This window comes from Mobula birostris, chromosome 2 (assembly GCF_030028105.1).
Source record: "Mobula birostris isolate sMobBir1 chromosome 2, sMobBir1.hap1, whole genome shotgun sequence".
NCBI classification, from domain to species: domain Eukaryota; kingdom Metazoa; phylum Chordata; class Chondrichthyes; order Myliobatiformes; family Myliobatidae; genus Mobula; species Mobula birostris.
This window is the reverse complement of record NC_092371.1, coordinates 16969031-17080857: the sequence shown is the minus strand read 5'-3', so window position 1 is coordinate 17080857 and position 111827 is coordinate 16969031. Positions and strand designations below refer to the sequence as shown.

The following is a 111827-nucleotide window of genomic DNA, read 5'->3' as shown; positions in this document are numbered from 1 at the left end:
CACGCTGAATCTTCACAATCTTCAAAGGAAGTAGAGGCACTGCTGTGCTTTCTTTGTGATTGTAATTGTGAGCTGAGCCCAGGCAGGTCCTCTGAAATGATGACACTTACTGACCCACTCCACCTCGGACTGGCTCATGGATCTCTGGTTCCCTCTGCACGAAGCTCCTTGCACTTGCTAACATTGAGAGGTTGTTGTTTTAGCACCACTCACTACATTTTCAATCTCTTTCCTATATACTGATTTGTCACCACCCAATGACAGTGGCGTCATCAGCAAACTTAAATATGGCCTTGGAGCTGTGCTTAACCGTACAGTCATACATGCAAAGCAAGCAGAGCAGAGAGCTAAGCACACAGCCTTGTGGTGCACCTGTGCTGATGGAGATTGTGGAGGAGATGTTATTGCCAATCTGAACTGACTGGGGTCTGCAAGTGAGGAAACCGAGGATCCAATTGCACATGGAGGTGTTGAGGCCAAGATATTGGAAGATTATTGATTAGTATTGAATGTCGAGCTGCAGTTGATAAAGAGCATACTGATGTATGCATCTTTGCTGTCTAGATGTTTCAGGGTTGGGTGAAGTGCCAATGAGATGACATCTGCTGTGGACCTGTTATACCAGTAGGCAAATTGGAGTGGATTCAAGTCACTTCTCAGGCAGGAGTTTCATCACCAGTGAATGCAGGTGCTACTAGATGATGAAATACAGCCACTGTTGTGCCCAGGATAGTACCTTCAGGGATGTTGACAACTTGGAACTTGAAACTACTCACCTTTTCCACTTCTGGTCACTCAATGAGAAACTGGTATGTATTCCCTTGACTTCCCCTTCCTGACGTCCACAATCAATCCTTTGGTCTGACTGAGATCATCGTATCCAAATCAGGGTTGTACATCCTCTGGTAGCTGGTACCAACCTTGTGGTGCTAGAAAATTGATGGCATTGGGGGAGAAGATGGCCAAAGAAAATGAGGTCATGGTTAAATTGGGAAGATGATAGTGCTGTTTAATAATTCCATGCAACCACTATTCCCGTAATTATGGTTAGCAGCTGTTGCCACAGAGATCTCTAAACTTCTTTTTCGCATCTTTTCCTGTTATTATCTTTTCATTGTATTATCATCCCAACTAGTTAAACAATACTGCCACAAATCTTCAGCTGAGGCCCAATTGGCTATGTATACTCACTTGTGTTGCTATCTAACAACATCCAACAGCTTCACAAACAAGCTGCTCCTCCATGGACCGTCCAGCACCTCCACAGCGCATCTAGCATGTCCGTGAATCGTCCAACACCTCGACACACAGACAGCTCCTTCACCCACCATCCAACACATCCACGCAGTGTCCAACATCTCCACAACAGACTGCACATCCATGCACTGTCCAGCACCTCCACCAACCAACAAACACTTCAATACACAGACAGAACCTCCACCCACTGTCCAACACGTCCAGACAATGTCCAACATCTCCACAAACGGGTTGCTCCTCCATGCACCATCCAGCACCTCGACACACAAACCGCACCTCCACCCACTGATGTACACTTCGACACACCATCCAACATTTTCACCAAACAGACTGCACCTCACTTCTTGCATCTCACCAACATTTATACTTACATGGAATTAACTTATAATTCTCAGGAGATGCTGGTGGAATTCAGTGGATTTCCTCCACCTTAGGAGCAGAATTAGGCCATTTGGCCCATTGAGTCTGCTCTACCATTTCATCATGGCCGATTTATTTCCCTCTCAACCCCATTCTCCTGCCTTCTCCCCCAATCAAGACACCCTGACTAATCAAGAACCTATCGACCTCTTCCTTAAATGCACCCAGTCACTTGGCCTCCACAGCTCCCTGTGGCAAAGAATTCCACAGATACTTTATACTTTATTGTCGCCAAACAATTGATACTAGAACGTACAATCATCACAGCAATATTTGATTCACCACAGACTGCAGAAATACCTCCTCATCTGTTCTAAATGGATGTCCCTTTATTTCGAGGCTGTGCCCTCTGGTCCTAGACTCTCTCACCAAAGGAAACATCCTCTTCACATCCACTCTATCTTGGCCTTCCAATATTCCATAGATTTCAATAAGATTCCCCCCCCCCGCCTCACCTGAATCTTCAAAATTCCAGTGATTACAGGCCCAGAGCCTTCATTGCTGCTCAAGTTATAACCCTTTCATTCCCAGAATTATTCTCATGAATTTTCACTGAACCCTGTCCAATGTCAGTACATCTTTTCTTCAATAAGGGGCTGAAAACTGTTCATAATTCTCTAAGTGAGGCCTCACTGGTGCCTTATAAAACCTCAGCATTACATTTTTGCTTTTATATTCTAGTCCTCATGAAATTAATGCTTACATTGTATTCACCTTTCTCATCACCAATTCAGCCAACAAATTAACCTTTAGGCCACCTTACACGAGGACTCACAAATCCCCTTGCATCTCAGATTTTTGAATTTTCTTCCTGTTCAGAAAATAGTCTATGCTTTTGTTCCTTCTGCCCAAGTACATGACCATATACTTCCCGACATTGTATTTCATCTGCCACTTCTTTGCCCATTCTCCTAATCTAAGTCCTTCTGTAGCCTCTCTATTTCCTCAAATACCTGCCCTTCCACCTATCTTCATATCATCTTCAAACTTTGCCCCAAAGCCATCAATTTCATCATACAAATCATTGGCATGCAACGTATGAAGAAGTGGTCCCAGTGTATATGCCTGTGGAACACCACAGCCAATCCCAAAAGGCTCCCTTTATTCTCACTCTTTGCCTCCTGCAAACCAGCCAATGCTCTATCCATGCAAGTGTCTTTCCTGTACTACCCTAGGCTCTTACCTTGTTTAGCAGCCTCATGTACAGCACTTTGTCAAAGACCTTCTGAAAATCCAAGTGCACAACGTACACCAATTCCCCTTTGTGTGTCTTGCTAGTTATTTATTCAAAGAATTCCAACAGATTTGTCAGGCAAGATTTTCCCTTAAGGAAACCATGCTGACTTTGCCCTTGTTTTATCATGTGCCTCCAAGTACTCCCAAACCAAGATCTTCCCAACCACTGAGATCAGGCTAACTGGCCTATCTTTCTTCTGCCTCCCTTCCTTCTTGAAGAGTGGAGTGATATTTGCAACTTTCCATCCTCTGGAACCATGCCATAATATAGTGTTCTTGTAAGATCATTGCTAATGCCTCCACAGCTACTTGAAGATCCAACTGACTTACCTACCTAAACACGAGGAATTCTGCAGATGCTGGAAATTCAAGCAACACACATCAAAGTTGCTGGTGAACGCAGCAGGCAAGGCAGCATCTCTTACTCTTCCTAATTAATCTCTTTCTAGCTCTTCCTTCAGTTAGTCCTGATGAAGGGTCTCGGCCCAAAATGTTGACTGTACCTCTTCCTAGAGATGCTGCCTGGCCTGCTGCATTCACCAGCAACTTTGATGTGTGTTGCTTGACTTATCTACCTTCAGACTTTTCACTTTCCCAAACACCATCTCCCTGGTAACAGCAACTGCACTCACTTCTGCCTCTTGACATTGTACCGGTGTCTTCCACAGTGAAGACTGATGCAAAATTGTTATTCAGTTCATCTGCCATTTCCTTTTCCCTGTTACTATCTCTCCAGCATAATTTTCCAGCAGTCCAATATCTACTCTTGCCTCTCTTTTACTCTTTATATATCTGAAAAAAAACTTTTGATATCATTTTTAATATTATTGGCCAGCTTATCTTCATATTTCATCTCTCCCCCCCCATAGACTTTTTAGTTGTCTTCTGTTGGTTTTTAAAAAATTTTCCAATCCTCTAAATTCCCAGTAAATTTTGCTCTATTATATGCCCCTTCTTTTACTTTTATTTTGGCTTTCACTTCCTTTGTCAGCCACCTTTGCGTCATCTTGCCTTTAGAATACTACTTCTTCGATCCTGCATCTTCCGAATTGCTCCCAGAAACACAAGTCATTGCTGCTCTGCCGTCATTCCTGCTGGCATCCCCTTTCAATCATCTTTGGCCAGCTCCTCTCTCTTGCCTCTATAATTCCCTTTACTTCACTGTAACAACGCTACATCTGACTTTAATTGCAAATGCATTCCATTATATTATGTTCATTGTTTCCTTTAGCTTCTGATAATGTTGCACTAGATTCCAGCATGCACTGTATCGTGTGTCTCCAGATTTTGAAATTCGACTGCACATGCCGGAACATACCGACTACCAGAAGCAGCCAGCAGAGGGCAGTAGGTTCCACAGCACTGCGAGGACCAGCTCGCAATGTCTTCCTGCCGTGAGAGGTGGAGTTTGGCTGTAGCCCAGCTCAAAAAATGCAAAACAGGAAGCACAGGACAGCAATGTGCCGAATTCAGGAAATTGCAGCCCGTCTGTCGCAAAGCAAAACAGCGTGTGAAGAAACTGGCTTGGAGAAAAACTTCCTCTTCCAGCACAAAGGTGGGGAAACCAAACACGGCTGTGGTTTTATGATAGACAGTAGCTGACTGCGGCCCAAATGGCCATTCACTGTATGAAAATACAAGACAGGATGTTCAAATATTTATACATTAAAACATTTTTATTCTGTGTCGATGAAGTTGCATCATATTGAGGTTTTTAAAAGGGTCTCCCATGTCTATAGTACCTTTAAAATCCGAATATCCCTAAGCATTGAACTGCCAATGAAGCTCCCTGATGCATTTAATCGTATTTCTGCACGTTAGAGCAACACAGACAAAATTCTGGCGGAACGCAGCAAGTCGGGCAACATTTATTGGGGCGGCGAGGGGGGGGGGTGGAATGAAACAGTCGATGTTTCGGGCCGAGACAATTCATCATGTTGCCCGACTTCAACTGAGGGGGGATTTGATATAAGTATACAAAATTATGAGGATATAGATGGGGTAAATGCAAGCAGGCTTTTCCCACTGGGGTTGGGTGAGACGAGAACCAGAGGTCACGGGTTAGGGGTGAAATGTTTAAAGGGAACACGAGGGGGAATTTCTTCGCTCGGAGTGGTGAGAATGCGGAACAAGCTGCCAGCGCAAGTGATGCAATCGGGGTTGATTTCAAAATTCAAGAGAAATTTAGATAGTACATGATCGAGTGCTGCGACCACAAGATCACAAGACAAAGGAGCAGAAGTAGGCCATTCGGTCCATTGAGTCCGCTCCGCCACTCCACCATGAGCTAAACTATTCTCCCATCTAGTTCCAGTGTCTGGCTTTTTCCCCATATCCCTTGATACCCTGTCTAATTAGATACCTGTCAATCTCCTCCTTAAACACCCTCAATGATCAGGCCTCTACAGCTGTATGTGGCAACGAATTCCATAAATCCACGATCCTCTGGCTAAAAAAAAAAATTCTCCTCATCTCTGTTTTAAATGGGTACTCTCTAATTCTAAGACTGTGGCCTCTTGTCCTGAACTCACCCACCAAGGGAAACAGCCTTTCTACATCTACTCTGTCCAACCCTTTCAACATTCGAAATGTTTCTATGAGGTCCCCTCTCACGCTTCTATACTCTGATGAATACAGTCCAAGAGCCGACAAACGCTCCTCATATGTTAGCCCCTGCATTCCAGGAATCATCCTCGTAAATCTTCTCTGAACTCTCACTAACATCAGTCCATCCCTTCTAAGATAGGGGGCCCAAAACTGCACACAGTATTCCTGGGTGCAGATTGGTGGGACTAGGTATATTAAAGGTTCAGCATAGTCTAGATGGGCGGAAAGACCTGTTTCTGTGCTGTGGCGTTCTTTGACTCTGACCTGCTGGGTTTCTCCAGCATTTTGAGTGTGTGCACAATCTCTTGTGTTTATTGTTTTCTAAACGACAGAGTTAGTTTTTTTGAGTGAGGTTATAGAAATGGATGTTGTCTCAAGTGCAAAAAAAACATGAAAAAAAATCCCTGGGGTTCACAGACCCCTTGCTTAATGGTATTGGTCCATGGCATAAATGTTGGGAATCCTTGACTTAACATCACAAGGGAGAGATAACGTGGTCATTATCACTTTGTGTTTGAGGAATATTATTCCACATAAGTGTGTTTTTTCATTAAGAATGCGTTTCATAATGCATCTGAGGATGTAAAATTGCTGGTTGTCATCATGGTGGGGGGAATGGGGTCTGCTGAAGGTACAGCACGGAAAGAGGCCATTCGGCCTATGCTGACCCAGTGGTGCCTATCTGTATGAATTCCACCTTCCAATACTTGTCCAGTAGCCTTCTGTGCCATGGCAATTTTACTGCTCGTCCGCAGGAAAGTTGAGCCAGTCTGTTCGCACTGAGCGGGACACCTCTGGTTGCCAAACTCGAAACTCCCTTTGCCCCTGAGCGGGGTATCCTAGAACATCTCCTCTTTGGTTCTTGTTAACTGTTTTATTAACTCATTACTACTGCCAGTGACTCTGCGTCCATCGCCCTCTCAGGCAATGAGTTCCAGGTTCCACTTGGAGAGTGAAGAACGTCCCTTCCCAAGTTCACTGTAAATCTCTTACCCCAAACTAAGTCCTCTAGTTTTATTCCTCTCCGGAAAGGGGGAAGGTTTACTGGTCTTTTCCCCCATGTCCTCATCATTATATATACCTCAATCATGTCCCTCCTCAATCCCTCCAATGTCTCCTCCAAACATAAACACTCCTTCTCAGGAAATATCCAGCTCCACTCTTGTTCTTTTATTTCTGAGAACCATTTGTTAACCCTTGGTTAATAGCTTATCAACTGACTCGTTGATGCTTTCGCCCCATTCTAGATAAACATAGATAATTTGTGCTTTGCTAGTCTCTAGTAGGGCTATTGATTTTGTCCCATTCCTTCCATTTTTATGAATGATCCTATTGTGTCTGGTTTTTTTGGTTTGTCTTAGATCTTTGTCATCTAGTTTCTAAATCTCCTACCATTGCAGATAGTTTCTCCTTATCACTGCCAGAGCTGCTGACAATCTGATCGCTTTTCAACCCCTTGTCCACAGGTTCAAACCCACTATACAAGATGGGAAATTTAAATACAGTTAATTAAATAAAACATATAAGTGATAGTAATGAAAATAACAAACACAAGAAATTCTGTAGATCCCAGAAATCCAGACCTAGACAAACAAAATGCAGGAACTCAGCAGGTCCGGCAGCATCAATGGAAAGGAATAAAGGGTCGACTTTTTAGGCTGAGACCCTTCATCAGTCTGCCATCCTTAACCGTTCTGTCTGCAAACACGCAGTGCTGGGGTTGAACTGGTTAAGCAAGGCACCTGGGTGTAATTAGGGATTAACAATAAATATTCACCTCTGTAGTGGCAGCCACATCTCTCCAGTATCACCCATCTATACGAGACTGTGGATCAAAGAATCACAGACATTTGTGACATTGAGAGGGCTTTTCTTGCCCACTGTGTCTTTGTAGCTTAATCCCACTTCCCAGCTCTCACCCACAGGTCTTCAAGTAGTCACTCGGGGAGTTATTAAGAGAAGGTGTTCTGTCTTCAGGGAGTGAGGTTTTGGTGAAAACCTTTTCCTCAGTTCTCCTTTGCTTCCCTCTGAATCTGGACTTTGGTGACACCCCTTTAGATCTCATCTGCGCTGTACTATCAGATCCTTTTCCGGGTGTAACATCCAGAACTGTGCACACAACTGGAAACTAAATAGTATCTCACATAAAGCCTGCGTTCACTTTTCTATTTGTTATATTTCTGTGCCGTGCCTAATGTGCTGTGTTCTTAACCGCCTCATCTACCTTCATCATCTGTGGATATATTCCAAGATACCTCTGTTACTTTACATTTTTATGATCAATCATAAACCTTTATTTCCTTTTTTGCCTTTTCCAAATGCATTAACTATTATATCTCTGTACTGAGTTCCCTTTCCATTGCTGACCTCCCAACTTCCTTCATCAATGTATGTTTATTATTCTACTTCCTACTTGTCTCTGTTGACATCTCCCTGAAATTTACAAAATTTCTTCCTCATTGTGGAAGGCATGATCTCAAACTTTGAACATTTCTTTCTGCATTTAACTGTAGCGTAGAAAGCCCGAGCAAGTCCCTCACGGGCTCTGCGTGACCTGGTCTACCGAGAGCCAGGAGCAGTCTGGTCCATGTTCGCGCTCGAATCTGAACTGTGAGGCAGAGGTTGGTGCCATTGGAAACTGAGGGTGGAGAGTGCATAAAGGGAGCCGGGGGGGGGCCGGGGGGGGAATCACTGCGTTGACATAAAAGAAATGCAGATAAAGATCTCTTTGCAATTACGTCACCCATAACCACAGCTCAAAATGAGAACATTGACACGACTGTGTCAGTCCCACTGGGTGTCTGGTTACTGGAATGGTTCTAGTGAGCAACTAATCACATGCAGACTGGAGGAAGGGTCGGGATTGTTGTCTTTAACATTAAGCGGAAAGACAAAGGAGGCATTAAAATTACGACTGAGTGTATAAGGGAAATTGTTTTCACTGGCAGAGGGTTAGTGACCTGAGGATATGGATCTAAGATATTTGACAAAAGAACTAGGGGAAACAGGTTGTTTTTAAACACTGTGGTTTATTTTCATGTGGATTGCAATGTCTGTGTCAGGGAGGAATCAGATTCAATGGAAACCTTTGGACACTTAATTTTAAAATTAAAACTTGCAGTGCAAAGTGGAGAGGGGGTTTGATGGAGCAGAGAGAGGGCTGAGGGAGCAGAGAGGGGTTTGAGGGAGCAGAGAGAGGGTTGAAGTAGAGAGGGGGCTAAGAGAACAGAAAGGGGTTTGAGGGAGTGGGGGGTGTTGAGGGATCGGAGAGGAGCTGAGGGGGCAGAGAGGAGATTGAGGGCATGGAAAGGCAGTTGAGGGAATGGAGTGGGCACATGGCCAAGTGGTTAAGGCATTGGACTAGCGACCTGAAGGTCATGAGTTCGAGCCCCAGCCGAGGCAACATGTGTTGTGTCCTTGAGCAAGGCACTTAATCACACATTGCTCTGCGACGACACTGGTGCCAAGCTGTATGGGTCCTAATGCCCTTCCCTTGGACAACATTGGTGTCATGAAGAGGGGAGACTTGCAGCATAGGCAACTGCTGGTCTTCCATACAACCTTGCCCAGGCCTGCACCCTGGAGAGTGAAGACTTTCCAGGCGCAGATCCATGGTCTCGCAAGACTAATGGATGCCTTTAAGGGAGCAGAAAGGGGTTTGATGGAGTGGGGCTGTTGAGGGATCAGAGAGGAGCTGAGGGGGCAGAGAGGAGACTGAGGGCGTGGAAAAGCAGTTGAGGGAATGGAGAGCAGCTAAGGGAACGGAAAGGGGTTTGATGGAGCAAAGAGGCCGTTGAGAGGTCAGAAAGGGGGTTGAGGGAGCAGAGAGGGCATTGACGGGGTCAGAGAGGGGGTTGAGGGAATGAAGGGGGTGCTGGTGGGCTGGAGAGGGGGCTGAGGGGGCAGGAAGGAGATTGAGGGTGTGGAAAGGCAGTTGAGAGAATGGAGAGTGGGTTAAGGGAGTGGAAAGAAGATCGAGGGAATGGAGAGGGGGTTGAGGCAAAGGAGAGGGGGCTAAGGGAATGGAAAGAGGATTGAAGGAATGGAGAGTGGGCTGAGGAATGGAGAGGGGGTTGAGGAATAGAGAGTGGGTTAAGGGAGTGGAAAGAGGATCGAGGGAATGGAGATTGGGCTAAGGGAGTGGAAAGAGGATTGAGGGAATGGAGAGAGTGTTGAGAGGGTGGAAGGTAGACTGAGGGAGTAGAAGAGGGGTTGAGGGGAATAATTAGATTGCTATTTCGAGGTGCTCAGGGGCACAGCGGATGGAACAGCTTCCCGTGCTGCCAGATCTGCACTGATGTCACTGGTAAATCAAAGGGACAGCTCGTTTCCTCTGAACTGGACAGCTGGCAGGGATGTGCTGACAATCCAAATTAACCTGAACCGCTGCCTGTGGTTTTAACTTTCGGGAGTATTCTGGGTTCCTGGCCCTCTTCCTCCTCACTAACTAACTCAAAAGCCATACGTTAAGTGTGAATGTTACGTGAGGAGACGGACAAACAGTTGTGAAGCCTCGTACAGTCAAACAGCTAAGCCACATATGTCACTGCAAGGAAGACAGCAAGCATTTCGAGAGGAGGAAACTGATTTACAACATGGAAATTGCTCCATATTCCAGACATGGCATTCCTGTGTGACTTCTTTGAAGTTTGATAATTGGTTTAAACTAAGTCAATATTAAGTTATAACGTCGTACGATATTTTCCAAGCTAAATAATCTCATGCTAATAATGAAATTCTTTTTTCTTTTCGAATTACAAATTGCAAATTTAGATCGGGATGCACGGAAACATAAATATTTACGGTAAGATTCCTGAACGTGTTCTCCAGTTTAGATGAAACTCGACGGCACTAGGACCCAGTAGCGGCCGCAATGATAAACGCATAGTTCAATGAACTGACGGAATAAAAAGGGTGTCTGCTAACAATCTCGTTTCTTATTCTGATCCCTCCTCGTTGGGGGAGGGCGAGGGGAAGAGGAAGAGGTGGGGTGGGGGTGGGCAGTGAGGAATAGGGCTGGCAAAATAAAGGGAATCAGATCAACACAGGCTGGCCTGGAGTACGAACATTCTCAAGTTTGTTTCAAGTTAGTTTTGTAACAAATGTCATGAATTCGCCAGTACTGGGAAATGACCCTGTGCAGAGAGAAGACGGGGTACGTAAAGGGAAAGGAGACACGGCGGAACAGAATGGGAGGTGAGTGCGAGAAGAGGGAGGGGGAAGACGTTGACTAAATGGACGAGTTTCGACCTAAAACTGACACGTCAGGTGGGCGGCAGGAGGAGTTTGTGGTTCATCTTCCCCTCCACTTCAAGTTTTTATTGGCCAGGCAGCTCGACTTCCTATTCTAATTACTAAATGTTTATCCGTCTTTAAATTATTATGTCGTTAGGTAATTTCCTTCATGCTTCTTGATAATTAGTAGCTTTTTTAAAAAAAATCTAGTTCGTGTTCGGTTTTTCCACTGTTTGGATAGTTGGTGGTGGTTTCCGAGCGGAGTGCCGCCTGGGCCTCCTCATGTTGATGGGAAGGCCTTGACCTGAGAAGAGTTCCCACCCCGTTATTGAGAGCGCAGCTTGTCATCTGGCTCTGCAGCTCCCCAGGTGGGCATGTGAAGAGATATGGCGCTTTTCACCGGTCTTGGACCGCACAAAGCTTTTCACGGCCAGTGGAGTCGTCATTCGAAACACGGCAAGCTGCCATACGATTATCAGATCAACTCTTTCATTGGTGCTGTGTAGGAGTGGATATTGGCCCAGAACCTTGGGAAGAGAGTCCTTGTTTTTTTAAAAAAAATTTCTTCCCACTGCTATCAGACATCAGAACCAAATGCCTCTTCCCTATCCCCTTCCCTATCCCCTTCCCTGTGGTGTTGTCCCGTTCTCAGATCTTAACTCCAGCTCTGCACGTTATTCTGTTCATGATCACCTCTCATTCCCCATTGCACCACTACCCTGCACTGTTCTGTCTGGTGCTTGCCATGAATTTTGATGATTACCTTGCTCTCAGTCACGGTCATCCCGGGTGTGGGTAAACCTACATTGGCTTCCGATTCAGCAATGTTAGAGGGCAAAATCTCTTGCTTCAGGTAATAGTTCCTGTTCTTTCCCACCTCTGTGATCGTCACCACTTCATTTGTCTTCTCCAAGCACCCAAAGCCCCAGATGCCTTTCTTGAACCTTCGTTTTATAAGGTGCCCCTTAACATTGTCAGTGGATGTCATTTATTTGGACTTTCCGGAGGCCTTTGACAAGGTGCCGCTCAACAAAATAAGAGCTTGTGGTATTAAAGGTAAGGTACTAGCCTGGACAGAAGATTGGCTGATCGGCAGGAGGCAAAGAGTGGGAATAAAGGAGGCCTTTTCTGGTTGACTGTCAATTCCACAGGGGTCAGTGTTGGGACCTCTTTTCACATTGTATGTCAATGATTTATTTGAAGAAATTTAGATTATGAGAACACTCAGTCCTCTTTTATTGTCATCTAGAAATGCATACATGCATTAAGAAATGATACAATGTTTCTCCATCAAATTGATGGCTTTGTGGCCATGTTTGCAGAAGATATGAAGGTAGATGGAGGGGCAGGTAGTGTTGAGGTAGGGAGTCTGCAGAATGATTAGAAGAATGGGCAGAGAAGTGACAGGTAGAATATAATGTAGGGAAGTGCATGGTCATGCATTTTGGTAGAAGGGAATAAAGATGTGGACTATTTTCTAAATTGGGAGAAAATTCGAAAATCGGAGGTCCAAAGGGACTTTAGAGGCCTCATGCAGGATTCTCTAAAGGTCATCTTGTAGGTTGAGTCGATGGTGATGAAGGAAAATGCAATGTTGTTATTGATGTCAAGAGGGCTAAAATACGAAAGCAAGGAGATGATGCTCGGACTGTATAAGGCACTGGTCAGACCACACTTGGAGCATTGTGGGCAGTTTTGGGCCCTTAATCTAAGAATAGAAACCGAAGAGACTTGCATTTTAGAGCATTAATTTTGTTGTGATACTTTGAAAGCTTCACTGAGGCCAAATCAGCTAGAATCTACAGATTTACGTTCCTAAAGGATGGGTAAAATTGCACTGAGATCAAAACAGAAATTCTAGAAATCCTAAGAAATTGACTTTTTTTTTTGAACATGGAAAGGTTGGTTATATATAATTTGTTGAGGGCTGTTATGTGCCCAGCAGGAAGATAAGATGGTGTTCTTCAAACCTTCATTTGAATAGTTTAAGGTCCCTATTTTAGAAAGGTCATTGGGATTGGGTTAAGGATTAACCGGACAGGCAATTGGAAGCCAAAATGTTCCACAAAGTCGTCATTCAAACTGTGTTTGATTCCTCCATCGAGGAGACCACATTGTGAGTGCTAAGTACCCTACATGAATTTTTTTGCATATGTATTTACTCAGGAGATGGACTCAGAGTCTGTAGAGGTGAGACAAAGCAGCATCGATTTCATGGACCCTGTACAGATTACAGAGGAGGAATGTTTGCTGGCTTGAGGCAAATTATGGTGGAGATATCCCCAGAGCCTGATAAGGTGTTCCCTCGGACCCCGTGGGAGGCAAATGCAGGGGCCCGAGCAGAGATATTTAAATCATCTTTAGCTACAGATCAGGTGCCAGACGATAGCTAATGTTTAAGAAAGGCTCTAAAAATAAACCAGGAAATTATGGACTCATGAGCCTGACATCAGTAGTGGGAAAGCTATTGGAAGGTATTCTAAGGGACTGGATTTATGAGTATTTGGATAGTCATAGACTGATTAGGATAGTCAGCATGGCTTTGCATGCGTGGTGGGTCATGTCTAACCAACCTTACAGAGTTTTTGAGGAAGTTACCAGGAAAGTGGATGAAGGCAAGGCAGTGAATGTTGTCTACGTGGACTTTAGCAGGGTAGTCGACAGGGTCCCGCGTGAGAGGTTGGTTAAAAAGGGTCAGTCGCTCGGCATTCAAGATGACGTATTAAATTGGTTTCGATATTGGCTTTCGGGGAGAAGCCAGACAGTGGTGGTAGATGGTTGCCTCTCCCGTTGGAGGCCTGTGACTGGTAGTGTGCCACAGGGATTGGTGCTGGGGCCGATGTTGTTTGTTATTGACATCAATGATCTGGATGATAATGTGGTTAACTGGGTCAGCAAATTTGCAGATGACACCAAGATTGGGGGTGCAGTGAACAGCGAAGAAGGTATCAGAGTTTGCAGAGGGATCTGGACCAGCTGGAAAATTGGGCTGAAAAATAGAAGATGGAATTTAATGCAGAGAAATGTGAGGTGTATTTCGGTAGGACCAACAAGGGTAGGGTTACGCAGTGAACAACAGGGCACTGAGTGCTTTAGGACAAAGGGATCTGGGAATACTGGTCCATAATTCACTGAAAGTCAGGTTGTAAAGAAAGCTTTTGGCACGTTGGCCTTCATAATTGGAAGTATTGGGTACGAAGATGGCATCTTCTGTTGAAGTTGTACCGGACGTTAGTGAGGCCTAATCTGGGGTATTGTGCACAGTTTTGGTTACCCACCTACAGTTAAGATGTAAATAAGGTTGAAAGAGTACAGAGAAAATTTGTAGGAATGTTGCTGGGACTGGAGGACCAGAGGTATAAGGGCTCTATTCCTTGGAACATAGAAGATTCAGAGGAGATGTGATAGAGGTATACAAAATTATGAAGGGTATAGATAAGGTAAATGCAAGAAGGGTTTTTCCGCTGTGGTTGGGTAGGACTATGGCCAGAGGTCATGGGTTAAGGTGAAAGGTGAGAAGTTTAATGGGAACATGAGGAGAAACTTCTTCGCTCAGAGCATCGTGAGAGTGTGGAACGAACTGCCAGCACAAGTGGTGCATGCGAGCTCAATTTCAACAATTAGGAGAAGTTTGGATAGGTACATGGATGGTAAAGGTATGGTCCAGGTGCTGGTTGATGGGAGTAGGCAGTTTGAATGGTTCAGCACAGACTAGATGGGTTGAAGGGCCTTTTCTCTGCTGTACTTTTCTATGACTCTACACCAAGGTAGAATAAGTACAAGTCAATTGCTACTTCATCCAGAAGAAGTGAACATAATGTAAAAGTGAGGGGCTCGGTCTGGACCCCACCCACTTACCAAGCCTGCTTGCTATTCAATACGATCACAGCTTATCCGATCTGAGCTTCAGGCCCACTTTTTCCACTTTTTCTTCATAAGCTTGATGATTCCCTTTGTAGGCCTTGTTTGTATTTGATAATTCCACTTCCATTGCTCTCTCTGGGATAGGGAATTCCAGAGATACTTTACCTTTTGAGAGAAGAACTTGATGACCCTAATCTTAAGTGGCAGCCTCTTATTCTGAAAATATGTTGCAAGTTTTGGATCCTGAGTGGATGTACAATCTGTTGTTGAAGAATTCATCAGATTCAGACCAAAATCAGCAAAGTTTACATGGTGGTGTACAGTACAGATTCCAAAGCTCCACACTTCATCACTCCTTGGTCCAAGCACTGAATTCCAGAGGTGACTTGAGAATGTATGAACTTGACATTAAAGGATGAATGACTGACCATGCCAGTCAAACATCCAAATAAATCTAAAACCAGTGTTCATCAAAAGAAAGCATTCCTGTACGAGAGGTTAATCATCGCAGATCCAAGCCATCACTCCAGAGGTGCCTCAAGCCAATGTCCATCCACAACTGACTCCTCCATCATCTTGTTTCCATTGAGGTCAGAAGTGGGAATGTTGCACAATTTTCAATTTCGTTTCCAACTCCTCAGTAGTTTATGACTGCATGGAGCAGGATCTAGGCAATGTTCAGACATGGGCTGATGTGCCAATGACCAGGAAAGGGCAATTACCTCTTTAGTTCAAGAGCCTAACTACCCTTGACTTTCAATGGCACTGTCAGCACCAATTCATTCACCATTCGTATCGCGGGGTTCGCGGCTGACCGGGAGCCCGGCTGCATCAGCCACACCGAGTGCAGTGTCGTGACTCGGCTGGCAGAGCTGACTGATCGCTGCTGCTGTCTGGGTGCAGTTTCCACGTTCTTGCTGTGACCGAGTGGGTTTAATCCAGGCAGGTTGGTTGATTAACTGGCTACAATGAGGAGGTGAGCGGTGGAACCTGGGGATGGGGTGGGTCGGGATTTAAACCAGGATTAGTATAGAATTAGTGTAACTAGGTGATTTCCACCATTTACAAACACACGTCAGAAGCCTTTTGGAATGGATTTTGAACTCCAAATACACAACATGTATCGGTTCTCCCCCTGCCTGGGTCAGCAAAGTACCCACTACTCTCAAGGAGTTTGACAGCACCTTGGATAAAGCAGCCCGCTGGTGACCGTCTACTCCGACACCTGTGAAATGCTCGACAGTTACCAATGCACCCAAAAATGCTGGAGGAATTCAGCAGGACAGGCAGCATCTATGGTGGGAAAATAAGTAGGTGACATTTCGGGCTGAGACCCTGTTCATTTTCATCCATAGACGCTGCCTGACCTGCTGAGTTCCACCAGCTTTCTGATTTTCTGTATCTGCAAAATCTCACCTCACAGTTCAGGTCAAGTCCTGTTTTATTGTCATTTAACCAAGTACATGTATGTAACCATATAATGGATATAGAAATGAGACAATTTCTCTGCACCAGTTATTGCTTAGACAGTAATATCAGCTCCCAAACTCGTAACATTGAGGAAAACAAGGGCAGTAGTTACAGTACATGTGAACGTCCTTGAAAAAGCAGAGTAACACAATAGCTTGTGTTATTCTGATGAAAACTGTGGACGTGCTATGTTGGCAGCAGAATGTGCAACAACACTTGCGGGCTGCCCCCAGCACATCCTCGGTTGTGTTGGTTGTTAACCTAAATTATGCATTTTACTGTGTGTTTCAGTCACACGCTACAAATAAATGAATCTGAATTGCTGACTGAGAACGGTATCACCACTCTATGAAAATAAAAAAAAGTCTTTCATGTACTCAAATTTTCAGAACACTTAGTACCACAACACTTTAAAGTTTAATTGTAAAAATAATAACTAACTTTTTCATTCTTTCTTTCTTCACATTTTCCCACATTATATCCTGTCCGTGGTCTGTGGACAGATGGGTCGAGCTTGCTGTGCAAGTCAGCCAGTATGAATGAATTGGCCCAAAAGGCCTTTTTCTCTGCTGTATGAGTCTTATCTACTCCTTTTTTGCCCACTCACGTTCTATCGCTCTGCACACGTTTAGTGTCATCCGCAACGTTGCCACACTTGATTGCTTTATCCAAGTCACTATCCTATGTTATAAATAGTTGACGTCGGCGACTGATCCCTGGTGTACCTCCCTAGTTAGTGATTGCCAATCCAGGAATGACCCATTTATCCTGACTGAGCCTGCTATCTAATCCGATCTCTGTGGAAGGAATTTTTATGTGGAATCGTATGGAATGTATCGTGACATCCAAATCCAGAATGCAAGACCGTGAAACACAGGAACAGAATTCAACCCACCAAGTCTGCTCCGCCGTTCCGTTGTGGCTGATTTATTAACCCCGTTCTCCTGCCTTCTCTCTGTAACCTTTGAAGCCCTGACTGATCAAGAAACTGTCAACCTCTGCTTCTAAAATACTCAAAGACTTGGCTTCCACAGCCACCTGTGACCATGAATTCCACATATTCACTACTATCTGGCTAAAGAAATTCCCCCTCATTTCTGTTCTAAATGGATATCCCTCTATTCTGAAGTTGTGCCCTCTGGTCCTAGACTCACCCACTATAGGAAACGTCCTGTCCGCATCCACTCTACCCAGACCTTTCATCATTCAATAGGTTTCAATGAGATCCTCCCTCATCTTCTAAACTCCAGTGAGTACAGAGCCAGAGCCATCAAACACTCTTCATACATTAACACTTTCATTCCTGGAATAAATCCCATGAACCTCTGCAGAACCCTTTCCAATGCCAGCACATCCTTCCTTAGATAAAGGGCCCAAAGCTGCTCTCAGTACTCCAAGTGAGGCCTCACCAATGCTTTATAAAGCTTCAGTATTACATCCTTGTTTTAAATTCAAGTCCTCTCAAAATGAATGTTAACATTGCTTTTGCCTTCCTCCCCACCGACTCAACCTGCAATTTAAACTTTAAGGGATCCTGCATGAGACTCCCAAGTCCCTTTGCACCTTTGCTTTTTGTATTTTCTGCCCATTTAGAAAATAGTCTATGCTTTTGTTCCTTCTCCCCAAGTGCATGACTCTATTCCATTTGCCACTCTTTGCCCATTCTCCTGATCTGTCTAAATCCTTCTGCAGCCTCTCTGCTTCCTCAACACTCCCTGTCCTTCCATCTGTCTTTGTATTGTCTGCAAACTTGGCCACCAAGTCATCAATTCCATCATCCAAATCGTTGACATACAACATAAAAAGAATCTGGCCTAACATGGACCCCTGTGGAACACAGCTAGTCACTGGCAGCCAATCCAAAAAGAATCCCTTTATTCCCACTGTTTGCCTCCTGCCAATCAACCAGTGGTCTGTCCATGCTAGTATCCTTCCTGTACTACCCTGGGCTCTCATCTTGTTTAGCCGTCTCATGTGCAGCACCTTGTCAAAGGCCTTCTGAAAATCTAAGTGTAGCACATCCCGTCAATCCTGCATGTTATTTCCTCAAAAGAATTCCAACAGATCTGTCAGACAAGATCTTCCCTTAAGGAAACTATGTTGGCTGTGCTGTATTTTATCATGTGCCTGATACTACCCCGAGACTTCATCGTTAGGAGTGGACTCCCAACATCTTCTCAACTGCTGAAGTCACGCTAACTGGCCTTTACTTTTCCTTTTTCTGTCTCTCTCTTCCCCCTTATTAAAGAAGTAGATTAGATTAGATTATGAGGACACTCAGTCCTCGTTTATTGTCATTTAGAAATGCATGCATTAAGAAATGATACAATGTTCCTCCAGAGTGATATCACAGAAACACAAGACAAACCAAAGACTAACACTGACAAGACCAACCACATAATTATAACATATACTTACAGCAGTGCAAAGCAATACCATAGTTTGATAAAGAGCAAACCATGGGAACGGTAAAAAAAAGTCTCAAAGTTCCGATCGACCCCTGATAGTCCCCGATAGCAGGAGGCAGAAGGGAGAGACTCTCTCTACCATAAACCTCCAGACACCGACAACTGTTGATGCATTGGAAGCACCTGACCACAGCCAACTCTGAGTCCGTCTGAAAACTTAGAGCCTCCGACACTGAGCACCATCTCCGCCGAGCGCTTCGACCCCGTCCCGGCCGCCAAGCAACAAGCAAAGCCAAGGATTCGGGGCCTTCCCCTTCAGAGATCCTGGATCACACAGCAGCAGCAGCAGCGAAAAAGGCATTTCAGAAGTTTCTCCAGCTGTTCCTCCGTTCTCTCACGTCTGTCTCCATCAAATCAGGATTGTGCACGGCACCATACTTGACAGATTACAGATATCATTCACCGGAGTGGCTGCGCCAGCTGCGTCGTGCTGCCATCTTCTCCTCCTCCATAGAGTGAGATGTGTAATTTTCCGTCCTTCAGAACCATGCCAGAATCTTGTGATTCTAAAACATTTACATTTATTGACTTGTAGAAGAGTGCACGACAGAAACAGGCCTATTTGGCGTACCTCATGCAGGCCAACCATGATCCCATAGGTCTGTATTCCTCTGTTGCCTTCCTATCCAAGTACCTCTCCAAAAGCCTCTTAAGTGTAATTGTATCTGTGTCCACTACCTCCTCTGGCAGCTCATTCCAGATGTGCATGCTCAGATCTACAGTTTTCTGCTTTCTCAATCTAACCCTATGCCATTTAGTTTTAGAAACCACTGCCCTGGGAAAAAGATTCTGACCACCTGTCCTATCTATGTCCCTCTATAAGGCCACTCTGCAGCCACCCATGTTCCACTGCACGTAACCCCAATTGTTTCCTGATAACCTCAGCAACATCCTGGTACTTCTACCACATCCTTTCTGCAGTTTGGCATGCAGGACTATACACAATTAAGTGGAGTCTAATCTCAAAAACTCTAGAAAATGCATCAAATGTGGTTTGGGCCCCTGAAATTGTAGAACAGAGGGGCTAAAAGTTAAGCTGCTGAGGGAAATGAACCAATGGCTCGGACACGACAGACTTGTCGGAATGGATGAAAGGAGAGGGAAAGGAAAATGTGAATTAAGTGTGGTGGAAGCAGAGCAGAATAAACAACTGAATCTGGAACTTGTTGGGGTAGAAGGTGAGGAATAGGGGAGTTACATCTTTTCCCTGGGTAAGAAAGAACAGTACCATGCAGGAACGGACAATGCAGGCCACGATGTCTCTGCCAATAATGACGTCAGTTTGAACTGCACGTGGTCTATGTTCTTCCCATCCCTTGCCTATTTATGTGTCTTCGTCAAAAGGCTTCTTCAGCATTGTTCTTGCATCTGCTTTAACCATACGAGTATGCGGAACAAGCTGCCGGGGAAGTGGTTGAGGCAGGCACAATAATATTGTTTAAGAAGCCCTTGGAGGGGTGGGGCTTAGTGGGATATGGGCCAAATGCAGGAGATCGGGACTAGTTGGGTCAGCACGGACTGACTGGGCTGAAGGGCCTGCACCATGCTGCATTGCTGTATGGCTCCAGGAGGCAAGTGTAGCTTGCCCTGTGGGTTCTTATAGCAGCGCCTTTGAGTAGAACCCATGTTGAGGGTCTTCCATTAGAATCTGCAGTGCAGTTCTTATAATCAGCCCATTAGATTCATGCAGCTCCTAAGGAACAATCACATTAGTGCCATACCCCTCATTACTTCCCTGCGCTTTGCAGCATTCGCCTAGACATGGCCATCAGCTCCCCTACCTTTCTCCTTGCAGTTAGCCTGCACTAACATCATCCGATTAGCGTGCCAGCATATCTTTGGGATACAGAGGAAATGGAAGAAAACCAAGGTGGTCGTCGTGAGAACTGGCAACATTAGGGTTTGGGATTGAGACCTGACATGCCTCAGCACCGCACATCACGTGCAGTTCCTAGGAAGAGGGCACTGTGTTATGATGAAAGGTGGAGCAGGCAGAGTTTATCCTCAAGGGAACTCGAAAGAGTAAGAGGCATGATTCCGCAAAGGATTGACAGGGTAGGAGCCACCCTTAACCCTACCTCTGCGGCAGAAAACTACAGACCACCTCTTAACCTCCATGGACTTGCCTTTGGTTGTGTCTGTTTGTTGTTTCTGCAGTGTAATTTCTACACTGCACAGTATAATTTTATGTATAATTTATATTTGTGTGTAGGCTATACCTACATGTCTGCGATACTGCTGACAGCAAGTTTTTCTGTCAGACTGTAAGATAGAGGAGCAGAGTTAGGCCGTTCGGACTGTCGAATCATCATGGTTGATCCATTTTTCCGCTCAGCCCCAATCTCCTGCCTCCCCCCTGCATCCCTTCATGCCCTGACCAATCAATAATCTACCATCCTCTGCCTGAAGTATACATAAAGATTTGGCCTCCACAGCTGCCTGTGTCAAACAGTTCCACAGACTCAAAGATCTTTGTACTGTAACTCACCGTCCTTGCACACTTAACAATAAACTAAAGGGTTCCCTTTTTAAGGTGATGAAATGGAATTTCTTCTCTGGAGATTATGAATCCTTTGAATTTTGTACCCTAGAAAGTATATTAATGGCTGAGGTAGGTTTTTGGACTATAGAAAATTGAGTTATGGGGAACAGACAAGGAGGTAGAGCTGAGCAGATCAACCATAATCTAATTGTACGATAGTCTGGCTTGATGAAAGTTATGACCTCCTCCTATATAGATAAAAATTATAGTCAATAGTTTCATTATTGCATTTCTGAGGCTAGCATTTTTGTTTACCAAACTCAGCGGTCTCCAGCCACCCGGCCACGGACCGGTACTGGGTTGCAAAGCATGTGCTACCGGGACACAAGGAAACGATATGATTTGGCGATATGAAACGATATGAGTCAGCTGCACCTTTCCTCATTCCCTGTCACGCACTGTTGAACTTGAACATAGGGTTGCCAGCTGTCCCGTATTAGCCAGGACATCCTGTATATTGGGCTAAATTGGTTTGTCCCATATGGGACCGCCCTTGTCCCGTATTTCCCCCGCTAAGGTAGAGCATTCCTATGAAACCGTTCGTAAGCCGAAATGGCGTGAAGCGAAGAAGCAATTACCATTAATTTATATGGGAAAAATTTTTGTGTGTTCCCAGACCCAAAAAAAACCTACCAAATCGTACCAAATAACACATAAAACCTAAGATAACACTAACATATAGTAAAAAGCAGGAATGATACGATAAATACACAGCCTATATAAAGTAGAATTAATGTATGTACAGTGTCGTTTCACTTAACAGAATCGGGAAGATTAAGCCAAAACCAATTTGTGGAAAAAAATATCAGCAAGTACATGTATGCGCACATCACGCATGCGCACACAGGTGCCCGCGCAAGGCTTCATGGTCATGGTAGTCTTTCTCGGGGTAAACACAAGTGTCCCGTATTTGACTGCTACTTTTGTCCCATATTTGGGAGTGAGAAAGTTGGCAACCCTACTTGAACACCACCACCCTACCCCGTCGGCCGGTCTGCAAGAATATTGTCAATATTAAACCAGTCCGCGGTGCAAAAAAGGTTGGGGACCCCTGACTGAATTGAATTGAAGTTCTCCAGCTGACTAACCAAGTCACTTCAAGTGACAAGTAAACTGCTGGAGGAATTTGGTGGGTCTGTGGAGGGAAATGGACAGCTGATGTTTCGGGTCAGCGTTGTGCTTGTTGCAACAGATTCCAGCATCTGCAGTCTCCTTTACAGCAATCCTCCAGGGTATTTGTCCAGCAACGTAACAACGATGCCATTGTGTTGGCCCAGGAGCATAGTAGGATTGGCTAATTATTGTCACATGTACTGAGGTACAGTGAAAAAGTTGCCATGCAACTGTTCCTACAGATCAAATCATTACACAGTGCAGTGAGGTGGTACCACCTAAAGCAATAACAAAATGTGATAGCTACAGAGGAAATAGAGTGCAGGTAAACAGTATGGTTGAGGTCATAATGTGGTAGATTGTGAAGTTGAGAGACCATTTTAAAGTACTAGGGAATCAGTCAATATTTTAATAACAGAGGGTATAATCTGTCCTTGAGCCTGGTGGTCCCTGCTTTCAGGCTTCTGTGTCCTCTGTCCGATGGGAGAGGGGAGAAGAGAGAATGTCTGGGTGGGTGGGGTCTTTGATTACGCTGGCTGCTTTATTGAGGCAGTGAGAAGTGTAAACAGCAGGAAAGGTGGCTGGTTTATATGATGTGCTGAGCTGTGTCCACATCTCTGCAGGTTCTTGTGGTCACCGGCAGTGCAGCTGCCGTACAAGATAGGATGGCTTTCTATAGTGCATCTATAAAATTGGGAAGAGTCGACAGGGATTTGCCAAATTCCTTCAGCCCGCTGAGGAAGGTGATCTGTTTGTGAGTTTTCTTTGCTGTGGTGTCTAGTGGTTGACGCCATGGCCGAGAAGTGGGCAGCCCAATGTGTGGAGCAGTGACGTGTAGATGGGGAAAGGTGGACAGGTGTGCTGGAACACAGTGGCCTCTGCTTCTGTAGAAACTCTGAACAGATCTTTGGCAAGCTGGCTAGGGAGTTGCCTCTGAGTCATCCATGCCTTGTTGTTTTATTTAAATTTCCTGCCCTATTGTTTGCCTGTGTCGGTAAGACTTAGCTAAGAATGATCCGCCCTTTTTAATATGGCTTCAAATTCCAAACAGGATTCCTGTGTGCATAAGTGGGATGGCAGGGGTATGGAGGGTGGAAATATTTAAAATTCAACCCTGGGAAAAAGATATTGGCTATCCATTCTTTGCTTCTCACAATCTTATAACCTACTATTGGATCTTCCCTCAGCCTCTCCTGCTCCAGAGAAAACAACCCAAACAGATCCATCCTCTCCTTGGAGCACATCTCTCTGATCCAAATGGCATCCTTGTGAACCTCCCCTGCACCCTCTCCAAAGCCTTAACATTCTTTCTATAATGGAGTGACCAGATCTGTATGGAATACTCCAGATGTGGCCTAACTAGAGTTTTATAAAGCTGCAATAATACTTCTCAGCTCTTGAACTCAATTCTCGGCTATTAAATGCAAATATGACAGATGATTCCTTTAACATCCTCCACTTTCAGATCCCTCTGCTCATCAACACTATTAAAGGTCTTCCCATTAACAGTGAATTGTCTCTTTACATTTGATTCCCCAAAGTGCAATACTTCACATTTGACTGGGCTAAACTCCATCTGCCATTTCTCTGCCCATATTTACAACTGATCTATATCCTACTGTACTTTTTGCCAATCTTCTACAGTATCCACAACACCAATCTTCGTATCATCTACAAACCTACTAACTCACCTATCTACACTTTCATCTAGGTATTTATATACATCACAAACAGCAGAGGTCCCATTCCGGATCCTAGTTATGGACCTCCAGTAAGAATAAGTTACCTTGTTTTCAATGAGCAAGTCAATTCTAAATCCAAATGACCAATTTCCATACACCTGATACACCTTGATCTTCTGAATGAGTTTCCCATGTGGGAACTTGTCAAATCTCGTACTAAAATCCATCTAGACAACATTCATACCATTCACCTTCGTCACTTCCAAAATGTCCAATCAAGTTAATAACACATGACTTACTCCACACAAAGCCATGTTGATTGCCCCTAATTAGGCCATGGTAAATCCTATCCCTAAGAAACCCCTCCAGTAATTTCCCTACCAATGATGTGAGTCTCATCGGTAGTTTCTAGGATTATTTCTGTTTCCCTTATTGACTAATGGAAGCATGTGACATGCTGAGCCAGCTACTCAGTAGACTGAGGAGCACCTGTCCAATGAGACAGGTTCTACATTCCTTACAGTCATGAATTTTCTAAATTATTTGTTTTTATTGCCCATATTTTGATACCCTGCCAGTTTTCCAAATGGATAAAGGAAGGAATAAGGTTTTGATCTGTACAATATTGAGATACAAGGAAGAGGCTTTACTTCCAAAGAGCAGATAAGGGAAAAAGAATAGACTTGTGCCTTGCACTTCCCATCATTGCCCAAACGTGGGTAGGGACACCTTGGTAAATAATGGTGAGATAGGGACACCTGGGTAAGTAATGATTCATACCTGTGACATGCTGGTTACAGGCACAGAACACCGCAATGTAAGCTAAGTTTGCCAGTTACAAAAGGAGTATTGTCTAGATAGATGTCATTTGATGTGGATATTTTGTTAGATGTGCAAGAATGAACCTTGGCTGAAAGCTTCTGGTTAAATTTCCAGAGTGGTCCAATTTGCTTCAAAAATGGTTACAATCACATTCCAGCTTAAAAAAAAATACAATTTTCAGATACATTGCTTTGAAAAGAAATCACAACCCATCTCCATTTCTAGATTGAAGAATAAGTCTTGGCCAGGAGACGATTTCATAGCTGCTCTTTCTGGTGTGCTGTTAGATCAGATGTAGGTGAAGTAAAGGATTTGACGGTTAAGGGAAGAGATAGGAAGGTGGAGCTAAGGCTAAAATTAGATGTGCCATGATTTGAATGAATGGCAGAGCCACCATTGGTCCATGTGTCCTTTCCCTGTAACTGTTCCTTACTTCATGTTCAAGCCTTCCTGATCTGATAGGATTTGATGCCGCAACTTTCTGACTTGGAAAGACCAGCTGTGGTTGAGACTCGGTGAGGGAAAGAAAAGGAATTGAGTGCCTGCTGAGAAGGAGGCCATAAAACAAGGTTACCTAGAAGATCAGACTGACAGAAGAAATGAGCCATGGGCAATGTGGTGCCTTAAATCTGCTTTTCCAGAAACAATCTTCCAAGGATTTGTGAATCAACATCAGGGTCTTCTCACAGGCTAACGTTCCCATCCAGCAGTATTTGTGTTCAATTAGCCACAATGGAAAGAGCGTGTTGGTAGCATGCTAAACTCCATACTCCCAAAACAGACACTCGGTTCTGAGGTCTGCCATGAGCAGAATTACCAGAGGAGGTACTGGAACCCTGCTTGAAATAATACAACATCACCATTGTCATTTGGAAATCTTTGGCCCACGACCACCGAAACTGAACAATGAATTGGAATGATGCAGAGATCCTGAAGGCCACGCATTGGGGCATATAAAGCCTTCCATAATCAGCAGGAGTGCCTCACCTGTCAAGCTATCCAGCCATCTATCCTCACCGGCCACCCTGAAACCACAAACCTGGAGAGCGAGAAGTCATCCTCAATCTTAAGAAGAGAATTATCCGATCTGAAGTGTGCGCTTGATTAAAATGTCTAAGTGGAAGCTGAATGAGTTTGCAACAAGGATGGTGAGCCAGTTTTGCCTTGGAAATTTATAATGCACAGGTTGATGGGTTTAATTTGAGAACTTGGACCCCTCTGGTCTTCAGATAGTTAAAGAACAGGGAAATACCCTGTCTGGAGCTGAGTACAAAAGGCAGCCTTGTTTACAATTCTAAGTGTTTGTTTTGTAGGGCAGATGTTCTCATTGTGCCTTTAGTGTGTTGTGACCGTCCCTCCTATATTCTTCCTACCCTATTCCTCTTCTGCTAGCTCATTAGTTTCCTCTGCATTATAAAGCTTAGTTTTGCTTTCTTTTGGCCTCTTTCAGTTCCTCATATTCATCCTTGTATATGATTTCTTTTTCTCAATCTGTGCATTCCCTTCTCCTCAATGCCACCTCTTTAACTCTGTCTCACTTTCGTTGTGTCCCTCCCCTTTTCCTCACCCCCTTATGTCACCCTCTGACACATAACTCTCTTCTGTCTTCCTTCTGGTACATTTTTATATTAATTTTATTTTTTATTTAGCGATACAGGCTCTTCCAGCCCAATGAGCCACATCACCCAGCAACTCCCCTGTTTAACCCTAGCCTAATGACAGGGCATTTCCAATGACCAGTTAACCCACCAACCGGTACGCCTTTGGACTGTGAGAGGAAACCTATGCATTCACGGGGAGAACATACAAACTCCTTGCAGTCAGTGCCAGAATTGAGCTCCAAGCGCCGTAACGCTCCGACTTTAAAAGCATCGCGCTAGCCACAATGCTGCCATGACACCTGTGCATAGCCCCTTTTTCACTTTGTGTGTAGCTCCTTGTCTTTATGGGCAATGGGGTGACCATGTAGGACAGCTGTGTGCTGCAAGGGATGTATTCAAGCACGTTGGGAATTTGACTAAACACGGCTGCGTGGTGTTGTTATAGGATACGAAGGTTTTCTCTTTTAACCAGCTACTTGTGGATGGTGAAGTCTTGACTAGGGTATTTCCATTTCACCTCATTAGCATCACAGTAATATCAGGTTGGCATTGTAACTACAGTATTCATTTGTATTGGTTTGTTCATGGGTCTGGATGTCACTGTAGTGGTGGCATTTATTGTCCATCCCTGTATTCTGCATGGAGATCGCTGGCCAGTGGTGTTCTGCAGGGATCTGTTCTGGGACCCCTTCTCTTTGTGATTTTTATAAATGACCTGGATGAAGAAGTAAAGGGTGGGTTATTAAGTTTGCTGATGACACAAAGGTTGGAGGTGTTGTGGATCATCTGGAGGGTTATCAGAGGTTACTGCTGCACAGGTTGACAGTGTTGTTAAGAAGACGTATGGTGTGTTGGCATTCATCAACCATGGGATTGAGTTCAAGAGCCGTGAGATAATGTTACAGCTATACATGACCTTGGTCAGACCCCATTTGGAGTACTGTGTTCAGTTCTGGTCACCTCACTACAGGAGGGATGTGGATACTATAGAGAGAGTGCAGAGGAGATTTACCAAGGATGTTGACTGGATTGAAGGGCGTACCTTATGACAATAGGTTGAGTGAACTAAGCCTTTTCTCCTTGGAGCGATGGGGGATGAGAGGTGACCTGATAGAGGTGTGTAAGATGATGAGGGGTATTGATCATGTGGCTAGCCAGGGGCTTTTTCCTAGAACTGAAATGGCTAACAGGAGGGGGCATAGTTTTAAGGTGCTTGGAAATGGGTACCGAGGGGATGTCAGGGGTAAGTTCTTCACAGAGAGTGGTGGGTGCGTGGAATGCACTGCTGGTGACGATGGTGGAATCAGATACAATAGGGTCTTTTAAGAGCCTTTTAGATAAGTATATGGAGCTTAGAAAAATAGAGGGCTTTGCACTAGGGAAATTGTAGGCAGTTCCTAGAGTAGGTTACATGGTTGGCACAACATTGTGGGCTGAAGGACCTGTAATGTGCTGTAAATTTCCATGTTCCATCCCTAACTGAACTGTCAACCACAGTGGAGGTGCTGGAGTCGCATATAGGCCAATCATCTAAGGATGGCAGATTTCTTTCCCTGGAACACCGTAGTGACCAGATTTGTCTTTATGAAAACTTTATCAGTTCCAAATGTATTTAATGTCTTGAAACATTCCTAAGTTGTTAATGTGGGATTTGTATATGTAAGTTTGCATTAAGCACTTCCAAGTCAAGTCACTTTTTATTGTCATTTCAACCATAACTGCTGATACAGAACATAGTAAAAATGAGACTACGTTTTCCAGGACCATGGTGCTACATGAAACAATACAAAAACTACACTGAACTATGTAAGAAAAAACACAAAAACTACACTAGGCTGCAGACCTATCCAGGACTGCATAAAGTGCACAAAACAGTGCAGGCACTACAATAAATAATAAACAAGACAATAGGCACAGTAGAGGGCAGTAGGTTGGTGTCAGTCCAGGCTCTGGGTATTGAGGAGTCTGATAGCTTGGGGGAAGAAATTGTTACATAGTCTGGTCGTGAGAGCCTGAATGCTTCGATGCCTTTTGCCAGATGGCAGGAGGGAGAAGAGTTTGTATGAGGGGTGTGTGGGGTCCTTTATAATGCTGCTTGCTTTGCAGATGCAGCATGTGGTGTAAATGTCTGTGATGGCGGGAAGAGAGACCCCCGATGATCTTCTCAGCTGAACTGACTATCCACTACAGGGTCTTACAATCCGAGATGGTGCAATTTCCAAACCAGGCAGTGATACAGCTGCTCAGGATGCTCTCAATACAACCTCTGTAGAATGTGATGAGGGTGGGGGGTGGGAGGTGGATTTTTCTCAGCTTTCGCAGAAAGTAGAGGCGTTGCTGGGCTTTCTTTGCTATGGAGCTGGTGTTGAGGGACCAGGTGAGAGTCTCCGCCAGGTGAACACCAAGAAATTTGGTGCCCTTAACGAGGAGTTGTTGATGTTCAGCGGAGAGTGGTCGCTCCGTGTCCTCCTGAAGTCAACAACCATCTCTTTTGTTTTGTCACATTCAGAGACAAGTTGTTGGCTCTGCACCATTCCATTAGCTGCTGCACCTCCTCCCTGTATGCTGACTCCTCATTCTTGCTGATGAGACCCACTACAGTTGTGTCATCGGCGAACTTGATGATGTGGTTCAAGCTGTGTGTTGCAGCACGGTTATGGGTCAGCAGAGTGAACAGACCTGGGTGCTCATCCACTTGATGGATGAGGGGGGGAGAGGGCATTAGGGAAAACAAGCTGACTGTTTTTGTTTTTATGGAGCCTTCCCATGTGTCCTTATTTATAATACATTGTCCTGAATTTGAAACCATCACCTTGGAAGCTGTACATTTCCTCAATAATGCTTATCAATAACCAATAATGCAATCTTGCAAAATACCTCATAAAATGAGCCAATGTCTTAAATCTTGCTTCGTGTCTTTGATCAGCATTGCTATTTGTATTTGTATATTTTTACTGCAATAATACTCCTTTCAATATTTTATCCTTGCACAGCATCAATATAGTGTTCTATTACAATTTGTATGGATTGGTTTTATAGATGGATCCAATTCGACCATCATATTAAACGTGCTGATCCAAGTACTTCACCTTCCCCCCCCCCCAATGATCTGTGCAACAGCTATGTAAACAGTAAATAGTTGTAGCAGTTGCACTTTCCAAGGTCAATAAAGGGCAATTTTCAACCCGCAAAAGGAGACATTAGAGTGTTTGACCATAAGCTCTGGCAGACGTACAGTTTAAAGGAGATGGGAGAATGGGGTAAAGCTTTGGGACAATTCCTCTGCTTAGATCCAGGAAACTGAAGGTACGGGAATGTGCTGAGGCAATGGATATGGGGCTGTTTGAGGTTTTGAGGAATTTTTTTGAGACCTTGGAGGAATATTGGACCTATTGAATATAAAGTGTAGAGCTGGATGAAGATTGGGAGGAATATGTGACCAGAGGTACTTAGGGAGGATTGAACTTAATTGAGACATTGTAATGGTGGAGTGGAACAACTAGAAGAGCCAGAAACCTGGGCTCATTCTTCACTTCGATCGTTGCCTTTCTGGAGCTTCCATGCTCCCCCTGTGACTGAGGGGTTGGTTTGCAGCGCCCTGGTTTCCTCCCACATCCCAAAGGCATGCGGGTTGGTAGGTTAACTGGGCATGGTGAATTGTCCTTGGTAACTTGGTGAAATCTGAGGGGAGTAAGTGAGAATGTTGGGAATGCTGGGAGAAGGAGGACGAACATGGGATTAGTGTAAATGGGTGGTCGATGGTAATCTTGGACTTGGCTGAGGAATCATCTTCTGTGCTGTATGTGTCTGTCACTGTACAATTGTCCAGTGGGACATCAGTGTACATAAGTAAGCACAGGCGATGGTCGAGAAGCACTTGGTTAAAATTAAACACAGGACAACAAAATCTAGAATCTTAATTGACTTGTGGTCAAGTGTTCTTGAAGCTGTACCTTGGTGTTTTGTGGTCATAAATTAACATTGATCGGAACTGCACTAACCATTCCTTGAGTAACACTGGTGGGAACACCAGCCCACCACCTCTTGAGTCAATCTGCCTTATTAGCTAGTGAAAGTGTCAAATGGTAGTGTGCTACAGTCAGGTGACGAACATGTACCTGCTCCTTCCTGTACATTCACTGACTGGATAAAGGCTGATTTATACTTCTGCGTCAACTCAACACCGTAGGTACAGCTTCGCCGCAAACCCTACGTAGTGCCTACGCGGATCCCTATGCCGTAGCCTGATGCGCACCTCTCCCAAAATGTAACTACGCGTCGCGGCGACGCAGACCGCAACAGCTGTGATTGGTCCGCTTGGTAGCTTCGCTTTTCCTCCTACGCTGCAATAGCTTCCCATTGGCCGACTGAAGGGCAGGGAAGGAACTCTGGCTGCAATGCTTTCCATAAAGCTTTACAGACCTTCGAAATTATGGAGGACACGTTTCGCTTTTACGAAAAAAGAACCCTCACTTTAAACTTGTTTACCCCGATAAAGACTACCATGACCATGAAGCCTTGCGCGGGCAGGTGTGTGCGCATGCACAACGTGCACCAATTGCAGAGCGATGCAGACACACCAATGCACAAGTATAAATGTTCACAACGCGTGTAGGCCATTTACGTAGGTTACAGCGTCGAGTTGACGCAGAAGTATAAATCAGCCTGAAAGGCATTCACACTCTCCCTTTCCAATTCTTATTCTTATTCCTCATGACCCAGCAACTGTGACGCTGGGTATGTTTGCTTTACAATCCACCAGTTTAGAATCATAGAGCACTATAGCACAGAAACAGGCTCTTTGGCCCATCTAGTCCCTGCTTTAAAATCAAATAAACTTGCAGCTATAGAATGACAAACTTTGTCAGAAAAGGCCTTATCAGTTTACTTTATCTGTACAGCCTTAAAAAATACATCACTGTAATTCATAAGACTGACAGTTAAATGATGTTTTAAAACATGATTTGTGTTTCTACCTGTACTATTTTGTGAGGCGCTGTCTGTGCATGTGTCGGGTGTGTGTGCACGAATGTCTGTGCACGTGTGTGTGTGTGTGCATGCATGACTGTGTTGGGTGTGGATTTGGGGCAGGGGGGTCAAAGTACTTCAATTCCTCTAGCCCTACCAACCACTTTCCATTTATTCCCACTGCTTCTCTCTGCACAAAGGAAGATGGGCCCCACCTATTCACACTATCTTTCTAACTTTCCTGGCATCTTTGAAAATTACGATGAAGAAAGGAAGTAATTTAGCTCTTGTCTAATCAAGCCAAGGAACTGCATCGGGTCACAACACTTGTCTGCTCACATTCCAGTGTCTTCAAGTGGTCACCCAGGTAAATAATGTGATGAATGGTTCTGCCTTTTTCAGGGTGTGTACCACACTTTGGGTAAAATGAAATTTCTCAGCTCCTCTCTAAAACAGTTCTCAATTACTTTAAAACACTTTAAAAATTACTTTAAAAAGGCACAGAAAACATGCCTTTCCTTTTGCTCTGTTTAGGCCCAATGTAATGGTATGCATTTCAACTCCTCAAAGTTGCCTTTGAGTCCTCTTAATTACATCAAACCTTTCCCAGAAAGTGGTGACCTTGCAAAGCATCTTTCACAACCTCTTGTAAGCCAGAAGGATATTTGGCACAGAAACAGTCACTCTAACAGCAAAAATAAAACCCGGTCCTTTGTCTCTTCTGGTTATGGATTCTCTTGCATAAGAGATTGAGTAGATAAAGATCAACTATCAGAATCCTTAAAAAAAATTTTTGACCTCTTCTATTCAATTTCTTTTACCTTCTCCATTCCAAGGAGATAAATTGCATGTTCTCTAACCTTTCTGCAAAACGGAAGTTCCTGCTCGCTGTGTCAAGGCCAGGGTTGGGACCAGCCACGTCCCTTGTTGCATGAATGACAGCGCCCGATAGCAGTGGAATGTGTCAAGGGCAACAGCTGTAGGAGAGAATTGGCTGGAAAAACATAGAACAGTACAGCACAGGATCAGATCCTTCATCCATAATGTTGGGCCAAAAGAAGCTGAGGAAGGGCAGCTAAAGCCATGCAAGTCTGTTCTGGCATTCAGTGAGATCACAAATGATCTGAATTCCCTCAAGAATGTTCTGAATTTTGTCTGACAGAATTGCTACTGTTTTCTTACTGGGATTGACAATTGCAGCCTCGACGGCTTTTTGGGCTGTAGAGACTGTCGACATTTCCACCATGTTTTAAGTGAAGAAATGCTTCCAAACATCAGGGAGAGGGTGCAGAAGAGGTTTACCAGGGTGCTGCCTGGTTTCGAGGGCATGTGCTATCATGAGAGGCCGGATAAATTTGGGTTGTTTTCTTTGGAGTGCCAGAGCCTGAGAGGAGATCTGATAGAGGTTTATAAGATTATGAGAGGCATAGAAAGAGTGGACAGAGAGTATCTGTTTCCCAGGTTTGAAATGTTTAATACCAGAAGGCCGGTGTTGAAGCTGAGAGGGGTATGTGAGTGATAAGTTTATTTTACTCAGTGGTGGATGCCTGGAATATGCTGCCTTGCATGGTGGTAGAGGCAAACATATTAGAGGCTTTTAAGAGACATATCAGATAGGCATGTAAATGTAAGGAAGATGGAGGGATATGGACACAGTGTATGTAGGACGGATTAGTGTTTGAATGCTTTCGATTTGCTTTTTAACTGATTCGGCTCAACATTGTGGGCTGAATGGTCTGTTCTATGTTCTATCATCTGAAGTAACACACACAAAATACTGGAGGAACTCAGCAGGTCAGACAGCATCTATGGCAAGTTCTTCGTTTCACCCCATCAAATTCCTGTTAGTGTCGATGTTAGTAAAGAGAGGTTGCCACTTTTGGCCTTGTATTCTTCGTCATCAGTGGCAGATAAAGGAGAATTGCATGTTGAGTTGCCAGGTAACTTGAGGTTGATGGGTGTGACTGTGGAGTACACGCATACATCCCAGGTGAACTGTGATGATGTAAACAGTCTACGGTCTATTCTGTAGAACGAGGCTGCCTTGGATTCATGAGCAGGAAGTTATCATTCTGTACATTTGGCCATCCGATAAGCCCCCTGATCGGACAATAATAAGGTAATCGAAGCTCAGCCTGGTAAGTACGATATAGAATTACACAAGCTGTGTTTGGGTGTACGCCAACTTTCAGTTTTGACAGACCAGTTGTTATTTGGAGTAGTCTGTAATCTGGGCATCGGGTTACATTCCTTTTCGTAATGAAGTTCCAACATTTAAAACCTAATGGTTTTGTTGCCTTTTGTCTGGCACTTCCCTCCTTTATCTAACTTTTCCTCTCGCAAATCTGTTCCCTTCGCTCCCCGCTGCTGGAATATATTGCTCATGTTGTTGGGACAAGTCCAGTGTGTTTCCTTGTCGACATTCCCCAAGTTCCTGAGCTCCTCCTGCAAGAGCAAACCACTGAAGAGTAACGTGCATAGACACGTTCTGCAGATAGTCAGAGACCTCCCTGTCTTCCACAGAGAATCCTACCCTGATAATGAATCATATCAGAAATAAAATCTTGTTTAAATCTCTTCCAGCCTGTGTATCTGGAGAGTGAGCTGTTTCTAGTTAACTGTTTAAGGGTATTTTGGAACTTTTATTTGGTGATGGTTCAGTGAGTAAAGCTCTTGCCTGTCTATAGGTTTAAATCCCACTCCAGACACTCGAGTGTGCAATCACTGTCCACACTATAGTATTAAGAGCTTTATAGTATTGTTTAAGATGCCTTACTAGTCCAACTGAACCCATCTTTTGTTGAGTGTAAAAGATTCCACAACCACTTTTCAAACAAGAGAAATTCTTTTAGGCCTGATAGTATTCTCCCAATTAATAGCATTTTTTAAAAAAAGAAACAGATGATCTTATCATCATTACCTTCAAGTTTGAGGCCACTGTGATACAGTGAAGATGACTTCACAAGTACTTCACTGACCTTGCTATCCTGAAGTTACATAAATGCAAGCCCCTCTTCATAGTGCTGAATATAAGATGGACATCTTGCTATAAACTTTTACTTTGCAATGTGCAATTTATTTGTTTACATTGTCAAATGTAGGACTCTGGAATAGAGGTCAGTGTTGGACATTATTTAGAAAACCAGATTTTGGGATTAAGGGGGCTGTGAAAATTGAGGTGTGTGTACCAGTAACAATTTTTTAATATTGTTTTATGCTCAGATGGGGTCAGCACTTAATACTGGCTGGTAATTTATCTGGAAGTTGCTGCTGAGGCCTGCAATTCCTTGCCCATCCTCATTTTGCCCTGGGGGGGGGGGCGGTAGCTGTTCTATTTTAGAGTGCAGTTAACAGTTAGTGCCATTGCTGTGGGTTTATAGTCACAGACAGTACAAACCCAGAACAAATATTTCCTTCTCCAAATGATGCAGGATTTTTCTGATAGGTTGATGAACATTGTTGCTGAAACTTGCCTTTTCTTTCTATATTAATGTAATAATAACTTGCCTGCTGGTGGAATTTAAATTGGTTACCCACAGCTTACCTCATGTTCCACCCATCAAGTAATTTGCCAATTGAAAAAAAGAACACATGCTCACTGTTTTATGCAGAGTTACACCTGTTTATGCAAAGCAGTCTATTTGGAGAGATGATCCTTTGAGTTTATTGCAGTGTTTAGTCAGGATTTGGGAAATCTCATTGGTTATGCAAGCACCAGAATAATAAATTAAGATGACCTGTTGTACCTAAATAGTGAAAGGATAAATTTCAGTCAAGCTCTTTAATAACTTGTCTTGCTTATCTGATAATTGTAAGGTTTCAATCTCAGTTATCGGAGAGGTTACTCCTCCTCTCAGGGTGATGAAGTGTGAGATTATCCCCCTTGCTGAAATGGAGAGGGATCTGGGGGGTGTCCCGGTAAGTGAAGCGGTAAATTACCATGCAGTTACAGCAAGTAATCATGCAAGTAGGATATTGATTTTATTACCAAAGGATGTGTTATGTTTTGTAACTCTAAAACATTAAACTAAATGAAAGGAAAAGATAGGAGTCCAAAATAAGAGCATAAGACCAGAAGCCTTGGGAGAAGAATTAGGCCATTTGGCCCATTGAGTCCGCTCTGCCATTCAATCATGGCTGATTCTTTTTTCCCCTCCTCAGCCCCATTCCCTGGCCTTCTCCCTGTAACCTTTAATTCTCTGTCCAATCAAGAACCTATCAATCTCTGCCTTAAATATACCCAATGACCTGGCCTCCACAGCTGCCTATGGTCACAAATTCACCACACTCTGGCTAAAGAAAATTCTCTGCATCTCTGTTTCAAATGGATGCCCATCTATCCTGAGTCTGCATCCTCTTGTCCAAGACTCCTCACAATAGGAAACATCCTTTCCACATCTACTCTGTTTAGGGCTTTCAACATTCGAAAGGTTTCAATGAGGTCCTTTCTCATCCTTCTAAATTCCAACGAGTACAGACCCAGAGCTATCAAACCTTCCTCGTATGATAACCCTTTCATTCCCAGAATCATCCTTGTGAACCTCCTCTGAACTCTCTCCAATGCCAGCACATCTTTTCTTAGATGAGGAGCCCAATACTCTTAAGTGAGGCCTCACCAGTGCCTTATAAGGCCTCACCATCATATCCCTGCTCTTGTATTCTAGACCTCTTGAAATGAACGCTAACGTTGCATTTGTCTTCCTCACCACAAACTCTACCAGCAAGTTAACCTTCAGGATGTTCTTTGCACAAGGACTCCCAAGACCCTTTGCATTTCAGATGCTTGGATTTTCTCCCCATTTAGAAAAACTCCACAGTTAGACTCCAATGTGAGTCCTAACTTTCTGCGTACTTTAAGTGAGGTGCACAGATGTAACCTGGTGGCGTGATGACGTATGTCATTTACGTGCTTTTACATACAAACCGCAATGAACAAGAATGCTGAATCAAACAATATATTTTATAATATTACTCAAATATTACTGAAATATTAAATACACAACACTCCTCTCTGCTTAGCTATAAACATCAACTCAATATAGAATGTATCTCAACTATATACACAATATACTATAAAATACAACTATTGTACAGACATCCACAGTATAGTAAATTTTAAATTGTCTTATTCAGGCTTAAAGATTTAATTGCTGTGGAGCTTTTCTTACTCTTGTCAGATAATGTCTTTCCTGACAAGGAGGTGGGGGTGTCACTCTGCTTGGCAGTTGAGACTTGTGGCTGTGAAACAATCTCAGATCCTGGGGCCTCCTCCAGGGTGGTGGTAGGACATGATTCTTGGAAGTGGTTCTGACAGATCTGGACACTTTCCTTCTCCTTTTCAATTTCTTGTCTTCTTTTTCTCACCTTCCTTTTTCTTATAATTTATTGTGGGTATCTCTGAATTTGCTAATTTCTCGATAAATTAGGTCTCTTCCCTTTCCATGGCACTTATGTCATCCTCTTTTTCCTTTTCCTTCTTTCTATGATGTGCATCTTGTCCTTGGGAAGGTGCATTTAGTTCACTGAAGTATTCTCTTATTTATCCTTCTATCACTCCCTTTATGATCTGATCTCTCCTCTTGATTTCCTCTTCCACATCATCATCTGATGAATCCTTTGTTTCTGTATCTCCATTGACTGCTTTCTTTTTGGACTTCCACTCATCCAGCTGGGCTTTGGTCTTTGTATCTACTTTTTCAAGCAGCTTTTTGACTGCCACCTTGAAGTTCATGCAATAACCTTAATACACACAAGGGAGATCCTGGATCTTTATACTCACAAAAGCTGAATGCTTGCAAGTTTTCTGAAGCTCCTTGAACTCTCTTCCAGCTTAAAACCAAGTACCTGCCTGATTAACATCTCAGAAGCTTTCTTGGATATGTTGCCTATGAAAAGGGTTATAGTCAGACCACTTCCACAATTCCTCTTGAGCAGCATGGTCCTTCCTTGGTCCAGTGTGTTTTCCAACCAGAGACACGGAGGTTGACACCAGTTCCTGTTTGCCCTCTGGGGAACAGTTCATGGTGTACAGCATGGAGACAGTTGTGGCATCTTCCAGCACCTTTCTTCATTCACTTTCAGTTGACTCTGTTGCAGTGGATGTGACAAGCAAATGGTGGATGGATCTCCAATCAAGTTGTCGTTGGCTCTGCCAGTCATGTCCCCACAATGCTGACGCTCCTGTTTTATCACGTGCAAGCCCGATGTGGTGTGTTGGTTGTTGTATTTCACTGTTACAAGTGTCATTCCAACAGGAGTTTTCATTTCTCCAGTATAAGTTCTTAGTTGGCTTTCTGCAGGCTCCAATTTAGTATCTTTGAAATGCCTTTCAAGCTCATTCTGTGGAATGACTGAAACAACTGAGACAGTGTTTAATTCCATTATATTTAAATTGCCCTTCACTTCTGGTGAAAGTCATATTTCTTGTCTGTTAGCTTTCACATTGTAAATCCTAAGGCCACGCAGTCCTGTGTCACTCTCTTCCTCTTCCCTGTGCAGTCTATTTATTTCTTGTCTACCCAACATATTATTTGTATGTGCCCTACTTTGTTGCATTTTCTGCTAGTTTTACCTCTGAACCTGCATTGATCTAGTGTGTGTGAGTCCCTGCCACAACAGTAACACAATTTGTTTGGGCGAGCATGCTTCTGTTTAGATATGCCAATTTTGTTCATGCTCACTTCCATTCCTGACTGCAACTCAATTGCATCTGTGTCTGTGGTTTCCTTTGGAGCAGCAATCTCAACTGCTCTTTTAAATGTGAGTTGAGTTTCAGTTAGGAGCTGCTTTTGAATGCTTTCTTGTAAGATTCCACAAACTAAATGCTCTCTCAGTGCACTATTAGTCCATCATTGAACTGACAATGCTCAGACAACTTCTTCATTTTAGCCACATACACTGAACTGGACGCTTCTTCTTTTTGATTCAGCTCAGAAAACCTAAAGCGCTCTGCAATCAACAATGGTTTTGGCTCTAAATGTTCCTGCATTACTCTCACGATATCAGCAAAGCTCATTTTGGCTGGTTTGGTTGAAGCAGTCAAATTTCTAAGCAAACTGATTACCTTCAAACCCAATACACTCAGCAAAGCTGGCACTTGCTTCTTATTGGCTATATCATCTACTTCAAATTACTGCTCAATTACCTCAGTATACACGAACCAGTTATCTGTTTTGTAATCAAATGCATCAGTACTTCCGATGTAGCCAGCCACTAATGCTCTCCTGCCTTCCCCTCTATATCCCTTCATGCCCTGACCAATCAAGAATCAATCAACCTCTGCCTTAAATATACGTAAAAACTTGGCCTTCACAGCTGCCTGTAGCAACGAATTCCACAGATTCACCACTCTCTGGCTAATAAAATTCGTCTTCGGCTCTGTTCTAAAGGGATGCCCCTCTATTTCGAGGCTGTGTCCTCTGCTGTATTGTAGGAAAGGCAGATGAGCTCAGGCCGTGGATCAACGTGTGGAATTATATTGTAGACTTGGTTGCAGGAGGGGCAGGACTGGCAGCTCAATATTCTGGATTCAGCGGTCTTAAATGTGACAGAGCAGGAGGGAGTAAAGGGGGAGGGTGGTGTTACTAGTCAGGGAAAATGTCGTACCAGTGCTTAGTCAGGACAGACTGGAGAAATCATCTAGTGAGGCGTTATGGGTGGAACTGAGAAACGAGAAAGATATAACCATGTTACTGGGGCTCTATTACAGACTACCCACAGTCTGTGGGATTTTGAGGACCAAATTTACAGAGAGATCTCAGATTGTTGCAACAAACACAAAGTTGTTATAGTAGGTGATTTCCAAATATTGATTGGGACTTCCATACTGTAAAAGGACTAGATGGGATAGTGTTTGTCAAGTGTGTTCAGAAAAGTTTCCTTCATCAATACCCAGAAGTCCCAGTAAGAGAGTGTGTGATACGTGATCTGCTGTTAGACAATGAGACAGGGCAGGTGACAGAAGTTTGTGTGGGGCAACGCTTTGCATCTAGTGATCACAGTGCCATTAGTTTCACAGTAAATATGGAAATATCTAGGTCTGGTGTATGGGTTGAGATTCTAAAGTGGAGAAAGGACAATTTTAACGTATCAGAAAGGATCTGGTAAGTGTGGATTGGGACAGGCTGTTATCTGGCAAAAGTATACTTGGTAAGTGGGAGGTCTTCAAAAATGAAATTTTGAGGGTACAAAGCTTGAATGTGTCCATCAAAAGAAAAGGTAAAGATAACAAGTTTAGGGAACTTTGGTTTTCAAGAGATATTGAGGCCCAACTAAGAAAAAAAGATGTATAGGCAGGTAGGAACAAATGAGGTACTTTTGCAGTATACAAAATGCAAGAGAACACTTTTGCTGGTGGGGGCGGAGAATTGTTGCTGCCGCTTATGTGTGGGAGGGGGGAGCTCGGGGGGGGACTTTGGTGTTTTTGCATTTAACTGTTCCTTCTTTGGGGCACTTCTCTGTCTTCATGGATGTTTGCGAAGAAAAAGCATTTCAGGATGTATATTGTATATATTTTTCTGACATCAAATTTGACCTTTGAACCTTTGAAGAAATAAATCTGGAGGGTTAAAAGAAGGCATGAGTTTGCCCTAGCAAACAAGGTGAAGGAGAATCATAAGGAATTCTACAGATATTAAGAGCAAAGGGATTGCAAGGGATAAAATTCTTCCTCTGGAAGATCAGAATGATAATCTATGCATGGAGCCAAAAGATAGAGGTGAGATCTTAAACCGATGTTTTGCATCTATATTTACTCGGGAGACAGACATAGTGTATGGAAGTGAGGCAAAGCTGCAGCGAGATCATGGACTGTATACAAATTACAGTGGAGGAGATGTTTGCTGTCTTGAGACAAATTACGGTGGATAAATCCACAGGGCCTGACAAGATGTTCCGTCTGACCCTGTGAGAGGCTAGTGTCGAACTGCAGAGATATTTAAAACATCCTTAGTGACAGGTGAGGTACCAGAGGATTGGAGAATAGCTAATGGTTTTCTGCTGTTTAAGAAATGCTCTTAAAATAAATCAGAAAATTATTGGCTGCTGAGCCTGTCGTCAGCAATGGGAACATTATTGAAAGGTATTCTAAGATAGACATGGACCGCTTAGGGATAGTCAGCATGGCTTTGTATGTGGTAGGTTGTGTCTAACCAAGCTTACAGAGTTTTTTTGAGTAAATTACCAGGAAAGCTGATGAAGGCAAGCCAGTAGATGCTGCCTACATGGACCTTAGCAAGGTATTTGACAACGTCCCACATGGGAGGTCGGTCAAGAAGCTCGAGCCACTTGGCATTCAAGATGATATAATAAAATGGATTAGACATTTGGCTTTGTGGGAGAAGCCAGGGAGTGGTAGTAAATGGTTGCCTCTCTGACCGGAGGCCTGTGATTAGTGGAGGAATCTGGACTTGTGCTGCAGGGATCGGTGCTGGGGCTATTGTTGTTTGTCATCTGTAGCAATGCTCTGGGTGATAATGTGGTTAAGTGGATCAGCAAATTTGAGGGTGTAGTGGACACTGAGGAAGACTGTCAGAGCTTGCAGAGGGAAAAAATGTGCTGAAAAATGGGTTGTAAGGAAAGCTTTTGGCACATTGGCCTTTATAAATCAAAGTATTGAGTACAAAAAATGGAATGTTATGAAGTTGTATATGATGGGGAGGCTTAATTAGGATTATTATGTGCAGTTTTGGTCATCTACCTACAAGAAAGATTAAATTTTCCCTGTACTCTTTCAGCCTCATTTACGAGGTGTTTCTGGGACTTGAGGACTTGGGTCATAAGGGAAGATTGAATCGGTTAGGACTCTATTTCTTGGAACTTAGAAGATTGAGGGGAGATTTGACAGATTGTATACAAAATTAAGAGGGGTATAGATTGGGTAAATGCAAGCAGGATTTTCCCACTGAGGTTGGATGGGACTACAACTAGAGGTCATGGGTTAAGGGTGAAAGGAGAAAGGTTTTCAGGGGAACATGAGAGAAAATTTCTTCACTCAGGGTTGTGAGAGTGGAGTGAGCTGTGAGAGTGGAATGAGCTGCCAGTGATGCATGCAGGCTTCATTTCAACATTTAAGAGAAGTTTGATAAGTACGTGGATGGTAGGGGTATGGAGGGCTGTGGTGTGGGTGCAGGTTGATGGGAGTAGACAGCTTAAATAGTTTTGCATGGAGGGAATTCTGCAACAACAGTATGGTGTAAATGAGCTTACATCTGCAAAGCAGTGAACTGTTTGGATTTCTTTCATTAAGTTAAAGATATACTTTTGTTGAAGGCAGTTCAGAGAAGGCAAACTAGCATGATTCCTGGACGAAAGGACCTTTCCACACAAGTCAGCCATGGAATTTAGGAGAATGAGAGGTGTTTTTGTTGAAACATAGAAGATTCTGGCATTGATATTGAGGGAGATACTGAGAGGATGTTTCTGCTTGTGAGAACATCTAGAACCAGAAGCATAGTTTCAAAGCAAGAAGATGGTGGTCAGGATGGAATACTGCTCCTGTCAGATGTGGGAATTCAAGGAGTTGGATGTATTCAGGATCATTGGGGAGGCTAAAGATATTATAGACAAGACTTTTGAAGAGGTGGTCATACTCCCAGCACAGGCTTCGAACAGCAGGTGGGTGGCCATCAGGAGAGGTAAGGGAATTTGTCCGCTAGAGAAAGCAGGATCTCCCAGTGACCACACATTTTAATTCCACGTCCCATTCCCATTCTGATATGTCCATCCACAGCCTCCTCTACTGTCAAGATGAAGCCACACTCAGGATGGAAGAACAACACCTTATATTCTGACTGGGTAGCCTCCGACCTGATGGCATGAACATTGACTTCTCTAACTTCCACTAATGCCCCACTTCCCCCTCGTACCCCATCCATTATTTATTCATATACACACATTCTTTTTCTCTCTCTCCTTTTTCTCCCTCTGTCCCTCTCACTATACCCCTTGCCCATCCTCTGGGTCCCCCCCCCACCCTCTCTTTCTCCCTGGGCCTCCTGTCCCATGATCCTCTCATATCCCTTTTGCCAATCACCTGTCCAGCTCTTGGCTCCATCCCTCCCCCTCCTGTCTTCTCCTATCATTTCAGATCTCCCCCTCCCCCTCCCACTTTCAAATCTCTTACTAGCTCTTCTTTCAGTTAGTCCTGACGAAGGGTCTTGGCCCATAACGTCGACTGTACCTCTTCCTGGAGATGCTGCCTGGCCTGCTGCATTCACCAGCAACTTTGATGTGTGTTGGTTGAAGGGAGTTAAGAAGTCAGTGCAGGGTTCCCCCATAACCATTCACCTCAGCAACAAGTATATCTCTTTGGGTACTGCTGCGGGTGTTGACCCATCAGATCATGGCAGCAGCAGCCAGGCTGCTGGCTCTGAGGCTCAACAGGGAAGACGGGCAGTGTGGTAGTTATAGGGGACTCAATAGTTATGGGGTCAGAAAGGAGATTCTCTGGCCACAAAAGAGACACCAGGATGGTGTGTTAACTCCCAGGTGTTAGGGTCCATGGAGTAGCTGTGGAATATCCTTGGGTTGGGGTGGGGGAGGAGATAACTGGAGGTCGTGGTGCATATTGGCACTAATCACAGAGGCAGAAAAGGAGAAGAGGTCTTATGCAGTGAGTATATAAAATTAGGAAAGAAGCTGAAGAGAAGGACCTCCAAGGTTGTAATCACTGGATCACTCCCTGTGCCACAGGCTACGGCTGGTAGAAATGGGGCGATAGCACGGACGAATGAGCGGCTGAGCAGAGGGTGCAGGGAGCAGTGTTTCAAGTTCTTGGGTAATTGGAACCTTTTCTGGGGAAAGGCTGACCTGTACAAGGGGGACAGTTTGCACCTGCACTGGAAGGGAACCAATATCCTGGCCAGGAGGTTTGCTGATACTGCTTGGGAGAATTTAAGCTAGCTCTGCTGGCGGCTGGGAACTGAGGTCAGTAAGGGAAGGATCGGATCAGAAGGTAGAAGTCAGGAAAAGTATTGAAGGACAAAATCAAGATAACAAGTGTGATGGGTCGGATAATTTGAAGTGTGCATATTGTAAAGCGACGAGTATTATGGGTAAGGGTGATGAACTTGGAGAATGGATCAGTACATGGAACTACAATGTTGGGAATCAGGAAAGCCAGGAGGGGCCATGAAAAGTCATTGACAAGTAGGATTAAGTTGAATCCCGAGGAATTCTATACATACATCAGGAGCAAGAGGATAACTAGGGAGAGGGTAGGACCACTCACAGATACAGGGGTAACATTTGCTTGGATGTGAGTGAGGTACTTGCTGATCTTGCCTTTACTTCCTGAGAAAACTAAAGAAATTTGGCCTGTCCCCTAAGACCCTCACTAATTTTTATAGATGCACCGTAGAAAGCATCTTCTAGGGTGCATCACAACCTGGTATGGAAGTTGTCCTGTCCAAGACCGAAAGAAGCTGCAGAAGATCGTGAACACAGCGCAGCACATCACACAAACCAATCGTCCGTCCGTGGACTCACTTTACACCGCACGCTGTCAGAGCAGTGCTGCCAGGATAATCAAGGACATGACCCACCCAGCCAACACACTTTTCGTCCCTCTTCCCTCCGGGAGAAGGTTCAGGAGCTTGAAGAATCGTATGACCAGATTTGGGAACAGCTTCTTTCCAACTGTGTTAAGACTGCTGAACGGATCCTGACCCAGATCTGGGCCGTACCCTCCAAATATCCAGACCTGCCTCTCGGTTTTTTTGCACTACCTTACTTTCCATTTTCCTATTTTCTATTTATGATTTAAAATTTAAATTTTTAATATTTACTATTTTAAATATCTTTAATATTTAATATTTGTAATCCAGGGAGTGTGAAGCGCAAAATCAAATATCGCTGTGATGATTGTACATTCTAGTACCAATTGTTTGGCGACAATAAAGTATAAAATGAGTAATTTGCTTTAGTATTTACCAAATGAAATAATGTAAAGGGCCAGGAGATCAGTGCTGAGTGTATAAGTACGTTAGGACATTTGGAGCTCAAGGTTGGGCCTCCTAATGAGCTTTGAGCTGGGCGAGTCCCCAGGGCCTGATGGGATTTACCCCAGGTTACTGAGGGAGGGAAGAGATGAGATTGCTGGTCCCTTGACCAGTGTCTTTGTGTCATCTCCAGCCACAGGCGAGGTTCCAAAGGACTGGTGAGTGACTAATGTTGTACCACTATTTGAGAAGGGAACAAGGGAAAATCCTGGGAACTATAGACCGGTAAGTCTCATGTCAGTTGCAGGGGAATTCTTAAGGATAGGATATATGAGCTTTGGGAAACCCATGGGCTAATTGGAGAGAACCAGCATGGCTTTGTGTGTGGCAGGTCGTGCCTTACCAACTCAGTTGAGTTTTTTGACAAGGTGATGAGAGAGGTTGACGACAGTGGATATTGTCTACATGGATTTTAGTAAGGCGTTTGACAAAATCCCTCTCTGGAGGCTAATCCAGACAATTAAGATGCATGGGGTCCATGGTGAATTGGCGGTTTGAATTAAGAACTGGCTTGCACATAGAAGACAGGGTAGCGATTGAAGAGAGTTATTCGAACCAGAGGTCTGTAATTAGTGGTGTTCCACAGGGATTTGTGCTGGGACCTCTGCTGTTAGTGATATATACTGTAAATGACCTGTATGAAAATGTAGATGGGTGGGTTAGTAAACTTGTGGATGGTACCAAGAGGGGTGAAGTTGTGGATAGTGTAGAAGACTGGCAAATGATATAGATCAGCTGTAGATATGGGCAGAGAAATGGCAGATGGAGTTTAACCCAGATACATGTGAGGTGTTGCACCTCAGTAGGGCAAATGCAAGGAGACAGTACATTGTTAAGGGCAAGATCCTTAACAGTGTTGCTGAGCAGAGACATCTTGGGATTCAAGTTCATAGCTCCTTGAAAGTGGCTACACAGGTTGATAAGGTGATTAAGAAGGCTTATGGAATGTTGTCTATATATTGGCGAGACCCGACGCAGACTGGGAGATCGTTTCGCTGAACACCTACGCTCTGTCCGCCAGAGAAAGCAGGATCTCCCAGTGGCCACACATTTTAATTCCACATCCCATTCCCATTCTGATATGTATCTATGGCCTCCTCTACTGTCAAGATGAAGCCACACTCAGGTTGGAGGAACAACACCTTGTATTCCATCTGGGTAGCCTCCAACCTTAGGGACATTGACTTCTCAAACTTCCGCTAATGCCCCACCTCCCCCTTGTACCCCATCCATTATTTATTTATATACACCCATTCTTTCTCTCTCTCTCCTTCTTCTCCCTCTGTCCCTCTGACTATACCCCTTGCCCATCCTCTGGGTTTTTCCCCCCCTCCCCCTTTTCCTTCTCCCTGGGCCTTCTGTCCCATGATCCTCTCATATCCCTTTTGCCAATCACCTGTCCAGCTCTTGGCTCCATCCCTCCCCCTCCTGTCTTCTCCAATCATTTTGGATCTCCCCTCCCCCTCCCACTTTCAAATCTCTTACTGGCTCTTCCTTCAGTTAGTCCTGATGAAGGGTCTCGGCCCGAAACATGGACTGTACCTCTTCCTAGAGATGCTGCCTGGCCTGCTGCGTTCACCAGCAAATTTGATGTGTGAGGCTTATGGAATGCTTGCTTTTATTAGTTGAGGCATTGAGTTCAAATGTCAGGAGATTATGTTGCAACTTTATAAAACTCTGGTTAGGCCACATCTGGAGTATTGTATACAGTTCTGGTCACTCCACTACAGGAAGGATGTTGAGGCTTAGGAGAGGGTGCAGAAGAGGTTTACCAGGATGCTGCCTGGTTTGGAGGGCACATGCTATCACAAGAGGCTAGATAAACTTGAGTTGCTTTTTCTGGAGCACCAAAGGTGAGGGGAGAACTGATCGAGGTTTACAAGATTACCAGAGGCATAGATAGAGTAGACAGGCAGCATGTTTCCCAGGGTGAAAATGTCTTCATACCCGAGGACATGCATTGAAGGTGAGAGGTGGTGGGTTCAAGGGGGATATGAGGGGTAAGTTTTTGCCTTGGAGAGTGGTGGATGCCTGGAACGCACTGCCTGGTATGGTGGTAGAGGCAAACACATTAGAGGCTTTTATGCTGAAGGGTTTCGGCCTGAACCGTCGACTGTACTCTCTTCCGTAGATGCTGCCAGGCCTGCTGAGCTCCTCCAGCATTTTGTGTGTTACTTGGATTTCCAGCATCTGCAGATTTTCCTTTATTTGTGAGAGGCTTTTATTAGATGTTTGGAAAGGCACGTGGATGTAAGGAAGATGGAGGGATGTGGATATTGTGTAGGTAGGAGGGATTAGTGTTTGGGTGTATTTATGTGCTTTTTTTGCTGGATTGGTACAACACTGTGGGCCGAGTGGTGTGATCTTGGCCTGTACTGCTCTATGTTCCATAAGGAGAACTTACTTTCCTGAGGATCGTAAATGTGGTATCTCTATCCCAGAAAGCTGTGGTGGCTGAATTCACGGCTGAGATGGACACATGTTTTTTGTTCTGTTTGTGAAGGGAAATTTGGTTAATTAAGCAGAAATGCTGAATTAAGACCAAGATCTGATCGGCTTTGGAAGTCCAGGGGTGGGGCAGGGTGCGGTTGGTCTGGAATTTGGGGGGGGGGGGGTGGCGGTGATGGGCCGTGGGTTGCAGCTAGCTGACTGGGGGAGAGGGGGTGGTATAGTGCAGCCGATTCCTGTTCGTCATAGGAAAGTACAGCACAGAAACAAGCCATTTGACCCATCTAAGCTGCTTATTTAAGCTGCTTTTAAGCTGCTTAACCATTTAAGCTGCTTATTTCCATCCAGATGTACCAGGACCCAAGTCCTCCATATCCCTACCAACCATGTATCTATCTGAACTTCTCTTAAACGTTGAAATCGAGCTGGCATGCACCACTTCTGCTGGCAGCTCTTTCCACAATCTCACAACTGAGTGAAGAACTTCCCCCTCATGTTCCCCTTAAACTTTTCACCTTTCACGCTTAACCCGTGACCTATTGTAGCCCCACCCAACCCCAGTGGAAAAAGCCTGTTTGAACCCCTCATATTCTTATTTGTTTCATTCTTTTGCCCTAAAGCTCCTATTTGATTAGAGCATAGAATCTAAGTTGCTACCTCAGGAGAGTTTTCTCCAGTGCCCTGGCCAACATTGTCCCTCAGTGAAACAGATCATCTGGTCACTTATTTTGCTTGGTATTGGTTGATGTACTTGCCTACATAACAATGGTGTTGCTTCCTTCAATTCTGCTCTCAACCTTTCTATTTAAGGAACATTTAAGAGACTATTGGGTACAATGATGAAAGAAAATTGGAGGGCTATGTGGGGATGAAGGGTTAGATTGATCTTGGAATAGGCTAAAGGGTCAGCACAACATTGTGGGCTGAGTGGCCTGTACTGTTTTATGTATTTGCATGATGCTGATCTTCTATCCCCACAGTATTGTGCAACTGGAAAACAAACTATTTCTTCCAGAGTGAAACATGATTAAGATAATTTCCTGTTTGTTTCCGGATACTCTGGAAATCTGACTAGGTATTTTGTGGCCCAAATTGCATCTGATATGATCTTAGTGTGCCAGCTGAATGGAAGACAAAACTATTGCGACTGTGGAGCACTGTGTCGCTGAGGGCAGGGAGGAGACTCAATTATCATTGGGGAACTCCAGAACAACTTGTGCCTCTACATCATAATGCTGTGGTGGGAGATGTGTTAGTCACAAACTTGCCTTTTATCCTGGAGACACAAGAGACTGCATCTTCTGGATTTCAGAGCAAAGACAAACTGTCACGACATAATGCAGGCTCTTCACCTGGAACAGCCAGCACTGCCCAGCAACCCCTGATTTAAGCCCAGCCTCATCACGGTCATTTACAATCACAAGTTGACCTACCAACCTGTACGTCTTTGGACGTGGGAGGAAACCAGAGCCCCCGGAGGAAATCCACATGGAGAAAGTACAGACTCCTTACAGACAGCGGCGGGAATTGAACCTGGATCGCTGGTATTGTGAAGTGTTGTGCTAACCACTACACTTCCATGCTGCCCTGCTCAACCTGCTGAGTTTCTTCTTGCCTCCCGTTACGCCGCTAGGGGCGATGATGGTCCTCCATCTCCGTCTGTCCTTGGCCATCTTCTCTATTGTGCCCCAGGTGTAGTTCAGGGTCCTCATTTCTGCCTCTACAGTATGGCACAAAGTTGTATTCGGTCTCCTGCGTTTCCTCTGCCCTTCGGGAGTCCAATGAAGTGCTGTCTTGATGAAGGAGTTGACCTCGCTTCTTATCGCGTGCCCAATTCACCTGCGATGTTTCCTTAAAATGATTGTGGCCATGTCCTCTTGATGACACTGAAGGTGTAAAATGTGATTGGAGATCTTTCTTGACCAGAAAATATGTTGGATCTTCTGGAGGCTCATGCTGTGAATTGACAACAGCTTGGCAAGATCGTTCTCTGTCATAAGGCCATTTAAAAAAAAAAGAGCAGGATTTGGCCTATCGAATCTTCTCTGCCATTTCATCATGACTGATCCATTTTTGCTCTCAGCCCCGATCTCCTGCCTCCCTCTCCCTTCCCATCCCCGTATCCATTCATGCCCTGACCAATCAAGAATCTATCAAACACTGCCTGAAGTATACGTGAAGAATTGGCTTCCACAGCTGCCTGTGGCAACAAATTCCACAGATTCACCACTGTCTGGCTAAGGAAATTCCTCCTCATCTCCATTCTATTCTGAGGCTGTGGTCTTAGATACTCCCTCTCCACATCCACTCTATCAAGGTCTTTCTCCATTCAATAGGTTTCAATTGGCACCCCTCATTCTTCTGAATTCTGAATAAAGGACCAAAGCCATCAAATGCTCTTCATAAGCCACTTAATCCTGGAATCATTTTCATGAACCTCCTTTGAACCCTTCCAGTTTCAGCACGTCCTTTCTAAGATAAGGGGCCCAAAACTGCTTACAATCCTCCAAGCAAGGCCTCACCAGAGCCTCAACATTACATCTTTGCTTTTATATGCTAGTCCTCTTGAAATGAATGTTAACATTACATTTGCCTTCCTCACCACAGACTCAACCTGCAAATCGACCTTTAGGGAATCCTGTGTAAGGATTCCCAAATCTCTTTGTGCCTCAGAATTTTGTATTTTCTATCCATTTAGGAAGTAGTCAACTCTTTCATTTCTTCTACTAACGTGCATGGCCATACACTTACCAACACTGTATTCCATCTGCCACCATTCTCTTAATCTGTCTAAATCCTCTGTAGTCTCTCTACTTCCTCAAAACTACCTGCCCCTCCACCTCAGCAAACTTCTCAATAAAGCCATCAATTCCATCATCCAAATCAGTGACATGCAACTTAAAAAGAATTGGTCCCAACACAGACCCCTGTGAAACGCCACTCGTCACTGGCAGCCAACCAGAAAAGGCTCCCTTTAGTCCCACAATTTGCCTCCTGCCAATCAGCTACTGCTTTATCCATGCTAGAATTTTTACTGTACTACTATGGGCTTGCAGCTTGTTAAGCAGACTCATGTGTGGCACCTTGTCAAAGGCCTTCTGAAAATCCAAGTACACAACATCAATTGGCTCTCCTTTAAAGAACTCCAACAGATTTGTCAGGCAAGATTTTCCCTTGAGGAATCCATGCTAACTACAGTCTGTTTTATCATGTGCCTCCAAGTACCCGAAACCATATCCTTAACAATGGACTCCGACATTTTCCCAACAACTGAGGTCAGACTAACTGGCCTATAATTTCCTTCCTTCTGCTTCTCTCCCTTCTTGAACAGTGAGTGACATTTGCAATTTTCCAGTATTCTGGAACCACTCCAGAATCTAGTGTTTTGTTTTTTTGAAGATCATTACTAATGCCTCCACACACTCTTAAGCCACCTCTTTTAGAACCCTGGGGTGCAGTCAATCTGTTTCAGGTGACATACCTACCTCAAGACCATCAGTTTCCCAAGAACCCTTTCCCTAGAAATGGTAACTTTCCACACTTCATGACCCCTGAACTTCCACCACACTGCTAGTGTCTCCCACAGTGAAAACGGATACAAAATACTTTTTCAGTTGGTCCATCATTTCCTTGTCCCCCATTACTACCTCTCCAGCATTGGTTTCCACTCTCACCTCTTTTACTCTTTACGTATCTGAAGAAACTTTTGGTATCTTCTTTAATCTTGGCTAGCATTCTGACCTGCAGAAGAGTGAGAGTTCCTTCAGTTTATTTTGTGCTTCCAGCTTTCTCATGCCTTCCCTGATCTCCCTGCCTCCCCACAGCTATAGGCGTTTGCAATATGTGCAGAGTCTGATACAGATCATCTGTAATTAGGGGTGGACAGTTTCGCAGCTGGGTAATCAGTTCAGGGAAATGGCCTTTAGAAGGGAATGAATCTTGGGAAGGTCTGTGATAAAGATGTATTAAAATAATTCTGTGGGGAAGGAATTGCTATTGGAAGATGGACAGCAGAACTAGGATTTTTATCTCCTGTTTATCTATGGGTTAGCAAGCTAGTGTCTCATTGTAACCTTTACTTTTCTAGTCTACAGAAGGAAGAGCTGGAAACCCCAATCTCTGCACAAGTACAAATTGAGGATATGGAACTCCGGGAAGAATGGCAGGATGAAGAGTTTCCAAAGTAAGATGCTGTCTTCGAGATAATTCTATTATGTCGGAGCCTTCAAGAAGAGGATTCTTAATCTATATTTGTCAGACATTTTTACATATAATTCATACATCTTTCATGTGCCTCTATAGATTTTTCCAAAAAAAAATAGAGGCTCATGAAATATGTATGAATTACACTGGGGTTAATCATTTGGACTAACATTATCCTCAGAAGATAGTTATGAGAATAAATATCCTCAAGGTATTTATGATCACACGATTTGATGTGATAGATGAGAAGTTGTTAGAGCAAGTCCAGATCAAAGGAGAATAACTTCAAAGGTAGAACCAGTCATGTAAGGGTTAATAGGGGAGCACCTATTGACACAGGCTGGAGCTCTGACCACGGTAAGGTTATGAGGCTTGTTCTAATTTTGCTGCCTTAGAGGCCGAGTTCTCCCTTCCTGAGTGTGAAAGCTGGCCCAGTAGAGACCAGTCAGTAGAAATCACAGAGTTGCTCTTTGTGGCCAATTGTGGATTCCTTCGTGCTTTTTTTGAAATTAGCCAGTATTATAGTTGAAAATTTTATCCAAGAGAAAAGACTGGAGGAACTTTCTTTTGTCAGAAGGCTGAATGAATGCTAATTTTATAAAATAGGAAGGACCATTTCATTTATTTTTATTTAGGACAAAGGGTCTCGGCCTGAAATGTCGACTGTACCTCTTCTTATAGATGCTGCCTGGCCTGCTGCGTTCACCAGCATTTTTTATGTGTATTAAGTACAGGAGTTGGGATGTTGGGTTGAAATTGTACAAGGCATTGCTGAGGCCTAATTTGGAGTATTATGTGCAGTTTTGGTCACCTACCTACAGGAAAGATGTAAATAAATGGTTCCTTTTATCAGAGAATGCATCTAGTATACAACCTGACATACTTGTCTCACAGACCTCCATGATAAACAGAGGCTCAAAAGAATGAATGGCAGAAAAATGTTAGAACCCCAAATCCCCCTCTACCCCCTCCCACACACACAGGCATCAGCAAGCATCCATCCATCAACCTCTCCCTCCCCCATTTCAGCAAAAAGCGTTGCCGCCCACTAAGCAACAACAAAGCATCCAAAGAGAGACCATGACCTCCAGTCAACGAAAGCTATTGTTTCTCCAACAGTTCAACATGTCACAGGTTCTGTCTCACTAACAAGAGACAGAGAGATATCACCCCTTTTCACAGCAAAAGGAGAGACTGACAGTCGCTGTTACGATATTACAGTCTGCCATGTCACTTTTGCATACATCCACCACAGCAAAATCCTGTGAAGCCTCAGTCGGCAACACTGGTCTGGAATTGGCCACCCACAGGCCTGCACCCTGAAGGTGCCACCTTTCAAGCCACGCCTGGAGAATGTGGGAAAGCAGTCATCTGACCAGCTCCAGGAACAGGAACCCGTCCACTGTTTTAAAAAAAAAAAAAAAAAAAAAGTGCAGTTTGAGTGACACTTGTAGATCAGAACCTCAACAGAACCCCTACCTCCTTGAAAAGAGGTGGTGGGGGGGGGGGGGGAAGAAATTCATTAAAGAGAGGAATTTGAGCTGTTTCCGCAGATGAGCTCAAAGAGGCAGCCACTTGGCCCCATCTTAATTCTGCCCACTCCTCTACGAGATTGAAAGAGTACAGAGGAAATTTACAAGGATGTTGCCAGGACTTGAGGACCTGAGTTATTGGGAAAGGTCATTTAGGTTCGGACTTTATTCCCTAGAATGTAGAAGATTGAGGGGAGATTTGATAGAGGTATACAATAATTATGAGGGGTACGTAGAGGGTAAATACAAGCATGCTTTTTTCACTGAGGTTGGATGAGACAACAACTAGAAGCCATGGGTTAAGGGTGAAATGTTTCAGACAAACATGAAGGGGAACCTCACTTCAAGGTAGGTTATGTGGAACGAACAGCCGGCACAAGTGGTGGATGGGGGGTTGATTTCAACATTTAAGGGAAATTTGAATCGAGCTGTGGTCCGTTTGCAGGTCCATGTGACCAGACAGGTTAATGGTTTGTCATGGACTAGATGGGCTGAAGGGCCTGTTTCTGTGATGCAGTGTTCTACGACTAAGAGCAGGAATGTGGGATTAAAAGCATGACTTAGACCATTCAGTCTTATGAGTGTGCCCTGCCTTTTACTGCGATGATGGCTAACCTTTTAATTCAATGCCTCCTTCCTGCACTGTAACCTGAAAACCTAAAGATCGATTGGTGTTTGTCCTGAATGTAGTCAGCTACTGAGACTGCACAGCCTGTCATGTAGGGAACTCCAAAGATCTGCTGTCTTCCGGGTGACAAAATTCCTTCTCCACTTTCTCTTTAATGGCCAAACTTTGAAACTGAAGTTAGTCGGACAAGCTCGGGTTGTTTTCTCTGGATGGTGGAGGCTGAGGATGTATGTAAGATTGAAGGAGATGTGGATGAATAGGCAGCAAGTATCCTTTTACCCTCTTCCCCCGAGTCAAAATGTCTAATAGTAGAACACATGCATTTAAGATGAGATGCGTAAGTTCAAGGAGATGTACAGGGTAAATTTTGTTTTATTCTGGGAGTGGTGGCTGCTTAGGTGTGCTGTTAGGGGTGGCAGAAGAAGTGGATATGATATGAGGCTCTGAGATAGGCGTGTTAATATTCAGAGAATGGAGGGATGTGGACTTTAATAGGCAGGATGGACCAGCTTAGTAGATGTTTAATTAGTTTGGCACAACAACCTAGGCTGGAGGGCCTGGCTGTGCTGCGTTGTGTGTACTGGAGATCCCAGCATGGGATCACCTCTATATCTATCCAGTGCAGTGAATCCCTGAAGGATTTGTACTTTTCAAGGACGTCACTCCTCATTTCTCTAAATTTGGGTACAGGTAGATACTTTATTGATCTCAAAGGAAATTGCAGTGTCACAGTACCATTACAAGTGCACAGATAGACAAATTTACAAATATTAGAAGAGAAGTAAGAAAGAATAAAAAATAAATTATCTCGAACAGTCTGAGGACTGGGACATCACTTCCCCAGCTATAGGTTGACTCAATATAGAGCCTGATGGCTGAGGGTAAGAATGACCTCATACAGTGCTCTTTAGAGCAGCACAGTCTTGGTTTATTACTAAAAGTGTTCCTCTGTTCAGCCAAGGTGGCATGCAGAGAGTGGGAAACATTGTCTAGGATTACCAGGATTTTCCGGAGGGTCCTTTGTTCTACCACAGCCTCCAGTGTGTTCAGTTTGACTCCTATAACAGAGCCAGCCTTTCTAATCAGTTTATTGAGCCTGTTGGCATCACCCGTGTTGATGCCATTGCCTCAGCACACCACCATATAGAACATTGTACTGGCAACAACAGACTGGTAGAACATGTGAAGGAGAGGCCTGCATACTCCAAAGAACCTCAGACTTCTCAGGAAGTAGAGGCGACTCTGGCCCTTGTACACAGCCTCTGTGTTGGTGCTGCAGTCAAGTCTGTCATCCAGGTGCAGCCCCAGGTACTTGTAGCTCCTCACCACATCCATGTCCTCATCATCAGTAGTAACAGGGAGCAGTGCAGGCTTAGTCATCCTGAAGTCTATCACCATCTCCTCTGTCTTACTGATGTTGAGCAGCAGATGATTCAGCTTGCACCATTTAACAAAGTCCTCCACCAGGGCCCTGTATTCATCATCCCATCCTCCCTTTATGCACCCAACTGTTGCTGAGTCATCAAAGAATTTCTGCAGATGACATGACTCGTATTTGTTCTAAAGTCTGAGGTATACAGAGTAAATAGGAAGGGGGCCAATACAGTCCCCTGTGGGACCCCAGTGCTGCTTATAGCCATGTCTGACTGAAGCCACACAAACTGTGGTCTGCCAGTATAGGTCCAGTCAGTTGAGTCTTTCCTCATACAGCTAAACTACTATCAAAAGTAAACTAGCTGGTGAATCATCTCTGGTCTCTCTCTCTTTTGCAAGGGAATTCCTCGTTGGGTATAGAGGCCAGACTGTACATGAAATTCCAGATGCAGCCTCAGCAGATTTCAACATTGTTCTACTTGTGTTTTCCATTCTCTTACAGTAAAGGTCAAGGCACGCGCATTTTAACTTTGTGATTCATGTCCCAGATCTCTCTGAACACCAAAACCTCTCAAACTCACACCAGTCAAAAGATACTTCAACTTTGTGAATTTTTCCGGCCAAACCTCTCAGTTGCCCACATTATAGTCCATCTGCCATGTCCTTGCTCATTCAGTCAACCTGTCTATATCCCTTGGAAATCTTCCTCTGTCTCCTTGTAACCTACATTGACACCTAACTTTGTTACATCAGCAAACTTGAAAATATTTAATTTAATCTCTTCAACCAGTTAAGTGATTTAGATTGTTAACCTCTTGGGTTGAGCAACAGTCTCCAGGGCAGGTCACAGGTCACAGCACCCCAATTGAAAAAGCACATACTAGTTCCTGCCTTTTTTCTATGGTCTGTTAGTCAATCCTTGATTTGCACTAATGCGCACTAATTTTGTTTAATAAACCCTTGTGTGGCATCTTCTGAATGATCTGTCAAAGTCTGAATACCTCATATCAACTGGTATCTTATCTTGTCTTCTGTTGCCATCTCTTAAAATGTCAACCAATTTGTCGTCCATGACTTCCCTTGCATAAATCTACATCAGCTCGACCATGTTTCTTAAATTTCAGCATTTTTCCAACTGCTGCTTTCAGGCTAACTGAATTTCAAATCCCTCTTTCCTTCTTTAAACATTGAGGTTATGATTGCTGTTTTCTTATACAAGAAAAGTTGTAGAATCAAATGGACTTTAGACGGTGAAAATTATCTCCATAGCTTCCACCTTCAAACTCCAAGGATGTGCTCATTAGGGTCCTGAAGAATTATTACCTTCTGTCCTACTAATTTCATCAATGAGTTTTTTTTCTTGAAATGTTAATTTCTTTGAGATGCTCTGTTACAATTTTTCTAAGAATGTTTTTGTGTCCTCTTCCATAAAGACAGAGATTAAACAGATTATAATAAATGTTTAATCTTTCTTCATTTTCCAATATTTCTTAATGTACTACTTTGACTGGCAGAGCAGCCTAACGAAATTGGTTTCAACCCTATAACCCTTATGATTCCTGTGCTTCAACATTACTCACCTTATCTATTACTGTGTTTTCCCTCGTCTTGCCATTTCCAAGTCTGTGACCTATACTTCCCCAGATTGATTTCCACATCCCATTTTTGTGCTCCCCGTACCACTTTGTGATGCTTTCTTGCAGTCTACAACTTTCCTCTTGTGTTCTAATCACAGTGTCTGGTTTTGTAGAATTATGGTCTAATAGCCAAAATGATGCATATTACATTGAAGTGATTCTTTCCTCAGAATTGGAACTCTTTTTATTTTTGTATTTGCAGACCGCTTCCTGAAGACAACGATGCTCTGACAGAGGATGACCTAAATGTCAGTGCAGATGCCAACAGACCTGGTAATTACTTTGGGAATGGGAACCTTTAATGAGAATTCCTGGTTGAAAGGGAATGACTGCCCCTACTGTGCCTTTGACGATAAGGCATAGGATCAGAATTTGACCATGGCTTATCATCTGCTCTTCATTCCATCATGGCTGATTTATTATCCCTGTCAACCCCATTCTCCTGCCTTCTCCCCATAACCTTTGACACCCTGGCTAACCAAGAACCTGTCAACCTCTGCCTTAAATGTACTGAATGACAGCCCTCACAGCCTTTAGCCTGATGAGGTGAGTCTCTACAGTCCTGATCTCATTCCATCTGCCCAGCTTTACTCTCATCTAAAACAACTATAGTTCCATCACTAAACCAGTAGCCTTGGCTACTGGTTCAAAGTTCAAAGTTAATTTATTATCAAAATACATATACAGTATGTCACCATATACAACCCTGAGATTCATTTTCTTGTGGGCATACTCTGTAAATCCAAGAAACACAATAGAATGAATGAAAGACTGCACCCAACAGGATGGACAAACAACCAGTATATAAAAGATAACGAACTGTGCAAATACAAATGAAATAAACAGACAATTATCGGAAATGTGAGATGAAGAGTCCTTGAAAGTGAGTCCGCAGGTTGTGAGAACAGTTCAGTGAAGTCATTCCCACTGGTTCAAGAGCCTGATGGTTGAGGATGTGAGTAAAGCTGAAGCTGGTGTTATGAGTACTACCGTGCTGATGGCAGCAGTGAGAAGCGAGCATGGCCAGGTTGGTGGGGGTCCATGATGATGGATGCTGCTTTCCTGCAACAATACTTCATGTAGATGTGCTCAATGGTGAAGAGGGCTTTACCCATGATGGACTGGGCTGTATCCACAACTTACTCCTGTGCCTGAATAAATTGCAGAAATATTCTTAAAATATAGGAAAATAGAATTGATTGCATCAATACTTATTTGTTGGAAGGAATTTGTAATTGGTTTATTACTGTCGCATGTACCAAGATGCCCTGAAAACTTTTGTCTGCCTGCCACCCAGAAAGATCATTCCATACACAAATACATTGAGGATGTTCAAAAGGAAGTAAAAGGCAGGATTTAGTGTTTCATTTACAGTGCAGTGCAGCGAAACAAAGAAGGTGTAAGGGCCGTGATGAAGGTGGATTTCATCTGTGGCATATTCTCATAATGCAGAACAGAGGCTGTTCAATGTCGGTGCTGTTCAGAACTGTTAATGCAGCTCAAGCTTTGGTATTTTCTGCCTGACAGAAGGGGGAAGAAGAGAGAATGACTGGGGTGGGAAGAGTCATTATTGCCTGATTAAATAGTTGGGAAGTTTACTTCTAAAAAGGCTAGAGACCAGGTCTCTAAAAAGTACTCGTGATTTTAAAAACTTCTACAAAGGCTTCACAGAAAAATAGGATTGAATCTTTGGTGAATGCAATGAGTGGGAGTAGGCAGGTTCCAGATGCGTTTGATCCAAAAGGTCATTCTAATCAGGTCTTTGAGTAGCCTATTAGTAACAACGTCAGTTGGAAATATCGGGGCGGGGGGGGGGGGAGAGAAACTCTCTTGATCTCTTGATTTTCTGAGTTGGTCTACAGGAAGCTGTAATTAACTTAAACAACTTTGCCACCACCCACTTTCAAATACTATACTTGATGCGAGACAGATTGATGTTGATAGATTTTTGCATTCGTGTTCTGCTTCTCAATAAAGACTCCTGTGTGATCATGATAAAATATTATTACTCAGAAAGAGGACATTTGGCTCATTAAGTTTTCAGCAGACCAGTTAGATTTCTCATTGCATCATATGCCATTCAACCCACATGTCCACACTGAGCAGTGGGCACCCATCTGGATTAATGCTGTTGACCAGCACTTGCCCATAGCCTACAAACCCTAGTCAACCCTGACCCATTCAAGTGCTCATCCAGACACCTCTTAAAAGCTGGCAGTGAGATCCAGGTACTCTCTGCTCTCTGGGTAAAATGGTGCCCTTCTTAACTCCTCTCTAGATCTCTATCCATTAAGGAGGTTCTATTTTCCACCTTCCCTCTTTTCTGTGACTTTATTTTCTAGTATTTACTTGTTCTAATGAAAAGTTAATGTTTGAAATGTTGAAGTATGTTTTCCTTTCCGCAGATGCTACTTTACCTGCTCTCTCTAGTATTTTTGTTTTTATTTAAAATCCTTAACTCTTGTTGCACAATTAGATCCCTCCATTGGTTTAATCAAATCATTTGCCAACCACTAACAATCTGTGCTCCTGATTAATGGTCCTTCATTGGAAATGGTTCCTCATCAATACTCTAGTCTTGAAGAGCACTATCAAACATTCTCTTGTGTGTGTTCTAAGGGGAAAACGTCAGTGTCCTTTCAAAGTAATAAGTTAAAAACATTCTAGGGTGAAAAAGTCAAACACTCGAAGGTACTGCTTTAGGATGAAAAGTGTCAAATTTTTTTAGATTTATGAACAGTTTTTATGCACCTATGTACTTTTTTATCTAGCTGCTTGCATACTTGCCCATTTATTGATTGGGATATAGTGCAGGTCTTCAAACCACGCTGCGTAGAACCCTTCATTAACCCTAGCCTTGAGGCCCCTCTGCTGGTCAGGGTCAACCATGGATATTGTATCCTAGCTGTCTATGTGATGAGCAAGCAACAGGCTCACGCTCTCCACTCAGCTGATGAATCCAAAGGAACGGCAGAGACTGATGCAGTTTGGCACCAGAGATGTCACAGGAGTTGCCAGTCAGCATTGAACTCAACATAGGTCTGCCTTAGGGACTCCACCCCCGGATTTTTTCATCGGGGTTTACTCCTGAAGCCTTCCCCATGAGTGGGTTTGCCAAAAGGCAGCGGAGGTTTTTGAGGTCAGAGTTTTCCTTCTCCTAGATGAGCTGCCAAACTCTGCTAATCAACCCTATCTGCCTGCAATGACTGGTCTTAAGGCACCAGTAACTCACCTTTGCCCTTTCTCCTGTCAGTAGAAATGGTTCCACTGAGTTTAGAAGTTAAGCCACACATGAAAGTCAGGAGCTGGACTTGGCTGTCAGAGGCTATTTGAGATGCACGCCATTGGGAACATTTAATATTTAACAGTTGGTGGGAGCTTATTCCCCCCCCCCCCCCAGCTATGACAACCTCAAGGAACCCCATCCTAATCATGGGACAATTTACAATGACTAATTAACTTCTTTGGACAATGGAAGGAAACTGGAGCACCCGAAGAAAAACCGCATTCCAAAAGGACGTACAGACTCCTTACGGATGACGTCGGAATTGAACTCCAAGCTCCGATGCTCTGAGCTGCAGTAGCACCGGGCTAACCACTACGCTACTGGGCACCCAGAGAGTGGTACGTGTCAGGAATGGGCTGTCAGGGGGAGGTGATAGGGGGATATGATGGCAATGTTTAAGAGGCCTTTAGACAAGCACATGAGCAGGGATTGGAGAGACACAGGGCATGTAGAGATGGGGCCAGATGGAATTAGTTTGGGTTGGCACACATAACATGGTTATTCCTGTATTATACTGTTCTGTTTTTGAAAATGCTTTGCTGAGACTTGCCTCATTTTTCCCTCTTTTCAGTGCCACCAAACTCTCTGCAGCTCTGTGGGAATAAGCACAAGAAACGACTCCTTGCGCCAGCCATCAGTTTGAACCTGGAAGGTAGTGAGGAGGTGGCATGCTCCGAGGAGAGGACTCCAGATGAATTGGAGGGGGATTCCTGCGATATAAATGTAGATGACTTAGAAACTCCTTCTGATAGTGAATCCTTTGAGTTGCCGGAGAATGGTAATGAATTTGAATGGGAAGGTAAACAAACCAATCAATCCCTAATCAATTCTTGTAATCAAAATCTCTGTGCTATTCTCTGCTCCCATCTTTATATTTTTTCCCCCATATTGATGCTAGTTAAGCTTATTTAGTGCTGCAGTAAGCATAGTAGGCAAAGGTCAATGGGCAGCTTGCTTTTGGGAATAGGCCTTAACAGGTGAGCTCTGGCTGGGGCGTTTTATTAATTCTTGCAAGGTTTCATTTTGCGAAAAGGAAACTGCTGGAGGACCTCGGTGGATCAGACAACTTCTGTGGGGGGAAATGGGCAGTTGAGTCTGGTCGAGAGAGCCCCTTCTTCTGGACTGAAACAGTAGAGGGAATCTAACCAATATAAAGAAGTGAAGGAAAGTGGCGGGGGGGGGCATGAGCTGGCAGGTGATGAGGGCTGATGGGCAGATGGAAGTGGGGAGGTGATGGATGGAGGCAACAAAGATGATAGAATCTGATAGGAGAGGAAGGTGGAGCATGGAACCAAATGAGGGAGGGTGAGGATAGTGGAGGAGGAAACCAAAGGGAGATGTGTATGAGTGGTGGACAGGAGTGGGCAGAAAAGAGGAAGGAAACTGGGTGGTGGGGGGTGGGAGTTGGGTGTGTATATCACTAATGGAGTAGACAGGGAGGGCAAGGGGAGTATGTCCAATTGTTCATTCCACTTGGATGCAAGTTTCTGTCTGGCTGGTTATTCACTGGATCTTGTACAGCCTCTCTACACCATTACTGATGGAATGGCCTTTAAAACTAGTTGAACCAGTCCATCAGTTTGAAACATTAAATGCAAGTATGGCATGAGGTGTGAGAGGAGAGTCGGTGACAGGTACTGTGATTCTGTTGATCATATCTGGTGATGACTTCATTGTGATTTCAGTACTTCACATAACATGTGAAGCTATAAAAAGCAAGTGGTTTATGATCAGCTCATAGTTGGTATGCCAAATCCTTATGTGTTACACTCAGCAAGAGAACAGCTGAACAGCTCACTATTCAGCCCTTGTGCTTGTCCTGCCATTATTTTAGCTTGTAGGTGATTGGTATCACAACCTTTATTGAAGATCAATGATCTGATATAATGGTAGACCTAGGTCTGTGCACATACTGTTTTATTATATTATCCACAGGGACTAGAAACGGATGGCTCACTCTTTATTTTAGCCACTGCAGGTTGAGATCAGGAGCCATGCACTTCACAGCAATATGCACAAGCACTAATTTGTGCAGCAGTGTAGTTAGTTCCTCATTTTCCCAGGTTGCTTTCACTTTGGATATTGCAGAGAGATTCTTGAAAATAGAAACCAATGTATAGGTGTGGACTTCTTAAGAGGAAGAAGTGGTGTAGGTGTGAGTTCCTGTAAACTGTTACCAAAATAAATGTTCATCATGCAGCTAAAATTCAGGCAGATTACCAACCCCGCCTTAATGAGTTGTGGTGTTACTCTGTGTCTGTTCACTAAAATAATGTGAGTTAGTCAGTTTTGGTGTTGGTAGGTTTTCATACATTGTCAGAATAAGGATAAGGTATTGGCCATCAGTTACACAGTGGATCTACCTCAAAGTTGTTATGTGCAGCAAATGAGTAGAGACAATTTGCCACCTTGGTCCTTCCATGCTGGGAAACCTGCCTTTTATAGGCTGTGTGTGTAAGCAATTTGATGTGCTATCTGTGTAGCCTTTCAGGTGAATATAAAAGATCTCTGAGCATTATTTTCTGGGAAAGTAAGGAAGCTCACCTTGGTATCCTGTGTCCAATATGTCTCCATCAGTCTAACTCACTAAAATATTATCTAATCATTGTGACATTTGTAGGGCTTGTTGCTTGTGCTATGTGCACATTCTACATTGTATCAGTGACTACCACTGATGTGGTGAAAGAAACTACCCAAGACCTATGTTTGTGTTCAAGCCCATTCCTAGCATATCCTTAGCAACACACGCAAAAAGCTGGAGGAACTCAGCAGGCCAGGCAGCATCTGTGGAAAAGAGTAAACACCTGATGTTTTGGGCCGAGACCCTTCATCAGGACTGGAGAAAAAGATGAGAAGTTGGGTAAGAAAGTTGGGGGAGGAGAGGAAGAAAGCTGAAACTGGTAGATGATAGGTGAAACGGGAAGGGGGAGGGGTGAAGTAAAGGGCTGGGTAGTCAAGAGTTTAAGAGATAAAGGTCTGGAGAAGGGGGAATCTGATAGAGGACAGAAGGCAATGGAAGAAAGAGAAGGGGAGGAGCATCAGAGGGAGGTGATGGGTAGGAAAGGAGATGAGGTGAAAGAGGAAATTGGAATGATGAGGGAAAGGGGGGGTCATTACTGGAAGTTCTAAAAATCTATGTTCATGCCACCAGATTGGAGGCTACCCAGATGGAATATAAGGTGTTACTCCTCCAACCACATCGCAGCAGTTGAGGAGGTCATAGACTGACATGTCAGGATGGGAAGTGGAATTAAAATGGGAAGCTGCTGGGAGATCCTGCTTCTTCTGGTGGACGGAGTGTAGGTGCTTGGTGAAGTGGTCTCCCAATCTACATTGGGTCCTACTGATATGCCGGGGGCCACACTGGGAGCACTGGATACAGTAGATGACCCCAACAGAATCACAGGTGAAGTGTCACCTCACTTGGAAAGACTGCTTGGGATCCTGAGTGGTAGTGAGGGAGGAGGTGTAAGGGCAGGTGTAGCATTTGTCCTGCTTGCAAAGATAGTGCCAAGAGGGTGATCACAGAGGAGGGACGAATGGACAAGGAAGTCACGTAGGGAGTGATCTTTGTGGAAAGCAGGAAGTGGGGGGGGGGAGGGAAAGATGTGGTTTTGCTTGGAGGTGAAATCCCATTGGAGATGGCAGAAGTTACAGAGAATTATGTGCTAGAGGCTGGTGGGTGGTAGGTGAGGACAAGAGGAACTCTATCCCTGGGAGGGCAGCGGGAGGATGGGGTGAGGGCAGACGAGCGCGATATGGAAGAGATGCAGCTAAGGGCAACATTGATGGTGGAGAAAGGGAACCCCTTTTTCTTTGAAGGAGTACGTCTCCTTAGTTCTGGAATGAAAGGCCTCATCCTGAGAGCAGGTGCAATGGAGACGAATTGAGAGAAGGGAATGGGATTTGTACAGGTAACAGGGTGGGAAGCGATATAGTCAGACAGCTGTGAGAGTCAGTGGGTTTATAAAAGACATTAGTATTTAAGATGTCAACAGAGAGATTGAGAAAAGGGAGGGACGTGTTGGAAATGGACTAGTAAAATTTGAGGGCAGGTTGGAACTTGGAGGCAAAGTTGATGAAGTCAACAAGCTCTGCATCGGTGCAGGAAACAGCACCAATGCAGTCATTGATGTAGCATAAAATAACCTACTAAACCTCTTCTGCATTAAGCTAGTCCAGTTTAAACCCATCCCTCGTATAAACTTGCATGTATTAAGCTAGTCTAATTCAAACCCATCCCTCGTATAAACTTGCATGTATTAAGCTAGTCTAATTCAAGCCCATCCCTAGTATAACTTTAGGCATTAATCCAGTCCAGTTCAAGCCCCTCCCTGGTGTAACATTACCTGTATTAAACTGGTCCATTTCAAGCCCATCCCTAGTCTAACCTTATCTGAATTCAACGTTCCTCCAGTTATTGAATTTTCTGTGCTCCCTATCCTTCACTTTGGTGCTGTGGTTCTGTTCCTAACAACATTCTTCAAAGTAGAGCCAAGTTGACGAGGGTCAATAAGCTTCTCAAGCGCCACCAGAGCTCAAGGTGATCACATTATTTTCACTGTATTTGACATATTATTCTACTCAAGGCTAATGTTAGCTGCCAGATCAGTCTGGTGAAGTAATCTACGCCAATTGGATTAAAGCTTAAATTACCTTTGGAATTCATTACCCTTGAGTATGAATGCCCAGTGACAGAGAATATTCAAGAGAGACAAGTGCACCAAGGGAATCAAAGGATCTGGGTTTCAGATAGGAATGGAAGTGAGACAGAAAGTGCCATAATTAATGGTGGAACAGGTTGAAGTGACCACAGGACTTGATCCTCCTACTATTGCTATTCAGAGTAATCCAGTTATAGTTAGGTAGTGCATTTACTTTGGGCCACTGGGACTGACAGGAGATAATTATTATAGTTTTGTATGACTTCTCAATTGCCAATCTAAGGAAAAAAAAACAATGAGTAAGCAGAGAACATTTGAAGGTTTTCCTTCATAGATTGTGAATTGATCTCCATCAAGAGAGGATCCATGAAAACAATGGTCATCATTTTAATTGCAGCTCAGCAACATTTCCACCCTAAATGAAAATCACCAAAATGAGTTGTTTCATTTGCAGTTTTTGGGATCTTGCTATGTACAGACTTGTGCTACATTTTCTTTACTCCTCTTAATAGTTCGTTGCCTATCTTGTGACATCCTGAGGATGTGAAAGCTGCTAAATACAGTTGCCAATTTTTTCTTTCTCGGTAGTTCAGCGGCTAATCTGGTGCAAGTGTTTTACTAGTTAGCATCATCCACCTGAAGCTTGATATTAGCGCAAGGTGAGGCAAGCAGTGGAGATTATACAGGATGGTGTTCGGGGATAAAAACCGGTGAGATGCATGTATAAGCTTCACAGATCTGATGCATCCTGTCCAATATTATTTAGCTACTGTGCCAGCTTAATACAGCTTCAGATTTATTGATTATGAACTGATTTGTTATTTCAAATGTGCCAGCATTGATTTCTTGCATGTACTGCCAATCAAATGCACTCTTGCATGTCTGAGACATGCACTGACCAATCAAGAATCATGTCTGAGACATGCTCTGACAAATTAAGAATCATGTGCACCCTTTGTGATGTCTGATTACTTCTTGCTGTGTTCATCTGATATTAGTTGAACATGAAATTTATTCTGATTCTTTCCTTATTTAAATAATTATTTATGAATTTAAAATACTTATGTCCAAGTTTAATTCTTTTCCTTCGAGTGCAGTTGGTCTAGAAAACTGAAAATGTGTACACTGAACATCTGAAATACAAAAGCTGAAAACAGAACACCGGTGGAGAAAGAAAATGTTAACATTGAAGGTCATACCAGGACTGGAAACATAAAGACAGAGGGTTTAATCAAAACATTTGTGTCTGGTCCAAGCTGACAAACCATAGAACATAGAACAGTACAGCACAGGCCCTTCGGCCCACAATGTTGTGCTGACCCTTAAACCCTGCCTCCCATATAACCCCCCACCTGAAATTCCTCCATATACCTGTCTAGTAGTCTCTTAAATTTCACTAGTGTGTCTGCCTCCACCACTGACTCAGGCAGTGCATTCCACGCACCAACCACTCTCTGAGTAAAAAAACCTTCCTCTAATATCCCCCTTGAACTTCCCACCCCTTACCTTAAAGCCATGTCCACTTGTATTGAGCAGTGGTGCCCTGGGGAAGAGGCGCTGGCTATCCACTCTATCTATTCCTCTTATTATCTTGTACACCTCTATCTTGTCTCCTCTCATCCTCCTTCTCTCCAAAGAGTAAAGCCCTAGCTCCCTTCTGAAGTCTCCACATTTTCTGTTCTTAATCCAGATTTTTAACATCTGTACAATTTTGCCATTTAGAATTGACTACTTTTCCTTTTGGAATTGACTACTTTTTGGTTTTTACATCTGAACTACTGCTCTGATTTTTCTAGAAAGTAGCTGTAGTCATAGGTAATCATGCTGATCCACTTGCATTTCCTCTCGATGCATCTTTTGCATTACATACAGTCGTGGAACACTACAGTAGAGAAGCAGGCGCTTCCACCCATCCAGACCATGCCAAACTATTAATCTGTATCGTACCATAGCCCTCCATACACCTCCCATCCATGTACCTGTCCAAATTTCCCTTAAGTGTTGAAACTTAACCCACATCCCCATCCAGCACTTCTGCTGGTAGCTTGTTCCACACTCAGAGTGAAAAGGTTCCCCCTCATGTTCCCCTTAAACATTTACCTTCCACCGATAGCCCATGACCTCTAGTTGTAGTCTCATCCTACCTCAGTGGAAAAAGCCCACTTGCACTTGCCCCAACTATACCCCTCATAATTTTGTATACCGCTATCAAATCTCCCTACACCATCCCTTCAGTCGTTAAGTTTCTCTCATTATCAAACACATTTATTTTATTATTTTCTCCCCTCTTTTTAACCTGCTGGGGTAGTTCCTCAAGAATTTTGAGATTAACTTTCTTGTGGTGTGATGTTAGGTCGGCACATATAAAAATCATGGGTTTTGCCCTCTCCACTTTTGATGTGCTGAGTGACTGGTTTTATTTTGATCCTGTAACTGCTGTTTCTGCCCCTGATTTCCACCACTTTTGTCTTTAAAGAAAAAGGGATTTTTATATTTAGTAACAATGCCTTCATTTTATCTGGCAGTAACAGATGTAACACTAAAGAAGCAGCATTTAAATGGTTCAAGGGTCCAATTTAATTGTCAGAAATGTATACAAAATACATCCTGAAATGCCTTTTCTTCGCAAACATCCACAAGAATAAAGGAGTGCCCCAAAGAATGAATGACAGTTAAATGTAAGAAACCCAAAGTCCCCCCCCAGCTCCCCTCCCTCCCACGTGTAAGCAGCAGCAAGCAACAATCCCCCCCTCCCCCACTAGCAAAAAAAAAAGCATCAGCACCCACCACTGAACACTCGAGTGAGCAAAGCAATAGCAAAGAAACAGACTTGCAGTTACCCCAAAGACTTCACGTTTCACCTGGCATTCGTTATACCACAGGTTCTCTCTCCCTAATAAAGGAGAGGGAGGCGTCTCCATTTTTTCCCCAGCGAGTGGGAAGACACAACAAACAACTCTCTGGTTTACGATGTTAAAAGTCTGTTATGTTGCTTTTTCCGAGTTCTGTTCCCAAAGATCTCAAAGATCTCAGAGATCCCGGGTCTTTGGGCACACAGCAGAAGAATTTCTGACTCCCCCAATGACGCACAGGTCTCCTGCCATGACACCAACCCTTGATCCACCCACCTCCAGATCCCCAAGATCCTGGGCTTCCAAATCTGAGCCGGACTCTCAGGCCAAACCCTTGGCATGCCGAACAATGGCCAGTCCTGAAACCCTGAGAACGGGTCCCATTCCTGCAAAGAGCTGAAGTCAGCGTGTAACTCCAGGTCAGGGTCTCCAAAAGAACACTGAAAGGGAAAAATAAAGATATTAAAGATGGAAATAGAGCTGTTTCTGAAGATGCAAGCAGAGTCGCCATTTAGTGCCATCTTGACTTCGCTCCGCCTCTGTAATATACAAGAAGAAAAAAGTTGTTTTAATTCACTTGTTAAAAATTGTTGTTGGTCTCATAAAATTTTGGACTGAGGAAAACCTAGCACCACATTGCCACATAAGGCATTTGTGAGCTGGCAAGGATTACAAATCTCCAAAAGCTGCATCCTTTTGAGTTCAATAATGTGGTTTCCCCTCTGACCAGATGACCTGCCACGGGTGTACCGCTCATTATCTGACACAGAGAGTTTCCAGGGTCATGTGACAGATGAAGAGGCGGAGGATGGGAAGCTGTGGAGGGTCTTCCATATCGGGGAGCAGGAATATCGAGTGGACATGGCTGCCGTGGATCCGTACAAGGCAGTCATTTCTCATGGAGGTGAAGTATTGGTATGAATGTGGGGTGATTTTATTTTTATATGCTTAAAAAGCATATTGAGCTTCTGCTGAAGGCTGCCTTAAGGAGCTATGTGCAAAAATAGGGAGAAAACCCTTTGAGCATCGGTGTTTAATTTCACTTTTCACAGGCAAGTGATGTGAGATTGGGCAGCAAGGTTGTGGATTAGTTATGACCTTGAATGGGGGAACCAGATTCTGAGATGCATGTTCTGCTCCTCTTTCAAATACTTTCTTTATACTATTCATTGTGTCATTGTATTTTACTGGTTCATCGTGAGACTCTGGATATTTTGGGTATTAATTGATCGAACCTTACAGCAAAAAAACTGATTTGTTCTCCCCCTATCTCTGCACCTTTGGGTATCATAACTTCAACTTCCCATCTCCTGTATTCAGTGCCTTGATTAAAGAAGGCCAGTGTGTCAAACACCACCTTTGCCACCCTATTTGCCTTTCAGTAGACTATACACTTGCATTCCTAGTCACCCTGTTCCATGAAACTCCCAATAGCCCTACAAGTCACTGTATAATTCCTACCCTAATTTGATCTCCAATTCTTGACTTTCCCCACATCAGAATCAGATTTATTATCATTGGCCTATGTTGTGAAATTTGTTTTGTGGCCGTAGTACAGTGCAAGATATAAAAATTACTAAAAATTCAAGAAGTAAATAATGCAAAATGACAAATAATGAGATGGTGTTCATGGACCATCCAAAAATCTAATGATGGAGGGCAAAAGGCTATTGTTAAAATATTCAGGCTCCTGTACCACCTGTCTGATGATACTGATGTGAAAAGGGAAATTCCTGGATGCTGAGGGTCGTTAATGATGGATGCCACTTTATTGAGGCACTGCCTCTTAAAAATGTCCTTGAGGAGGGGGAGGATTCTGCCTGTGATGGAACTGTGAGTTACAACCCGCTCTAGCCTCTAGCAAACCTCTGCAATGGGAGGCTTCAGACCAGACTGTGAAGCAGCCAGTCAGAATGTTCTACACCATATGTGGCGCTCCACTGGTCAAGGTCAACCATGGATATCGTGTTCCAGCTGTCTACGTGATACACACACCAGGGCAGTAGGATATGGAGAGCAAGCTGTTGCCCATGTGGGAGGCTCCCCCTCTCCATGCAGCTGATGAATCAAAATAAACAGCAGAGACCAATACAGTTTGGTACCAGTGTCATCACAGTAGTTGCCAGTCAGTGTTGAACTCAACGTAAGACTGCCTTAGGGACTCCAGGTTTGTATTTTTCTTCAGGGTTTACTCCCAAAGCCTTCCCCATGAGTGAGTATAGCTGCAAGACTGTAGAGGTTTGAGATCAGAGTTTTCTGTCTCCTAGGTGAGCTGCCAAACTCGGCTGATGAGCCCCATCTGCCCGAAGCGACTGATTTTATGGCACCAATAATCAGACTTTGCCCCTTCTCTTGTCAATAGAAACAGTTCTGCCAGGCTTAGTAGCTAAGGCACACATGAAGGCCAGGAGCTGGACTTGATTGTCAGAGGTTATTTGAAAGCCACATCATTGGGAGCATTTAATGGGTAGTGGGAGATAGTCCCCTGGCTATGACAATCTTAAGGTACCTCTACACCATCCATCTGTAGAAATTTGCTGGAGTCTATAGTGGCACTGAAATCTCCTCAAACTCCTAATAGTGTAAAGCCGCTGGTGTATCTGCTTCATGAAGATCAGACTAGATTTTATGAGTAATTAAAGCAGAAGTGGGTGCAGTTACTGTTACAAGAGAGAAAGTGCTGAAAAAGCTGAAAGACCTAAAGGTACATAAGTCACTCGGACCGGAGGAACTGCACACTAGGATTCTGAAAGAGGTAGCGTTAGAGATTGGGGTGGCATTAGAAATGATCTTTCAAAAATTATTGGACTCTGGCACGATGCCAGAGGACTGGAAAATTGCAAATGTTACTCCACTTTTTAAGAAAGGAGGAAGACAGCAGAAAGGAAATTTAGTTAGCCAGTTAGCTTGACCTCAATGGATGTCAGAGTCAATTGTTAAGGACGAGGTGATGGAGTGCTTGGTGACACAAAGCAAGATGGTACAAAATCAGCATGGTCTCCTTCAGGGAAAATCCTGTCTGACGAACCTGCTGGAATTCTTTGAGGAGATTACAAGTAGGATAGATAAAGGGGGATGTAGTGGATGTTGTATATTTGGACTTTCAGAAGGCCTATGACAAGGTGCCACACATGAGACTGCTTACCAAGTTGAGAGCCCATGATATTACAGGAAGGTTACTAACATGGTTAGAGCATTGGCTGATTGGAAGGAGGCAGTGACTGGGAATAAAAAGATCCTTTTATGGTTGGCTGCCAGGGACTAGTGGTGTTCCACAGGGGTTGGAGTTGGAACCACTACTTTTTATGCTGTATACAAATGATTTAGATGATGGATTAGATGGCTTTGTTGCTGAGTTTGCAGATGATACAAAGATTGATGGAGGGGCAGGTAGTGTTGAGGAAACAGGTAGGATGCAGAAGGACTTAGACAGATTAGGAGAATGGGCAACAAAGTGGCAAATGATATACAATGTTGGAAAATGCATGGTCATGCACTTTGTAAGTAGAAATAAATTTGCAGACTATTTTCTAAATGGGTAGAAAATCCAGGAATTTGAGCTGCAGAGGGACTTGGGAGCCCTTGTGCAGAACACCCTAAAGGTTAACTTGCAGGTTGAGTTGGTGGTGAGGAAGGCAAATAGCATTCATTTCAAGAGGTCTAGAATACAACAGCAAGGACATGATGCTGAGGCACTGGTGAGGCCTCACCTTCAGTGTTGTGAACAGTTTTGGGCCCCTCATCTTAGAAAAGATTGGAGAGGGTCCAGAGGAGGTTTGCAAGGATGATTCCAGGAATGAAAGGGTTATCATACGAGGAACGTTTGATGGCTCTGTGTCTGTACTTGCTGGAATTCAGAAGGATGAGGGGGGGATCTCATTGAAACCTCTCGAATGTTGAAAGGCCTAGACAGAGTAGATGTGGAAAGGATGTTTCCCATCTAGCGCAAGAGGGCACAGCCTCAGGATAGAGGGGTTCCCTTTCAAAACAGATGCGGAGAAATTTCATTAGCCTAATGGTAGTGAATTTGTGGAATTTGTTGCCACATGCAGCTGTGGAGGCTAGGTCATTGAGTGTATTTATAGCAGAGATTGATAGGTTCTTGATTGGACATGGCATCAAAGGTTACGGGGAGAAGGAGGAGATATGGGGAAAAAAAGGATCAGCCATGATTGAATAATGGAGCAGACTCAATGGGCCAGATGGCCTAATTCTGCTCCTCTGTCTTATGGTCTAAAACCAGGTAATTGCAAAGGGTTCACAAACTTTTTCTTGCAACTGTACTATATACTCCAGAGAGATGGTCTTCAGAGCCACCTATGCATTCTCCAGAACCACCTACTATCTACTCAGCTAATGCCCAGGCAGAGACCTATAGTTTCATCAAAAGTGGAGAGAAGGGAAAATGAGGGATTTATCCAAACTTTTTTTTTTCTTTCTTCCAGGTTGCTTTGGTGAGAACCTAACAGCAATTATTGTGTTCTCTTCCTGCTATCTGCCTGAAAGTAGTCACCCTGACTATGAGAATGTAATGGAAAATCTATTTAGGTAAGGACCAGAATTTTTAAAATCTAATTTCTTCATTGATAATTCCTTGCTTGTGGAGTGATGCAAAATCTCAAGGCTTTATATAGTGGAAATTGTATAGTTGGTAGTATGGACATGGGAACAGGTGGTGTTTTTAGCTCCTACATCAGTGAGACCATGGCTGACCTTTGAGTTAACTTCATATGTCCACTTCTTTCCTGTGTCCATTAAACCTTTGGTTAACAAAACTCTGTAATTTTAAATTTAAAAGATCAGCATCTTGTCTTGTCCATACTGCACCAACTGCTGCCGCTGGGCTATAAACGTGCAGGAGCAATGTGTGGTTAAGTGCCTTGTTCAAGGACACAACACGCTGCCTCGGCTGAGGCTCGAACTCGCAACCTTCAGATCACTAGTCCAATGCCTTAACCACTTGGCTACGCACCAATTACCATTTGTGGAAGAATTGAAATTTCCTCAAAGCATTTGGCTTTATAACATTTATCTGTGCAATCATGCCAATAGCACAAAAGCATTATAATTGAACCATATTTTTCTTGTTAGCTTCCATTTCTGCACCTCACCCTCCACCAACAGCACTCCGTCCTGATAATATGTAATGATAGAAATTGGAATGTGGTAATCGAAGACTATTCAGGGCCAAGAGCCTATTTGCCCTTTCAATGAGACCGTAACTGATCTTCACAAACACATTGACGCAACCAAAATACTATCAACTGCTAGTGCTTAAATTTCCGAATGATCCTCAGCCTCACCAGCTTCTCGCAGGTTTTCACCACTGCTTTCTGTTATTCATCCTGAAAATGAAAATGAGAACAGCAGGTACTGGCAATCAAAATATAAATGAAAATATGAAATATTCAGCAAATCAGGCAGCCTCTGAGAGAAACAGCTAAAATTTTAGACTGAAGGTATTTCATCAGGAGGAGCTTTAATGTAAAATATTAATTCTGTATTTCGTTTAGCCTATAAAACTTGGTTTCCTTGTTTCTCACAGTCTACTCAACATCAAAAATACTTCAGTCCATTAAAACATGTTTCTATGTTCAGACAGCAGTACTTAGTTTAAGCAATTATTTTACCCTCATCTTTTACAGGTAAGAAGCACTTACCTTATGCAACAATCACATTTATTTAATGATACAGTACAGCGCGGAGTACTGTAGGCCCTTCCTGCTCTTTAAGCCACTCTGCCCCAGCAACCCCATAACCCTGATTGTCCAGTGATTAGGTTAGGGTTAATTTACAATGACCAGTTATCCTACCTGGTACATCATTAAACTATGAGAGGAAACCAGAGCACTCAGGGAACACCCACGTACAGTGACTCCTTACAGAAGAGAGCCGGAATTAAACTCTGAACTCTGGAACTCCAGAATGCCCTGAGTGGAAATAACATCACACTAACTGCTATGGGACCTTCCACTACTGTGGCTCCATGGAGATCTGGATCACGCTAAATCAGTGACTCCCTTGCAGAATTAGTGAATGTCTAACGTGGAACCAACACACTATGGTCATTAGTACAAAGGTACCAACTCTGGAAGTAGAGGTTAGATTAAGGGTTCTGCTCCAACCTTGGGGGAAAAAAAAAATCCTACATTGTATTTCAAAAATTTTGTAAGGAATCATCCCAGCACAAAGCTCATGGTCTACCAGGCAGCAGTGATTCCTATTCTGCTCCTACCTATAGCAGGTACATCAAAGCACTGGAAAAATACTCAACACCCAGTCCTTGGTTAACTCAGCTGGCTATATTGGGTAGACCATATCATTTGTATACCTGGCATTAGATTTCCAGAATATTCTGTCTGAAACTTAGTGATGGAGGAGATTACAGATCTACAGAAGGGAAGTTTCAAGGATGTGTTCAAAGTGGAGTGTTTGGGATGTCAAGTCAAGGCACTGAATGGACACAAAAGTTCTACAGTTGTGGAAAGAGGGTGCCACCTCACACATTCCTCATCTGTGCACACACTCTGTGGTTAGCCACCTCGGAGCCCACAAACCCAGAGTGGAAGTTGGTCACCCTTGATGCACAATAGTGCAAGGGAAGAAGGAGGATACAAGAAAACTAAGATAAATAGTTCTCCCTAGAAGGCATTATTCTACTTCGGAAACTCATCATCCTGCTTTTTTTTTAAAGCTCTATGTTCCCTATCTATACTCATGGGAAGTTTACACACTCCATATTGTTCCTTGAGGGCTGGGAGAGCAAACATTACAGCATGTAAGTGGTTTACCAGCTTGGGCTTCCCAATAGATCATTGGAAGGAGGAGGAGGAGAATGCCAGAACTCTTAAGTCGGATCTTCTATGGCAGGGCTTGTAAATGTTTTCTATTACCAACAGGAATTCCACAAGCTTTTGCTGCACTTCCTTAAATTCCCCATATTATTCAGGCTTTTCAGTGAGAAGTTTTCTGTTTTGTTCTGGACTGTGTTGTGAGAAAAGCTTCCCTCTACATTCAAGTCTTTTCATCACAAACAATTCGCTTGAATCTCCCTTCCATTTTCAAATCCCTTCATGTGTGTCTCAGAGGAAACTATAGTGGCAAGTCGAGGGACCTTATTTTCCTTGGATTTTGATTGATCTATAAACACAATGGTTAGATGCTAAGAATGTGGAAACAATTTCTAGCACTTGCCATCCATTATTTGTTCATTAAAAGATTCACTGAGGAGGTGACATGAGTGTTCTTATCTCTGCAGGTATGTTATTGGAACTCTGGAATTGTTGGTGGCTGAAGATTATATTATTGTGTATCTAAATGGTGCCACAACACGTAACAGGGTGCCATCAATCAGCTGGCTGAAGCAGTGTTACCAGACTATTGACAGGAGGTAAGTTTTACTGAGCAAAATTAACTTCAGAAAACCAGTACAAGTAGTTTAGAAGGCTATTCAAGCAGCAGCAGCATCATCATCATATTCTAAGGGGCAAAAGATGGGTAAATGTTCGCCTTGCCAGTGACTGTCTGTATCCCGTCACTGAATAATAAACTGAAATCTCAGTAATGAACCTGATCAAGAGCTTTGGAGAAATAGGCTAAAGACATTATTCAGTAACCCCAGGGTAGGAAGATATGATCTCAGAATTATGCCATTCTGATTTTATTGATTAGTTTGGGGAATTGGGATTAGGTTTTACTAATATAAGATTTCATCTTGGATATGTAAATCAGGAAACCTTTGAGAATTGAATTAAATTATCCATTTAGATGGAGATTTTGTGGGTGGGTGTTAGCTATTTTTATTGACTTATTCCATAATTATATTTTTTTCCAAAAGGCTACGCAAGAACCTGAAATCACTCATTGTGGTCCATCCATCTTGGTTCATTAAGGTGATATTAGCTATTACACGGCCCTTTATAAGGTGAGGCTGTACTTATTTATTAATGTGAGATTTTGTGTAATTTGTATTTGCAATAGCAAAACAATCCTGAGGAAGAAATAGTAAATCTGTCCCCTTAGTCCCTTTAATTCATTCAGTGCAATTTTCTTGAGCCAGTGTTCTCATTCTTCCCACATTGTTTATTGAAAACTTAGGTTTGTTTCTCAATTTTGCCTTAAGAATAAACAAAATTCATCAATACAGTGGATTTCAGTTAATTGGGCCACATTGGGACCTGTACATTTTGGCCTAATTAAACAGCTGCCCCAATTAGCCAAAGTTTCATGGAAATAGTTAAAAAGGTTTAGAAAAGACAAGCTAACAAATTATGCATTTAACTGAAATATAGGACAAATTAGAACACTTCCAATACTGTTACAGTACTATAAAACTGTATTAGTTCCTAATAGTTATCGGTGGAGGAATTCATACAGTGTATGCTGCTGTGCTCTTTCAATTGACTGTAAATTAACAATCAGTGTAGAAACATAGTGTAGACGATGGACCTCCTTCGTACAATGCTTTTGATGATTGCATCCTCCAAATCTTCATTTTTATTGTAACATTAAAGATAATTTCTTTTTTTCCCTTTTAATTCTTCATAGTCCCTAATTTGTTGAAGTAACAAAATCCTTTCATTTTCACTCCCAGCCGTTTCTGGCATCTCCAAACCTGAATGCTTGAAACCGCAGTGAGAAAAACAGTTCTAAGTTGTCTTGCCACAATAGTAACAAAATCACTGCCTTTTTGAACACAAACATGCACAAATCATGTTATTTAACGTTGTTCACTCTAAGCACAGTATAGTGTCTGATGGCCACAAAAGTGCACGTCACTAATGCTAGTGAGAAACTGTTTGGCAACAGTCTTCCGTCCCAATTAAGCAGCATAGCATTCCAAATAACAAAGGGAATGCTGGCTATTTTCTTGATTAGTTTGTGCTATTAGATAGATAGATATACTTTATTAATCCCGAGGGAAATTTGGTTTTGTTACAGCCGCACCAACCAAGAATAGAGCGTAAATATAGCAATACAAAAACCCCAGACAATCAAACAACAAAATGCAAACTCTGCCAGATGGAAAGTAAGTCCAGGACCAGAGTTGTCTCAAATAAGCAGCTGTTCTGATTAACCGATGGCCCAAATAAACAGAATCCACTGTACTTCCTTTATCAACTATTCTGCTGTTCTGTGCTGTGATGTTAGTTGTGGTTCAATGAATAAATGGCATTTTCCCTTGATTTTTTTTATATATAGGCGCAAGAGATAAAAACAGAAAATATAGATTTATTTACCACTGCAATAGTGTTCTGGTAAAAGTACCTTCTCTCAGATGGAGCAAGGTATTCTCTACCGACTTGAACAAATTTCAAATAGTGTATGGGGAGCCCCAAAGAGTTCTCTACAATGTCCTGGGCATAATTTATCGCTTAACATCCCAAAAGATGACCCATCTTTTTTGTGTGAGCTTGGTGCATGCAAATTGCCTTGTCTCCTGAATCTTAGCAATGTCCTTACCAAAAGATTAATCCTGGAAGGAAGCATAATAGAAAATAGATACATTAATTTGTTTTTAATCAGAAGGAAGATGGAGATCTGTGGGTATTTGCTTAAATTTTAAAGAAATGTCACTGTTGTAATGCTCTTTAGGAAGTATATGCTATGAACGAACTATCAAAGAATAAAATGGGATATAGATCAACTACAGACATGGACAAAGAAGTGGCAGATGGAGCTTAACCTGGGCAAGTGTGTGGTCTTGCATTTTGGGATGTCAAGTAAAAGGAGAAAGTATATAAGCTCCTTAACAACACTGAGGTACAGAGGGATCTTGGGGTCCAGGTCCATAGCTCACTGAAAGTGGCTTCACAAGTGAATAAGGTAGTAAAGATGGCATATAGAATGTTTGCTTTCATTGTTAGGGGTGTTGAGTATAAGGGTAAGAAAGTCATGAAACTTTGATCAGACCACATTTGGAGTATTGTGTGCAGATCTGGTGGTCTCATTATAGGAAGGATGTGGAGAAGGTGTGGAAGGGTTTCACCAGAATGCTGCTTGGATTGGTGGGTATGATCTATAAGGAAAGGTTGGAGAAACGTGAGTTGTTTTCCCTATAGTGTTGGCAAGATAGAGGTTTTTAAAGTTGTGAGAAACCTACAAACGGGGTAGATGGTCAGACTCCTATCACCAGTGTAGGAATGTCAAATACCAGAGGACATACTTTTAAGGTTAGAGTGAGATATTTAAAAGTGACATGGGGGTCTAGAATAGATAACCAAAGGTAGTAATGGATTCAGGCAGTTTGGTGGAGTTTAGGAGCTTTTAGAATATGAAAGGAACAGAAATATATGGATAGTACACAGGAAGAAGTCATCTAATCTAAATTAACACAACGTGTGGGCTGAAGGCCTGTCAGATGCTGTGTTCTGTATCCAAATAAAAATTATTTTTCTTTCATTTAACAGAAATCAGGTGATGATTTCATTGTACTGAGAGATGTTGATTTGGACATCTGAGTTTCTGCTGCTTACCTGATTAATGCTGGGTTTGTCTCTTTGGAATGCTCATTCCTAGTGAGCTGAGGAAGCTTGTTAAGTATGTTCAGGACAGATTTTCTTTGGTAAATGGCAGTCAAGGATAATAGCCATCAGGCAGGAATGTAAAGTTAAGACCAACGATGAGATCAGCCACAGTCTTACTGAATAGTAGAGCATATCAGGAGCCTTATGGCCTACTTCTGCTCCTATTCTGTCCTAACACACTGTTACTTCTCTTTCTTCAACAGTACAAAGTTTAGTAGAAAAGTTCGGTTTGTCAGTAGCCTACAAGAACTTTCAAAATTAATTCCAATGGAACATGTACATATCCCAGAATGCATTAGAGAGTAAGTACAACTGATATTACAATTTGATTTATGTTCAAACTCATGTTTTATGGTGAAAGCACTGGAAATTATTATTAAGCAAGGAACAATAGTATAAATGTTGCTGTTGCTCAACTTCTCCCGTTTGCTACACAATACAAATGCAGAAATTTCCAAACGTTCAGTCTGTTGTTTATGTGCCAGGTTGTGGGAGAAAATTAAATGTGGACTAGGTGCAATGAAAGGATCACATGTAGAATGGAAAGCCACTGGAAATATCAGTGGAAATATGAACAACATATTTCACCACATATGCCAGTGATTAAATCTGATTCTGAATCTGCATCTTGCTCCTCAAAATTGCTGTGTAGTTTTCAAGGATGTTTAATTTGTCAATAATCCAGAGTAGCTAACTTGGATTAGAGCAACAAAACTGACACGAAGTATAAATGCCTCTAAGTTTTGAAATCTACCAACAAAACTAAAGGGATATCAAGGAAGAATAAATAAGGACGAGCCAGAATAATAAGCACATTATAATAACAATAGGAATATATATAAGATAGATGCTTTATTAATTCCAAAGGAAATTACACTTCACAGTGGCATTACAAGTGCACAGATGTGCGAATATTAGAAGAGAAGAAAGAATAAAAATAAGCTACCTCAAACACTTAGAGGAAGGGGTCATCACTTTCCTATATAGGCTGACACATTATAGAGCCTAATGGCCGAATAAGAATGACCTCATAGTGTTCTTTGGAGCAGCACAGTTGTCTATTACTACAGTGCTCCCCTGTTCAGGCAAGGTCCAGAATTTACAGGATTTTCTGTAGAGTCCTTTGTTCTACCACAGATCAGTGTCCAGTTTGACTCCTATAACTAAGCCAGCTTGTCTACTCAGTTTATTGAGCCTTTTGGCATCACCCGCTTTGATGCTGTTGCACCAACACACCACCGTATAGAAGATTGTACTGGCAACAACAGACTGGTAGAAAATGTGAAGGAGAGACCTGTATCTGCCAAAGGATCTCAGTCTCCGGAAGTAGAGGCAACTCTGGCCCTTTTTGTACACAGCCTCTGTGTTGATGCTCCACTCAAATCTGTCATCCAAGTGCACCCCCAGGTACTTGTAGCTCCTCACCACATCCATGTTCTCGCCATCAATTGTAATGGGGAGCAGTGCAGGCTTAGTCTTCCTAACGTCTATCACCATCACCTTTGTCTTATTGATGTTGAGCTGTAGATGATTCAGCTTGCACCATTTGACAAAGTCTTCCACCACAGCCCTGTATTCATCCCCCCGTTCTCCTTTTATACACCCAACTACTGCTGAGGTATCAGAATTTCTGCAGATGACATGACTCAGTGTTGTATCTTAAAGTCTGTGGTATACAGGGTAAACAGAAAGGGAGCCAAACAGTCCCTCATGGGGCCCCAGTACTGCTAGAGCTATGCCTGTCACATAGCTCTTTAGCCACACAGACTGTGGTATGCCAGTCAGGTAGTCCATTACCCAGGATACAAAGGAAGTGTCAACTTGCGTTGAATGGTGCCCCCCCCCCCCGGCAGTGAAGGCTGTATGTTATTGAAGGCACTAGGGAAATCAAAAAACATGATCCTCACAGTGATGCCCTGCTTATTCAAGTGGGAGTAGACCCTGTTCAGCAGGTAGGTGACAGCATTGTTGACTCCAATGTGCTCCTGGTAGGTAAACTGCAGGGAATCAAGGGCAGATCTGACCGGGGTCAGAGGTGAGCCAGGACCAGCCTCTCTAGGGTCGTCTTAATGTGTGAGTTCAGGACCACTGGACAATAGTCATTCAAGACTTTTGGTTGGCCATTCTTGGGTACTGGAATCACATATGAGCAGGATTTAACCATTGCTTTTGTTTTTTTTTAAAGCTCTGAACCTGACTGTCCACTGCTCTTATGGTTTATCTACCATCATTCATCCTATCTCCATGCTCAAAACAAGATCCTAGTTGTGAAATGCAGCACACACCACTTACTTATAATGTGGCTCCTGATGTGACCTTAGCTTTAAGGCTGTCATATTTGGCCCTGTGCCTTGTCCCACCCTATCTTGTCTTAAAGAAGTCTGAAATCTCTGCTTCAATTCCAGCCTCAAGCATTCCTGATTTTTATTATTCCATTTTTTGATTATGCCTTAAATTGCCAAAACCTTAAGTTCTGAAATTCTCTCCCAAACCCTTCTGACTCTCTTTCTCCCTCTTGTTACTCCTTTGAGATGCTCCTTAACATTTGTTGCTTTGATTGAGTTTTTGGTAACATACTAATATTGATTTCTTTATGTTTCTGTGATTCTCTTTGGGATGTTTTAATATACCGAATGATAAGTATAAGTAACTTTTAAAACAGTGCAATTGTATTCAAAGCAGGTCATGGAGATAAAAGCAATTTTCAACCAAAGATTAAAGGAATAATATTCAGTTAAAAGGAATTTGAAAAAATATGTGGCACTATAATTGAAGACTTTAGAGAAATATAACAAGTATATAAGGAAAGTTATGTGATAATGGTTACAGGAGATTAGTGAAAATTTTTGACAGAGCGATAACATTTCAGGTTAATGACCTGTAATTAGAAATGGAGATATGCAGAGATATAACTTGTTTTAATATGGAGAGAGGGACTGGGAGGAAAGAACAAATTGAAATGAGATGAAAGACAGAAGAAATTAAATGAGATGTTGGTCCAAGGCAAAGTGGATGGTGCTAGGACAAGTGAAGAAACTAAGATGGCCTAGGGGGGTATGAATGATAACAGCAGAATCATTATATGAATTTCTTGAATTTGGTGGTGAGGCTAGAAATCTGTAAGGCACTTAGTTATCAGATGCTGTGCTGTTCCTTGAATCTACTTTGAATTGAAGGAGTATAGCAATTTGAGGTCAGTGTTTCAGTAGGTGAGGGAATTGAAGTGAAAATTCAAGGTTATACTTATCTGGCCATTTTAATCCTTTCTGTAAGACTTTCATTTTTATATTCATCCTAATTAATATTTCACCATCATCTTTCTTAACCATAATGTCGACTCCATCTCCGTCTTTAATGGAGACGGTGACAACATTTAGGAAGCACGGTAGTGTAGTGGTTAGAACAATGCTTTACATCACAGATGATTCTGGTTCAATTCCAGCCACTACCTGTAAGGAGTTTGTATGTTCTTCTTGTGACCACGGGGTCTCCAGGTGTTCCAGTTTCCTCCCACAGTCCAAAGACTTGCCGGTTGGTAGGTTATGTGGTCATTGTAAATTGTCCCGTGATTAAGCTCAATTGAAATCGAGGATTGCTGGGTGGCATGCCTCAAAGGGCCAGAAGGGCCTATTTTGTGCTGTATCTCAATAAATAAATAGTATTTACAAAGAACCTTTCTTGCATCCTGTCTGTATATAGTACCCTTTTGTATCCCTCATAAGCCTCATCTTCCTTTAATCTTGCTGTTTATAAAATTCTTTGGATGCAATTTAATTTTATTTAACAGCTTGTTCCCATGTTCTCTTTTCCTAATTTCCCTTTAAATTTCACTACACTCTCCATGCATTTCTAGACATCCTCCAGAATCGGAGCATTTTGCGTGTTTATTTTTATTTTACCCTCTGTACAACCCGTTATCCTACAAGTTTAGTTTTGGAAAACCCATTATTTTCTTTGCTACCCTCCTTTCTTTGATATACAGTCTTTTTGAAAAATTTTAAGGTTTTTCTCAATTTTATTTGCCAATATTTTCATGCAGTCTCTTAGTTAATTTTATTTTCAATTTTAGCCCTTCTGTTTGCAAGGTTGTTACATTGTTCAGTTTTTGGAATCCATTATTCACTTCCCTTTTTTTAAAAAAAACCTTTTCCACACTGAACAGCGTAGGATTGAATGTCATTGTTTCTGAAAAGGTAATCAATCAATTTGTCTTTTGTTCCCCGGTTTGAAGGAAACTGCATTCTGAGCAGTGGACAGTGTTGTACTAAGTTTAAAGTATTAGACTCAGTTGTTCAGCATTGAAATAGGCTTTTCACCCAACTCATCCAAACTGACAAAAATGTCTAACTGAGCTAGTCCTCTATTGCCTGTGTTCGATCCATTTCCTTCAGGCTGTTCTGTCTGTGTACCTATCCAAATGTATTGTATACGTTGTAATTATGCCATGTCTACCAGTTTCTTTTGCTGCTCATTCCATAAACCACCATCGTGTGTGGAAAAGTTGTCCCATGCATCCCTTTTAAATCTCCCCTCTTATCTTAAATCTATGCCCTAGGACATAGTGCATGTGTTCAGTCCTTAACCCTCCATATATCTATCCAAATACTACCAAAATGTTCCAGTTGTACCCACCTTGACCATGTCCTCTGACAGAGCATTCCAGGTACTCACTAATCTCTGTATAAAGAATCTACCTCCTCAGGTCTCTTTTAAATCCCTTTCCTATTGTAACTGTCTCCTCTCATTTTGGACTCCTCAGTCCTGGGGAAAAGACTATGACTATCCTCCATATTCATACCCTCGATTTTATAATCTCTCATTCTCCGATGCTGCAAGAAATGAAGATCCAACATGGTCAACCTTTCCCTTTAACTCTAGTCCAGGCAGCATCCTCATAAACCTCTTCTGTATCCTCCCTAGCTTCATAATGTCTCTCCTGTAATAGGGTGACTAAAACTGTATCTAATACAATCTCACTAACAACTTGTGTAACTATAACATAATGTCCCTATTCCTAAACTTGATGTCCTGACTGATGAAGGTTGTCATGCTAAACATCTTCTTCACTATCCTGTCTACTTGAGCAGCCACTTTCGACAAACAGTGCACTTGTAGTCCCAGGTCCCTCTGTTCCACTACACTCCTTAGTACCCTGCCATTCACTGCATAGGACTGTCTTTGCATTGAATGTCTATAATGCATCCCCTCACACTTATCCAAGTTGAAATCTATTTGCCATTCCTCAGCCGATCTCCCTAACTGATTAAGATTTCTTCGTAGTTTATTTTAACCTCTTTCACAATCAACAAGACAACCTACTTTTGTCCCATCAGCAAACTCACTAATTATGTCATGTACATTTACATCCAAATCATTTACATAAATAATGAATAATAGATGTTCCAACAGTGACCCTTACAGGATGAAACAAATTTATTGAACATTGCTGTAACGTAGTGGATATTGATCAATTTAACTTGGCAGAGTGAATGATACAGTTGATAATAAACTTGTAATAAGCCAAATGTCTTCAAACTTTTCTTATTTATAGCATTTCTTTCTTAACAGGCTGGATGAATCATTAAATGGAAATTCAGAAACCTAGAGAGTCTGTTTTTTGTGGAAATCTACTGGATTACTTTATATCTAATATGGAAAGGACATTTTTAAAATAATAAGCACATGTAAACAAATAATGTGTTGGAGAATCTATACCGCTTTAAAGAAAATTTCTTTCCAGTGCACTCGTACCTCGTTCTATAACCATCGGTAAAGTGGCCATAGGTGGTGGGCTCAGTTTCTAATGCCTGTTCTGCTTGCTGATTAAAACAAAGGCATTACCGTCAGATGTGGCACCTCTGGGTTAGGGAAGAAATAATTTTGACTTGGATTCATATTCTGCACTACCAACAAGTAATTCCTGCTGGAAAATGCTCATTTGTGGAACGAGAGCAAGGACAGGATGGAACTACGTGAAGAACCTGAGAAATAGTGCGTAAAGTTGCTCACAAGAAGCAGATGTTGCTAATGGGTGTAACAATGCCAGGAGTGTCTCCTACTTTCACTGAACAACACCTAAAGATAGGAATATAGTATATATAAACAACATCAGAGTCAGCACAGAGTGTGCCTTGGAAAATATTTGGGACCGTTCCTTCCTGTATGAACTCAAAGTAGTTGAATGTCCTTTTTTTTTTCCTGTTTTATGAAAAGCTTATTGAGCAGAGCGTTAACAGCGCCCATCTAATACAGATTAAAGCCAGAAGATGTGTTAAACTTGCTTTTTGGTAACATATTAAAGACATAATAGAATAAACTTATAAGCCAGGGAGTGGGTTTCACTTTTTTGATGAATCACATATTAAATTAAATTGATATCTGTAATCTTTGATTTTCATTTAATACCAAAATACAATTGTCTCCCTTTTCATTGGGGTTTGAAACACTAATAATATTTGTAATGAGAAATTCCAGTTTTGAGAATGGAAAAGATGAGTGGGTTATTGGCTGAATGGTAACACTACCAGTACACCAGCCCCTGGATCAGAAAGTTGAGCCCAATCTATCTGTTAGCTCACACTACAGCAATATTTTCTAGTCAATCAGAAATACTTGTGTCTTTGTATACTGTGCCAAGACCAACATGTTCATGACATTAGTGCCGGTAGAGTTGAGTACCAAACTGGTGGTATATACTTTTTAAAAAAAAATAGTCGTCCATATTTTGAGTTTTTTTAAAAAAAAAGCGCTCAGGACTGAGAGACTCATTTATATATAGTTATTATATGGAAATATGTTGGGGAATGATTTCTAATCTTACTACATCAGTTTTCTTTTAAGCACAAAAGTTTTTTTTAACAGGAAACAAAGTGGCAGCGAGGCAAAACCCAATGCAAGTAAGAGTAGGGTTGATGAGAGAAAGTAGAAAACTGTCCTCTACCATCCTTGGACAATCAGAGAAACAAAAACAGACTGTAAATCAACCCCATTGATTTTAAATACACCATCCAGTATTATTATGGGTGATCTGAAACTGGCCCAGTATACTGGTCTAATTTTGCATTTGTTGCATCTTACCCCTTGAAATCCACTTCCTCAAAATGCCAAAATTCAGGAAGCTAAGAAGATAGACTGGGAAAAAGAAGACAGCATGGCAGTGTTAAGAATATGAGATTATCTCCTTCCTTCCCTAAGTATTTAGCTATGAATACATGCATGCAATTTCATCGTTATTGTTTGGATAATTCTTTCACTTTTACTAGCTGATTTTAAAATAAACATTTGTTATTGAAGCATTTTTTCACTTCAACACTGCACTGAGTCAGAAGGAACTGTATGTCAGTATGAAACTGTTATTGTATTGTCTTGGTGATAGAGATTCTCGTATATTGATAGATTAAGGATTCTTAAATTTGGAGTGTTAAACTGTAAATTGCTAATCCTTAAGTGTGAATGTTATCACTGTGTTCCCACAATCTTATTTAATTTGTTGGTGCCAATGTATTATAAAATACAAACAAACTCTACCTAAGCCAATGTGCCTTAGTGTTCTTGAGAAACATTTGCTTGTTTGTGCTCTGAATTTTTCAAACCTCGAACTGTAAACAACAGTATTTTACTTCAAAGTCATGTGCTTAATGCACAGTCTCCTGACATGGTCTGATTGAGTTTGTGTTCAGTTGTATTTGGCTTGGGTGAGCAGCTGAGGAAAAAGTTGAACACTGCCTGCAATGAAGAAGTCTAAGTAGGATGACTTTTAACATTGATAGTGGTGAGAAGCACAAACCTATTGGGATAAATTGCTGATTAAACTTGCCAAACAATTCAAGGCACATTTTTGCAAGGCAGCTGTACTTTTGCACATGGATTGTCATGAGCTGGGCTTGTGTGTTTTAACTGCTCCATTTTCTTCCAGTCACTAGAAGTTTGTGTTTGGCACCAGAACTACAGATGTTCATATTTATATCACATATATAAGAATTAAAATACTATTATATGAATGACAATCCAGTTTGAAATTATAGAATCTATAAATTATATAATAATTTATCAGTTTTGCAAATATTGCCTTTGCTTGCATGCCTACCTATTTGCTACAGCAGTTCTGATTAATAGAAACTTATGAAAGCAGTATCTGAGAATTGTATTAGTGATTGTAAGTGTATATCGGTGAGACCCGACATAGATTGGGAGACTGCTTCGCTGAGCACCTACACTCTGTCTGCCAGAAAAGTGGGATCTCCCAGTGGCCAACCATTTTAATTTCACTTCCCATTCCTATTCCAATTCCACTGTCGTGATGAAGGCACACTTAGGTTGGAGGAACAACACCTTTATATTCCATCTGGGTAACCTCCAAACTGATGGCATGAACATTGATTTCCTCAAGCTTCTGGTAATGCCACCCCCTCTCCTACCTTTGCCATTCCCTATCCCCTTTTCCCTCTCTCACCTTATCATCTTGCCCACCTATTGCCTCCTTCTGGTGCTCCTCCCCCTTTTATTTTTTCCATGGCCTTCTGTCCTCTTCTATCAGACTCCCCCTTCTCCTGCCCTGTATTTCCTTCACCAATCAACTTCCCAGATCTTTTTCATCCCTCTCCTATCACCTCGTATTTCTCTCTCCCCTCCCCACCACCTTTTAAATCTATTCCTCTGCTTTTTTTTTCCTCCAGTCCTGCTGAAGGATCTCAGCCCAAAATGTTGACTGTACTCTTTTCCATAGATGCTGCCTGGCCTGCTGAGTTCCTCCAGTGTTTTGTGTGTTGCTTTGATTTCCAGCATCTGCAGCTTTTCTCTTGTTTCTGAGAATTGTATCATTGCCTTTGACCACCATTCAATTTCCTGTCATCATGAGATACTCTAAGGTAACCTGTTGAGCATCACCTTCAATTTTATCAAGGAGTGCTGCCACAAGAAAGCAGCGCTGAGACACTAAACAAGAAATGCTGGAAATAGTCAGCATGCCAGGTAGCAGCTGTGAAAAGAGATCCAAGGCCATTCATTAGAACTGAGAGAGAAAATAATTTAGTTTCAGGTTCAGAAGATGAAAAGTGGATCGACGGCACAAAATGAATCCATTAGTCATAAAATACAGCACTCATTCAGACCCTTTGGCACAGTAAGTCCATGCCAAACACACTGCCCACCCAGCTAGTACCAATTTCCTGAGTTCAGCCAATATTTTAAGACCCGCTCCTCCACATAGCTATTCAAGTGTGTCAAAAGGTTCTTGGATTCGGCTCAGGCAGAAAGGCATAAACTCCAATTATTATCTACTTTGAAGTACAAACAATGTTTATTAGGATAGAACAGAGCAAGCATTAAAACACTTATCTTGGCATGTGTGGGGCCCCTCATTCAATCTGTGGTGCTGTTCCTGACCAGCCCATCAGTGAAGCCTTGAAGAACTACGCCCAAGCCCCTGACCACTGTACTTTTGTACCCTTTATGAAATGCTGCAGTAAGTGGACCAATACATTGGGTGGTTTTGATCTGGTACCAATCAGAACCAAGCACTTGTCACCACTCTTCATGAGTGCCACTCCTGTTTTCACTTAACTTTCATGTTCCTACGGTAATATTGCATTCTTACTGTTGTATTCCCATAATAGTAATCAAAGTTCTGTTATGTTAAAGGTGTGATATTTGACAAAAACAAAAATTAAACCTATACAATACAAAATGCTTATTAAATGATACTATTATACCTTCAACTTGTTCTATATACTCACACCCTCTGAGTGAAAGACATGCCCCAGAGGGTTCCTTTTAACTCTCCCTTCTCGCCATAAATCAATGCTGCCTAGTTTTAGACTCTCCTACTCTGGAAAAAAGACAATCAACACCTAACTTATCTGTGTCTTGCATAATTTTAACTTTTTCTATAAGGTCATCCTTCGTTCTCCTATAATCCAAGGAATACAGATCCAACAAGCCAAGCTCTCCCTATAACTAAGGCCCTCTAGTCCTGGCAATGTCCCCGTAAATACCTTCTGTACTCTTTCCAGTTTAACCACATTTTTCCTGTAACAGGATGATAAAAATGTATACAGTACTCCAAGTGTGGCCTCATTAACAACTTTTACAACTGCAACATAATGTCCCAATATATATAATCAGTATTCTTACTGCTAAAAACCACTATGGTGTAAACACCTTCCTCAGCAGCCTATCTAGCTGTGACACCACTTTCAATAAATTGTTCTCCATTACACTCCAAAGGACCCTACCATTCATACAGCAAGTTTATTTTTAACTCTTCGAAATGTATGACCTTGCATTCATCTGTACTGAAACCCATTTGGCATTTCTCAGCTCACTTCACTAATTGATTAAAATCTTTGTAATCTCCAGTAGCTTTTGCTATCAACAACACTATCATGTCATCTGCAGACTTTATTAATCAAGCCTTGCACATTTACATCTAAGTTATTTATATAAATATTAAATGACAAGGGACTCAATACCAAGCAATTTGCACACCACTAGTCACTCACTGGCTTTGATTCAGAAGTACAGTCTTCAACCACCAGCCTCTGCTTCTTTCCACTGAGCCAAATTTTGAATTTGCATAACCACCTTTCCCCGAATTCCATGGCACCTACCCTTGTAGATCTTTATCGAGTGGGACCTTGTTCAAAGTCTTGCTAAAGTCCAAATAGACAACATCGATTGCCCTCCCCGCATCTACCTTTTAGTTGCTTGGAATTGGTTTACTGCCCTGTTCATACCGATCAAATCATCACATCACTATGAGCAAGAACAAGTTAAACGATACTGGCAGTGCAGGTAAACATAATGTAAGATCATAACAAGGGAGATTGTGAAATTAAGAGCCAATGTTATACTATGGAACCACTTACTAGTATTATAGAAGCTGTCCTTGAGCCTGGTGATGTGTGTTTTCAGACTTTAGTATCTTCTGCACAAAGGAAATAGAATGTCCGGATGGTTGGGTCTGTGATTATGCTGGCTGCTTTACTGAGGCAGCAAGAAGCATAAACTGAGGGCATAGAGTGGAGGCTGGTTTTAAAATTCGCTAAAGGCTTCATTTAAGCATGGCTTTGCACACACAAAGCCATGCTGACTTCTCCTAATCAGGGCCAGTCTATCCAAATACTAGTAGACCCTGACCATCAGAATTTCCATCAGTAATTTCCCTACCTACTACTGATGTCAGGCTGATTGGCCTGTAGTTCTCTGACTTGTTCTTGCTACCCTTTTAAAGCACTGAACAACAGTACCAATTTCTAGTCAATGGGAACTTCAGTGGTTAACAATGAAGGAAATACCTCCACAAGGGCCTCTGCAGTTTCATCCCTAGCCTCCCACACTGATGCACTTGGTTAGGCCCTGGGGATTTTTCACCTGTACAGCTGCAAATACCTTCTCCGTGGAACGTTATCCAAAACATCTCCAGTTTCTTATTTTTGAGCCACCATGACATTATCTTCATTTAATCCTGGGGAGAAATATTCATTAACACCCCACCCATTTCCTGCAGCTCTGGTCATGGGCATTCCTGCTGATCTTGAATGGGACCTACTCGCTCCATGGTCCCCCTTTTACTCTTTTTAATATTGCTGTAAAACCTCTTGGAATTTTCCTTAAATCCTTTCTTTGTCCTGTCTACTGCAGACCAAATGGGCTAATGTGGCACTTAGAGGCAGATTGTTTAGTTAACTGTGTTAATGTGTTGATAATATCAGGAATATTATTGACATAGTTGGACGTGCCCAGCAGATTAGACTGTACAAGTGGAGAGGGAGAAAAATCTCAATCAAAATCACAATGGATGACTAAAAGTAATAATCAGTTCTGATACAGAGACAGCAAGTTCCTGAAATTGAAGGATTTGAATTTACTTGTGATCATGGATGGGTGGAATTTCATGTGGGATAAATTAGCAAATTATACAGATTAATAGCAAAGTAATTTGGTCTCACTCTATCACAGAAATTCCCTTTGCCTTTTCCATTCTCCTTTCTCTGCAACCTAAAACTACATTATTCCCTCTCTTACCTACTCTCTTAAAACTGAAATGTTAACTGTTTCACTTTCCATGATGCTGCCTGAGTTAGAGTTTTTCCTGTAACTTCTAGATTAGTCTGAATTCTTAGATTGTTTTCTTTGGAACTGAGAAGGCTGAAGGAAGATTAAATTTAAATATTTAAATTGATGGAATAGGTTCTTATTTCTCACGGCACAGTTGGACACAGGTTTAAGCTGAATGGTAGAAGGATTAGAAGGTAGAAACATAGAAAATAGGTGCAGGAGTAGGCCATTCAGCCCTTCAAGCCTGCACCACCATTTATTATGATCATGGCTGATCATCCAACTCAGAACCCTGCCCCAGCCTTCCCTCCATACCCCCTGACCCCTGTAGCCACAAGGGCCATATCTAACTCCCTCTTAAATATAGCCAATGAACTGGCCTCAACTGTTTCCTGTGGCAGAGAATTCCACAGATTCACCACTCTCTGTGTGAAGAAGTTTTTCCTAATCTCGGTCCTAAAAGACTTCCCCTCTATCCTCAAACTGTGGCCCCTCGTTCTGGACTTCCCCAACATCGGGAACAATCTTCCTGCATCTAGCCTGTCCAATCCCTTTAGGATCTTATACGTTTCAATCAGATCCCCCCTCAATCTTCTAAATTCCAACGAGTACAAGCCCAGTTCATCCAGTCTTTCTTCATATGAAAGTCCCAGGAATCAATCTGGTGAAACTTCTTTGTACTCCCTCTATGGCAAGGATGTCTTTCCTCAGATTAGGGGACCAAAACTGCACACAATACTCCAGGTGTGGTCTCACCAAGGCCTTGTACAACTGCAGTAGTACCTCCCTGCTCCTGTACTCGAATCCTCTCGCTATAAATGCCAGCATACCATTCGCCTTTTTCACCGCCTGCTGTACCTGCATGCCCACTTTCAATGACTGGTGTATAATGACACCCAGGTCTCGTTGCACCTCCCCTTTTCCTAATCGGCCACCATTCAGATAATAATCTGTTTTCCTATTTTTGCCACCAAAGTGGATAACTTCACATTTATCCACATTAAATTGCATCTGCCATGAATTTGCCCACTCACCCAACCTATCCAAGTCACCCTGCATCCTCTTAGCATCCTCCTCACAGCTAACACTGCCACCCAGCTTCGTGTCATCCACAAACTTGGAGATGCTGCATTTAATTCCCTCATCCAAGTCATTAATATATATTGTAAACAACTGGGGTCCCAGCACTGAGCCTTGCGGTACCCCACTAGTCACCGCCTGCCATTCTGAAAAGGTCCCGTTTATTCCCACTCTTTGCTTCCTGTCTGCTAACCAACTCTCCACCCACACCAATACCTTACCCCCAATACCGTGTGCTTTAAGTTTGCACACTAATCTCCTGTGTGGGACCTTGTCAAAAGCCTTCTGAAAATCCAAATATACCACATCCACTGGTTCTCTCCTATCCACTCTACTAGTTACATCCTCAAAAAATTCTATGAGATTCGTCAGACATGATTTTCCTTTCACAAATCCATGCTGACTTTGTCCGATCATTTCACCGCTTTCCAAATGCTTGATAACTGACTCCAGCAGTTTCCCCACCACCGACGTTAGGCTAACCGGTCTATAATTCCCTAGTTTCTCTCTCCCTCCTTTTTTAAAAAGTGGAGTTACATTAGCCACCCTCCAATCCTCAGGAACTAGTCCAGAATCTAACGAGTTTTGAAAAATTATCACTAATGCATCCACTATTTCTTGGGCTACTTCCTTAAGCACCCTGGGATGCAGACCATATGGCCCTGGGGATTTATCTGCCTTCAATCCCTTCAATTTACCTAAGACCACTTCCCTACTAACATGTATTTCGCTCAGTTCCTCCATCTCACTGGACCCTCTGTCCCCTACTATTTCTGGAAGATTATTTATGTCCTCCTTAGTGAAGACAGAACCAAAGTAATTATTCAATTGGTCTGCCATGTCCTTGCTCCCCATAATCAATTCACCTATTTCTGTCTGCAGGGGACCTACATTTGTCTTTACCAGTCTTTTCCTTTTTACATATCTATAAAAGCTTTTACAGTCCGTTTTTATGTTTCCTGCCAGTTTTCTCTCATAATCTTTTTTCCCCTTCCTAATTAAGCCCTTTGTCCTCCTCTGCTGAACTCTGAATTTCTCCCAGTCCTCAGGTGAGCCACTTTCTCTGGCTAATTTGTATGCTTCTTCTTTGGAATTGATACTATCCCTAATTTCTCTTGTCAGCCATGGGTGCACTACCTTCCTTGATTTATTCTTTTGCCAAACTGGGATGAACAATTGTTGTAGTTCATCCATGCAACCTTTAAATGCTTGCCATTGCATATGAGGTAGGTGAAGAGATTTACTTGGATTAATGAAATTTGAGATTTCATTGCCTGTGATGAAGGCAGAAACTCTGAATATATTTAAAAGTACCTCAGTGAGCATGTTGTAATAATGACTTGAATATGCCCTGTTTAGGGCCCATCTGTGCCTTAAATTTTGTATAATTGAAGAGCAATTACATTGTTGTATTGAGAGGGAAGAACTTGAGGTACTGAAGGATATAATGTATAGATTGTAGAAGATGGGAAAACCTTGGACAAGTTCAATTCATGCCAAATAAGTAGGCACTGGGAGCATGGTGGTTAAATTCTGGACCAGAAAAATCCTGAGATCCACAAGTCTGTTCCATCAAGGCAGCTAGTGAGTTTAAATTCAAGTAGTGAAATAAATCTAGAATTAAGACTCACAGTAGTTAGCATAAATCTACTAGACTGATGTAAAAAGCCAGAAAGTACGCTTGCTGTATGTCCTTGAGGCAAGGAAATCTGACATCCTTAAACCATCCGGCCTGTTTGTGGGATTGACTGTTGGGGATGGCATTATCCACAGTCGCCAAATTTTAAAAAAAGTACTTCATAATGTTACAGTACTGGAGGAAGCCATTCAAGCTTGCCTTTGAAAGAGAAAACCAATGAACCCACACTCTGCTTTAACATGTAATTTACATATTCAATTCCCTTATGGAAAGTTAAATCGGTGATTAATGACCTTAAAGGAGGTGTTCGCCAGGTCAATGTCACAAAATAAAATTCTTCTCCGACACCTCCCTGACCCTTCTGCTGATTATCTTAAATCTAATTATTAACCTTTCTATCATTAAAAAACAATTACCTAAGCCAGATGTTTGAAGAAAGATCATTAACTTTGGTCTGAATGTCCCCATCATTTGGATGATGCTCCTTCAGTTGCCCCTATAGCCAGAGGAAAGAGGTGGTACCCGATTTGCCTTTAAGCTACCATATCTTGGAAAAGCCAAGCTGTGCTGTTTCTACTGCCTGGTGATTCCCTACCTGGAGATGGTGGTCCTGGCTTCCTGTATAACTTTACCGAAGGAATTTGAGGAAATCACAGCCTCTCTGACGGTCGGGCTATGTTAGTCCGTGTTTTCACTCCTCTTACCATCTGTAAGCCGAACATTCCCATTATTTAGCCGAGTGAAAAATCTGTCTTAATTGCATCATTAGGGCAACTTCTCAGAAATTATATTCTAAAGCATCAGTGGTCATGACGACTTGACTTTAGATCACAAGATTCAGATTTTACACTTTTGTGCTTTTCTTCTCCCCGCTTTCTGGTCAAAGCCAACTAGATCAATCATAGCCATCACTGCTTTTCCATCGTGAGCTGGCAGTTATTATTGGAAAGCGTTTATTAGCCTTACCCTTTGAGATAAGGATTTCGGCGACAGGAGGAACCCCCCACCCCACCTCCCTCTCCGGCTTCCCTGGAGAGGGGACAACACACCAAGGAGAGCCCACCGCCGTATTTGCGGGGAGACACGTCATTGGTCAGGATACGGGCACGTGGTAGGGCGCGCGTCCCTGCCCGGGATTTAAATCCCCGCGCGCTGCCGCCAGCCGTTGCCTCTCTAATGGCCGCAATGATGGTTGGAGGAGCCGGCGTCTTACCGCATGGGGAGAGAAGAAGCAGCCATGCGTCTGGCGATCTTAGCCTTCTTGCTTGCTCAGCCCCTGCTGCATGGGGGCTCGCCAGCCGCCGTGCAGGAGGTGCCGCGGCTGAAGCTGGTTGAGGAGGAGAAGGTCTCTGGTGATACTGGCGCCTTGGCGATGGTCACCTCGCCGTTTCCTGCAGCCACTAGCTCCCAGTCCACTACCCCCACCACCATCCAGTTCAATGACCAGTCAACTGTGGTGCCCACCATTTCGAGCGACAGCCCCGTGTCTTCCAGTACCCAGATCACCGCCATCAAGCTGCAGGCCTTCACCCACGTGGTCCTCTCTGATTCCACCCACATCACAACCAGGACATCAGATGACATAGTGGCCCAGGATACTGATGCCCCATTGCCAGTGGAGATTGTGGTCATCCACTCAAATGGGACAGCCATAAATAGCACAAGTCCCATTGAGCTTGGAGTGGGTGATGAGATCATCATCACCGGGTCAGACACAGGAGCTAATGTTACATCGATACCTATATTGCTGGGTGGTGATGGTGGTGGGGCAGAAATTTTTATCAGCAGCCCGAAGGAGTCCAGAAACTCCATTGCATTAAATAAAGGTACTGAAGTTATTGTCGCTACCGCAAATGGTACTATAACCGAGCCTGCTTCATCTGGTAAACTTTGGAATGGGTCTGAGATTAAGATTATTGTCTCTGAAAATGGTGACAAGGTTGGCATTGCAACCAATGGCACAGAGGTCAAAACCAATCGTTATTTAGACACTGATGCAGTAGAGCACCAGGTGGTCACTACTGAGAGGGCAAATACTGAGACCATGATGGTTACCATCTTGAATGGAATCACTGAAACTGTTGTCATCTATAAGGAGCAGGGGGACAAGGATTCAGGCATCATAGCCGAGCAGCAAGTAACCCAAGTGGCAGTGGAAAATAAGGCAGAAGTCACTGAAACATCTGAGCTACAGACTGTTGTGACCTCACTGGATACCTCTTCTTACAGCTGGACTAGATGGAGTGCTTGGTACTGTAACTGCCTAAATAGCAGTATGTCCCGGATTCGGGGCATCATTGACAAGAAAACTGGCATCACTCTGCACTCGAACGACAGCCAGCCCAGCCACTTCCAAAGGAAACCTTGCAATTACAAGATGTGTGACTGCAGCAGACAGGACAAGCAGTGCCACCTCACCAATGTCACCTGCTTGGAGGCAAACCCTTACACCTGTGTACTGAATGACATTGCCTATCAGGAGGTTCTGGACTCCAAAGATTACTGGAGGAAGTTGAAGAAAGGGGTCCAGGCTCTCTACCACAAAATCAAGACTTTCCTACAGAGAATCACAAAGAAAGAGACATAAGTGAACGAGGTAAGACATCCGCAGAGTGAAAAGTGAAATGAGCAGCTGTGTTTCTGTGTTGGGAGTAGAGTGCATGGTTTCCCATGTGCTTTGTTGTGGAGATTTTCAAACCCCATAATTTAAAGTTAAGCACATTTCTTCCAAACCATAGGTAGCTTACAGCCAATGACAGATGTGGTGGCAAAGCTCTAGGAATACCCACAATTTCATTTAAGATTCTCTATATACTTGATTAGTGATTTGTTAAAAAAAAACTTATTTTGAACCATTGCATTGTGAAAACATTCCTGTCAATATTCCCTAGCTCAAGTGAAGAAGTGTAGATGATTATTGAGAGTTCTGGAAACACTTTGTAGGCAACCAAATGACTGAAAGAACACGTCATGTGACTCTTCAGATTAAAAATCATCAACCTGAACCAAAAGTATTGTTTTTCTTTGCTCTTCGCCAATGCTGATTGACTGAGTGCTTCCAGCATCAGAGTAGTATTTAGTCATACATTACATAAGCAAACCCTTTGGCCCACTAAGTCTGTACTGTCCTCCAAGCATTGATTCATACTAATCCTATACTAATTGTTCCACTAATTTTATTCTCTGATTTCCTATACATTTCACCCAGATTCAATCACCTACAGTACCTACTAGTAAGCACAGTTTATAGCAGCTAGTTAACCCTCAGATTTTAGAACTGGTTTATTTATACTGTTTTTATTGAAGAAATTATTCAGTGCGCACATATTGTCACTGGGCAAAAAACTGGACAACACAAGATTTTTGCTCACTCTAGTCATTAAAAATTAAAGGGAACATTGGATACCTACCATGGTCTGAGCAAAAAAAACTTGACCCTCACTCCCTCCCCAACCTGTAAGAAGCACATCCACTGCTGTTTGACATTTCTACCCTGAGGGAAACATTCTGACTGCAACTTATCTATGCCTCTCATAAATTAAAAAAAACACCTTTATCATATCTCCCTTCAGCCTCCAAAACTCTAGGCGACAAACCTATCACTATAGCTCATAATCTCTAAACCAAGCAACATCCTGATAAACCTCTTGTAGCCTTTCCACAATCTCCTCAAGTGGGGGGATCAGAGTCTTTCTATTTAAATAAAATGGATCTTCTGGCTATTAATGTAACAAATGCAATTAGACGACAAGCTGACATGGATAAACGACTAGAGTCTATCACTGGTAGTCCAAAAATTGCAGTAGTAGGGTGAGGTTGTAAATCAATATGTAGAACTACTGAAATAATATCAAAAATATCTTTCCAATATTTTTCTAGAAGGGGACAAGACCAGAACACATGTCAAGGAAGCTACCTCAGATTTACATCTATCACAAATAGAATTTATGTGGCAATAAAAACGAGCGGGAGTCTGTACAGGGTTTTTCGTTGGCTTCCATTCTAGGAGCTACGCTTCCCTTTGCACTTACTAAATTGAATAAACAAATGATAAATCCAATAATTAAACATACAATATGAATATGTTTCAATTTCGTAAATTATTTGGATGAACAAATTTATCCTATCAAGTTCTATTATATCTAATTTTTTCTTTCAACCATCTAGAATTGATCAAGCTTTTTTTTAAATGGAATACAAAGGGAATAACAGTCACAACACGCTGGAGGAGCTCAGCAGGTTGGGCAGCATCCGTGGAAACAATCAGTCAACGTTTTGGGCCAGAACCCTTCGTCAGGACTGAAGAGGGAAGGGGCAGAGGCCCTAGTAAGAAGGTAGAGGGAGGGTGGGAAGGAGAAGGCTGGTAGGTGCCATGTGAAAAACCAGTAAGGGGAAAGATAAAGGGGTGGGGGAGGGGAAGCAGGGAGGGGATAGGCAGGAAAGGTGAAGAAGGAATAGGGGAAAACACAATGGGTAGTGGAAGGAGGCGGAACCATGAGGGAGGTAGTAGGCAGCTCGGGGAGGGGGCAGAGTGAATAGGGATAGGGGAGGGAATTACCGGAAGTTGGAGAATTCAGTGTTCATACCAAGGGGCTGGAGACTACCCAGACGGTATATGAGGTGTTGCTCCTCCAACCTGAGTTTAGCCTCATCATGGCAGTAGAGGAGGCCATGAACAGACATACCCAAAGGGGAATGTGAAGCAGAGTTGAAGTGGGTGGCAACCGGGAGATCCTGTCTGTTGTGGCGGACGGAGCGGAGGTGCTCGACGAAGCGGTCCCCCAATCTGCGTCGGGTTTCACTGATGTAGAGGAGGCCGCACTGGGAGCACTGGATGCAATAGATGACCCCAACAGACTCACAAGTGAAGTGTTGCCTCACCTGGAAGGACTCTTTGGGGCCCTGAATGGTGGCAAGAGAGGAGGTGTAGGGACAGGTGTAATACTTACGCTTACAGGGATAAGTGCCGGGTGGGAGATCCGTGGGGAGGGACGTGTGGACCAGGGAGTCACGGAGGGAACGATCCCTGTGGAAAGTGGAGAGTGATGGAGAGGGTATGATGTGCTTAGTGGTGGGGTCCTGTTGAAGATGGTGGAAGTTGCCGAGGTTAATGTGCTGGTGGGGTGGTAGGTGAGGACAAGGGGAACTCAGTCCCTATTGTGACGGGAGGATAGGGTGAGGGCCCAAATGCGGAAAATGGAGGAGATGCGGGTGAGGGCGTCATTGATGATGGCAGAAGGGAAACCACAATCCTTAAAGAAAGAGGACATTTGAGATGTCCTGGAACTGAAAGCCTCATCCTGGGGCGGTGGAGACAGAGGAACTGGGAATAGGGAATGGCATTTTTGCATGTTGCAGGCTGGGAAGAGGTATAGTCGAGGTAGTTATGAGAGTCAGTGGGCTCATGAAAGATGTCAGTGGACAGTCTGTTTCCAGAGATGGAGACCGAGAGATCGAGAAAGGGAAGAGAAGTGTCTGAGGTGGACCAAGTTAATTTGAGGGCTGGGTGGAAGTTTGAAGTAAAGTCGATGAAATTGACGAGCTCAGCATGAGTGCAGGAAGCAGCACCAATGTAGTCGTCAATGTAGTGAAGGAAAAGTTGGGGAGCAGTACCAGTATAGGTTTGGAGCATAGACTGTTCTGCATAACCAACAAAGAGGCAGGCATAGCTGGGGCCCGCCTCCTTCCACTACCTATTGTGCTATCCTCTATTCCTTCTTCACCTTTCCTGCCTATCCCCTCCCTGCTTCCCCTCCCCCACCCCCTTATCATTCCCCTTACTGGTTTTTCACCTGGCATCTATCAGCCTTCTCCTTCCCACCCTCCCCCTACCTCCTTTATAGGGCCTCTGCCCCTTCCCTCTTCAGTCCTGACCAAGGGTTCCAGCCTGAAACGTTGACTGATTGTTTCCATGGATGCTGCCCGACCTGCTGAGTTCCTCCAATGTGTTGTGAGTGTTGCTTTGACCCCAGCATCTGCAGATTATTTTATGTTAAAGGGAATAACATGTTTTCATAATTTATTCATGGATGATTGTTTTATGTCTTTCAAACAGTTGTCTAATAAATATAATTTGCCTAGATCACACTTTTTCAGATATTTACAGATTAGAAACTTTTTGAACACTATCCACCTTTTCGATATCACATCAAATTGAAGTTACAGAAACAACTTTAGGTTTAAATCCCTATCAGAAGAGTTTAATAGCAATTATTTATGATCTGATTATGAAAATACATCTAGGTACATCTGATAAAATTAAGTATGAGTGGGAAAGAGAACTTCAAATATCTTTATCTACAGAGAAATGGGAAAAAATTCTTCAATTAGTCAAAACTTCCTCAATGTGAGCCAGACATGCCTTGATACAATTTAAGGTGGTTCACAGGACTCATATGTCCAAGGATAAGCTAGCTTGTTTTTATTGCCACATTAATCCTGTTTGTGATCCAATTTTTCTTTCAGCCCCAATCTCCTACCTTCCCCCATATCCCTTCATGCCTCGACCAATCAAGAATCTGTCAACCTCTGCCTTAAGTATACATAAAGCCTTGGACTCCACAGCTGCCTGTGGCAAAGAACTCCACATGTTCGCCACTCTCTGGTTAAAGAAATTCCTCCTCATCTCCATTCTGAAAGGACATCCCTCTATTCTGAGGCTGTGTCCTCTGGTCTTAGACTCACCCACCACAGGAAACATCCTCTCCATGTCCACTTTATTGAGGCCTTTCACCATTTGATAGGTTTCAATGAGGTCACCCGTTCATTCATCTGAATTCTAGTGATGGCCTAGAGCCATCAAACACTCTTCATATGACAAGCCATTCAATCCTGGAATAATTTTTGTGAATTTCCTTTGAACCCTCTCCAGTTTCAGCACATCCTTTCTAAGACCAGGGACCCAAACCTGCTCACAATACTCCAAGTGAGGCCTCACCTGTGCTTTATGAAGTTTCAACATTACATCCTTGCTTTTATATTCTGGTCCTCTTGAAACGAATGCTAACATTGCATTTGCCTTTCTCACCACACGCACAACCTACAAATTAACCTTTACGGAATCCTGCACAAGGACTCCTAAGTTCCTTTCACCTCAGTTTTCTTTTGTATTTTCTCCCCATTTAGAAAATCATCAACTCTTTCTTCTACCAAAGTGCATGACCATACACTTGCCTAGACTGTATTCCATCCGCCACTTCTTTGCTCATTTTCCTAATCTGTAGTGCCTCTACTTCTTCAAATCTGCCTGCCCCTCCACCTATCTTCATATCGGCTGCAAAGTTTTCAAAAAAGCCATCAATTGCATCATCCAAATCATTGACATACAGTGGCAAACAAAAATTTGAGCACCCCTGGTCAAAATTTCTGTTACTGTGAATAGCTAAGCAAGTAAAAGATGACCTGATTTTCAAAAGGCATAAAGTTAAAGATGACACATTTCTTTAATATTTTAAGCAAGATTACTTTTTTTTATTTCCATCTTTCACAGTTTCAAAATAACAAGAAAGGAAAAGGGCCTGAAGCAAAAGTGTGGGCACCCTGCATGGTCAGTATTTAGTAACACCCCCTTTGGCAAGTATCGCAGCTTGTAAACGCTTTCTGTAACCAGCTAAGAGTCTTTCAATTCCTGTTTGGGGGATTTTCACCCATTCTTCCTTGCAAAGGGCTTCTAGTTCTGTGAGATTCTTGGGCTGTCTTGCATGCACTGCTCTTTTGAGGCCTATCTACAGATTTTCGATGATGTTTAGGTTGGGGGACTGTGAGGACCATGGCAAAACCTTCAGCTTGCACCTTGAGGTAGTCCATTGTGGATTTTGAGGTGTGTTTAGGATCGTTATCCTGTTGTAGAAGCTATCCTCTTTTCATCTTCAGCTTTTTTACAGACGGTGTGATGTTTGCTTCCAGAATTTGCTGGTATTTAATTGAATTCATTCTTCCCTCTACCAGTGAAATGTTCGCCGTGCCACTGGCTGCAACACAAGCCCAAAGCATGATCGATCCACCCCCGTGCTTAACAGTTGGAGAGGTGTTCTTTTCATGAAATTCTGCACCCTCTTTTCTCCAAGCATACCTTTGCTCATTGCGGCCAGAAAGTTCTATTTTAACTTCATCAGTCCACAGGACTTGTTTCCAAAATGCATCAGGCTTGTTTAGATGTTCCTTTGCAAACTTCTGACACTGAATTTTGTGGTGAAGATGCAGGAAAGGTTTTCTTCTGATGACTCTTCCATGAAGGTCATATTTGTACAGGTATCACTGCACAGTAGAACAGTGCACCACCACCCCAGAGTCTGCTAAATCTTCCTGAAGGTCTTTTGCAGTCAAATGGGGGTTTGATTTGCTTTTCTAGCAATCCTACGAGCAGTTCTCTGGGAAAGTTTTCTTGGTCTTCCAGATCTCAACTTGACCTCCACCATTCCTGTTAACTGACATTTCTTAATTACATTACGAACTGAGGAAACGGCTACCTGAAAATGCTTTGCTATCTTCTTATAGCCTTCTCCTGCTTTGTGGGCATCATTTATTTTAGTTTTCAGAGTGCTAGGCAGCTGCTTAGAGGAGCCCATGGCTGCTGATTGTTGGGACAAGGTTTGAGGAGTCAGGGTATTTATAAAGCTTTAAAAATTGCATCACCTTGTCTTTCCTAATGATGATTGTGAGCAAGCCATAGCCCTAACAAGCTAATTAAGGTCTGAGACCTTGGTAAAAGATCTCTGAGATCTCAAATCTCTTGGGGTGCCCAAACTTTTGCATGGTGCTCCTTTCCTTTTTTCACTCTAAAATTGTACAAAACAAAAATAATACAAAAATAATCTTGCTTAAAATGTTGAAAAGAATGTTTCATCTTTAACTTTATGACTTTTGGAGATCAGTTCATCTTCTACTCACTTAACTATACACAGTAACAGAAATTTTGACCGGGGTGCCCAAACTTTTGCATACCACTGTACAATGTAAAAAGAATCAATCCCTTCACAGACTCCTATGGAACATCACTAGTCCCTGGCAGCCAGCCAGAAAAGGTTCCCTGGATTCCCACTCTTTGCCTCCTGCCGATCAGCCACTGCTTTATCCATGCTAGAATCTTTCCTGTAATTCCATGGGCTCGCAGCTTGTTAAGCAGCCTCATGTGTTGCACCTTGCCAAAGGCCTTCTGAAAATCAAAGTACACAACATCAACCGATTTTTCTTTGTCTATCCTGCTTCAAATAATTCCATCAGATTTACCAGGCAAAATTTTCCCTTGAGGAAACCATACTGACTATGGCTTATTTTATCATGTTCCTCCAAGTACTCTGAGACCTCATCCTTAATAATCAACTCCAACATTTTTCCAACCACTGAGGTCAGACTAACTGGTCTGTAGTTTCCTTTATTCTACCTCTCTCCCTTCTTGAAGAGTGGAGAGGTATACAAGGTTAGCAAAAATGAGTGGCAAATTTGAGGATTGGGAAACTTTTTTAAAAAAAAACTAATAGGCAACTAATAAGCCATATGGAGAGAAAGATGAAATATGAAGGTTAGCTAGCCAAAGATATAAAAGACAATAAAAAAAAGTTTTAACCAGATGCATAAAGGGTAAAAGAGTGTCAAGAGTGCATATCAGAATGCTGGAGAACAAAGGGAGTACTAAGGAACAAAGAAAGGGCGGACAAACTTAATAAGTATTTTGCGTCAGATTCACTGTGGAAGATACTAGCTGTCCACCAGAAATCTGAAAGAGTTTGTGGGCAGATAAGTAGATTTGGTCTGAAAGTAGATAAGTCACCTGGAGCAGGTGGACTACAGCCCAGAGTTTGGAAAGAAGTAGCTGAAGAGATTGTGGAGACATTAGTAACGTTTTTTCAACAATCACTAGATGCTGGAATGGTTCCAGAGGACTGGAAAATTGCAAATGTCACTCCACACTTAAGAAGGGAGGGAGGAATAAAAAAAATTGTAGGCCAGTTAACTTGACTTCAGTAGTTGGGAAAATGTTGGAATCCATTATTAGGGATGAGGTTTCTGGGTACTTGGGGGTATATGATAAAGTAAGCCAAAGTCAACATGGTTTCCTTAAGGAGAAATCTTGCCTGACAAATTTGTTAGAATTATTTGAGGAAATAACAGTCAGGACAGGCAAAGGAGTCAGTGGATGTTGTTTATTTAGATTTTCAGAAGACCTTTGACAAGGTGCCACACATGAGGCTGCTTAACAAGATAAGAGCCCACGGTGTTATAGGAAAGATACTAGCATGGATAGAAAATTGGCTGACTGGCAGGAGGCAAAGAGGGGTGGAGGGGGGAGAGAGATTCCACAGGGGTAGGTTCTGGGACTGCTTTTTACATTATATGCCAATGATTTCAATAATGGAACTGATGGCTTTGTGTCCAAGTTTGTGGACAATTTGATAGGCAGTCAGTGTCTGCAGGAAATAAACCAATTAGAATGGGCAAAGAAGTCGCAAATGAATTATAGTTTAGGGAAGTGTATGGTCATACACTTTAGTAGAAGGATTGAAGAAATAGACTATTTTCTAAACGGAGAAAATTTTTTAAAAATCGTAAGTGCAAGGGGACATGGGTTCCCTAAAGGTTAACTTGGGGGCTGAGACAATAGCAAGGAAGACAGGATTGCTCACAGTACTCCAAGTGAAGTCTGACCAATGTCTATAAAGTCTTGAGATTACATCCTTGCTTTTATATTCTCGTCATCTCAAAATGTGGAGCCACAAGGGATGTGAGAGGTCCAAAATGATTACTTCTCATCTGTATTTACAATGGAGAAAGCTTGTTAAGTTGGCATTAGGAAGGAGGGAGTGTTAGCAGTTTTGAAGCACAAAAGGATCATAAATCCCAGGGATATGACATGTGTGTTCTAGGATGGTATGGGATGGGCAAGACTGATATAGAATGCATAAGAGGAGTTTGCTGGGGCCTTGGCGGAGATCTTTGTATCTTCATTAACCATGGGTGATGGACCGTAAGTCTATAGGATATCTAATGTTGTTCCTTTATTTAAGAAGGACTACAAAGAACATCCAGAGATTTATGCTTTTTGAGGAGGTGACCAAGAGGATCAATGAGGGTAAGGTGGACACTGCCTTTTTGAACAATGATGAGGTCCTGGATAGTAGCCTAATTTGAATGCATGAGGCGAAGGCTGAGTGAGCCAATTGAGGCAATGGGTCATGGTCTATTACTAAAGAGTTGTGTTCCAAGACAGATATCTACTATGTAGTTATTTTCCGTAATATGAACATTCTTTTCTATTGAATCCCATTTTACGTAGATAAGTAATCCAATAAGAGATTTTTCTCTCAATTGGAATGTTGCTGTAGATGAGTCTATATAGGCAAGGGAATTCTGATTCCATCTGAGGCAGAGGAGAAAGAGTTGTTTTAATTAACTAGAAATGGATTGATAATGTATCACTACACATATCAACAAGAGATTGCATTGTCAGTTTCCAAAGCAAATACCTTAAATAGCCTGCTGCTGTGAACTGGCAGCCTGTGATTTGTGTCCTTGGTAAATAAATTAAGTTCACAAGATACACTTGTGTTCCATTATTTACATATTTATTTCTATAACAATTCAGTGAGTGATTCTTTTTATTCTCAAATTTTTTGATAGTGATTTGTGAATTTAAGTTACGAGACCTGCTGTAATGTAAGGTAATGCTGTACTTCAGAATATAATGATGCCAAGCTAGCAGGTTTTCTCAATTAATTAGATGCTATTACTTTTCACACCAAAAAACTTACTTAGTTCTTGTTTTAAATGTTACACAATATTGAATTAAAGAGATCACTGGGAAATTAGAGTAATAGGACTGCTGAAAACAGAACCTGGGTACTTTAAAGACATGGGAAACAAGTGGGAAGGGAGTGTGGGAACTGGAGTTTTGAGAAGTGAAAGAGAGTATGGAAAATGGAGCAACACGGGTGACTAGAGAGTCTGAATACCGGGGTACACCTGAGGGGCAAGAGGGCAAAGGATCACTCTGTGTTGGTGTGTGACAAGGCAGTGCAGGTCAGCCCAAGAGAGCAAAGACCACAAGGACCAGGCAAGAGAGAAGAGACAAATGAGTCAAGCCAAGAGAATGGGAAGAGAGGAACCAGGCAAGGGAGTGCAGGGGCACCGGGAGCCAGCAAGGAAGTGAGGACCTCAGGGACCTGGAACAGGAGCAGTGAGCACAGGGACCCGCCAAGGGAGCAGTGAGCATAGAGACCAGGCAAGGCAGTACAGCCCCAGGGAGAAGAGCAGAGAGTACTATGCAGTTTGGTGGTGGGGAGGGGGCAAAGGGTCCAGGCAAGACGGCGGTGGAAAAGGGTCCAGGAAAGGAGCATGAATCACAGGAACAAGCCAAGAGAGCACAGTCCACAGGGTCGGGGCAAGAGGGCCTGGAAGGTTGCGGGGACCGGGCACAGGAGCGGGAAGATTGTTGGGACTGGGCACAAGAGTGTGAAGATTGTGGGGACCGGGCACGGGAGCAGGAGAGGTTGTGGGGACCGGGCATGGGGACGGGAAAATTGTGGGGACCGGGCATGGGGTCGGGAAGATTGTGGGGACCGGGCACGGGAGCGGGAGAGGTTGCGGGGACCGGGTATGGGGACGGGAAGATTGTGGGGACCGGGCATGGGGACGGGAAGATTGTGGGGACTGGGCACGGGAGCGGGGAGGTTGGGGGGACCGGGCACAGGATCGGAGGAGTTCGGGGGGACTGGGCACGGGAGCAGGGAAGAGGAATATGGTGCAAGAGAGCCAGCAAGAGGGGGAAAGGGCAAGAGAGCAATGAGGTGTGAAAGAGCGGGTCGGGACAAGAGGGTGGTGGAAGAAGTGGATGGGGCAAGAGAGTGGGGAGGAGGTGGATAGAGCAAGTGGGGGACTGGGCATGAGGGCCGGCAGGAAGGCCACTGGGCGGGGAGGATGGGCTCAGAGCGGTATGGTGGGGAGCAAGGGTATGAAGTAAGAGAGCAAGGAGCACAGCGACCTTTCAAGAGAATGGGGAGCATAGAGACTAGGCAATTCAGGGAGGACCAGAAATGGTCCAGAGATGAGTGTGGATTGAAGAGGTTCAGGAAAGGAGCTCGGACCACAGGAATAAGCCAAGAGGGCCTGGGCATGAGAGGGGAGGGCACAGGTAAGGGGCAAGAAAGGGGGGAGCTCGGATACTGGGCTGGGGTTGGGGTTAGCACAGGCACTGTGCTGAAGAGCTGGGCGCATGGGCGCCGGGATTTCCCTGCATTTTGTTACGTTAATTTTACCCTCTACCTTCACTAGCCTTCGAGGGCCTGCTAACGTGAAGCATCCCAACAGCATGATGTAGCCAGCACTATGCTTCATGGTCAGGATCATGTGTTTTTGATGATGTGTGGTGTTTGGTTTACACCAAACGTGGTGTTTAGTCTGATGGTTAAAAAGCTCAATTTTAGTTTCACCAGATCATAGAACCTTCTTCCAGCTGACTTCAGTGTCTCCCACGTGCCTTCTGGCAAACTCTGGCCGAGATTTCATGTGAGTTTTTTTCAACAGTGGGTTTCTCTTTGCCACTCTTCCTAAAGCTGTGACTAGTGAAGCACCCAGGCAACAGTTGTTGTATGCACAGTCTCTCCCACCTCAGCCACCGAAGCTTGTAACTCCTCCCAAGTTGCCATCAGTCTCTTGGAGGCATCCCTTACTCGTCCTCTTGTTGCACAGTCACTCAGTTTTTGAGAACAATCTTCGCTTGGCAGATTTACAGCTGTCCATAGTTTTTGCCAGGATACTGACTCGCGAAGTAGTTGGACCTTCCAGATACGGTTGTAGTTTTACTACAATCAAAAGAATCACCTTGACTGCACACAAGTGATCTCCATTCATCTAATTATATGACTTCTAAAACCAATTGGCTGCATCAGTGGTGATTTGGTGTGTCATATTAAAGAGGGTGAATATTTATGCAATCAATTATTGTGTTTTATATTTGTAATTAATATAGATCACTTTGTAGAGATCTATTTTCACTTTGACACAAAAGTCTTTTTGTGTTGATCAGTGTGAAAATAAAAGCCAAATTAAACCAACTGTAATTCTGGGGGAGGGGGTGCGGAGGTTGAATACTTTTTGTAGGCACTGTATCTACCTTAGACCTTTCAGTTTCTGAAGCACCTTCTACCTAGTAATGGTAAGTTCACTCAATTCTGCTCCCTGACAATCTGGAACTTCTGACATACTGCTTGTGTCTTTCACAGTGAAAACTGATGCAATATACTTATTCCGTTTGTCCACCATTTCTTTTTCCCCAATTATTACCTCTCCAGCATTATTTTCAGCAGTCCAATATCTACTCTTGCCTCTCCTTTATTCTTTATATATCTGAAGAAACTTTTGGTATCATCTCTAATATTATTGGCCAAGTTACTTTCATATTCCACCTTTTCTCTCTTTATGACTTTTCTTTTTTAGTTGCCATCTGTTCCCAATCTTCCCACTAATTTTTGCTCTATTATGTGCACTCTCTTCAGCTTTTATGTTTGCTTTGACTTTTCTTGTCAGCCACAGTTGTATCATTCTGCCTTTAGAATACCACTTCTTCTTTGGGACGTATTGAACCTGTGCCTTCCAAATTGCTTCCAGAATCTCCACCCATCGGTACTCTGCCATCATCCCTGCTATTGTCCCTTCCAATCAGCTCTGGCCAGCAACACTCTCGTGTCTCTGTAATTCCCTTTACCCCACTATCATACTGCTACATCTAACCTTAGTTTCTCCCTCGCAAATTGCAGGGTAAATTCTATCATAGTTTGATCACTGTTGCCTAGGTTCCTTTATCTTAAGCTCTCTAATCAATTCCAATTCATTACACAACACCCAATCCACAAGCTCCTCTAAAATGCCATCTTGGCATTCTAGAAATTACCCCTCTTGGAACCCAGCACCAACCTGGATATTTCCAATCTACTTATATATTGAAACCTCCAATGACTAACTAAACCTTGCCCTTATGACATCCATTTTCTATCGCCTGTTGTAATTTGTTGCCTAGTAATGGTAACTTCACTCAATTTTGCTACTGTTCGGAGGTCTGTATGTGACTCCCATTGGGTCTTTATACTCTTGCAGTTTCCTTAGCTCTACACATAATTCTACACCTTCCAATCCTATTGTGACGTTCTGGGTGGGGGCGTTTCTAATGACCAGTACTGTTTACTGTTCTTGTGTTAAAATGCTTTTGTGGGATTATGGTGGGAAGTTCCAGTTCACTTATTGTTACATCTTAGCTTGGGTTATACAGTTAATTGCTTGTGTATTTGTGGGTCACCCAAACTGTAACCAGGGTGTGTGATGGTCACCTCCCCTGTCGGTGTGAGACTGGTGGGGTTCATTTTCCGGGTCATGGCGCCCGGTCTGTTTTGTGTCTATCACAATAAAACTATTGTTGAGTGAAAGAGCTTCCTTGTCAGTCATTATGGACCAAATGCTCATCACACTATGTTACCTCTTTCTAATGATTTGATTTCATTTTGTTTTCAATAGAGCCACCCTATCCCATCTGCCTCCCTGCCATGCCTTTCGATACAATGTATACCTTGGATATTAAGCTTCCAGCTTTAATCTTATTTCAGCCATGATCAGTGATGCCCACAACATCATACATGCCAATCTCTATCTGTGCTGCAAGTTCATCTACCTTATTCTGTACACTGTGTGCATTTAAATACCTTCAGTCCTGCTTCATTGCATTTTTTGATTTTGTACCCCCCTTTTACATTGAAACTCATCCTGTTGACTGCAATTTTGCCCTATCAACTGCCTGTCCTTACATGCAGTCTCACTACACACTACCTCTGTTTGTAAAACAACTGCCCCATCCTTAGCTGACTCACTCCAGTTTCCATCTCCCTGCCAAATTAGTTTCCATGCTCGCAAACAGCTCCAGCAAAGGACATTGATCTCGCCCAGTTTTAAGTGTAACCCATTCTTTTGTACAGGTCGTACCTTCCCCAGAAGAGATCCCAATGATCCAGAAATATGAACCTCTGCTCCCTGCATCAGTTCCTCAGGAATGCATTTATTTACCAAATCATCCTATTCTTACCATCACTGGTGTGTGGCACAGGCAGCAATCCAATGATTACTACCCTGGGGGTCCTGCTTTTCAACTTTCTACCTAGCTCCTCACCTCTCCTACCTATGTCATTGATGCCAATATGTACCAAGATTCCTGGCTGCTTACCCCCCCCCCTTTAGAGTGCCATGGATCCTTTCCAAGACATCCCTAATCCTGGCACCTGGGAGGCACCATGACATCCGGATGTCTCTATTGCATCCACAGAATCTTGTCTCTATTCCTCTAACTATGGAGTCTCCCATCACTCCTGCAGTCCTCTTCAGCTTTTCTGAGCTACAGCACCAGAGACCCAGTTGCTGCATCCCCCCCCTTCCCTGCCCCCCACCCCCACAGGTCATCCCCTTCGACAGTATCCAAAACAGTATACTTAGTGAGGGGAACAGCCATAGGGGTACTATCTACTGGCCATCTATTTCCTTTTTTTTCTCCGATGTCACCCAGTTACCTGCCCCCAGCAATCTAGGGGTGACTACCTCCCTATAGCTCTTATCTATCACTTCTTCAGTCTCCTGAATGGTCCGAAGGTCATCGGACGGCAGCTCGGTCTCTGAGGAGCTGCAGTTTGGTGCACCTGGTGTAAATATGAGGTCTCCCAGAATTCTCTCATCTCACATCAGAACACAACATAGTTGCTGGAACCATTCTCACAGCACTAACTGTATCCTTACAGATGAGGAATGAAGAACAATGAAAAACTTACCAGATACTTACTTTGCCAAAGCCTCACGATGCTAACACTGTCCCACTCACACAATGGCCGCTCCGCTTTCTCCTGCCTTACTTTTATTGCTAATGAATCCCATTCACTGATTGGGCACAGTTCAAACTCTGAAATCTGCTGCAAAGCTCTTTTTTAAATCTTTGATCGCAGACCTGTGTGAAGTTGCTGCTTCTTCTTGCACTCCCGATCACTGAGTGGGTGTAATTCAAGCTCCCAACCATGCCAGAAACCATACTCACTGGAATCCAGAAGAATGAGGGAGAATATCATTGAAAACTATCAAATATTGAGAGGCATCGATAGACTAGATGTGGAGAGGATGTTTCGTATGGGAAGGAGTCTAGGAATAGAGGACAGCCTCAGAAGAGAGGGACATCCACTTAGAATGGAGATGAGGGGGAATTTCTTCGGCCAGAGAGTGGTGAATCTGTGGAATTCGTTGCCACAAGTGACTGTGAAGGCCAAGTCATTGGGTACATTTAAGGCAGATTATTCAGGGTCTGAAGGGTTACAGGGAGAAGGCAAGAGATTGAGGCTGACAGGGAAATGGATCAGCCATGGTGAAATGGTGGAGCAGACTCGATAGGCCAAATGGTATTTTACGGTCTTGTGGAGAGCAGAGACCACAGGGCAAGAGGTCAGGGACCAGGTGAGAGAGCAGCGACCACAGGGCAAGAGTGCAGGGACCAACAGATAAGAGAGCAAGGAGCAGAGGGGCCAGGCAAGAGAGCAGCAACCACAGGGAAAGAGTGTGGGGACCACTAGACAAGAGGGCAAGGACTAAAGGGACCAGGCGAGAGAGCAGCAACCGCAGGGCAGGAGTGCAGGGACCTCAGGGACTAGGCAAGAGGGCAGGGATGACAAGAAATTAGAGCAGAGACCACAGGAACTACTGAGCAAGAGGATAGGGACCACAGGAAATTGGAGCAGAGACTACAGGATCCACAGGACAAGAGTGCAGGGACCGTTGGGCAAGAGGGTAGGGACCACAGGAAATTAGAGCAGAGACCACAGGACAAGAGAGCAGGGACCACAGGGACTATTGGGTGAGGGTAGGGACCACAGGAAATTACAGCAGAGACAACGAGATAAAAGAGCAGGGACTAATGGGCAAGAATGGAGGTCCAAAGGAAATTGGAGCAGAGACCACAGGATGCACAGGACAAGAGAGCAGGGTCCACAGGGCATGAGTGCAGACACCACAGGCACCCCACGACAGAGTGCAGAGACCACAGGGACCAGGCAAAAGTGCAGGACAAGAGTGCAGGACAAGAGTGCATCGACCACAGGATCCATTGGGCAAGTGAGCAGGGACACAGGACAGGAGTACAGGTACTGTGATGCTGGCAGGTCAGAAAACAGCTCAGGAAACTGCCTCAGCAACAGAAAAGGAGTGCAGAAATCGGGGCTTCCAACTGAGTGGGAGAACAGAGGCTTTCACCTATGGCAAGGGAGCACAGGATTATTAACTGGTTAGCTAGATAACAAAGCCCTGGGATTTCCAAATAGCCAGATTGTGAATTACCTGAGTGCTACATATCTGAATTAACCCCAATTTAATCTGACACTGCTATTAATGTTTGTTATTAAAGCATCATGTCATTCTTCTCTTCATTAAAATCCTGTTTATCCAGGTCCAGCTTTGTACTCTTATTTGCACTGAGATGAACCTACATCCTGCCTATATTAAAACATTGCAGCTGAGGTACTTAGAAGGACTTCATTAGCCTGTTCTTTGAAGGGTCTCTTTAGTTGTGAGTTATTTTGTTCATTTTTTAGACACCTTCAGTAATGGGTATCTAAAGCATGAAAATATATGTATCTAAAGCATGGGGAATATAAACACGAAAGGACTTGTTAGATCAAATTATGTGTTTCTATGCCGAACATGTCACTGAAAGTAACTGAAAAGCATCATCTATATTATTTCATTAACGTATCTTATTCTGGTCCTGCTAACAAATTCTTATGAATCCAGAACATGATTTGAAATTGCATATTGTCTTTGGGTACCATTTATTAACATTGCTTGGTTACCAGAGACCAATGAGACCATGAGATGGTCATGACATCAGGTGGGAGAGGTATAACCTGTACAAAAGGGACTGATTGCACCTGAACCCAATGAGGACCAATATTCTTGTGGGCAGGTTTGTTAGAGCTATTGGGAAAGTTTAAACATTTGACAGAGGGGTGGGAACTAGAATGAAGGACCCAGGATAGGACAGATGATAAAAAAGCAACGATAGCATGCAGTGAGACTCTCAAGAAGGGTAGGTAGAGAATAGGACAAAATTGCAGCCAACAGGGTGAGTAATAGTGCATGAGCGATGCAAAACCAAGAAGGGTAGCAAATACAGCACTCAAAGTGTTATAGCTCAATGCACGGAGTATAAGAAATAAGGCGGATGACCTTGTTGCACTATTACAGATCATCAGGTATGATGTGGCCATCACTGAATTGTGGCTGAAGGATGGTTGTACTTGGGAGCTGAATGTTACACATTGTACTGGAGGGATAGGGTAGGCAGAGGGGGTAGCGTTGCTCTGCTGGTAAAGAATGACATCAAATCAGTAGAAAGTTATGACAAAGGATCATAAAATGTTGAGTTAAGAAACTGCAAGGGTAAAAGGACCCTGATTGCCGTTATACACAGGCCTCCCAACAGTAGCAGGGATGTGGACCATAGATTACAACAGGAAATAGAAAAGGTATGTCAAAAGGGCAATGTTATGATGGTCATGGGAGATTTTAACAGGTCGATTGGGAAAATCAGGTTGGTAATGGATCTCAAGAGAGT

General features: G+C 43.1%; 1 protein-coding gene across 3 annotated transcripts; it reads left to right on the top strand.

The window, feature by feature from the left end:
• Nucleotides 1-10503: 10503 nt before the first annotated feature.
• Nucleotides 10504-84964, top strand: bnipl (BCL2 interacting protein like). Of its 3 annotated transcripts, XM_072238329.1 has the most exons (11): nt 10640-10716; nt 31486-31652; nt 50819-50914; nt 56308-56378; nt 59963-60190; nt 67638-67811; nt 71353-71455; nt 74166-74297; nt 74745-74831; nt 77637-77735; nt 83002-84964. In XM_072238329.1, the coding sequence occupies exons 3-11, from the start codon at nt 50874-50876 to the stop codon at nt 83036-83038; spliced, it is 972 nt and encodes a 323-aa protein (XP_072094430.1). In that variant the 5' UTR covers nt 10640-10716; nt 31486-31652; nt 50819-50873; the 3' UTR covers nt 83039-84964. The 3 variants fall into 3 exon arrangements, with proteins under 3 accessions (XP_072094423.1, XP_072094416.1, XP_072094430.1); XM_072238322.1 differs by lacking the exon at nt 31486-31652 and having other exon boundaries at nt 10504-10716; nt 59963-60169; XM_072238315.1 differs by lacking the exon at nt 31486-31652 and having other exon boundaries at nt 10504-10716.
• The last annotated feature ends 26863 nt before the right edge of the window (nt 84965-111827 follow it).

Excerpts from the sequence above, each read along its gene's own strand:
- bnipl (XM_072238315.1), top strand. The coding sequence starts at position 10,628 with ATGAATTCGCCAGTACTGGGAAATGACCCTGTGCAGAGAGAAGACGGG. Across the intron at positions 10,717-50,818 it reads ACGGCGGAACAGAATGGGAG|TCTACAGAAGGAAGAGCTGG; the intron begins GTGAGTGCGAGA and ends TTACTTTTCTAG. Across the intron at positions 67,812-71,352 it reads GGCAGTCATTTCTCATGGAG|GTTGCTTTGGTGAGAACCTA; the intron begins GTGAAGTATTGG and ends TCTTTCTTCCAG.